General features: G+C 44.4%; 2 protein-coding genes and 1 long non-coding RNA gene across 6 annotated transcripts; all 3 read left to right on the forward strand.

The window, feature by feature from the left end:
• Positions 16,293-31,344, forward strand: LOC102160416. The gene is made up of 4 exons (XM_021064266.1): positions 16,293-16,607; positions 20,551-21,241; positions 22,926-23,038; positions 30,450-31,344. Exons 1-4 carry the CDS (start codon positions 16,293-16,295, stop codon positions 30,483-30,485), a joined length of 1,155 nt encoding a protein of 384 aa, XP_020919925.1. The 3' UTR covers positions 30,486-31,344.
• On the forward strand, positions 32,725-43,992 carry LOC110255649. Of its 4 annotated transcripts, none has more exons than XR_002336243.1 (4): positions 32,725-32,764; positions 37,201-37,321; positions 42,978-43,061; positions 43,382-43,992. It is a non-coding gene; the product is annotated as an uncharacterized LOC110255649 (long non-coding RNA). The 4 variants fall into 4 exon arrangements; XR_002336240.1 differs by lacking the exon at positions 32,725-32,764 and adding an exon at positions 35,256-35,404 and having other exon boundaries at positions 43,382-43,990; XR_002336242.1 differs by lacking the exon at positions 32,725-32,764 and adding an exon at positions 35,264-35,408.
• LOC106505107 lies at positions 53,151-94,055 on the forward strand. The gene is made up of 7 exons (XM_021064267.1): positions 53,151-53,250; positions 55,393-55,433; positions 56,188-56,554; positions 61,549-61,598; positions 80,031-80,129; positions 81,585-81,619; positions 88,064-94,055. Exons 1-7 carry the CDS (start codon positions 53,151-53,153, stop codon positions 88,152-88,154), a joined length of 783 nt encoding a protein of 260 aa, XP_020919926.1. The 3' UTR covers positions 88,155-94,055.

Consider the following 105,309-nt stretch of genomic DNA (forward strand, 5'->3'; position numbering starts at 1 on the left):
AAGAGAGAGATATCGGACTCAACGCTGCCTTCTGTCTGCGTGCCTGCGGTCCCCAACGGCAGGAAGACCTGTGGCCGCAGTGCAGAGGATGCTGTGACACTCACCGTGTTTTCTCTTGTCTCATCACAGGTGGACGGGGCGGACGATGAAATCTGTGAGTATTCTGGAGCCCGGCTCTGCTGAGGAGAAGTCCAGGTGTTGAGGAAATGGGGGGCCGCGAGGGAGGCGGGGTGGGGGGCTCTCCTGCTCTTTGGTTGCAGAGACACCCTGATTCTGGGTTCCTCCTGGGAATGAGGGTGAAGGATGGGGTGAAAGAGACGGACTTCCCAAGAAGGGCCACCCCAGGTTCTAGGGTCCCTGGACGAAAGGAGGCTCTTTGTATGGTGTGGGTAGGTGTCGGGGGACACGGCCGGGGGGGTGGGAGGGTGGTGCGTGTGAGGGCCTGCTGGTGTGATTGGCAATCAGTGTGAGTGGGTGTGTGCTGTGGGGAGCCGTTTGTGGCTTAGCACCACACAGCTGTCCAGCTTCTAATTGAGGAGTCTCACGATGACCGCAGGCTAACCGTCCATTCCCTCGTTCTGCCCGCACCGGCTGGGAGCAAGGGTTTGGGGAAAGGCATTGCTTCCTCTGTTGGTCTTTCTTTTCCTTTTCGCTTCCCTCTCTGCCTTGTGTGGACTTTGATACCGTTGTTTCAAACACGTGCCAGGGACTCGAGCCCCTTCAGGCTGTGAGTGTCCCGAGGAGTGTTGTGAACGCTGTGCTCCACCCGCACCTCCTGCCCACTCTGGGCAGCCACCCTTCCAGCCTCTGCTCAGGAGTGGTGTGTCAGACACTTGATGCGCATGACATCAGAGAGTCTTTGTCCTTCTGTGCCTGACTTGCTTCGCTTGAAATGCTGTCCTCCAGCGAGTTCCTGTCGAGGCTCAGTGGTCATGAACCCGAGTGGTATCTCTGAGGAAGCGGATTCGACCCTTGGCCTTGCTCAGTGGCGGCAGAGGTCCCAGACGCGGCTGGTATCCAGCTTTGCTGCGGCTGGGGTGTAGGCCGGTGGCTACAGCTCTGATTTGCCGCCTCGCCTGGGAATTTCCGTATGCCGCGGGGCCGCTCTCAAACCCCGAAAGGAATCGATCAGTAATGTCCTCCAGTTCTCTGTGCACTGCTGCAGTGGGTAGGGTTTCTGTGGGCTGTATCCATCCCGTTGTCTTTCTCAGTCTGTGTGCCCGTGGCACTGGGGCTCTGTTTCTGTTGGCTCTTGTGTGTGTGGCGCTGCCGGGATCCTGGGATGGCGGGTCTCTTTACCCGACACCGATGGTTCTTCCTTTAGATGTCCACGCAGCAGTGGGACTGCGGGGTCCCGTGCTAGGTCCATGGGCAGCTTTCCTGAGGACCTGCCATAGTGTTTCCCGTCCTGGCTGGGCCAGCTGACCTTCCCTCCCACAGCGTACAGAAGTCCCAGGTAGTCACATCTTCCCAGACGACCTGTTCACGCTTGAAAACACTCCACGTCCTACGAGGAGGGAGGTGATAGCTCGTTGTGCCTTTGCTTTGCCTTGCCGTTGTGGTGGGTGACTTTGGGAACGTTCCGTGTGTGTGCTGCTGTCTGTTGTCTTCTTGGACGGAGGCGGTCTCCCAGGCTTCCGCTCACCTACACCTGAGTTATTTGCCTTTTGGGTCAATTGATTTGGCGTTGTTTCCCACAGATTCTGGACATGAGCCCCTGTTCCAAATGTAAGGTTTGCAGATAGCGTCTTCTGCGGGTTGTCTTTCCATTCAGTGGCTCGTCAGACACTGTCCTTTCTGTTTGTCTCTGTGTTCATTGAGGTGCCGTGTTGTTTCATTTTCTGCCGTGTAGCAACATTCCCCAGGCATGTGTGTGCATAAACACAGGTTCCTTTTGGACTGTTATCGTCCGTCCCGGTCGATTTCAGGAGATGGGATCCAGTTCCCCGTGCGCTGCAGCAGGAGGACCTCGTCGTCGCTCCATTCTCAATGCCTAGTTGGCATCGACTCCCCCCAAACGCCCAGTCCGTGCCCTTCACGAAAGCCACAAGTCTGTTCTCTGTGTCCATGGGTTTTGTGGACAGGGTCCTTTGTGCCATGGTTTAGACTCCACATCTAAGTGAGATCTCTCTCTTTGTCACGTACTTCGCTTTGTATGAGAATGTCTCGATCCAGCCCTATGGTTTTGAATGGCATTGGTTTCTTCTTGGATTTTCGGGCTGAGTCGTGAATTCCCTCGTGTATGTGGACCACATGGTCGTGATCCATCCCTGTGCCTGTGGACATGAGGTGGCGTCCCTGTCCTGGCTGTTGTGAGTGGTGCCGCCATACACACACAGGGGCATGTGTCTCTTTCCTGGATACGTGTGTCGTGGTATCTTCCAGGGCGCTCGCTCGGCTTGCTGGGTCGCATGCTGTGCTGCGTTCCGTTTTGGGAGGCCCCTCCGTGGTGCCTTCGGTAGTGGTTGTACCGGTGTACGTTCGCACCGGCAGTGCTGGGGGGGAGGCCTTTGCTCCAGCCGTGTCTGCGACCGACACCAGAGCTGGCGGCAACGCTGGATCCTTAACCCCCTCGGCGAGGCCAGGGATCAGCCCCGCAAGCTCGTGGTTCCTGGTCGGATTTGTTTCTGCTGCGCCCCGACGCCCGACGGGAACTCCTGGCTTGTTTCTTTGCTGTTGCTGTTGAGGTGTATGAGTTTTCTTTATGTGTGCTTTGGAGAGGAACCTCACGGGCAGGGGTGCCCGTCTCCTCAGTGTTTCTGTAGAGCTGCTGTCCACAGCGTGGCAGCCGCTGTCCAGAGGGAGCCATTTATGCTTCATTGAATTCAGCCAGTAGTTAGGTCTGCCTCTGGCAGTGAACAGAAGAAAGCAGCCAAGGGTTCACTCCCCCGAGCCAGCACGCAAGGGTGTCCGTGCAGCTGGACTTTCAGGTGTGTCACGCTGGGGCTGAGGCCTCCGGAGGACTCCTAGAAGGGAGGCGTGCGTGTAAAGCGCCATCCCTCAGCAGCCCACGACCTCGGACGGTTTGCCACTGTGGCCAGTGTTTTATTGATGCTTCTGAGGCCATAGAGCACGCACGGGGAAGTTCTGAGCACACGGAGGACAGCCAGGGCGGTGCTGTGTGGCCGCAGTCAACCCTAAGTAGGGGTCCGAGTGGGGGACGGTCGCTAACACCTCGATTCCTCATGTCTGTGTTTCTGCAGCTTGGAGCTTGGAGAGTGTGTGTGAGAGCGACCTCGCTGACAGCAACCTCGCAGAAAGTGATCGAGGTAAGAACAGCTCTCAGGTAGGAGCCAGTGGGAGAGGGTTCCCGGGACACTTGGAACTTAGGCCTGCTGCTTGGAGGGTGGGGCGGGTGAGTGTGCAATTGCAAAAGAGAAAGAAATTGGTGTAAAGATGTTCGTCGCCTATGTTCCTAAGGAGGGGGAGCAGGTATGAGATGCCCGAATGTTGGCATCTGTGCTCACGTTGTGTTGGCGGGCCTCAGTCCCTGGAGCAGAGGGAAGGCCTGGGCACCTGGAGGAAAAACCCGGGTGATGCTGTGTGACCCGCCGTCACCTCGGGGAAGCGGGGAAACGGAGGGCCACTCCTTCTCACGCCTCGCTTCCCGCGGTGTGTTTCTACAGACTCGGTGGCGGAGCGCACCGACTGCCGCCAGGATGAGGAGGCTGCAGGTAGGGAAGAGCACGCAGCTGGGATCCAGGGGGAGAGGGTTCCTGGGAGCAGCTGGGTTCCACCTGCTGCGGGAGAGGGCGGAAGGGGGCTAGGACTTGGGTGGGTGGCCTACTGAGCGGAACTCCGCTGTGGTGTTTCCCCTCTGAAGTTGCTAAGCCGAAGACGACTTGGGTCCCTGGTCTTTGTTGTGCTGTGTTTGGATTCGTGTCTCCTTCCTTTGAGAGGGAGAATGGCTTTTCCCTCCCAAGCCGCTCCTTCCAGCTCTTGTCTCTGGCCATGGTGCCAGCTTGCTTTGTGGGTCGCACCCTGAGGGTCCTGTGCACAAGAGCTGTTGACTTAGTTTCCTTTGTTGCCCTTGAGGGCCCTGGTGTGGTGGGACGCAACCCTCTCCTAGGCCCTTGACCCTGGAGACCAAGTTTGCCTGGTGAGTGTCAGGTGGCGGGTGAGAAGGCAGGTCTCTCCCTCTGCACGTTTGGGATTTCTGGCCTCCCTGTCCTGGTGTGTCCTGGCGGTGTGTCCTGAGGGAAGGGGGTTCCAGAGTTGGATGGCGGGAACTTCAGCATGCCCTGGGAGTGGTGAAAATCAGTCAGTCGATCAGTCAGTGGGATTGACCTCAGACCATTCTGCATGGTCATTATCTTGGTTGTTCCGCTCCAAGAGGCATTTTCACACAACCCTGTGTGGGAGGTAACGTTGGAAGTGCACCCAAAGAGCAAGATCTCTCTAAGTAGAACTTGGATGCTGGAGCTCTGCTGGGCAGGTGGGGATTGTGGGCATTGAGGCTTGGCCTGGGAGTCAGCTGTTGGTCATTTCCTGTGGTCTTTGCAATCAGTATATCACTCGTTCTCTCTGTTGTCATGTATTTTCCAGACTGTTGCTTGGGAGCAAAGATCGTGCTTCAAAAGTCTGAGACAAGTTTGTCCTCTGCGAGCTTGGCTAGAATAATTCCCCGGTGGCACACAACAGGGTGCACCTTGCCACTGAGCCAGATGAAGGTACTGTGGGACCTGACTCAGTACATTCAGGCATGGAAATGATTCTAGTTCATCAGTGTTCCAAATTCCGAACAAACTCTACACATGCAAGCATGTCTTTCTTTTACTGCATGATGGAAATTCAAATGAATAACTGGAGTTCCTGTCGTGGCGCAGTGGTTAACGAATCCGACTAGGAAATGAGGTTGGAGTTTGATCTCTGGCCTTGCTCAGTGGTTAAGGATCCGGGGTTGCCGTGAGCTGTGGTGTAGGTCGCAGATGCGGTTCGGATCCGAGTTGCAGTGGCTCTGGCGTAGGCTAGTGGCTACAACTCTGATTAGACCCCTTCCTGGAACCTCCGTGTGCCAAGGAAGCGGGCCTAGAAAAGGCAAAATGCCAAAAGCCAGCAAGCAAGCAACCAACCAAAAAGCAAATTGGAATAACTCCGTTGGTAATTTCACAACCATGGAAATAATGATTCATTTAAACTCAACATTTGTTCCTGGTTAAAAGCAAAGGTGACCTCACTCACGTTTGACGTTCGCTGATATTTGATGTTTCTAGTTGTACTAGATCCTCCACGGACCACATTTCCAATTGGAAACAATACTAGACGTGATTAGAACAACAAGATCATACTAAGGGAATGGTGAACAGATATCAAGAAAGCTCCTAACCCATTCCTCCAATTTCCACCAGTGACAACGTCCGCACTGAATGGGGACTCGTGTACACTGAGTGGCAAAAGGGTCATACAGTTTTAATTAATGAAAAGTTCCCGTATACATTCAGGTTCATTTTTGTGCTGTGACGTTAGTTGAGGTTGGACACATGCGCAATATTACGAGTCCCAGGATGTTACCACAGAGACGTGTACACTCTCATTGTAGCACGCGTTATTCTAAAGCCAAAGTGAAACAATCCAAGGGACAGAAGAGATCAGGGGAGAGATCAAATGCGATATTACCCGAAGAGAACAGTGTTGCACCAGAAACAAAATTAAACTATTAGATGTTACGGAATCCGTTTATAGGAGAGTCCTGGGCTGGCGAATCCGACCTGGCATGATTGCGGGTTCGATCCCTGGCCTCCTCGCTCAGTGGGTTAAGGATCCGGTGATGCCGTGAGCTGTGGTGTAGGTGGCAGATGGGGCTGGGATCCTGCCTTGCTGTGGCTCTGGCGTAAGCCGGCAGCTACAGCGCCGATGAGACCCCTAGCCTGGGAACCTCCATATGCCATGGGTGTGGCCCTAAGGAAGCGACAAGGATGACAAGAAAAAAAAAATGGTGAAATCAGGCAGCACAGCAACAGAGATAGCGTGCAGTTCAACACATAGGCGGCAAGTAGACTAGGCAGACTGTCAGAGCTGGAACGGAGAGATGGCTAAGACCTGGCAGCAGGGCTGAAGGGGGAGTCAGTCATTCCTGCATGGGTGCAGAGGTCCTGTGAGTCACGACGAGAAAGGTTGAGAAAGGTTGTTAGGGACAGTGGTGCAAAGTACGTAGCATCGGGAAGGCCTGCTCTCCCTCCCCCTGCCTGAGTCTCCTATTGCCAAAGTATTCCAAAGAGAAGTATTACGTGTCTAAGAAGAGAAAAGAGGTGACGCATTGCGGAGGATGGAGCGTGAACACAGGAGCACCCTGTGGGAAGAGTAGGGAAGCGGAAATGATCTCCTGCCATTTCAGCAGATGGAGGAATGGGGCCGGAGGTGAAAATGGGCAGGAGGACTCGGGAGGCTCTCTGGTGGCAGCAGAGCCGGCATGCTCGTGTTGGCCATTTCTCAGCTGGGGAATACGCCACGGAGAGGTTCCCTTTAGCAAGAGAGGCAGAGGCTCCCTTTCTCAGGTCTTTCAGGGTGCTGTCTGCCTTCCTTCGAGACGTTTCCCCAGGAGGATGGGCCAAGAGGAGCTCCGTCCGTGCCTCATCCCGCCCCCGCCCCCAGCCCCAGCCCTCGACTCCCAGCCCCTGTCCAGTCAGGTGAGGCGCCCAGAGTACCTCGTGAGCAGCACCACCGCCTTGCTGACAGTGACTTGTGTGTCCCCCAGGAACTCACGACGACGATGTTGTGGAGGCCGGTGGGAGTGAGAAGACTGAGGCGAAGCCCCGGGCTGGGGGACATGAGGACGAGGCGGCCCCAGTACCTGAGGTGGAGGTGGAGGAGGAGGCGGGCCAGCCCCTTGAAAATGGCCAGGAGGAGTCCCCAGCCATCGCCTGGGCGAGCCGGAAGACGAGCCTGGCCCCAAGGTAAGCTCACCTTTCTTGATGTGAGGTTGGAAAAGGTGCCTCCTTTCTTCTTGGATGTACCTCCTTCAGAAATGGAAATCTGAGAAAGTCCACTGTAGATGATATATGCAGATTGCTGTGCGGAGGACTGTTGAGTCCAAGTTTGGTACCAAGCAGTAGCTCCTTCCCAGGGGCATTTGCAAAAGGGACCGCATCAGTTTCCAAGTGTGCAGTAGGGAGCATATGTCTTTGAAGAAGCCGGAATGTTGTTTTGTCTTGTTTGTCTTTTTTGCCTTTTCTAGGGCCCCTCCCGCGGCATATGGAGATGAGGTTCCCAGGCTAGGGGTCTGATCGGAGCTGTAGCCACCGGCCTACGCCAGAGCCACAGCAACGTGGGATCCGAGCCTCGTCTGCCACCTACACCACAGCTCAGGGCAGCGCCGGATACTTCACCCACTGAGCAAGGCCAGGGATCGAACCCGCAACCTCATGGTTCTTGGTCCGATTCGTTAACCACTGTGCCCCGATGGGAAGGCCAAAGAAGCCTGAATGTTTGTTAAATGTACGAGGACTTGGGAGATCTTCCATGAAAAGCTGGCGCCTTTTCCAAAGGGGTCTTCGCCGTGTTCTTTTGGGGAAACGGACTCAACGCTGCCTTCTGTCTGCGTGCCTGCGGTCCCCAACGGCAGGAAGACCTGTGGCCGCAGTGCAGAGGATGCTGTGACACTCACCGTGTTTTCTCTTGTCTCATCACAGGTGGACGGGGCGGACGATGAAATCTGTGAGTATTCTGGAGCCCGGCTCTGCTGAGGAGAAGTCCAGGTGTTGAGGAAATGGGGGGGGCCCGCGAGGGAGGCGGGGTGGGGGGGCTCTCCTGCTCCTTTGGTTGCAGAGACACCCTGATTCTGGGTTCCTCCTGGGAATGAGGGTGAAGGATGGGGTGAAAGAGACGGACTTCCCAAGAAGGGCCACCCCAGGTTCTAGGGTCCCTGGACGAAAGGAGGCTCTTTGTATGGCGTGGGTAGGTGTCGGGGGACACGTCGGGGGGGGTGGGAGGGTGGTGCGTGTGAGGGCCTGCTGGTGTGATTGGCAATCAGTGTGAGTGGGTGTGTGCTGTGGGGAGCCGTTTGTGGCTTAGCACCACACAGCTGTCCAGCTTCTAATTGAGGAGTCTCACGATGACCGCAGGCTAACCGTCCATTCCCTCGTTCTGCCCGCACCGGCTGGGAGCAAGGGTTTGGGGGAAAGGCATTGCTTCCTCTGTTGGTCTTTCTTTTCCTTTTCGCTTCCCTCTCTGCCTTGTGTGGACTTTGATACCGTTGTTTCAAACACGTGCCAGGGACTCGAGCCCCTTCAGGCTGTGAGTGTCCCGAGGAGTGTTGTGAACGCTGTGCTCCACCCGCACCTCCTGCCCACTCTGGGCAGCCACCCTTCCAACCTCTGCTCAGGAGTGGTGTGTCAGACACTTGATGCGCATGACATCAGAGAGTCTTTGTCCTTCTGTGCCTGACTTGCTTCGCTTGAAATGCTGTCCTCCAGCGAGTTCCTGTCGAGGCTCAGTGGTCATGAACCCGACTGGTATCTCTGAGGACGCGGGTTCGACCCTTGGCCTTGCTCAGTGGCGGCAGAGGTCCCAGACGCGGCTGGTATCCAGCTTTGCTGCGGCTGGGGTGTGGCCGGTGGCTACAGCTCTGATTTGCCGCCTCGCCTGGGAATTTCCGTATGCCGCGGGGGCCGCCCTCAAACCCGAGACGAATCGATCAGTAATGTCCTCCAGTTCTCTGTGCGCTGCTGCAGTGGGTAGGGTTTCTGTGGGCTGTATCCATCCCGTTGTCTTTCTCAGTCTGTGTGCCCGTGGGCACTGGGGCTCTGTTTCTGTTGGGCTCTCGTGTGTGTGGCGCTGCCGGGATCCTGGGATGGCGGGTCTCTTTACCCGACACCGATGGTTCTTCCTTTAGATGTCCACGCAGCAGTGGGACTGCGGGGTCCCGTGCTAGGTCCGTGGGCAGCTTTCCTGAGGACCTGCCATAGTGTTTCCCGTCCTGGCTGGGCCAGCTGACCTTCCCTCCCACAGCGTACAGAAGTCCCAGGTAGTCACATCTTCCCAAACGACCTGTTCACGCTTGAAAACACTCCGCGTCCTACCAGGAGGGAGGTGATAGCTCGTTGTGCCTTTGCTTTGCCTTGCCGTTGTGGTGGGTGACTTTGGGAAACGTTCCGTGTGTGTGCTGCTGTCTGTTGTCTTCTTGGACGGAGGCGGTCTCCCAGGCTTCCGCTCACCTACACCTGAGTTATTTGCCTTTTGGGTCAATTGATTTGGCGTTGTTTCCCACAGATTCTGGACATGAGCCCCTGTTCCAAATGTAAGGTTTGCAGATAGCGTCTTCTGCGGGTTGTCTTTCCATTCAGTGGCTCGTCAGACACTGTCCTTTCTGTTTGTCTCTGTGTTCATTGAGGTGCCGTGTTGTTTCATTTTCTGCCGTGTAGCAACATTCCCCAGGCGTGTGTGTGCATAAACACAGGTTCCTTTTGGACTGTTATCGTCCGTCCCGGTCGATTTCAGGAGATGGGATCCAGTTCCCCGTGCGCTGCAGCAGGAGGACCTCGTCGTCGCTCCATTCTCAATGCCGTAGTTGGCATCGACTCCCCCAAACGCCCAGTCCGTGCCCTTCACGAAAGCCACAAGTCTGTTCTCTGTGTCCGTGGGTTTTGTGGACAGGGTCCTTTGTGCCATGGTTTAGACTCCACATCTAAGTGAGATCTCTCTCTTTGTCACGTACTTCGCTTTGTATGAGAATGTCTCGATCCAGCCCTATGGTTTTGAATGGCATTGGTTTCTTCTTGGATTTTCTGGCTGAGTCGTGAATTCCCTCGTGTATGTGGACCACATGGTCGTGATCCATCCCTGTGCCTGTGGACATGAGGTGGCGTCCCTGTCCTGGCTGTTGTGAGTGGTGCCGCCATACACACACAGGGGCATGTGTCTCTTTCCTGGATACGTGTGTCGTGGTATCTTCCAGGGCGCTCGCTCGGCTTGCTGGGTCGCATGCTGTGCTGCGTTCCGTTTTGGGAGGCCCCTCCGTGGTGCCTTCGGTAGTGGTTGTACCGGTGTACGTTCGCACCGGCAGTGCTGGGGGGGAGGCCTTTGCTCCAGCCGTGTCTGCGACCGACACCAGAGCTGGCGGCAACGCTGGATCCTTAACCCCCTCGGCGAGGCCAGGGATCAGCCCCGCAAGCTCGTGGTTCCTGGTCGGATTTGTTTCCGCTGCGCCCCGACGCCCCGACGGGAACTCCTGGCTTGTTTCTTTGCTGTTGCTGTTGAGGTGTATGAGTTTTCTTTATGTGTGCTTTGGAGAGGAACCTCACGGGCAGGGGTACCCGTCTCCTCAGTGTTTCTGTAGAGCTGCTGTCCACAGCGTGGCAGCCGCTGTCCAGAGGGAGCCATTTATGCTTCATTGAATTCAGCCAGTAGTTAGGTCTGCCTCTGGCAGTGAACAGAAGAAAGCAGCCAAGGGTTCACTCCCCCGAGCCAGCACGCAAGGGTGTCCGTGCAGCTGGACTTTCAGGTGTGTCACGCTGGGGCTGAGGCCTCCGGAGGGACTCCTAGAAGGGAGGCGTGCGTGTAAAGCGCCATCCCTCAGCAGCCCACGATCTCGGACGGTTTGCCACTGTGGCCAGTGTTTTATTGATGCTTCTGAGGCCATAGAGCACGCACGGGGAAGTTCTGAGCACACGGAGGACAAGCCAGGGCGGTGCTGTGTGGCCGCAGTCAACCCTAAGTAGGGGTCCGAGTGGGGGACGGTCGCTAACACCTCGATTCCTCATGTCTGTGTTTCTGCAGCTTGGAGCTTGGAGAGTCTGTGTGAGAGCGACCAATTTCTGACAGCAGAAAGTGATCGAGGTAAGAACAGCTCTCAGGTAGGAGCCAGTGGGAGAGGGTTCTTGGGATACTTGTGTTATGCCTGCTGCGTGGAGAAGACAGCTCTCTCCCTCTGCACGTTTGGGATTTCTGGCCTCCCTGTCCTGGTGTGTCCTCGCGGTGTGTCCTGAGGGAAGGTGCGTTCCCAGAGTTGGATGAGTTGAAGGTGACGTCCTTGGAGTAGGCGTGGTTAACGAATCTGACCTGGAACCATGAGATTGCGGGTTCGATCCTTGGCCTCGCTTAGTGAGTTGAGGATTCCGGGTTGTTGGGAGCTGTGCTGTAGGTCATAGATATAGCTGGTGTCCTGCTTTGCTGTGGTTGTGGTGTAGCCTTGCAGCTACAGCTCCAATGGATCCCTAACTTGGGAGCCTACATGTGTTGCAAGAGTTGCCCGAGAAAGTACAAAAAACAACAATGCAATACAGTTAAATAAAGGAGACCTCATTGGGTTTGTAAATAATATCTAGTATCCTTGATTTCTGTCCACCTGCACAGCTGACCTCAGGCTGCTGTCATGACCTAGCTCCCCTCTCGGGGATGTCCATGTCCAGCTCCCCTGAGAGACCCCCCCTGTCCAGCAGAAATTTGGTGGTCTGTGTGAATGGGCTGCTGGCCTTGCTTCACACACTTTCTTTCCTGGCCCTGTGATCCTGTCTCCTGGATTGACCTGGTCCACTAACTGAGCCTCTGGCAGCAGGACCAGGGGTTCACAGCTCCTGTCAGATCCCCCTCCTCCCATCAGACACCCACCCCCTAATCCCCACACCCCAGTCATGTTGACCCTCTGACCCTTCCTAGCCCAGCCCCGGTCTCCTCCCTTCCAGACCCCCCAAGACTAAGGCCAAACGGAGGCAGGTGGGGAGCATTCACGTCGGGTCTGTACTGAACCAATCTCAGTCTGAGAGAGTTGAGACGTGGTCCTTTCCCTCTGAGTTTGTGTCCACCTCTCTAAGGCCTCCGCAATGTCAGGGCTCCAGAAATCAATGGAGAAGACGGCAACTGTGCCTCAGTGCTCATGCATGCAGGGTGGCTCATCTGGCCCATCCCTGCATCCTTGTGGATGTTTAGTGCTCCTGGCATCACAGAGAAGACATGGCAGGATCCCGACCTGAGTGGGAACTGCCAGGGTCTGAGTCTTCCCTCTGCCTCTGTAAGGCCCAGGGAGGTCCTGAGCCACCCCATGGCACCAATTCTCAAACTGAGGTTGGAACTTCTTTAAACTCTTTGACATAGATGACAAGATCAAACGTAGGAACCCCTGAGGCAATTCTATTCCATGTTCTCTTGGGAAGAGTCAAAGGCTAGAATTCAAGTTCCTTATGTTCCTTTTAGTGACTTTTCACTTCGTCATCTAATACCATGAATGTAACTTGTTTTACTACACTTTCAAAAGCATTGTCTTCTCCGAGTTCCTGCTGTGGCTCAGTGAGTTAAGAACAGGACATGGTGTCCATGAAGATGCAGGTTCAATCCCTGGCCTCACTCAGTCTAAGGATCTGGCATTGCTGCAAGCTGTGGCATACATTGCAAAGGCGATTCGAATCCTACCTTGTTGCGTCTCTCTTAGGCCTGCAGACTTGTATCTGACCCCTAGCCTGTGAACTTCCACATGCTGCAGATGTGGCTGAAAAAAGAAAAAAAAAAAAAAGAACACCTTTTCTTCTATATGCTTTTCATGTAGCAGTATAATAAAAAGATAAATTTATATGTTGTTTAGCACATCTTCATGACTTTGTTAAACTCTTAATACTGAAAAATATTCATTGAATTTCTTTCACTGTAGGTTAGTTACCGTATTGTGTTAGTTTCAGGTGTGCAGCTTCAAGTTCTCTTTCCCTACAGGTTGTGAGAAGATACTGCATAGAGTTCCATGTGCTGCACAGTGAATCCTTGTTGCTTCTCTATTAATCTCACACTCCTCATTGATCCCTTCCCTTCTCTTTCCCCTTTGCTAATGGAGGTTTGCTTTCCATGTCCGTGCGTTGTTTCTGTTTTGTAAAAAAGGTGGATTTGTAATCATGTTTCAGATTCAGCATAGAAGTGTTAGAACTTTAGTCTTTGTCTAACTTCACGTAGTATGATAATCTCTAGGTCCGTCCATATTGCTGAAAATTGTATTGTTTCATTCTTTCTTATGGCTGAGTACGACTCCGATATACATATATATATATATGAAGTATTTTTTGAAGAAGTAAAGGGTAGTTGATTACCATGTTGTACCCATTTCTGCTGTACAGCAAAGGGACCCAGTCACACCTATTTATACATTTTTTTTCTCTTCTGTTCCATTGTGTTCTCTCCCAAGAGACTGAATACAGTTCCCTGTGCTACAGCGTAGGGCCTCATTGCTTATCCATCCTAAATGTAAGCATTTGCATCAACCAACCCCAAACTCCCAGTCCATCCCACTTCCTCCCCCCTCCCCCTTGGCAACCACACATCTGTCCTCCAGATCTGTGAGTCTGTTTCTGTTCTGGAGATACGTTCCTTTGTGCCCTCTCTTAGCTTCTGCATGTAAGTGATGTCATGTGGTATTTGTCATTGTCTTTCTGACGTACGTCACGTACCGTGATAACTTTAGTGGCATCCCTGTTGCTGCCAGTGGCATTGTTTCTTGTACACAGCTGAGTGGTATGACATTGTATATGTGTACCCCATCGTCTTCATCCATCCATCTGTTGGTGGACATTTAGGTTGCTTCCATGCCTTGGCTCTTGTGAATTGTGCCATGAACATACAGGAGGATGTGTCTTTTTTTTTTTTTTTTTTTTTTTTTTTGTCTCTTTGCCATTTCTTGGGCCGCTCCCACGGCAAATGGAGGTTCCCAGGTTAGGGGTCGAATTGGAGCTGTTGCTGCCGGCCTATACCAGAGCCACCTCAACGTGGGATCCGAGCCACGTCTGCCACCTACACCACAGCTCACGGCAACACCAGATCCTTAATCCACTGAGCAAGGCCAGGGATCGAACCCACAATCTCATGGTTCCTGATCGTATCCATTAACCACTGAGCCACGACAGGAACTCCACCGGAGCATGTGTCTTTTTGAATGAACGTTTTGTCTGGAGAGCTGCCCAGGAGTGGGATCGCTGGATCATATAGGGTAGTACTGTGTTGAGTTTTCTCAGGAACCCCCATACTGTTTTCCAGAGTGTTCGCACCGATTTCCACTGCTGTCAGCAGTGTAGGAGGGATCCCCTTTCTCCACACCCCCTCCAGCATTTGTTATTTGTCGACTCCTTAATGACGGCCGTTCTGACAGGTGTGAGGTGGTCCCTCACTGCAGTTTTGATGTGAAGTCTCCTTGTACTGAGCGAGGTTGAGCATCTCTTCATATGTGCCCATTGGCCATCCATGTGCCTTGTCTAGGGACATGTCTCTTTAGGTCTTCTGGCTCATTTTGGATTGAGTTGTTTGGTTTTTGTGGTGGTTGTTGAGTTGTTTGTGTTGTTTCTCTCTTTTGAAGATAAAGCCATTGGTGGGTGCATCATGTACAAATATTTTCTCCCATCCTGTAGGGTTTTTCTTTTTTTTTAAAGGGTCTCCTTTGCTGTGCAAAAGCTTTTGAGTTTAATTAGTTCCTACTGATTTAGTTGTGTTTTTATTGTCATTATTCCAGGAGGCGTATCAAACAAGATCTTGCTGCGATTTATGTCCAAGAGCATTCTGCCTGTTGTGCTCTAAGAGTTTTCTAGTATCTGGCCTTAGGTGTAGGTCGTCCAGCCATTTCGAGTTTATTTCTGTGTATGGTGTCAGTGAATGTTCTCACTGCATTTTTGACAGGTACCTGTCCGGTTTTCCCAGCACCACTGATGGAAGAGCCTGTCTTTCCTCCACTGTGTTTTCTTGCCTCCTTTGTCATAGAGCAGTTGACCCTTGGCGCTTGGGTTTATTTCTGGGCTTTCTGACTGATCAGTATTGCCGCTTTTGTGCCAGGATCATAGAGTTTAATGACTAGCTTTGTAGTATAGTCTAAATACAGGAAGACTGATTTCTCCAGTTCTTCCCCCCGCCCCCATGAAAAGCGCAAGCGAGAATGGCTGGGAGGTAGAAAGGATTCTCAGGGTAAAAGGAGGTCTTCAGACCTCTGTCCGTTTCCGCCACGCAGGGCTCATGGTTAATGGTATAGAGTGTGGGCTGCAGGGGCTGGTTACCCCTTCCCTTGGGTTATCAGATGTCCTGCTCCTCCCAGGGCCCCACTGGGAGGGACTAGGTCCTTGTCTCCTGGAGCCCCAGACCCTCCCCTTTCCACTGCATCCGTTTCACTGTGCAGGGATCAGTCCCTTGAAGGCTGCCCAGCCCAATGCACAGGGAACTCGCTCCTGGAGGACAATGGTATTCCCTCTTTGCTAACAGAAAACCCCCTTGGCTAAGCGCAGCACAGACGGCAGTGCCCCGGGGATCTGAGCTCTGGGGAAGTCCAGGCCCCGCGGAGCCTGATGGACCCACGCATCCAACCGGGGGAGCCCTCCTTCCATCTGTCTCGGCACCTCCTCGGTGATGGCATCCCTGTGTTTGTGTTGCAGACTCCACTGGGACACCTTAAAGCCTCAGCCTGGGACTGGAAGAGTCCAAACGTTTCCATCTTGACCAGGAAACAAGATCGACCTCACTCTTCATCTATTACGAGCCAACTTTAGTATAAGTTTGGTTCTTTATTGTCTAGATTTAGTATTAAATTCTCATACATGTTTACTACTTGGTATGCAAAATTTGTGTATTAAATAATCCTTATCTATCTATTTGCTTTTAAACTAGTTTTCGGTAAAATAAACACATGTATAGGAGAGCCCCTTAAGCAGAGGTAGAACTTAATGCACTGGCGTCAGGCAGTCACCCTAGTGTCCACCACCAGGATCACCCCCTGTCCTGTCACCCGCATCAGTCCTGTCTGAAGAAGGGGACTGTGGATTTAGTCCTGACCATCTGCCCTCAGGCCAGTTACTTTCCAGGGATTCTGTGGCCTCACGTCGGTTTGTACCTTTGACCATGGGACTCTGTCACGCTCCCTCTTTCAGGATGACGTGGATGGCCGGGCCTTGCATGCCCAGACCCTGGCTGCTGGAACATCCCTAACTCACCCTCTCTCCTCGTGTCTCTAACATGTTTCTTTACATCCTGTGCCTGGAGTTGGTATTTTTAAGCCATAGAGTGACACCGAATGGGACACAGATAAAACTGTAAAAGCAATTTTAATAAAGTACACTTTGATTGCAAAGCAAGTGTGTTTTGTGTTAATGGATCCCTTGGGAGGATAAAGAATGGCATACCCAAGTATGGAAGGCAGAGATAGGAAACATGAGAGAAGGCATGAACGTGCAGATTTCTCGGCAAAGGCCAAGAGAAACATTTCTTTGTCCACAGAAGGAAGATGTGGTGCTGCAGAATTGGGTGGCAAGAGTATTTTCTCTATTCCAAAATCTGAGCGTGAATGAATCCCAAGGTTAACACTTTTCCCTTCTCCACAGTGCGTTGTCACACCTTTCTATTGTCCACACATGCTCGTGCTGTGCTCTCCCTGCCTTGTGGACTCCAGGTTCTGCATGATCAGGGTTGCTCCTGAAACAACAGAGAGAAAGAAAGCCCAGCTGTCTTTGCCTTGGCTTCCCAACCCCCTCGGGCTCTCCTGGACCTCCTGGCATTCCGTGTCTAAAGATTCTCCTTGTGGGAAGCTGAGTCCTGGTCATTCAGATGGGACGTGGGACGGCCGAGCTGGGTTCACCCCTGGGAACAGACCTTGCGCGCTTCCCCAGGTTGTAACGCGCATCCTGGCCCCAACCCCACCTACCCCCATGCTCCAGTGCTTCTACTGGGTGACCACAAAAAGAGGAGGCTTTTCCTCCAGTCCACCAGCATCAAGAACAGAAGAGACAGAGACCGAAAGGAAGAGAGACAGAGAGAGAGACAGGGCGGAGCATAAAACGGGGAGAAAGGGGAAAGAAAAGAGAAAGACACCAAAAGAATTCAGAGAGAAAGAAGAGAGACAGTTGACGTAGCGGCCTTAACAGCGGGCTCAAGTCACGTCTAGTGACCAAAGCTGTCACAGCTCTGAGCTATTCAAGGTGATTTTCGTCCTGGTGAAGCATCTCCCCTGCAGAAGCCATTCTGAAGTTGGCAGAGGGGTTGAGGGGCCCACAGCTCCTGGGGTCCCTGCCAGGCCAATTAGGTCAGGTTCTCACCCAGATTTCCAGAGATACTCACCCAGCGTCTGATGGGGACACATTCCATCCAAAAAGATGTGCTCCCAAGCCACGCTGCCTGAAGAGCCCCAAGAAGGGAACCAAGACACCTGCCTTTCATGTTCTGAAGGCTGGGAACCAGACAGCTATCAGCAGGATACTCCTAGGGTGGACTGCCCTAATGCAGTCGGGGCAAGGCAGGAAGCATGGCTGAGAGCTAAAAGAAGAGCTGTTGGCTGAAGCAAAAGGAAACTCCAATAAGGTGTGAAGTACAGTGATAGAGCCCCAGGCCCCGAGATCAACAGAGACCGGACGTACGGAGTTCCCTCTGCCTCCCACAGCAGAACCTTGGTCTGCACTGGCCTGGGGCACCTGCCGGTGTGAGGTACCTGCTCCTCTCAGTGCCCTGAAATGAATGCCAGTTGCAAAGTCGGCCGGGGCTCTCACCCCACCTGACACCACCCTACACCCTGAAATCAGCAACCCCGCTTTTTAAGTCAAGTGAGCAGGCTTTGAATCATCAGCACCCTTCAGACCTGGGACCCAGACTGAAATCAAGGACCACCCAGCTTGTATCCACATGACCTGGATTCAGGTAGCTTCCTTCTAACGAGGATGCCACAGAGGAGGAAGAGGCTCAGATGGAGAAGGAAGAAGGAGAGTGTGGAGCTCTCTGGAGAGAAAGGGCACAGGGATGAGCACAGCCTGCCCCAAAGTACTACCACACAGATACACTGCGCTCACGACCAGAAGCCAAACTCCACGCCAGCCTGATTTGAGAAAGCTGCACAGCCAGGATTCAAGCCAGGTACATCTGGACCAAGAATGCTGCCTCCAAACCATCGAAGGGCACTCAGAGCCCCCAGACAGCCTGCCCAACTCTCTAGCCACTGGGCCGCCCAACCAGACAGGAATCGAACCTCAGGTGTGAAAGTGGAACTATGTCCCCTCTCTGAGTTGAGGTAAAGTGAGCCAGAGGTTCAGAGGCTCCATGTACCCAGGTGCAAGGCCCTGGGCACCTCCAAGGGGTTCAACCAACCTGTCTCCAACCCCATCTCTGAGCCTGAAGGCGCAGCCAGCAAGCTGCAGAGGGTCTCTGCTGGTGTCTGGCACTATCTGGTGGCCATGTGCTCTGACACCAACGCTCTGCTTTTCCTACTGTTTCCTAATACAGCCCCCCTGTCCCACTGGCCTGGGGCACTTGCCAGTGTGACTTCCTTCACCCTCTCCCTCTCGGTGCACTGAAAGGCATTGCAGTCGGGGATAAGCCTATGTCAAAGTTTCCCAGGACTCTCTCCCCACTCGACACCACCCCACTCCCTGAAATCAGTGACCCTGCCTTTTTTTTTTTTTTTAATTTTTTAATGCAGTGCCTGTGGCATATGGAGGTTCCCAGGCCAGGGGTTGAATCAGAGCCATAGCCACTGGCCTATGCCACAGCCACCGAAATGCCAGATCCAAAACACATCTGCGACCAACAGCACAGCTCATGGCAATGCAGGATCTTTAACCCACTGATGGAGGCCAGGGATTGAACCTGCACCCTCATAGATACTAGTCAAATTTGTTTCTGCTGAGCCACAACAGGAACTTCCCAGGAATATGTTTTTAAAAGCAGCGTATGCACTAGAAAAGAGAGATAGCCGTGCAAAAATATCGATACGATCCTCTTTATAGATGGTGTGCTGGCCTCCCATGAGCCTCAGCAGGAATGTCACGTTTGCTGAAGAAAAGAGCTCAATGAGGCTTCTGTGCTGGTACCTGATCCTCCTAAGGCTCCATAGTTTTGAAACCAAAACACCTCTAACTCAAACCCAGCCTAACTAAACCCTGATTGGGACTTGGACCCACCGTTTTTCAATCAGAATCACTCACCTGGTGTCTGGACTTACTGAGGCTCAGGTTCTTTGTGATTCAGCACAGAGGGAATTCAGCAAGAGACAAAGGGATAGGCAAGAAGTAGATTTAGTAAGATAGGACACTTGTGAGAGATACAAGCAGGCAGGCAGGCAAGGAGGCTCCGCCCCAAGGATGAGGGGGGCTACAGTTTTATTATCCGCGGGGAGGGAGAAAAGACTGCTGTCTCCTCATTCTTTGAGTAGACCTCAGGCTGACATCACTAGCTCCTCCTTCATATTGGGTAAGAGTGTATTTGAGCCTATGAGGTCAAACTAGGACTGTCACAGCCCTTATTCAAATCAGCAGAAGGGTGGTGACAGATGCTAGAATATGTTGAATCACCTCAGGTGTCCATAAAATAAGGGTCTCTGGCTGTGGGATGTCATCTTTCCCTTACTTCCTGTCCTTGGTCCTGGGGATCATTATTTTGCTGAACTTGGACACAGGCCTCATTTTTTTTTTTTTTTTTGTCTTTTTGCCTTTTCCAGGGCTGCTCCTACGGTGTATGGAAGTTCCCAGGCTAGGGGTCCAATCAGAGCGGTAGCCACTGGCCTACGCCAGAGCCACAGCAACACAGGATTCGAGCCTCATCTGTAGCCTACACCACAGCTCACAGCAACGCTGGATCCTTAACCCACTGAGCAAGGCCAGGGATCGAACCTACAACCTCATGGTTCCTAGTCAGATTCATTAACCACTGTGCCACGGTGGGAACTCCAGAACGCAGGCTTCATTTTATCGTTCCCTTAATGACCTGAGGCACATCTCATGCTGTTATTTATGGTTTTAGACTTAAGCAAGGCTGCTTTGTTCCATGACCTTCTGATGGCTTTGTCAAGTGGTTATTAACTACCCAAGGTCTCCCAAAGTGCTCTAGGTTTCCCTCTCTATTTATGGTCCACTTCTGGGATTTCTACAGCTGCCTGTGTAATTCTCCAACTCTATCCCTATCTTTTTCAGTGTTGAAGGGTGAAGAGCTGTTTGGCTTTTGCCAGTTGGCAGTGAGCTGTGGTGTAGGTCGCAGAAGTGGCTCAGATCCTGTGTTGCTGTGGCTGTGGTGTAGGCCGACAGCTCCAGCTCCAATTCGACTCCTAGCCTGGGAAACTCCACGTGCCACGGGTGCGGCTCTAAAAAGACAAAAACATTTTTTTGCAAAAGATATTTTGAGGAGAAGATTTTATGAGCCCAGTTTCTTACATCCTCTCGTATGTGGAGAAGAGATGAAGCGAGACATCAGCTCCTTGTCGCTAAAGCAGCAACCTTCTGCCAAAATGCGTGCCTGGTTGTGTGTCTCCCCCTTGGCTAAAATCACATCTGTCCGGACCTCCCTCCTCCCTCTTTAGAACATTAACCTTGATCACTAGGCCAAGTGGTAGAGGAGGCACCTGAGGCAGAGGGGGAGGCAGAGTGGGGTCAGGGAGGACGAAGTGATCAATGGAGACCACGCCCCCCCCACCGTCCACCTCTCCAGGGGTCCCAAGGCACCCCTTAAACAACCTGTTCCGAAAATTTTAAAAAGGGTTCTCCGTGAGGGCAGCGCTCTCAGTAATCAGAATTGATGTCCCAACTCTGCGCAGCGCCCCCCTCTTGCACCAGCCTTGGGAAGAGCGAGAGGATGTGATGCCTGGAGCCGTCAGAGCTGTGCCTGACCAGCGACGGCCCGGCAGACCGCCCTCAGCTCCCGCTAGCCCCGGAGGCAGGGCGGCCCACGGGAGTCAGGACAGGGGAGGCAGCAACTCGGGGAAGAGCCCCTAGGCGGCGGCTCAGCAGCCTCGCGGGCGTGAGGGGCGTGGCCAGTGCGGCTGCGCGAGCTCCAGGGGCGGCGGGGCGTGGGCGGGGCTTTGGGAGCGCAGCGCTCAGCTTTGCGGGCAGCAGCGCGCGCTGCGGGAGGTCGCGGCGTCGAAGTTGGCGTCGGCGGCCCTTGCTTGGACCACCGTGGAGGCGGCGGCGGCGGCCCTTGCTTGGACCACCGTGGAGGCGGCGGTGGCGGCCCTTGCTTGGACCACCGTGGAGGCGGCGGTGGCGGCCCTTGCTTGGGCCACAGCGGAGGCGGCGGCCCCCCTTGCGTGGGCCACAACGGAGGCGGTTAGTTCCTCCGGTTCTGAGGCAGCCGCCTGAGGCGCAGGAACCCAGGACGCAGTCGGTTCCAGGCGTAGCGTATGTGCTGCGGAGGGTCATGGCTGCGAATCAGCAGAGGCCTTTCCACTCGGTGGTGTTCAGCGTGTCTGGCTTCCCCGGCGAGTTCGTGACGGAGGAGGTGGCTCGGGAGCAGGTGTCCCCCAAGCGGAGCACCCTCCTGCCCTGGGCTGTGGCGGGCAGTTGCAGGGAGAAGCTGCAGCGAGTGCTGGAGCGGTCGGCCCTGAAGCTGGGTAAAGGGGGCGCGCGCGTGGGGGGGGGAGCTCAGCCAACTGGGGTTCCCCTGCTGCCAGCGCCACTCTCTCCCCCGAGCCCCCTTCTCAGGGCGAGGGTTCTAGTCCCGTGAAATGAGCATTTCGCTCGCCCTCGTGCTCCCCAAGCCCTGCGGGAGGCCAGGAGGAGGAGAGCAGAAGCTTCAGATCTTGCCAGACCTTTGTTTCATTCCTTAAACTAAAAAAAAAAGAAAAAAGAAAAGAAAGAATCAGCTCCTTGGATTTCTCCTTTGGCAGGAGGATCCTCGCAGGGGAAATAATCAGGAACTTGAATGTCTCCCTTCTCTGCCCTGTCCCCTTCTAGAGCCCCGGGGGCTCCTGGTGGTCTTTTGGTATTTCTGTGGATACACAAGCAGAGAGAGCACTGGTGTCCCGGGATGGTTTGTGCTCTTCCTGTGCCTTGTGTTTTGGAGATGGAAGAGAAAGCTTAAGAGTTTCACTGGTAACATTGCTGTGGCATTGATTTTTTGCTGGTGAGAATTCTTCAGCAGTCCCAGTCTTCACCCAGAGCCATTTTTAGGTGTTTCTGGCTTGGCAGTTTACTTATTCTTGTTTCATTCATATGTTTTTAACTGAGTGGTCTTTGTTTATGGCAGATCCCAGTCTAAGTGCTGGGGAGAGAGGTGTGGGGAAGAGAGGGACACAGAGACCCCACCCTTGTGATGGGGGGGAGGGGGAAGGGGGGAAGGAGGAGACCTCTGATTTAGGAGTCAGTGGTCTTGAAACTTGGCTGTTAAATTTCCACCCATTGTCCCCTGGTACAGACAGATAGCCCCTGGTGGAGTGCTGGTTATCCTTTGTGTTTCTCTTTAACCTGCATCTCACTTCCTTGGAATTGCATCCAGGGTCCTGTTTATGGTGGGAATTGTCCCCTGTTTGGTTGTACAGAAGCTACCGTGTAGCCTAGACTCTCCGACAACTCTTCCTGCTGCCCCTAGGAAATACAGAATCTTGACCAAAGAGCTTTTCGGTCTGTCTTTATTTTTCCAAGAGAAGGACTTTCACTCTTAAAATAGGCTCTTGCATTTCTTTTTCCTGTTGAACACGTGTGTTGTCTAGTTATCTGTTTGTGGTGCTCAGGTCAAGTTTTGGCCGGGAGTGCACCTTGAGCCCTGAAGCCTGCCTTCCTTAGGGTATGGATTTAGTGTATTCCCATTATCTGCTTAATCGGGAACCTGCGTGTTCGTGCCTAGACGGCTTTTCACCTGAGTCCCTGTTTGCCGTGTGGAGGTTGTTCACGACCATCCTCTCTCTCACACTCTTCTTGTCAGACGTAACTGTTGAATAGTTGATGAGAATCTACTTTTCTAATATAATTCTTTGTGGAGTGGAAGTCCACGCAGTCATCGACAAAGTATCTGAACAGTTGTAAAATCTTCTCTTTGCGGCGTTTTCGCATTCCTGATGTTAGACGTCCTTTGAAAGGTTAGTGGTGGTTTTTGTAGTCACTCTTAGCATCACCTCTGTTTCCCTCCTGGTAGTTTCCTTTTTTCTGCTAGGAACAGTTTTATCTTTCGTTTTAGAGGGAGAGTCTGCTTTCAGTATGTGCAGTAAGTTTGCCGTCACTGGTTACTAGGAAGAGAAGATTTGGGAGATTTCACTGCTATATCCGGATTTGCTTAACACAGTTTATTTCTGATTTTAGGAAGACCGACACTGCCGTCTGAAGTTGGAATGATAGTTTGTGCTGTCACTAATCCAGCCTCCCTTGATGAAATGGCTGCACAGGCAGCGGTGATCCTCAATTGTGTCAGACCAGTAAGTAATCAGCACTTCTTTGTATTGGAACAAGGAATCTGTTCATGTCTAGCAGAATGTGGTAGTTCCTGTTCCAGAGAAGCACAAGGGCAGGGGGCAGAAGACCTGATTCAGGGCCTTAACTCCACTTGGGACGTGTTTCCCTCTCATAAGGAGCACATGGATATAAGCAAAGTCTCCTGAGAGCGAGAGAGACTCCAGGGGTGTGCTGGTTGAATTTAATGGTGACAGCTGTAACGGCCAAACTTTGTTTTTTTGTACTGCATGCCCCTTAAGTAAAACAATTTGACTCTGTGCCCCGAATATACTTTTTATTTGTCTTTACATTACATTTGGGATTACTGTACCAGGACAGATGTTAAGTACATGTACAAAGAAAGAGATTCAAAAAGGAGTCATTCCTTGATTCGGTGTTTATTGGTTGTTACCCGTATATGGCCGTAGTCTGGAGGCGTCATGGGAATAAAACAAAATCGCTCGTGGAGCTTGCTATCTGTTGAGGGAGACCAGTAAGGTTATGACAGTTGGTAAATGACCAGTGCTCTGAACTCTAGAACAGGGAGAGCAGATAAGGAGATGGGCACATCAGTCTCTTGTTAGACGGGTGGCCCGGGAAGGTCTGTGTGAAGTCCTGAGTTTATACCGGGAGCCACAGGTAAGGCAGCCTCACCGGTCAGCAGATCTGGAGATAGAGGTTGAAAGTCCTCGGGAGACCTGTTGGAGTTGAAATGGAGGGAGCAGGTAAGAATTTCCAGGGAGAAGGGTGGGCGGCGGCTGTGGGGGCAGTTGTCCACGTCAGAATCCCCCGTGAGGCTCCTGGAACACGCAGGTGTCTGGAGTCTCCCCCAGCCAAGGTTTGACTGGAGGGGGTTGGGGTGGGACTGAGTAACCGGCATGTTGAACGAGCGGCCCAGGTGATTCGAACCCAGTGGACTCCTGACCAGCCTGAGATATTTGGAGGTAGAATAACCAAGAGAAAGGCCAAAATCTCTCAATGCGTTTCAGACGGTGATGTGTCAAAATCACCGGATCTGATCCATTGAGTACACAAAGAAAATAGAGCTTTGACTTGTATTCATTTTAATCGCAACTGTATTTCCATTTTATGTGTTTAACCTGTGTGTCGTATCAGTAGAGTCGTTCATGTAAGTGGTTTGTAAACCGATTCACATAGCTGGTAGATGAGGGAATTAGGATGTGGACTTGGGTCTTACTGCCTTGAAAGCCCTTGTTTGTTCCTTGGCACTGCATTGCTTCAGCAGTTTGACGTGGTTGGTCGAGGAGGGCCCAGAACTGAAACACATCTGCTCTTCTTGAGGAGGAGGAGGAGGCTATGGAGTCAGGTGGAGAAGAGGCTGTTTGGCCTCCTGGAAAGGGTCCTTGCAGTGCCCTTTCTTTTCTTTGCAGTGTCCCTGTACTTGTTGGTTTCTTTTTTTTTTTTTTTTTTTTTTTTTTTTTTGCTTTTTTGTTTCGGGTTGCCCCTGCATGTGGAAGTTCCCAGACCAGGGGTCGAATTGGAGTTGCAACTGCCGGCACAGCAATGCTGGCTCCTTAACCCGCAGCCTCTTCTCTCCCAGTCGGATTTGTTAACCACTGAGCTAGTACAGGAACTCCCCTTTTAGCTGTTTCTTTTGAAGGCTAGAGGAAACGGATGATCTTCTTTCTCCATCTTATGCTTTGAGGAGTGAGAGAAGCAGAGGAGTTTGTGCTACTCCTTACCCTGCCTTCACAAAGGGAAAAAATGTCTCCTGTTTCCTTTGAAATGGGACCAACTCTCATATGTTAACTATTATATAGTAACTTTTTATTTCTTTTTTTTGGAGATTATAGCCTATCTTTTTATATATATATATATTGTTTTATAAGTTTATTTATTTATTTTATTTTACTTTTTTTTTTGGTCTTTTTTTTTTTTTTTTTTTTTTTTTTGCTATTTCTTGGGCTACTCCTGTGGCATATGGAGGTTCCCAGGCTAGGGGTCTAATTGGAGCTGTAGCCACCGGCCTGCGCCAGAGCCACAGCAACTCGGGATCCGAGCCGCGTCTGCAACCTACACCACAGCTCATGGCAACGCCGGATCGTTAACCCACTGAGCGAGGCCAGAGATCGAACCTGCAACCTCATGGTTCCTAGTCAGATTCGTTAACCACTGCGCCACGACGGGAACTCCCCTTTCTTTCTTTCTTTTTTTTTTTTTTATTTTCCCACTGTACAGCAAGGGGGTCAGGTTATCCTTACATGTATACATTACAATTACATTCTTCCCCCAGCCTTTCTTCTGTTCCAACATGAGTATCTAGACAAAGTTCTCAATGCTATTCAGCAGGATCTCCACAAGACAAGAAACAGTACCAGCTTAAAGAAGTGAACATCTCCTAAGGTAAACATATTTGTGAAAGGGGAAAAAAGGAAGAAATCGAGGATAATACTACTCCTGAGGGTGGAAACTTGAGCTCATTCCTTCCTACCTGTGTCATGCATTATTAGGAGTCAGATTCTGTCTAGGCCACCTGCATAGCATCTTGATAGATAGGAATCCTTTCTTCCAGCCACAATTCCAGTAACTACTACTTTTTGCTTCTAGTTAGTGTTTGTGGCATTAATAGCTAGGGAGCTTCCCAGGAGTAGAAAGCTCCTTAGCAAGAGTCTTCTTCAAAATTGAAGGTCTGAATAGCAGCATTGACAACCTCACAAAACTCCAGAGGCTTCTCCAGTAAATTCTAGCAATCATGTAAGAAATAATACCCACCCAACAAAACACTCTTTCAAAATGAGAAAATACTTGCTAATTCATTTTATGAAAACAATACTGATCTGTAGACCTGACACATCCTAATCAGAATTCCAGCAACTTTAGAAATTGACAGGCTGATTTTATTTTTAAAATTTTATTTATTTTTGCTTTTTAGGGCCACACCCACAGCAGATGGAAGTTCCCAGGCTAGGGATCCAGTTGGAGCCGCAGCTACTGGCCTACACACAGCTCACAGCAACACAGGCTCCTTAACCTACTGAGTGAGGCCAGGGATCGTACCCAAGTCTCATGGATCCTAGTCAGGTTCATTACCACTGAGCCACAATGGGAACTCCGACAAGCTGATTTAAAAATGTTTGGAGGGAGTTCCCGTCGTGGTGCAGTGGTTAACGAATCCGACTAGGAAGCATGAGGTTGGAGGTTCGGCCCCTGCCCTTGCTCAGTGGGTTAACGATCCGGCGTTGCCGTGAGCTGTGGGGTAGGTTGCAGACGCGGCTCGGATCCCACGTTGCTGTGGCTCTGGTGTAGGCCGGTGGCTACAGCTCCGATTCAACCCCTAGCCTGGGACCCTCCATATGCCGCGGGAGCGGCCCAAGAAATAGCAACAACAACAACAACAACAACAATGTTTGGAGATGCATGTGACCTAGAAGATAGCTATTGAACTTATCAGAACAAAACTGGAGGACTTGTACTTCTTGATTTCAAGACTGAAGGCTGCCATAGTCAAACTGTGGTGTGGCAAAAGGAAATCCATGTGCATGTGTTCACGTGATCTACAAAGGTGCCAGGGCAGTTCAAAGGGGAAAAAGAAGTCTTCAGCAAATAATGCTGGGACAACTCTGTATCCCACTGGGAAATAAAATTAACTTAGACCTTTGCCTCACACAACACAAAAAATTAACTTGAAATTAATGGATCTAAACATAAAAGCCAAAACTGTAAAACTTGAGAAACAAGATAGGAGAAAATTTTTGCAGTTTGAATAAGCAAAGGTTTCTTAGAACACAAAATACTCAAACCATAAAAGAAAAGGCTGATGAGCTGGACTTAAAAAACCCATGGTTGGAGGTTGCTGTGCTGTGCAGTGGATTAAGGATCCTGCATTGCCACAGCTGTGGAGTAAGTTGCAACTGTGTTTCAGGTTTGATCCCTGGCGGGGAACTTCCACATGCCACAGGAATGGCCAGAAAAACAATGATAAAAACATGTGCTCTTTGAACATTGTTAGGAAAATGAAAAAGCAATCTGAAGATTCCAGTGGGAGATTCACAATACTTTTATCTAGTAAAAGCCTTGTATTCAGAATATGTAAGGATATCATGCAACTTAATATTATGACAACCCATTTAAAAACTTTGAACACCCCTTTCAAAAATATGCATACAGATGGCTAATGGGCACATGAAAAAATGCTGAATATCATTAGTCATTGAGAAGCAGACAGAACTATGAGGTACCATCACAAACCTGCTAGAATGATTAAAGTCTAAAAGACTGACACCACCCCAAGAATGCAGAGGTGGTTCAGCCTAAGAAAATCAATGTGGAGCTTCCATCGTGGCTCAGCAGAAGCGAATCTGACTGGTATCCATGAGGACAATGTAAAATCAATGTAATACATCACAGTAATAGAATAAAGGGGGGGGGGAACTACATGATTATCCCAACTGATGCAGAAAAAAAAATTGGCAAAATCCAACATTCTTTAATGATAAAAACTCAATAAACTAGGAACAGAGGGGAACTTCCTCAGCATGTTAAAGGGCATTGGTGAAAAATCCACAGCTAATATGGTGAAAGACTAACCTTTCCCACCAAGATCAGGGACAAGACTATGCTCACACCACTTACTCAACGTAGTACTGGGAGTTCTAGCCAGAACAATTAGACCAAAAAAAGGTTACACCAGCAAAGTAGCAGCATGTAAGAGCAACCCATAAAAATCCGTTGTGTTTCTGTGTACCAGCAATTAACATTATAGAAAGAAAATTAAGATAGCAATTTCATTTGCAGTAGATTCTGAAAGAATAAAATACCTAGGAATAAGTTTAACCAAGGAGAAGCCTTGTATACGGAAAACTACAAACACTGATAAAAGAAATTAAAGAATGTCTAAACAAATGGAAAGGAACCTTGCATTTATAGATAGAAAGACAACGTTGTTGTCAATAATACCTGAAAGATCTACAGATTTAATGCAATCCTTATTGAAATTTCAAGACGCTTTTTTTTTTTTTACACAAATGAAAAAGCCAATTAACAAATTTATATGGTATTGCAAGGGGACACAAATAGCCAAAATCTTGAATAAAGACAGACAAAATTGGAGTACTCACATTTCCCAATTTCAAAACATACTGCAAAGCTTCAGTAATCAAAACAGTGTGATGCTTTGCAGTATTGTCTAAAGTCTGGGATAATTATGCTTCCTGCTTTGTCCTTTTTCCTCAGGATGGCTTTGGCAATTCTGGATCTTTGATGGTTCCATATGCATTTTAGGATTTTAGGATTATTTGTTCCAGTTCTGTGAAAAATGTCATGGGAAATTTGATAGGGATTGTATTAAATCTGTATAAGAAACAGCTTGGCAGTGTCTTACAAAGTTCCGTAGACATCTCTACATGACCCAACAATTCACACCTAGTTCTTACCTAAGAAAGAGAGAGATATGTCCACACAAAAACTTTACACAAATGTTCATAGTAGCTCTGTATATAACAGCCACAAGATGGAAACACTACAGAGTTCATCACTGATTAACAATAGAGTATTATTCATCATTAAAAAAGAACAAACTATGCATGCACAAACTAACATGAATGAATCTCAAAACAACTATTCTGAGTGAAAGAACCCAGGAATGAAAGAATATATATTGTGTTTCCATTTATATTACATATATATTTTTTTGGGGGGAGGGGAGGGCCATGCCTGTGGCATGCAGAAGTTCTGGGGCCAGGGATTGAACCTGCACCATAGCAGCAGCCCGAGCCACTGACAACAGGATCCTTAACCCACTGAGCCACCAGGGAACTCTATTTATATACAATTTTAGACAATGCAGACTAATCCATAGTGACAGAAACAGACCAGTGGTTCCTTGGGGAACAAAGGATGGTGGGAGGGTGGACGGCAAAGGTCACAGGGCAACTTCTGAAATTGATAGAAAAGCTACGTAACTTGACTATGGTCATAATTTCATGGGTAAGTATATCTTTCAAAATGCATTGTACACTTCACAGTGATGCAGTTATGTATATAAATTACACCTTAATAAAATTGTTATTAAAAATAAGTTCAGTTTGTAGCTTTATGACAGTATAGGGTATTTGGAGGGGCAAGGGAATCTTTGCTATGAGAATACTTTATTCCAGTACTTCCCATCATGGCTCAGTGGAAACAACTCTGACTAGTAACCAAGAGGACGCAGGTTCAATCCCTGGCCTGCTCAGTGGGTTAAGGATCCCGCATTGCCATGAGCTGTAGTGTAGGTCACAGATGTGGCTCAGATCTGGCATAGCTGTGGCTGTGGTGTAGGCCAGCAGCTGCAGCTCTGATTTGACCCCTAGCCTGGGAACCTGTATATGCCATGGGTGCGGCCCTAAAAATATATAAATAAAAAACAAAAACAACTTTATTCACACCCAAAGCATAAGTTCCCAGGCTAGTGGTCGAGTTGGAGCTACAGCTGCTGACTTACACCACAGCAACACCAGATCTGAGCTTCATCTCCTACCTACACCACAGCTCATGGCAACACCATATCCTTAACTCACTGAGGGAGGCTAGGGATTGAACCCACATTCTCATGGATACTAGTTGGGCTCATAACCCACTGAGCCACAACAGGAACTCCCTTGCTGTTGTTTCTTAATTGGACAAAATAGGCAAGAATGTTTGATGACCCCTCATTTGTTTAAGACCTAACTACACAACTAGCTACTTATAAAGTCACTAGTTCAAAATGCGTTGATTTCAGCCCTAATTTAGTTCACAGATTCTGGACATCCTGGCTCCTTCAGAAATGTTGCAGTGTTGATTGAAACACTGTGCTTTTTTTCCTACTTGATGCAGCAGTCCAGATTTCAAACCCAATCTATTTAGATATTCTGTAAGGACAACCTGATCTCCCTCTGGCCAGAAGGCATTGATCAAAAGGGAGGTTTTGTGATTGTATTGCTTTTCTTAATTGCCTTAGATCAAAGGTCAGGAAGGAGATATGCACTTAGGGAGCAGATGAGAATGACGACAGCCTACAGTGGCTTTTTTTTTTTTCTTTTCTTCCTGTCTTTTTATAGGGCTGCACCCCCAGCATATGGAATTTTCCAGGCTAGAGGTCAAATTGGAGCTACATGCAGCTGCCAGCCTACACCACAACTCACAGCAATGCCAGATCCTTAGCCTACTGAGTGGAGGCAGGGATCGAATCCAAATCCTCATGGATACTAGTTGCATTCGTGCCCCACTGAGCCATAACAGGAACTCCAGGCATCCTTTATTTTTGTTTGCTCAATCTGCCAATCCTGACAGTGCCACAGCATAGTGCAGATACTGAGGACAAGAGGGAGAGGCTCATCAGGGTGAGAAGAGCAGAGGATGAGACGCAAGGAGCTCTGGGGTACAGCCTTCAGCACCCCTTTCTGGTTTTCCTAGGTATTCCAATACATTGGGTGTGTAAACAGAAGATAGAGCATCAGCACAGCTATGAGATCAAGTGCCTGCAGAGGGGCAGAAGGTGGCCAGAAGTTGTTGGCATGTATGGTACTCAAAACACAAAAATGAAAATTTAAGGGAGTTCCCTGGTGGCCTAGCAGGTAAGAACTCAGCATTGTCACTGCTGTGGCTCAGGTTTACTCCTGTGATTTGGAAATTTCCACAGGTGCAGCCAAAAGAAAGAGAAGGAGAGAGAGAATTCAATCAGAGCTTAGCATGTAACGCCAAAAACACAACTATAAATGTAATAAATTCATTGAGTAATAAAAAAAAAGAATGTAATGCCAAAAATTAATTCAGTACTTTACCTGAAGTGAAAAACCTTGCAAATGTGGTGATGTTTGTCCTAAAGTGACCATGACATTTGATGATCCAAATTCACAGAATTGTGTCTTAGCCTGGTATCCAGATGTCACCAGCTAATAACAGCAATATAAGAGACAGCCTCTAGTACCCGCTTTGTTTTAGCTCTTAGGTCATCCTGTTTTTATTCAGCCTTTGTTCCAGATACGTAATTGCTGGCTATACCTAGCCAAAACTCAATTACTCATTTCTTCCTCTCATGAAAAAAGATGGCATTTCCGTTCGGTGTATTCATAGGCTTAGCTTTCGAAGACTGCTTTTCACCAGCAACTGTGAGCCCCTCTGCCTTTTTGTTTTCACTCAGTGAAACCAGTTTCTCCTGATTGTCTGACCTTCTCTTCAGGACAGCAATCCCCATTTTCTGTTTAAAATGATTACTCATAAATAGAAGTACATTAGTATTAGCGGTAGCCCCAATCCATCTGGTCCCTTCCCTTCTGCGCAGATTGATAAATTGGCAAAAGGACAGGAAGGGGAGGGTGGGGAGCGGGCGAGGCGGGTCCCTGCAGAGCCACAGGCTGTGTGCTCCTTGTGCGGAGTGAGCATCTGTGTGTCCTGGGAGGCACCCTCCCAGAGCTCCCCTGGCCACTGCAGATTCTAATATTGGATGCAGTACAGGCTGTGCTTGCAAAGCAGCCTGGATTTAGCAAATAAGGATACAGAGAAACAAAAGCACTAAAAAGCAAAAAACAAACAAACAAACAAACTCCATTTGTGCAAGAGTATATGACTTGGGGTTTCTTTAATAAGATACTTGTATTTCAAAGGGCAATAAATGGATTGGGAAAACTTTTATTTACCTGCATGTCAAGAGTCCTGGGAACATTTGAGTTAAAGAGCTATGTTTTTGCAAAGCAGCCTGGATTTAGCAAATAAGGATACAGAGAAACAAAAGATAACAAAATTTTAGAAATCATACATTTGGAGTGTGTATGTATAAGTCCCCCTACCCCCGCATCACAGCCCCACACCACTTAGCTAGCTACTACTCAGTCTTGCTAGGCATTAAACATTAAGGAATTAATCATTTAAATAATAATAAAGGGGAGCTCCAGCTGTGGCAGCATCTAGGGAGCACTGGGACACAGGTTCCTTCCCACCCCACACAGTGGGTTAAGGATCAGGCATTGCCACAGCTGTGGGTTAGATCCTACCTGTGGACTGGATCTGATCCCTGGCTTGGGAGCTCCATATGCTGTGGGGCAGCCAAAAATAAAACTAAAATTTAATAATGAAGGCATATGGAAAACATTGAAATGATAAGAGAACAAACACCCCCAAATGCAGGCCTGAAAGTGGCCAGGGTTGGGAAGTGATGGGAGGTAACTGTCTGAAAAGCTTTTGTATAGAAGGCGTTCATGCAGCCAACAGACCTTTGCCCAGTGCAGGTGGTTCCCCTCTGCAGAGTGCCCCAGGCCCAGAGGCAATGCTCCTGGGGAAGCCTCCCCAGCAACCTTTCTGTGACCTCGCATGCTGAGTGTTGCCTTAGCTACAAGGTGGAAAATGCAGTCAGCCACCCCATTATTTCTGGGGTTGCTTAGGGGTTAGGACCCTCCCTTGCCCTTCCCACCTTAAATATTCTAGCTCCCATTTCTAATGGTGTTTTTTCCCCTACATTATTTTCAATAGGACTTGTTAGTGCTTCTGTAGAATACTAGGGTAAAAATGAAAAGGAAAACACTTCTTATTCCCATAAGGATAAATTGGGACAAGGGAGAAGCCTGAGAAGACCTCAGTGGGAGGAGTTCCCATCATTGCTCAGTGGTTAACAAATCCAACTAGGAACCACGAGTTTGTGGGTTCAATCCCTGGCCTCGATCCGTCATTGCCGTGAGCTGTGGTGTAGGTCACAGATGTGGCTCAGATCCTGTGTTGCTGTGGCTGTGGTGCAGGTGGGTGGCTACAGCTCTGATTAGACCCCTGGCCTGGGAACCTCCATATGCTGCAGGAGTGGCCTTAGAAAAGGCAAAAAGACAAAAAATAAAAGAGTTATAGATAGCAAACTTCAAAATATCTAAGTTTAGAATTAAGATTTTAAGAGATTCTGTTTTTATAATTGTTTTTCTTCCTAAAATACTTAAATCTCTCTTTTTTTTTTTTTTGTTTGGGGCAAGGAATAGCAAATTTGTTAGGACTGAGAAGATTGTGTAGTAGTGCCCCAAAGAACCATTTCACTGAAGGTGGAATTTAGGCTTCTTTTACACTAAAAGGGAAGGGAGTGTGGCTGGCTGTTGCAACCTTCATAGTATAAGAATCGTTCTTGTAACTGTCCACGTAGGTCTGGTCAGAATTTTCCTGTAAACCTCCAACAAGGCAACTGTTATTTTCTGTTCTGTAACTTTTGATCTGTATGAATGGAAACTTATACCCATAAAAGTCAGGGCCCTGAGAATAGGCTATCATTTATATTTCAGGCTGAGGGCAACATTCTTTTACAAAAGTCTAGGGATACATGACTGAACACAGGTAGCATACCACCAAGGGTTAGAGCTAAAGGAATAGATCTGATATGGACTCAGCTATGTTCGCTGTTGTTTGATGTTGTTTTTTTTTTACTCTAAAGGATGGTATATTTTGGCCTTAAGTTTTAACAGGAAGCAACAAATCTCAAGGATGCCAGACAGCTTCTGATTCAGCAGAAATTAGAGCTTCAAGTGAAAGTAGATTTCCTGAAAGCAACCCGTGAACAAGAGAAGAAAAAAGAGCAAATGTTAAAAAAAACTTTAATCAAAGAAATCAAAGAAGATGTAAAGAAATGGAAAGATATTCCATGTTCCTGGATTGGAAAAATCAATATTGTAAAAATGGCCATACTACCCAAAGTAATCTACAGATTCAATGCAATCCCTATCAAATTACCCATGACATTTTTCACGGAATTAGAACAAACAATCCAAACATTTATACGGAACAACAAAGACCCAGAATAGCCAAAGCAATCCTGAGGGAAAAAAAAAAAAAAAAAAAAAAAACACTCAGGAGGCATAACTCTCCCAGACTTCAAGAAATACTACAAAGCCACAGTCATCAAAACAGTGTGGTACTGGTATCAAAACAGACAGACAGACCAATGGAACAGAATAGAGAACCCGGAAATAAACCCTGACACCTATGGTCAATTAATCTTTGACAAAGGAGGCAAGAACATAAAATGGGAAAAAGTCTATTCAGCAAGCATGATGGGAAACCTAGACAGCTGCATTCAAAGCAATGAAACTAGAACACACCCTCACACCATGAACAAAAATAAACTCAAAATGGCTGAAAGACTTAAATATACGACAGGACACCATCAAACTCCTAGAAGAAAACATAGGCAAAACACTCTCTGACATCAACCTCATGAATATTTTCTCAGGTCAGTCTCCCAAAGCAATAGAAACAAGAGCAAAAATAAACCCATGGGACCTAATCAAACTGAAAAGCTTCTGCACAGCAAAGGAAACCCAAAAGAAAACAAAAAGACAACTTGCAGAATGGGAGAAGATAGTTTCAAATGATGCAACCAACAAGGGCTTAATCTCTAGAATATATAAACAACTTATACAACCCAACAGCAAAAAAGCCAATCAATCAATGGAAAAATGGGCAAAAGACCTGAATAGACTGTTCTCCAAAGAGTATATACAGATGGCCAGCAAACACATGAAAACATGCTCAACATCGTTGATGATAAGAGAAAGGCAAATCAAAACTACCATGAGATACCATCTCACACCAGTCAGAATGGTCATCATCAATAAGTCCACAAAGTACAAGTGCTGGAGGGGCTGTGGAGAAAAGGAAACCCTCCTGCACTGTTGGTGGGAATGTAAGCTGGTACAGCCACTATGGAGAACAGTTTGGAGATACCTTAGAATCTATACATAGAACTTCCATATGACCCCACAATCCCACTCTTGGGCATATATCCCGACAAAACTCTACTTGAAAGAGACACCTGCACCCGCATGTTCATTGCAGCACTCTTCACAATGGCCAGGACATGGAAACAACCCAAATGTCCATCGACAGATGATTGGATTCGGAAGAAGTGGTATATATACACAATGGAATACTACTCAGCCATAAGAACGAACGACATAATGCCATTTGCAGCAACATGGATGGAACTAGAGAATCTCATCCTTAGTGAAGTGAGCCAGAAAGACAAAGACAAATACCATATGATATCACTTATAACTGGAATCTAATATCCAGCACAAATGAACATCTCCTCAGAAAAGGAAATCATGGACTTGGAGAAGGGACTTGTGGCTGCCTGATGGGAGGGGGACGGAGTGGAAGGGATCGGGAGCTTGGGCTTATCAGACACAACTTAGAACAGATTTACAAGGAGATCCTGCTGAATAGCATTGAGAACTTTGTCTAGATACTCATGTTGCCACAGAAGAAAGGGTGGGGAAAAATGTAATTGTAATGTATACATGTAAGGATAACTTGATCCCCTTGCTGTACAGTGGGAAAAAAAGCAGATGAAAAAGGAAGAAGTTGAACTGAGGAAAGAATTTATGGAGAAGGGAGCTAAACTGGTCAGTAAGTTAATGGTGGGAGGTGTGTTTTTTTATTTTTTTTTAAGGTACAGTTCATTCATAATCATGTGCCAATTGCTGCTGTACAGCAAAGTGACCCAGTCATCCATATATACACATTCCTCTTCCTGTAGTATCATCCATCATGTTCTATCCCAAGATTAGATATAGTTCCCTTTGCTGTACAGTACAATGGGAGGTTTTGTAATTGATTTTGTAAATTAATTCAGTGAGAGAGGATTTTTCTACTTAAAAGTTATAATTCAAGTGCTCAACTGACACTTTACTGTTCAATTTAAGACTGATCTGATTGACTTAAATAGCTGACATGTGATAGGAAATATAATTTTTGGCTTATGTAAGTGAAAGTTCAGTAGAACATAATTAAAAAAAAAAAAAAACCTTTTAGTGCCAGTAAAACAAACTAACCTCTAACTATGTAGTCTGCGGTAGATGGCATGAACGTTAGTTATATTGAACTCATTTTTTTGGTCACAGTGAATGCTGATAAGGGGAAGTGGAGATTTCAGTTGGGAATTGTGATGACCAATTGTGTGACCAAAAGTCTACTTTCCCCTCCCTAACTTGCGTGTGCCAAATGGGAAGCATCTGGCTTTCCTCTAGTGAATGAGGTCCAAATAGCCCCAGATAACTTGACTGTGGAATGTTTTCATTGAATTGCAATTTCAGGTTCACACAGTGATTTGAAGTATTGTGTTTTTGGCATGTTGATGGAGACCAAGGGATGCATGTGTAATTTAAGACATAAGAAAAGTCGAGCTTTATCTCCAGGGCACCTTGCTATCCCTGATTATGGTTATTCTTCTGCTGTAGTGGAAAAAAGGAAAATCTTAAATTGATTTACTTCAGCTTGATTTTATAAGAAACCTGCTGAACATCATTTCAGCATTGTGGCCTTTAAGCCAGTTCAAAATACACAGATATTTGTGGAATCCATTCTACTAGTGTCTTCTTTCCCAAAGAAGTAGTAGTAGTTATGCAGCTGGTATTTTAAATTCGACAAATTTATTTTTTTTACTTTATTTTTGTAATAGATTTTTTTTACTCACCGTTTTTCCTATTCTCAGCATTCTGAAAGAAAAGAAAAAGAAGTAGCAGTGCAGAAGCATGAGGAAAACTAGGCTAAACATACCATGCAGATAGCTGCATTAAATGAAAACCTGGGCACTGTAAAGAAGGAGTGGCAGTCCAGTCAGCAGTGAGTCAGTGAGCTCAAGAAGCAGATGGGGGAGTTCCCGTCGTGGCTCAGTGGTTAACGAATCTGACTAGGAACCATGAGGTTGTGGGTTCGATCCCTGGCCTTGCTCAGTGGGTTAAGCATCCGGCGTTGCCATGAGCTGTGGTGTAGGCCGCAAATGCAGCTGGGATCCCCCGTTGCTGTGGCTTTGGCCCTCCATATGCTGCGAGGTGTGGCTCTAGAAAAGAAAAAAAAAAAAAAAAAAGCAGATGGATGACTTACAGGGAAAAATCATGGTATTGGAAGCAACAGTTCAGAATAATCATGATGAAAGAAGGGCACTACCAGAAAGGTGACTGATGTCTAATAAAAATAATTTATTTCCATTCTAAGTGATAAAGACTTACATATTGCACATTGAAAAAAACTGAAGTCTTGAGAATAGTGCTCCAACAGGTATTTAAGTAGCCATTTAGAAACTACTCATTACAACAGATGGTTGAAATTCATGTATTATGCTTCAGACTGCTAAAGTAGTTCATTATCTGTGTTGGGGGGTCTTTAATTATTTTTTTAATGTTTTTGTGATTTGTTCTAGGTGTCTTAAAGGAGAAGGTAAAATAGAAAAGCTTCAAACCAAAGTACTAGAGTTGCAAAGAAAGCTGGATAATAAAACTGCAGCAGTGCAGGAGCTGGGCAAAGAGAATCAGTCCCTTCAGGTAAGTCGCCTGGTGATGTGCAGCAGTTTTTTAGTCTAGAATTTACCTCTTAGTAAAAAGCATATTTTGAACATTAAAAAATCTCATATATACATACTTTTAAATGGCTGCTGTCTGTGTAATAATATTGTAGGTGTTATGGGTAATTAAATACAAGATTTAAAGACTTCAGGGATTCCAAGGATTATAGAGACATGTCATTCATGAATTGTCAGTATTAGGAGAAGTCAAGAACACAAAGGCATGAATGAGTTGCTGTGTGTTAAAGAAGTGATCTGAATATATATGCTTGGAGTCTCAAGGAAGGATTGCTCCCTAGGGTTAGAATAAATGGGAAATTACCAAAGGTTAGAAATTTCCAGTGCTTTTGAGAGATAAAATTTGCTTTGCTTTATTGTCATTCAGACTTAAGATTGTAGCACTTTTTGATAATGGAAGATGACCAAATTATTTCTGATTTTCAAAATGTTATCCATTTGAAAACTTGGGCACCAATCATTCTTAAAAGTGTGGAATATTATAATGTGCTGAAACTTTTTAAAATAGATCAGACCTACACAAACACTGAATAGAAAGTGGGCTAACGACAATGAAGTACAGAGCTGAAGCACCTGTGGGAAAGGCTTTTCAGTCACAGTGAGATGGGATTTTATTCCACAGTTGACTGTTTTAACCATCAGAATTGTCCTGCATTTGATAGACTTTAAAAGTTTTGCCATTTATTAACTTTAACTTATAACTACGTAGAACAATTAAATTTATGCAGTCTAGTTTCTGATTAGCATATATTTTAACTTTAAATTCATTTGTTGCCTTCCTACTGATTCACTTTCTAGAATAATCATTTTCTGAACCACAGCATCATTATTAAACTCATACATTTTATCATCATTGAGTTATTTTAAAGGAAGAAAAAGCAGAGATTAAAAAAATCATTTTAAATAATACCATCATGTGATGTTTCAAATTTATATTCTGATTGTAGAAATGATGCCTGAAATATTTGGCAAGTAGAAATAGTTTTTCACCTGATAGGACTGTTTTATTAACACTTTAAAAATGCCTCGCATGGTTTTTTGAAAATTCTAAGATCAATCTCATATTGAAATTTTTAGTGTAGTATATAACTAGTAAGCATTCAAATTAATCAAAGGATTAAATCAGCATTGAGATTTGTTATTAAATAAACCTTGAAATAGTATACTTTCAAAGTGCAGTTGGCCTATTCTTGTAGTCTCATAATTTTGATATAGTTGTTATGCTTGAAAATGTTTATTTTTTTGTTGTTGTTTACAGCATCACTGCAGACAATGTGGAAATATCTTCTGTGCTGAGTGTTCAGCCAAAAATGCCTTAACTCCTTCTTCTAAGAAGCCTGTTTGTATCTTTGATGCATGTTTCAGTGACTTCCAAGGATAATGGGTTGTCACAACTTCAGAGTAATAATACACTAACATTCAATTTTTAATAAATGCACTTCATAGAGGTCTTGGACTACTACTATTTGATTTGGACAGTGGTTGCAATACTAAACCAAATTAGAATTTATATCTTTTGGAATGTTATCAAGTAAAACTCTTCTATTTTTGTGAGACTTGGGCTCATCTTTCATTACGTTTTTCTGTTTCACCCTGGAACAGCTTACACGCCAAGTTTAGAATTAGCCAATGAAATATAAATAAACTTTGGATGGAAAATAGGAATGTATTTTTTAATTATAATTTCATTGTTCACAAATGACACAACTACATTTCCATAGCTTACTTCTCCCAAATTTACAGAAAGGTACGTGAGTACTGTTACCATATAATATGTGCCGCACAATGACACATATTTTCTTTGTGAAGTTTGGCATAGAACTATAAAGCTTTCTTTTTTCTTATATAATCTGTATGCTGCCTATTTGAGTGACTGCTCTCTGATTGCGTTTTCCTCAGTCCTAGTTCTTTCTCTTCTTCTTTTTTTTTTCTCTTCTTTTTTCTTCCCTTTCCTTCCTTTCTTTTTGGTTTAGAGAAGCTCTTTCAAAATTTCCTTTAACCTGGGTTTTGTGTTGCTGTATTCTTTAAGTTTTCGTTTGTTGGGAAAAATTTTTATTTCCCCTTCTATTTTAAATGATATTCTTGCTGGATAGAGTATTCTAGATTGCATATTTTTTCCTTTTAGCACTTTAAATATCTCTTGCCATTCCCTCCTGGCCTGTAGTGTTTCTGTAGAGATATCAGCTGATATTCTTATGGGGGTTCCCTTGTGGGTAACATTCTGTTTTTCTCTTGCTGCCTTTAGGATCCTCTCTTTATCACTAACTTTTGCCATCTTTATTATGATGTGTGTTGGTGTGGGTCTGTTTGGGTTCAGTTTGTTTGGGGCCCTCTGTGCTTCTTGTATCTTGGACCCAGTATCCTTTAGATTTGGGAAGTTTCCATCGATAATTTCTTCAAATATATTTTCCATCCCCTTATCTTTTTCTACTCCTTCTGGAATTCCTATTATGCGTAGATTGGCCAGCTTTCTATTATCCCATAGGTCTCTTATATTGCTTTCCAGTTTTTTGATTCGGTTTTCTGTCTGTTGACCGGATTGAGTGATTTCCATTATTCTATCTTCCATATCACTGATTTGTTCTTCTGCATTATTCATTCTGGTTTTTACTGCCGTTAGTTCAGTTTGCGTCTCTGCAAATGAATGTTCTAGTTTCTCTTGGCTCCTCCTTATATTTTCTAGTTCCTTTCTGAGGGTATCTGCGTTACTGTTCATATCTTCTCTTAATTCCTTCAGTATTTTCCCTATTTCTCTTTTGAACTCCAGGTCTGTCAGTCTGCAGAGATCTGTTTCATTGTTGACTGTTTGAGGTGAGTTCTCCTGTTGGTTTGACTGGGGGTGGTTTCTCAGCTTCTTCATCTTGCTTGTTGTTTTCTTTTTCCTGGTGGAGTTGTACCCTCAGTGGCCGGGCAGTGTTTGCCTTGTCACTGCCGTGGAATATTTTCTGAGGGCTGGTGATGGTATGCAGCTGATCCTCTAGAGCTTGGCACCCCCTGGGGCCTTGGGCGGGTAGCAGGGCCGCTGGAAATCCAAGAGGCTCCTCCCCAGGGCAGCCCGACTCCGAAAAACCATCTGAGAATTAGGCAGACTTATTCACAGCCTGGCTAGGCTTGTTCTAGCTTTTCTGGGCTGCAGGCCTTTTCTCGGGGGCTGGTGGTGATTGGTGCTGCTCTGCGGAAGTGTAGCCCCTCCAAAGGGCAAGCAGGCCTGTGCAGGGACAGCCCCTGTGGTGGTAGGCTTCAGGCAATTGTTGAGGCCAGCCCTCCTGGATGGCAGGTAGCCCCAGGTCCAGCGAGAGCATAGGGGGTGGTGGGGGTGGGGGGGAAGCACTGGGAAGCGCAGCTTTCTGCTAGCTAGTGGGCCTGTAAGCTTGCTGTGGTGTGGGGGGTATTCTATGGGGACCCACCCCTTCTTTTCTCCCCTCCCCAGCACGGGCGCAGACCAGGCTCTTCTCCCAGGTTCCCTCTGATGCAGCTTTCCACTTCCCCGCCCCTAGAGTATTGCTCCCTCCCTCTGCCACAGTTTTGTTTTCTAGTCTCCCAGGCAGTCTCTGCCCGGTCAAAAAGTTTCTAGACTTCCAAGCAGTTTCCGCTCCGCCCTGCCCCCCCAGCCCTGGGACTAACCTCTGGAGCCGAGGTCTTGGTGCCCAGCCCCCACCCAGGCATCTCAATTTTTGGTGACTGTGCCCATAGTTCAGATGGTCCGTTCGGTTCTTGATCGGCTTTTCCGTACTCTGACTTACTGCTATTCTCTTCTCTGCATCTGGAGATTTCTCTGGTTCGTTTGATCTTCCCCCCGTGGAGGTGACTTTCCAGCGTGCGGGATCCCTTTCTCCTCCTCAGTTCCCTTTCGGGAGCGCCCATCCCGCTCGGATTCACCTTCTCTCACTCTCCTCTTTTCTCCCGATCTGCCCAGTAATGTCACGAACTTCTTGCCGTTACTGGAGTTTAGGTTCCTCTGCCAGCGATTGGTTGCTGTTCTGTGCAAGTCATTTATTCTGTAGATGTGCTTTTTTTGTTGTGTTTGTGGGAAAGGGTGAGCGTGTCCCCCTACTCCTCTGCCATCTTGTCCTCTCTCCCCCATAATTTCTACTAATCTGTCCTCCACCTCGTTTATTCATTCTTCTGCCTCCTGTATCCTGCTGTTAGCTGCTCCTCGTGAATTTTTTATTTCAGTTGTTGTATTTTGCATCTCTTCTTGTTTGAGTTTTATATCTTGTATCTCTTTGCTCAGTGTTTCCTGTTAACTACCCATCTTTGCCTCCAGTTTATTTCCAATGTCTTGCATCATCTTCAGCATCAACAGTCTAAAGTTTTTTCCTAGAGGCTGAGACTCTCCTCATCACTTAGCTGATATTCTGGGGGTTTTCCTTTCTCCCTCATCAGAGTTATAGTTCTCTGTCTTTTCATTTTTATAGGTTTTTGGTGCAGTGACCTTTTGACAGGGAATAGAATTGTAGCCTCTGTTCCTTCTGGTGTCTGCCCCCCTTGTGGCTGAGGTTGGTATGGAGCCTTGCTGTAGGCTTCCTGATGGGAAGGGCTGATGCCTGCCCACCGGTTCGTGGGGCTGATTCTGATTCTCCTCCCTCTAGTGGGTGGGGCTTTGTCTCTGGATGGGATTAGAGGTGTCTGTGTGCCTGAGGGTTCTTTAGGCAGCTTGTTTACTGAGGGATGGGGCTGTGATCCTACCTGGATTGCTGTTTGCCCTGGGGCTTCTCAGCACTGACTGGTGGGGCCAGATTTTGCCAAAATGGCCACCCTCCAGAGAAAGGCATGCTGCTGAATATTCCTGAGAGCTTTGTTCCCAATGTCCCTCCCTCGCAACAAGCCACATTCACCCCTGTTTTCCCAGGATGTTCTCCAAGAACTGCATTCAGTTTTGACCAGATTCCTATGGAGACTTTGCTTTGCCCTGGGACTCGGTGCACGTGAAAGTCTGTGTGCGCCTTTTAAGAGTGGGGTCTCCTTTTCCCCCAGTCCCGTGGAGTTCCTGCACACATGCCCCACTGGCCTTCAATGCCAGATGCTCTGGGGCTCTTTCTCCCAGTGCCAGATCCCTGCATGTGAGGATTTGATGTGGGGCTCAGAACTCTCACTCCTGTAGGTCTCTGTGAACCAGTTAGTTTCCAGTCTGGGGGGCTTCCCACCTGGGAGGTATGGGGTTGTTTGTATCACAAAATCATCCCTCCTACCTCTTGATGTGGCCTCCTCTTTCTCTTCCGGAGTAGGATGTCTTTTTGAAGGTTTCTGGTCCATTTGGGTGAAGATTGCTCAGCCTTTAGTCGTGACTTTTGTTGTTTTTAGGAGAGAAGTTGAGCTCCAGTCCTCTTCCGCCATCTTAATCCCATCTCCTACATCCAACTTTCAAAAACCTGAAATGTGCCCATGACATCACTACCATGGACACTTACTGCACCACAGACAATGCATGTCTGTATTACTAATTTGCCTGCAAAAACTCCAGACTGGATTCTTGGCTGCATTGTTGAAAGAAAGAAAATAGCCGTTAACAGTGATTTCCCAAACAGAATGGTTTTACTCTTTGGGAAGATAAAACCCTTTGACTCAGTTCCTGCGGTGATTTACTAACATGCCTTTGGTGTGCCTGTTGGTCCTAGGTGGAGTGGGGAACACACACCTCGTTCCTGTCTTCAAGCAACCTAGGATCTATTCTGCAGACAAAACATGGATCCATCCAAAAGGTAAGTCACAAGTAATGATGGTGTGTTGTGAATTTCTGCAAGGAGTGGAAGAGCCCACAGAGTTCTCAGCTTAAGACTCAGTTGTCTTCCCAGCTCTCTGAAGTCTTTCCTCACAGCAGCCCAGACACCCTGTGATGATCTCTGCCCTGACCATTCTCATTCACGTTCATTGGACTGTCCCCAGGTTTAACAGATAAGAACAAGATAGGCCCAGTTACATTGGCATTTCAGATAAACAACAGATATATTTTAAGTATACGGATGCCTCATGCAATATTTGAGACCTACTCAAAAGTATTCCATGTTTCCCTGAAATGCAGATGGATATATACCACATCTTTCTTGGCTCATCCTTCTGTAGATGCTTGGGTTGTTTTCTTGTCCTGGTGATTGTAACTCTGTTGTGATGAAATAGAGGTGCGTATGATCGTCAAGCGAGTGTTTTCGATAAATTGCCAGAAGTGGAATTGCTGGGTCACACTGTAGTTCTGATTTTAATTTTTTGAGCAATCTCATGCTGTTTTCCACTGTGGCTGCACCAGTAATGTTCCTTTTTCTCCACATGCTCTCCAACATTTATTGCTTGTGTGTGTGTGTGTTTATAATAACCATTCTCTAAGGGATGAGGTTGAAACATTATTGTGGTTTTGGTTTGTAGTTCCATTAGTGTGGTTGAACCTCTTGTCATAAGCCTGTTGGCCATTTTCTGTTTTCTTTGGAAAATGTCTATTCAGATCCTCTGCCCCAGTTTTTTGTTTGTTTGTTTTTTGTTTGTTTTGTGCCACACCCAAGGCACACAGAAGTTCCCAGGTAAGGGACGGAACCAGCAGCGCCCCATGGCACCGTAGTAACAATAGCAGATTTTTTGTATTTTTGCCACGTTCTTGGGCCGCTCTTGGGGCATATGGAAGTTCCCAGGCTAGGGGTTGAATCGGAGCTCTAGCCGCTGGCCCACACCACAGCCACAGCAATGCCAGATCTGAGCCGTGTCTGCGACCTACACCACAGCTCACAGCAACGCCAGATCCTTAACCCACTGAGCAAGGCCAGGGATCAAACCCACGACCTCATGGTTCCTAGTCAGATCCGTTAACCACTGCGCCACAATGGGAACTCCATTCCGCTGGTTTAATTTTCCCTTTCTATCACTTGCCTTTGAGGTCAGAGCCAAGTGTAAGCAGACAGATGTCCATGTGCTTACCACCTATGTTTTCTCCTAGACATTGTATGGTTTCATTTCTTCCATTTGAGTCTTTAGTCCATTTTAATTTGGGGATGTGTTGTAAGGTAGGGGTCTCGTTCCATTCCTTGCATGTGCCTGTGCAGTTCTTCCAGCACCATTGATTGAAGAAACTGTCCCTTGTCCATTGTATGCTCTGTGGTCCTTTGTTGGAAATGACTTGTCTGTGTCTGTGTTGGTTTTCCTTCTGGGCTGTCAGTGTTGTTTCACTGGTCTGTCTGTTTTGTTTTTGTGCCAGTCCTGATCTGTTTTGCTATCTATAGCTTTGTAGTGTAGTTTGAAATCAGGAAATGTAATCCTTCCAGCTTTGCTGCTCTTTCTCAAGATGGTTGTAGCTGATGGGGATCTATTGTGGTTCCATACAAATTTTAGAAGGGTTTCTCCTAGGTCTGTGCAATGTGCAGTTGGGATTTTGGTGGAGAGTGCATTGAGTCTCTGTTGCTTTTGGTAATCTGGACATTTGAATGATGTGAATTCACTCATAAACATGAAATATCTTTCCATTAATTTGTGCCTTTAATTTCTTTCCTCAACAGCATATAGTTTAGAGTGTACAAGTCTTTACCTTGCCTGGTTAAATTTATCTCTAGGTACTTTAGTTTTTTCTTTTACTTTCATTTTATTTATTTTTATCTATTTATTTATTTTATTTTATTATTATTATTATTTTTTTTTTGCTATCTCTTTGGGCGGCTCCCACGGCATATGGAGGTTCCCAGGCTAGGGGTCGAATCGGAACTGTAGCCACCGGCCTATGCCAGAGCCACAGCAATGCGGGATTTGAGCCGCGGCTGCAATCTACACCACAGCTCATGGCAACGCCAGATCGTTAACCCACTGAGCAAGGGCAGGGACCAAACCTGCAACCTCATGGTTCCTAGTCAGATTCCTTAACCACTGGGCCTTGACGGGAACTCCTAGGTACTTTATTTTTGATGCAATCATAAATACGATTTTTTGGTTTGTTTCTGTTTTAAATCTTCTATGTCTTTGTTTAGTCTTTCTTGTAATGTGTTGATCTTTGCCTCCAGTTTTTGTCTGAGCTCTTGGATCCTCTTCACAATCATTATTCTAAAGTCATTTTGCATGGAGGTGGGTGTGGGGGTTGTCTTGTTCCTTCATCTGGTTCATATTTCTCTGCCTTCTCATTTTGTATGCTTTTTGCATGATCTCCTTTTTGTAGGTTAGAGGTGTGTAGCCTGTCTTGCTTCTAGTGTCTGCCTTCTTGTAGGTAAAATAGAGGCGTTTATGGCCAGCTTCCTGATGGGAGGGACAGGTGCCTGCCCACTGGTAGGTGGAGCTGAGCCTTGTCCCTCTAGGGGGTGGACCTTTGTCTGTGGGTGTGATGTGGAGCACTTTAGGTACCTGTTTGTTGATCAGTGGGTCTGTGTTCCCAGCCTGTTTGTTGTTTGGCCTGGGGCTTCTCAGCCCTAACTTGTGGGACCAGATTGTTCCAAAAGGGCCACCTCCAGGGGAGCTCATGCCAACAACTATTCCTGGGACCTCTGCCTAGACTGTCCTGCCCTACAGTGTTTCCCAGTCACCCCCTCCTTTCCCAGGAGACCCTCCATGATTGGCCAGGTCATTCTGACCCAGATTCTTCTTGAGTGCCTGCTTAGCCCTGGGACCCAGTGCACATGAAAGCCTGTGTGCACCCTCCAGGAGTGGAGTTTCTGTCTCCCCCAGTCCTGTGGAGCTCTTGCACACAAGCCTCACTGGCCTTCAATGTCATGTGTCCCAGGGGCTCCTCCTTCCCGTGCCAGACTCCCTGGCTTAGGCACCTGCTGTGGGGTTCAGAAGTCTCCTGTGGGAAAGCCTCTGAAATAGAGTTCTTTTCCAGTTTGTGGGCTGCCCATGCAGGGGGTATGGGATTACTTCTACCATGAATGAGCACCTCCTGCTGTCTCAGTGTGGCTCCTTATTGCCTTTGGGTGTAGGATATCTTGTTCTTGGTAGTTTCCAGTCTATTTTGTTGATGGTCATTCAGCACATAGTTGTAATTTTGGTGTTTTCATGAGAGGAGGGGAGCTTGAGTCCTCCTACTCTGCCATCTTGTCTATTTCTTTCTTTTTTTTTTTTTTTTTGTCTTTTTATCTGTTCTGTGGAGGTTCCCAGGCTAGGGGTCTAATCAGAGCTGTAGCTGTGGGCCTACACCAGAGCCACAGCAATTCAGGATCCTCAACCCACTGAGCGAGGCTAGGGATCGAACCCACAACAGCATGGTCCCTAGTCAGATGCGTTAACCACTGAGCCACAACAGGAACTCCGTGTCTGTTTCTCTTCTTGGGGTTTTGTTTTGTTTTGTTTGTTTTTAGGGCTGCACTTGCAGCATGTACAAGTTTCCAGGTTAGGGGTTGAATCAGAGCTGTAGCTACCAGCCTACACCACAGCCACATGGGGTCTGAGCTGCATCTGCAACTACACCACAGCTCAAGGCAACACAGGATCCTTCACCCACTGAGCAAGGCCAGGGATTGAACCTGTGTCCTCATGGGTACTGTTGTGTTTTTTAACCATTGAACCATGACAGAAACGCCTGTTTCTCTTTTTGATGTTTTGTTATTATTGTATAGAAATGCCACTGATATGTACGTTGATTATGTAAACTGAAACATAACTGAATGTATTCATTCAAACAGTTTTTTGCTAGAGTATGTAGGATTTTCTATTATAGTATCATGTAATCGGCAAAAAGGACACTTTTACTTTTTTCATTTATGATTCAGATTCCTTTTATTTCTTTTTCTTGTCTAATTGTTAGTAGGACTTCAAATCCTATGTGGAATAAAAGGGGCAAGAGTGGGCATCCTTCTCTTGTTCATCATCTTAGAGGAGAAAAAGCGTTCAGCTTGTCACAGTTGAGTGGAATGTTAGCTGTAGGTTTGCAGTTGATGGCCTTTATTAAGTTGAGGTCCATTCCCTTTATACTTGCTTTGTTGAGACTTTAACATAAGTGGATGTAGAAGTTTATCTCATGGGTTTCTTTGCATCTATGGAAATAATCATATGGTTTTTACCCTTTTTGTTTTTCGGTTTTAGTTTTAGGAATGCACCCACATCATACAGAGGTTCCCAGGTTAGGGGTCTAATCAGAGCTAGAGCTGCAGGCCTACACCACAGCCAAGCAAGTTCTGTTTCCCTTCCCAGATGATGGAAGATTTTAGGCATTATTTCTTCCATTAATTTTTCTGTTCTGTTCTCTTTCTCTTCTTCTGGAACCACCCCTGTAATGCAAATGTTATTCTGCTTGATGGTATCCCATAGGTCCTTTAAAGTAGCCTAATTTTTTAAAAATTCTTTTTTCATTTTGCCTCTCTATCTGATTGAGTTCCATTGTTTTGTCAGGCAGGTCTCTGATTAATTCTCCTTCATCCAGTCTGCTGTCAAAGCCCTCGAGTGTGTTTTTCAGTTCATTAATAACTTCTCTTTGGTTCTTTCCTCTGCTTCCTGTCTCTTCATTGAAGATCTCTTTGTGTTCATTCCTTCTTCTGAGTTCAGTAAGCATCTTTATGTCCATGACTTCTGACTCTTTCTCAGGTCGATGGCTTATTTCCACTTCATTTTGTTCTTATTCTGTGATTTTGCCTTGTGTTTGTTTTGTTTTTTTTTTAGAAAGATATCCCTGTGTTTCATTTTGCCTAATTTTCTGTGTGTGTTTCCATGCATTAGGTCCATTTGCCATCTCTCCCAGTCTTGAAGGAGAGGATATACTTGGGAGCTGTCCTGTAGGGCCCAGAGGCGCCATCCCACTTGGCCACAAGAGCCAGGCACTCAAGGAGTGTCTCCTCTGTGGTCTGTGTGAACCCTCCTGTTGTGGTGGGGGCCCAGCTGTGATTCTCTTTGCTGGGAAGTGGGGAAGCACCGGTCTGGGACACAAGGTGCCTAGCTGCGGTGGGTGCGAAGCCCTGATTTTTTCATGTTCTCTCTGCTTGAAAGCCCTTGTGTCCTGATGTTTAATTTCGAACATAGTTCCTCCATTGTTCCAGAGCTGGCTTTTCTCCCATGTGGACTAAGGGGGGCGATCTAGGGCCCTGGTCCTCAGGAAGGCTTTGCAGCCTCTCTGGGTTGCTTTCTTCCCTTTCCCTTGCTTCAGACAGTGTTGCTACAGCCACAGCTGAGCAGCATGTCCACAACTGCCATACTTATACACACACCAGCCCTTGCCAAGCAGAAGTGTGGGAATGGGGTTCCTCTCAGTCAGCAGGAAGGGGAGGCTGTTTCTCAGAGCCCATTTCCCTCCTAGCCATGGAGATGCACCCGCGAATGAGCTCCAGTGCTGAGCAGGTCAGCTTCCTTTTCTCAGAGAGTCAGGGGGCTGTGTGTTCATGTTTTCCTCTGTGGGACTGAATATGAAGGTGAAAAATAGGATTTCTTTTTTTGTCTTTATGCTATTTCTTTGGGCCACTCCCACAGCATATGGAGGTTCACAGGCTAGGGGTCTCATCAGAGCTGTAGCCCCTGGCCTACGCCAGAGCCACAGCAGCACGGGATCCGAGGCACATCTGCAACCTACACCACAGCTCATGACAACGCCAGATCATTAACCCACTGAGCAAGGCCAGGGACCATACCCACAACCTCATGGTTCCTAGTCGGATTTGTTAACCACTGAGCCATGACGGGAACTCCTGAAGTTTGCTTTTTAAATAAATTTAAGTTAAATATGTGTCCCTTTGAAGAATTCATTCCTACTTACAGCAAAGTATGCCTAAGGGTCATGTTTAAAAACATGTTCCCTGAGAATTTTTCTACCTGTATAGAATCCAGTAGTAAAGAAAAGAAAAGGAATACCGCCATGAACTACCACATGAGGTAAAATGAGGTAGGATGTATTGTTTGATGAGAACCTCAGTAGTGTATCTTAATTTGGAATTTCATCCAAAAAAAACGGAACAAAACTACCATAAGATTCAGCAAATCCATTGTTAGGACTTCTGACGAAAACGAACATCCTAATTTGAAAAGATAGGACAGCTCTGTCCACCGAAGTGTTTAGACTTTTTCTCTCACATAACTTCTTTTCACAACAGCGAGTGATAATGTGTAGACCAGCCAGGTCATGGCAGCAGCCTGTGTCCACTGAGGGATGAGTCAAGAAGATGTGGTGTCCATATGCAGTGCAGTGGTATTCGGCCAGAAAAGAGAGTGGCCTCTTGCCATTTGCTGCACCTTGGGTAGCTTAGAAAGTATTATGCTGAAGGCCACAGTCAGACAAATCAGGATACTGTGTGATGTCCCTGATTTGTGCAGTCTAATACCCAAAACCAATGACAAATACACAAAGAGTGACAGACTCATAGATACAGGGAGGAAAAGAGGACACCATCTCCCTTGTTGTCCTGCTGAAAGTGATGCATTCGGTCTCTCAGTTTTAGATATTTGGGGTGAATCAGCCATGGCAGAGTTGTCTCTCACAGCCTCCCATACCTTACACCCTCCCTGCTTGGCTTGAAATATTGCAATGCTCTCAGTTTTCTCCAGGAATTGTCTCATGTTCCATGTGGGCTGGTGCTCACTTTGCTTCGAGTCAGATTTCATGACACTATCCCAGGACTGGTGTGATGAGGGGTTGAATTTTGAGAAGAATACATTTATCCTAGAGCTTTGAGTTACTAAAGTTTGTTGCTTAGACAATCATGAGATATCTGTTTTAAGCAACCCCTGTTGAAAGTAGGGTGAGTCCTTGTTTCCTAACTGTTCAGGCATAGTAAGTTTTGTACGTATACAATGACAGGGACACTGTTAGTGAAGAACCATGGAAAGATAATCAAGTGTACAGATTGTTGCATCCAGAGAAAAATTCTACACACGGTCAGTGAGTGAAGATTTTACAATTGATGAGCATATGCTTAGCGTGTGGCTTTTACAATTTAATTTCTATAACTACCCTCTTTCTTCTGAACAAATGTTACCTATGGAATGTAAAAATGTCTGGTGCCTCAACTGACTAGAAATGAGTGGAAATGTATATCCATCAAAAAATGGGAGCCATTTTAAATCTCAATTAGGTTTTTGCCTTCCCCTAAATGTTGAATATCCATTATATTTGGGGACGTCAAATAATGTCTTTTCAAAACAGAGAGTAATACTGCTTGACTTCAGGATGCAGTTTTTGAAGTACAATGTTGACCCTGTCCAGGGAAACGGCCACTCAGCTATATAGAGCAGGTGGCCCAGAGGGGGCAGAGTTGCCTTCCCTCTGAAAGTTCCAGGCCTTGACCAGTTGCCACGGCAATGGAATGATGCCCACGGAGCCTTGTGGTCCAACTGCCAGTCTGGAGAAGAGAGGAGAGCGTTCGGCCACAGCTGGGAGGCTCTCCCTTTCACTGCTCAAGTTGACGATGGGGAACCTGAATGTTGTTCAGGAGGTATGTTGATACTGACCTAAAGGCTGTTCCTCAGATGGGTGGTTCATTTTGACTGAACATATTATCTCCGTCTTTAACTTCAGTGCCACCAGTCTCCTCAGTCTGCCAAGGCATAGGTCTGTTATACAGGCTTGCCATAAGTCTAAGGTATATCTTAATGCTCCGAGTAGGCTGACGGCCTCACATATTTTCCTAAATTGAGAAAAGACTCGGTCTCATGGCAGTTTGAAACGCCCAGTCCGTGCCCTTCACGAAAGCCACAAGTCTGTTCTCTGTGTCCGTGGGTTTTGTGGACAGGGTCCTTTGTGCCATGGTTTAGACTCCACATCTAAGTGAGATCTCTCTCTTTGTCACGTACTTCGCTTTGTATGAGAATGTCTCGATCCAGCCCTATGGTTTTGAATGGCATTGGTTTCTTCTTGGATTTTCTGGCTGAGTCGTGAATTCCCTCGTGTATGTGGACCACATGGTCGTGATCCATCCCTGTGCCTGTGGACATGAGGTGGCGTCCCTGTCCTGGCTGTTGTGAGTGGTGCCGCCATACACACACAGGGGCATGTGTCTCTTTCCTGGATACGTGTGTCGTGGTATCTTCCAGGGCGCTCGCTCGGCTTGCTGGGTCGCATGCTGTGCTGCGTTCCGTTTTGGGAGGCCCCTCCGTGGTGCCTTCGGTAGTGGTTGTACCGGTGTACGTTCGCACCGGCAGTGCTGGGGGGGAGGCCTTTGCTCCAGCCGTGTCTGCGACCGACACCAGAGCTGGCGGCAACGCTGGATCCTTAACCCCCTCGGCGAGGCCAGGGATCAGCCCCGCAAGCTCGTGGTTCCTGGTCGGATTTGTTTCCGCTGCGCCCCGACGCCCCGACGGGAACTCCTGGCTTGTTTCTTTGCTGTTGCTGTTGAGGTGTATGAGTTTTCTTTATGTGTGCTTTGGAGAGGAACCTCACGGGCAGGGGTGCCCGTCTCCTCAGTGTTTCTGTAGAGCTGCTGTCCACAGCGTGGCAGCCGCTGTCCAGAGGGAGCCATTTATGCTTCATTGAATTCAGCCAGTAGTTAGGTCTGCCTCTGGCAGTGAACAGAAGAAAGCAGCCAAGGGTTCACTCCCCCGAGCCAGCACGCAAGGGTGTCCGTGCAGCTGGACTTTCAGGTGTGTCACGCTGGGGCTGAGGCCTCCGGAGGGACTCCTAGAAGGGAGGCGTGCGTGTAAAGCGCCATCCCTCAGCAGCCCACGATCTCGGACGGTTTGCCACTGTGGCCAGTGTTTTATTGATGCTTCTGAGGCCATAGAGCACGCACGGGGAAGTTCTGAGCACACGGAGGACAAGCCAGGGCGGTGCTGTGTGGCCGCAGTCAACCCTAAGTAGGGGTACAAGTGGGGGACGGTCGCTAACACCTCGATTCCTCATGTCTGTGTTTCTGCAGCTTGGAGCTTGGAGAGTGTGTGTGAGAGCGACCTCGCTGACAGCAACCTCGCAGAAAGTGATCGAGGTAAGAACAGCTCTCAGGTAGGAGCCAGTGGGAGAGGGTTCCCGGGACACTTGGAACTTAGGCCTGCTGCTTGGAGGGTGGGGCGGGTGAGTGTGCAATTGCAAAAGAGAAAGAAATTGGTGTAAAGATGTTCGTCGCCTATGTTCCTAAGGAGGGGGAGCAGGTATGAGATGCCCGAATGTTGGCATCTGTGCTCACGTTGTGTTGGCGGGCCTCAGTCCCTGGAGCAGAGGGAAGGCCTGGGCACCTGGAGGAAAAACCCGGGTGATGCTGTGTGACCCGCCGTCACCTCGGGGAAGCCGGGGAAACGGGAGGGCCACTCCTTCTCACGCCTCGCTTCCCCGCGGTGTGTTTCTACAGACTCGGTGGCGGAGCGCACCGACTGCCGCCAGGATGAGGAGGCTGCAGGTAGGGAAGAGCACGCAGCTGGGATCCAGGGGGAGAGGGTTCCTGGGAGCAGCTGGGTTCCACCTGCTGCCGGGAGAGGGCGGAAGGGGGCTAGGACTTGGGTGGGTGGCCTACTGAGCGGAACTCCGCTGTGGTGTTTTCCCCTCTGAAGTTGCTAAGCCGAAGACGACTTGGGTCCCTGGTCTCAGAGCTAAAAGAAGAGCTGTTGGCTGAAGCAAAAGGAAACTCCAATAAGGTGTGAAGTACAGTGATAGAGCCCCAGGCCCCGAGATCAACAGAGACCGGACGTACGGAGTTCCCTCTGCCTCCCACAGCAGAACCTTGGTCTGCACTGGCCTGGGGCACCTGCCGGTGTGAGGTACCTGCTCCTCTCAGTGCCCTGAAATGAATGCCAGTTGCAAAGTCGGCCGGGGCTCTCACCCCACCTGACACCACCCTACACCCTGAAATCAGCAACCCCGCTTTTTAAGTCAAGTGAGCAGGCTTTGAATCATCAGCACCCTTCAGACCTGGGACCCAGACTGAAATCAAGGACCACCCAGCTTGTATCCACATGACCTGGATTCAGGTAGCTTCCTTCTAACGAGGATGCCACAGAGGAGGAAGAGGCTCAGATGGAGAAGGAAGAAGGAGAGTGTGGAGCTCTCTGGAGAGAAAGGGCACAGGGATGAGCACAGCCTGCCCCAAAGTACTACCACACAGATACACTGCGCTCACGACCAGAAGCCAAACTCCACGCCAGCCTGATTTGAGAAAGCTGCACAGCCAGGATTCAAGCCAGGTACATCTGGACCAAGAATGCTGCCTCCAAACCATCGAAGGGCACTCAGAGCCCCCAGACAGCCTGCCCAACTCTCTAGCCACTGGGCCGCCCAACCAGACAGGAATCGAACCTCAGGTGTGAAAGTGGAACTATGTCCCCTCTCTGAGTTGAGGTAAAGTGAGCCAGAGGTTCAGAGGCTCCATGTACCCAGGTGCAAGGCCCTGGGCACCTCCAAGGGGTTCAACCAACCTGTCTCCAACCCCATCTCTGAGCCTGAAGGCGCAGCCAGCAAGCTGCAGAGGGTCTCTGCTGGTGTCTGGCACTATCTGGTGGCCATGTGCTCTGACACCAACGCTCTGCTTTTCCTACTGTTTCCTAATACGGCCCCCCTGTCCCACTGGCCTGGGGCACTTGCCAGTGTGACTTCCTTCACCCTCTCCCTCTCGGTGCACTGAAAGGCATTGCAGTCGGGGATAAGCCTATGTCAAAGTTTCCCAGGACTCTCTCCCCACTCGACACCACCCCACTCCCTGAAATCAGTGACCCTGCCTTTTTTTTTTTTTTTAATTTTTTAATGCAGTGCCTGTGGCATATGGAGGTTCCCAGGCCAGGGGTTGAATCAGAGCCATAGCCACTGGCCTATGCCACAGCCACCGAAATGCCAGATCCAAAACACATCTGCGACCAACAGCACAGCTCATGGCAATGCAGGATCTTTAACCCACTGATGGAGGCCAGGGATTGAACCTGCACCCTCATAGATACTAGTCAAATTTGTTTCTGCTGAGCCACAACAGGAACTTCCCAGGAATATGTTTTTAAAAGCAGCGTATGCACTAGAAAAGAGAGATAGCCGTGCAAAAATATCGATACGATCCTCTTTATAGATGGTGTGCTGGCCTCCCATGAGCCTCAGCAGGAATGTCACGTTTGCTGAAGATAAGAGCTCAATGAGGCTTCTGTGCTGGTACCTGATCCTCCTAAGGCTCCATAGTTTTGAAACCAAAACACCTCTAACTCAAACCCAGCCTAACTAAACCCTGATTGGGACTTGGACCCACCGTTTTTCAATCAGAATCACTCACCTGGTGTCTGGACTTACTGAGGCTCAGGTTCTTTGTGATTCAGCACAGAGGGAATTCAGCAAGAGACAAAGGGATAGGCAAGAAGTAGATTTAGTAAGATAGGACACTTGTGAGAGATACAAGCAGGCAGGCAGGCAAGGAGGCTCCGCCCCAAGGATGAGGGGGCTACAGTTTTATTATCCGCGGGGAGGGAGAAAAGACTGCTGTCTCCTCATTCTTTGAGTAGACCTCAGGCTGACATCACTAGCTCCTCCTTCATATTGGGTAAGAGTGTATTTGAGCCTATGAGGTCAAACTAGGACTGTCACAGCCCTTATTCAAATCAGCAGAAGGGTGGTGACAGATGCTAGAATATGTTGAATCACCTCAGGTGTCCATAAAATAAGGGTCTCTGGCTGTGGGATGTCATCTTTCCCTTACTTCCTGTCCTTGGTCCTGGGGATCATTATTTTGCTGAACTTGGACACAGGCCTCATTTTTTTTTTTTTTTTGTTTTTTTGCCTTTTCCAGGGCTGCTCCTACGGTGTATGGAAGTTCCCAGGCTAGGGGTCCAATCAGAGCGGTAGCCACTGGCCTACGCCAGAGCCACAGCAACACAGGATTCGAGCCTCATCTGTAGCCTACACCACAGCTCACAGCAACGCTGGATCCTTAACCCACTGAGCAAGGCCAGGGATCGAACCTACAACCTCATGGTTCCTAGTCAGATTCATTAACCACTGTGCCACGGTGGGAACTCCAGAACGCAGGCTTCATTTTATCGTTCCCTTAATGACCTGAGGCACATCTCATGCTGTTATTTATGGTTTTAGACTTAAGCAAGGCTGCTTTGTTCCATGACCTTCTGATGGCTTTGTCAAGTGGTTATTAACTACCCAAGGTCTCCCAAAGTGCTCTAGGTTTCCCTCTCTATTTATGGTCCACTTCTGGGATTTCTACAGCTGCCTGTGTAATTCTCCAACTCTATCCCTATCTTTTTCAGTGTTGAAGGGTGAAGAGCTGTTTGGCTTTTGCCAGTTGGCAGTGAGCTGTGGTGTAGGTCGCAGAAGTGGCTCAGATCCTGTGTTGCTGTGGCTGTGGTGTAGGCCGACAGCTCCAGCTCCAATTCGACTCCTAGCCTGGGAAACTCCACGTGCCACGGGTGCGGCTCTAAAAAGACAAAAACATTTTTTTGCAAAAGATATTTTGAGGAGAAGATTTTATGAGCCCAGTTTCTTACATCCTCTCGTATGTGGAGAAGAGATGAAGCGAGACATCAGCTCCTTGTCGCTAAAGCAGCAACCTTCTGCCAAAATGCGTGCCTGGTTGTGTGTCTCCCCCTTGGCTAAAATCACATCTGTCCGGACCTCCCTCCTCCCTCTTTAGAACATTAACCTTGATCACTAGGCCAAGTGGTAGAGGAGGCACCTGAGGCAGAGGGGGAGGCAGAGTGGGGTCAGGGAGGACGAAGTGATCAATGGAGACCACGCCCCCCCCACCGTCCACCTCTCCAGGGGTCCCAAGGCACCCCTTAAACAACCTGTTCCGAAAATTTTAAAAAGGGTTCTCCGTGAGGGCAGCGCTCTCAGTAATCAGAATTGATGTCCCAACTCTGCGCAGCGCCCCCCTCTTGCACCAGCCTTGGGAAGAGCGAGAGGATGTGATGCCTGGAGCCGTCAGAGCTGTGCCTGACCAGCGACGGCCCGGCAGACCGCCCTCAGCTCCCGCTAGCCCCGGAGGCAGGGCGGCCCACGGGAGTCAGGACAGGGGAGGCAGCAACTCGGGGAAGAGCCCCTAGGCGGCGGCTCAGCAGCCTCGCGGGCGTGAGGGGCGTGGCCAGTGCGGCTGCGCGAGCTCCAGGGGCGGCGGGGCGTGGGCGGGGCTTTGGGAGCGCAGCGCTCAGCTGTGCGGGCAGCAGCGCGCGCTGCGGGAGGTCGCGGCGTCGAAGTTGGCGTCGGCGGCCCTTGCTTGGACCACCGTGGAGGCGGCGGCGGCGGCGGCCCTTGCTTGGACCACCGTGGAGGCGGCGGCGGCGGCGGCCCTTGCTTGGACCACCGTGGAGGCGGCGGCCCTTGCTTGGACCACCGTGGAGGCGGCGGTGGCGGCCCTTGCTTGGGCCACAGCGGAGGCGGCGGCCCCCCCTTGCGTGGGCCACAACGGAGGCGGTTAGTTCCTCCGGTTCTGAGGCAGCCGCCTGAGGCGCAGGAACCCAGGACGCAGTCGGTTCCAGGCGTAGCGTATGTGCTGCGGAGGGTCATGGCTGCGACTCAGCAGAGGCCTTTCCACTCGGTGGTGTTCAGCGTGTCTGGCTTCCCCGGCGAGTTCGTGACGGAGGAGGTGGCTCGGGAGCAGGTGTCCCCCAAGCGGAGCACCCTCCTGCCCTGGGCTGTGGCGGGCAGTTGCAGGGAGAAGCTGCAGCGAGTGCTGGAGCGGTCGGCCCTGAAGCTGGGTAAAGGGGGCGCGCGCGTGGGGGGGGGGAGCTCAGCCAACTGGGGTTCCCCTGCTGCCAGCGCCACTCTCTCCCCCGAGCCCCCTTCTCAGGGCGAGGGTTCTAGTCCCGTGAAATGAGCATTTCGCTCGCCCTCGTGCTCCCCAAGCCCTGCGGGAGGCCAGGAGGAGGAGAGCAGAAGCTTCAGATCTTGCCAGACCTTTGTTTCATTCCTTAAACTAAAAAAAAAAGAAAAAAGAAAAGAAAGAATCAGCTCCTTGGATTTCTCCTTTGGCAGGAGGATCCTCGCAGGGGAAATAATCAGGAACTTGAATGTCTCCCTTCTCTGCCCTGTCCCCTTCTAGAGCCCCGGGGGCTCCTGGTGGTCTTTTGGTATTTCTGTGGATACACAAGCAGAGAGAGCACTGGTGTCCCGGGATGGTTTGTGCTCTTCCTGTGCCTTGTGTTTTGGAGATGGAAGAGAAAGCTTAAGAGTTTCACTGGTAACATTGCTGTGGCATTGATTTTTTGCTGGTGAGAATTCTTCAGCAGTCCCAGTCTTCACCCAGAGCCATTTTTAGGTGTTTCTGGCTTGGCAGTTTACTTATTCTTGTTTCATTCATATGTTTTTAACTGAGTGGTCTTTGTTTATGGCAGATCCCAGTCTAAGTGCTGGGGAGAGAGGTGTGGGGAAGAGAGGGACACAGAGACCCCACCCTTGTGATGGGGGGGAGGGGGAAGGGGGGAAGGAGGAGACCTCTGATTTAGGAGTCAGTGGTCTTGAAACTTGGCTGTTAAATTTCCACCCATTGTCCCCTGGTACAGACAGATAGCCCCTGGTGGAGTTCTGGTCATCCTTTGTGTTTCTCTTTAACCTGCATCTCACTTCCTTGGAATTGCATCCAGGGTCCTGTTTATGGTGGGAATTGTCCCCTGTTTGGTTGTACAGAAGCTACCGTGTAGCCTAGACTCTCCGACAACTCTTCCTGCTGCCCCTAGGAAATACAGAATCTTGACCAAAGAGCTTTTCGGTCTGTCTTTATTTTTCCAAGAGAAGGACTTTCACTCTTAAAATAGGCTCTTGCATTTCTTTTTCCTGTTGAACACGTGTGTTGTCTAGTTATCTGTTTGTGGTGCTCAGGTCAAGTTTTGGCCGGGAGTGCACCTTGAGCCCTGAAGCCTGCCTTCCTTAGGGTATGGATTCAGTTTATTCCCATTATCTGCTTAATCGGGAACCTGCGTGTTCGTGCCTAGACGGCTTTTCACCTGAGTCCCTGTTTGCCGTGTGGAGGTTGTTCACGACCATCCTCTCTCTCACACTCTTCTTGTCAGACGTAACTGTTGAATGGTTGATGAGAATCTACTTTTATAATATAATTCTTTGTGGATTGGAAGTCCGCGCAGTCATCGACAAAGTATCTGAACAGTTGTAAAATCTTCTCTTTGCGGCGTTTTCGCATTCCTGATGTTAGACGTCCTTTGAAAGGTTAGTGGTGGTTTTTGTAGTCACTCTTAGCATCACCTCTGTTTCCCTCCTGGTAGTTTCCTTTTTTCTGCTAGGAACAGTTTTATCTTTCGTTTTAGAGGGAGAGTCTGCTTTCAGTATGTGCAGTAAGTTTGCCGTCACTGGTTACTAGGAAGAGAAGATTTGGGAGATTTCACTGCTATATCCGGATTTGCTTAACCGTCTGAAGTTGGAATGATAGTTTGTGCTGTCACTAATCCAGCCTCCCTTGATGAAATGGCTGCACAGGCAGCGGTGATCCTCAATTGTGTCAGACCAGTAAGTAATCAGCACTTCTTTGTATTGGAACAAGGAATCTGTTCATGTCTAGCAGAATGTGGTAGTTCCTGTTCCAGAGAAGCACAAGGGCAGGGGGCAGAAGACCTGATTCAGGGCCTTAACTCCACTTGGGACGTGTTTCCCTCTCATAAGGAGCACATGGATATAAGCAAAGTCTCCTGAGAGCGAGAGAGACTCCAGGGGTGTGCTGGTTGAATTTAATGGTGACAGCTGTAACGGCCAAACTTTGTTTTTTTGTACTGCATGCCCCTTAAGTAAAACAGTTTGACCCTGTGCCCCGAATGTACTTTTTATTTGTCTTTACATTACATTTGGGATTACTGTACCAGGACAGATGTTAAGTACATGTACAAAGAAAGAGATTCAAAAAGGAGTCATTCCTTGATTCAGTGTTTATTGGTTGTTACCCGTATACGGCCGTAGTCTGGAGGCGTCATGGGAATAAAACAAAATCGCTCGTGGAGCTTGCTGTCTGTTGAGGGAGACCAGTAAGGTTTTGACAGTCGGTAAATGACCAGTGCTCTGAACTCTAGAACAGGGAGAGCAGATAAGGAGATGGGCACATCAGTCTCTTGTTAGACGGGTGGCCCGGGAAGGTCTGTGTGAAGTCCTGAGTTTATACCGGGAGCCACAGGTAAGGCAGCCTCACCGGTCAGCAGATCTGGAGATAGAGGTTGAAAGTCCCCGGGAGACCTGTTGGAGTTGAAATGGAAGGGGTAGGTAAGAATTTCCAGGGAGAAGGGTGGGCGGCGGCTGTGGGGGCAGTTGTCCACGTCAGAATCCCCCGTGAGGCTCCTGGAACACGCAGGTGTCTGGAGTCTCCCCCAGACAAGGTTTGACTGGAGGGGGTTGGGGTGGGACTGAGTAACCGGCATGTTGAACGAGCGGCCCAGGTGATTCGAACCCAGTGGACTCCTGACCAGCCTGAGATATTTGGAGGTAGAATAACCAAGAGAAAGGCCAAAATCTCTCAATGCGTTTCAGACGGTGATGTGTCAAAATCACCGGATCTGATCCATTGAGTACACAAAGAAAATAGAGCTTTGACTTGTGTTCATTTTAATCGCAACTGTATTTCCATTTTATGTGTTTAACCTGTGTGTCGTATCAGTAGAGTCGTTCATGTAAGTGGTTTGTAAACCGATTCACATAGCTGGTAGATGAGGGAATTAGGATGTGGACTTGGGTCTTACTGCCTTGAAAGCCCTTGTTTGTTCCTTGGCACTGCATTGCTTCAGCAGTTTGACGTGGTTGGTCGAGGAGGGCCCAGAACTGAAACACATCTGCTCTTCTTGAGGAGGAGGAGGAGGCTATGGAGTCAGGTGGAGAGGAGGCTGTTTGGCCTCCTGGAAAGGGTCCTTGCAGTGCCCTTTCTTTTCTTTGCAGTGTCCCTGTACTTGTTGGTTTCTTTTTTTTTTTTGCTTTTTTGTTTCGGGTTGCCCCCTGTGCCTCCACCACAGCCCACAGCAATGACAGATCCGAGCTGCGTCTGTGACCTACACCACAGCTCAAGGCAACACCGGATCCTTAACCCACTGAGCAAGGCCAGGGATTGAACCTGCATGCTCATGTATCCTAATCGAATTCGTTTCCACTGAGCCACAGTGGGAGCTCCTAAGATTTGTTTTAAAGCTTTTTTTTTTTTTAATATACTAAAATGTAAGAGGCAGCATTTTGACAAATACTTCATCTCATATTTGATGCAGGTGGTTCACATTTTATACACACTGCTTTAGTGTGGGGCATGTTCTTTCTGTATGTAGGGTCAGATCACAGAGCCATATGTCAAGGCCACATTCTCTTCCCAACCCTCAGAATCATTTCCAGTAAGTTAGACTCTAATGATGTAGTCTTGGCTTTTGTCAGTGCTGGACAAGGGATGTTTATGTGGCTTCAGTTCTTTTCTGCTTTAACGTCATTGTTAATGACATGATCATTAGTTACCTTACTCAGGGTCGCCTTTCTGAGGCCCCCCCTCTTTAACTCTCTGTTGGAATTAATACTCGGTTGGAGTTCCTCTTGTGGCGCAGTGGAAACGAATCTGACTAGGAACCTTGAGGTCGCAGGTTCAATCCTTGGCCTCACTCAGTGGGTTAAGGATCTGGTGTTGCCATGAGCTGTGGTGTAGGTCGCAGACGCAGCTTGGATCTGGCATTGCTGTGGCTGTGGTGTAGACTGGCAGGCAGCTGTAGCTCCAATTCGACGCCTAGCTTGGGAACCTCCATATGCCGCAAGTGTGGCCGAAAAAAAGAAAAAGAAAAAAGAAAAACTAGGAATACTGTCTTCTAAGAAACTGATATATTTTATCAGATATTGAGAATTAGCTAGCCCATTATGTTTTTCTTTTGTCTTCCTGCTCTCAGTAAGCTCAAAGATTAGTTAAATACTTAACCACTATACATATATACTAGTCCTCGTGGTTCATATCACTGATTCCTCCCCTTTTTTCTGGCCTTGGTTTTCTGTTTTTATGTTTTACTCATTATAATTTTATTTAAACAGCTCTATTCTAAGTATTTCATTTGCCAGCACAAAGGCGCATTTTGGTACATCTGTACATCCATTGTAAATCACCACCAGTGAGTCTTCTTGAAAGCTCTCAGATTGGAAAATAGAATAATTGCCATAGATGCAGTTTTGAGAACTGAGAGCCTTCTAGAATAAATGAACTGAAATTCTTGCATTATTGGAAGAGATTGTTAGCCTTGTGAGTTTGAATCCCAGAAAAGATTTTGTCAGTGGCAGGTAGTCTTTTTCTGGCTTTAGCTGCTTCATAAGTCTTTTTACAATAACCTAATAATACTGATTCTATCAGCTGTAGGTTTAACAAAAATGTTCCCTAAATGAATAGGAATAGCTTATTATTATTTTTCCAGGTGAACAGATTTTTATTCGATTTTACTTTTACCATTTTCCTCCTCTTTCAGGTACACTGACTGCTGTGGAAAGTTTTCTGACTCTACATTCAGGACCTGAGGTTAGTTTTTGTTTGTCACATGTTTTCTACATTAATATTTTTTTTGTCTTTTTTTTTTTTTTGCCTTTCTTGGGCTGCTCCCGAGGTATATGGAGGTTCCCAGGCTAGGGGTCTCATCAGAGCTGTAGCCACCGGCCTACGCCAGAGCCACAGCAACGTGGGATCCGAGCCGCGTCTGCAACCAACACCACAACTCACGGCAACTCCGGATCTTTTAACCCACTGAGCAAGGCCAGGGATCGAATCCGCAACCTCATGGTTCCTAGTCAGATTCACTAACCACTGCGCCACGACGGGAACTCCCTACATTAATATTTAAAACATTTTGGAGATAACAGATGCTTGGTAAAGAAAAGTTTAAATTAAGGATTTCCCGTCGTGACATAGAGGAAACGAATCTGACTAGGAACCATGAGGTTGCAGGTTCAATCCTTGGCCTTGCACAGTGGGTTAAGGATCCGGCATTGCCATGAGCTGTGATGTAGGTCGCAGATGTAGCTCGGATCTGGCGGTACTGTGGCTGTGGTGTAGGCCGGCAGCTACAGCTCCGATTAGACCCCTAGCCTGGGAACCTCCATATGCTGTGGGTGTGGCCCTAAAAAGAAAAAAGACCAAAAAAAAAAGTTTCGATTAATTAAATTGTACATATAGTTGTAATTTTTAACGTATGAAAGTCACTGTTTAATTTTTTTTTAATTTTTAAATTATAGTTGATTTAGAATGTCCTTGCAATTTCTGCTGTACAGCAAAGTGACCCAGTCATATATAATATACACATTTCTTTTCTTATATTCTCCTCCATCATGTGCCATCACCAGTAATTAGATATAGTTCCCTGTGCTATACAGCGGGATCTCATTGCTTGGTCACTCCAAATGCAACAGTTTGCATCTGCTAACCCCAAGTGCCCAGTCCATCCCATTCCGTCCCCCTCGGCAACCACAAGTCTGTTCTCCAAGTGCATGAGTTTGTTTCTTTTCTGTGGAAAGGTTCATTTGTGCCGTATGTTAGATTCCAGATATAAGTGATATCATATGGTATTTGTCTTTCTCTTTCTGACTTACTTCACTTAGTGTGAGAGTCACTGGTTCTTTCGATTTTGCTGCAAATGGCATTCTTTTGTTCTTTTTTATGGCTGAGTAGGATTCCATTGTGTGTATGTACCACATTCCCAATCCATTCATCTGTCGATGAACATTTAGGTTGTTTCCATGTCTTGGCTATTGTGAATGGTGCTGCAGTGAACACAGGGATGTGTGTGTGTGTGTCTTTTTCTAGGGCCGCTCCTGTGGCATATGGAGGTTCCCAGGCTTGGGGTCCAATCAGAGTTGTAGCTGCCAGCCTACACCACAGCCACAGCAACTCAGGATCCAAGCTGCTTCTGAGACCTACACCACAGCTCCGGCAATGCCAGATCCTTAACCCACTGAGCGAGGCCATGGATCAAACCTGCAACCTCATGGTTCCTAGTCGGATTCATTAACCACTGAGCCATGATGGGAACTCCGCATATATCTTTTTCAATGAAAGTTTTGTCTTGATATCTGCCCAGGAATGGAACTTCTGGATCATGTGGTAGTTCTAGATTTAGTTTTCTGAGGTGTCTTCCATACTGTTTTCCATAGTGGTTGTATAAATTTACATTCCCACCAGCAGGATAGGAGGGTTCCCTTTTTTCTACACCCTCTCCAGCATTTGTTATTTGTAGACTTATTAATGATAGACATTCTGACTGGTGTGAAGTGGTACCTCATTGTAGCTCCCCCCCCATTGTAGTTTTGATCTGCATTTGTCTAATATGTAGTGATGTCGAGCATTTTTTCTTGTGCCCGTTGACCATCCAGATGTCTTCTTTGGAGAAATGTCTCTTCAGGTCTTCTGCCCATTTTTCAGTTGGGTTGTTTGGGTTTTTTTGGCTGTTGAGTTATATGAATAGTTTGTATATTTTGGAGATTAAGCCCTTGTTGGCTGCGTGGTTTGCAACGATTTTCTCCCATTCTGTAGATTGTCTTTTTGTTTCTTTTATGGTTTCCTTTGCTGTGCAAAACTCTTTTCAGTTTGATTAGGTCCAGCTGGTTTCTTTTTGGTTTTATTTCTGTTGCCTTAGGAGGCTGACCTGAGAAAACATTTGTCGGGTTGTTGTCACAGAATGTTTTGTCTATGTTCTATTCTCGGAGTTTGATGGTGTCTTGTCTTATGTTTAAGTCTTTAAATCATTTGGAGTTGACCTTTATTCATGGTGTGAAGGTGTGTTCTAGTTTCACTGATGTACATGCAGCTGTCTGGTTTTGCCAGCACCACTTGGTAAAGAGCCTATCTGTTTCCCCTTTAATACTCTTGCCTCCTTTGTTGAAGAGTAATTGACCATAGGTGTCTGGGTTCATTTCTGGGTTCTCCATTGCTCCACTGGTCTGTATGTCTGTTTTTGGACCTGTACTACACTGTCTTGATGACTGGAGCTTTGTAAGGTCTGAAGTCTGGGAGAGTCATGCCTCCAGCTTGGTTTTTGTTACTCCAGATTGCGTTGGGAATTCTGGGTCTTTTATAGTTCCACATAAATTTTTGGATTGTTTGTGGTAGTTCTGTGGAAAATGTCATGGGTATTTTGAGAGGGATTGGGTTGAATCAGTAGATTGCTTTGGGTAGTATGGCCATTTTAATGATATTACTTCTTCCCATTTAGAAGCATGGAATATCTTTCTATTTCTTTGAATCCTCTTTTTATTTCTTTGATGAATGTTTGATAGTTCTCAGCATGTAAGTCTTTCACCTCCTTAGTCAGATTTATTCCTAGACTTATTAATTTTGGGTGTGTGTGTGATTTTAAATGGTATTGTATTTTTATTTTCCTTTTCTAATATTTCATGGTAATATCCAGAAATGCAAGTGATTTCTGAGTGAGTGTTAATCTTGTATTCTGCTGCTTTGCTGAATTTGTTGAGCAGTTTGACTGGTTTTTGTGTGGACTCCTTAGGGTTTTCCATATATAGTATCATGTCATCTATGTAGAGTGACAGGTTTAGCTCTTCTCTTCGAATCTGGATACGTTTCACTTCTTTTGTTTGTCTAATTGCTGTGGCTAGGACTTCCAATACTATGTTGAATAAAAGTGGTGAGAGTGGGCATCCTTGTCTTGGTCCAGACTTGAGTGGGAAGACTTTCAGCTTTTCCCATTGAGTATTGTGTTGGCTGTGGGCTTGTCGTAAATGGCTTTGATTATGTTAAGGCTTGGTAAGAATTTTTATCAGGAATGGGTGTTGGACTTTGTCAAATGCTTTTTCGGCATCTATTGGGATGATCCTATGGTTTTTTGACTTTTCTTTTGTTAATGTGGTGTATGACATTGATTTGTATGTGTTGAACCATCCTGTGAACCTGGAATGACTCCTACCCAGTCATGGTGTGCGATCTTTTGTATATGCTGTTGGATTCAGTTGGCTAAAATTTTGATGAAAATGTTTGCATCTATATTCATCAAAGATATTGGCCTGTAATTTTCTTTCTTGGTAGTTTCTTGGTTTGGGTGTTAGGGTGATGGTGGCTTCCTGGAATGTCTTTGGGAGTGTTCCTTCTTCAGCCTTTTGGAAAAGTTTAAGGAGGATGGGTATAGGTTCTGTGTGTGTTTGGTAGAATTTGCCCGTGAAGCCATCTGGTCGTGGACTTTCTTTGGTAGGGAGTGTTTTTATGACATACTCCATTTCATTTCTAGTGATGGGGTCTGTTCAGTTGATCTGTTTCTTCTTGATTGAGTGTTGGCGGACTGTAAGCCTCTAGAAAGTTTTCCATTTCTTGGAGGGTGTCCAGTTTGTTGGCGTACAATTGATAGTATTCTCTTATGGTTTTGGATTTCTGCAGTATCCTTTGAGATTTCTCCTTTTTCTTATTTTGTTTGAGTTCTTGCTGTTCTCTTCTTGGTGAGCTTGGCCAGGTGTTTGTCAATTTGGTTTACCCTTTCAGAGATTTTTTTCACTGATTTTTTTCTATTGTGTTTTGACTCTCTCTTGTGTTGATTTTCTCTCTGATCTTTATGATTTCCATGCTTCTGCTGACTTTAGGTTTTGTTTGTTGTTCTTTTTCTAATTCATTTATGTGGTGGGTTAAGTTTTCAATTTGAGATCTTTCTTCTTTTTTGAGGAAGGCCTATATTGCTATGAACTTCCCTCTAAGAACTGCTTTTGTGGCATCCTGTAGATTTTGATGGGTTGTGTTTTCATTATCATTTGTCCTGAGGTCTTTTAACTTGCGTTTTGATTTCCTCATTGACCCACTGGGTTTTTTGTAGCATGTTGTTTCGTCTCCAGGTAGTCATTTTTTTCTCATTTCTTTACCTGTGGTTGATGTCTAGTTTCATGCCATTGTGGTCAGAGAAGATACTTGCAATAATGTCTATGCTCTTATATTTGTTGAGGTGAGTTTTGTGGCCCAGTATGTCGTCACTCCTTGGAAATGTTCCGTGTGCACTTGAAAAGAAGGTGTATTGTGATTTTTTTGGATGTAATGTCCTGAAGATGTCAATCAAGTCTAACTTTCCTGTTGTGTCATTAGGATTTCTGTTGCCGTATTGATCTTCTGTCTAGAGGATCTGTCCATTGATGTGAATGGGGTATTGGAAGTCTTCTACTGTTACTGTATTCCCATCATTTTCTCCTTCTATGTCTGTTAGTATTTGTTGTATGTATCTGGGTGCTCCTATATCAGGGGCATATATATCGACGAGTGTAATATCCTCTTCTTGAATGGATTCCATTATCATTAAATGGTGTCCTTCTTTTTCTTTATGGGCCTACGTTTTAAAGTCTCTCTTGTCTGATGGGAGTATTGCAACTCCCGCTTTCCTGTTTTTTCCATTTGCATGAAATAGCTTTTTCCAACCACTCACTTTCAAACCAGATGCGTCCTTTGCCGTAAGGTGAGTCTCTTGTAGGCAGCATATCGTAGGCTCTTGTTTTTTTATCCAGTCTGCCACTCTGTGTCTTTTGATTAGAGCATTCAGGCCATTGACATTTAAAGTAATTGCCGATGAGTATGTATTTGTCGCCATTTTAAACCTTGTTTACCAGTTGATTCTTTGTTCCTTTCTTTTTTGGATTGGATGATTTCCTTTTATTGTCTGCTTGTGTCCTCTTCTTTTTAGTTTTTGTGACTGTATTGTTTGGTTTTGACTTGTGGTTGCCCTGTTTTTCAGTTATGTTAACCCCTACCTATGTCTGCTTGCCTGATAGTCATATAGGCTCCAAGACATTCTTAAAAAAAAAAAAAAAAAAGTCTAGATTTTCTCTTTCCTTCCTCACATTGTATGATTTTGAAGTCCTTTTTAAACATCTTCATGTTTGTTCTTTTGCTATTCCTTGTGTTTATCATCACTTTTATAGTAGGTTTTTTTTCTCCCTTTTAGATCTGTATACTGGCTTATTTAAGTGATTGCTTTCCAATTGTGATTTCCTCCATCCTATTTCTTCTTCTTTTTTTATTTGGAGAAGCCCTGTCAGTATTTCTTTGAGAATGGGTTTAGTATTGCTGTACTCTTTTAGCTTTTGTTCATCGGAGAAAAACTGTAGTTCTCCTTGTATTGTAAATGATATTCTTCCTGGGTAGAGTAGTCTAGGCTGCAGATGTTTCCCTTTTAGAACTTTGAGTATGTCTTGGCACTCTCTTCTGCCGTGTATTGTTTCTATAGAGGAATGAGCTGATAGCATTATGGTGGGTCCCTTCTAATTAACTCTTTGTTTTCCTCTTGCTGCCTTTTGATTCCTCTCTTTAACTTTTGCCATTTTTATTATAGTATGTCTTGGTGTGGGACTGTTTGGGTTCAGCTTGTTTGGGGCCCTCTGTGCTTCCTGTACCTTGATGTCTGTTTGCTTTAATTTGGAACATTTTCAGCCATAATTTCATCAAATATCTTTTCTGTCTCATTTTCTTCTCCTTCTGGAATCCCTGTTTTGTGTAGATTGGGCTGCTCTATCTTATCCCATGGAGCTCTTCCATTGCTTTTGTGGTTTTTCATTTGGTTTTCTGTCTGCTGTCCTGATTGGGTGGGTGATTTCCAAGATTCTATCTTCCAAGTCACTGATTTGTTCCTCTGCATTATTCATTCTGCTCTTGGGTGCCTTTAACTCAGCTTGTGTCTCTGCCAATGAATTTTCTCATTTTCCTTGGCTCCTCCTTATGTTTTTGAGTTCCTTTCTAAAGTAGTCTGCACTGCTGTTCGTATCAGTTCTTAATTCCTTAATAATTCATTCTTAATTCCTTCAGTATTTTCACTGTCTCTTTTCCGCTAGTATTCAGGTTGTTCTCATTGATGATTGCTCTGTATGTAGTTATAATTTTGGTATGCCTGGCGTCTTCCTGAACTCCACCCTCATCATTTGTCTGTTTTTAGCCTTTTTCAAAATAACAGCTATTCTGACAGGTGCGTGGTTTGATTTGCATTTTCCTGATGATGAATGATGTAGAGGATCTTTTCATGTACTAGTAGCCATTTTTATGTCTTCTTTGGAAAAATGTCTTTAGATCTGCTGCCCCTTTTTTAATTAGATTGTTTGGTTTTTGCTAGTGAGTTGTATGGCTTCTTTATATATTGTATGAAATAGTCACTTACCAGATATGTGATGTATAATATTTTCTCCTATTGGTTAACTTTTCATTTTGCTCATAGCTGCCTTTGCTGTGTGCATTTTACTTGGATTGAATCTTACTTGTTTATTTTTGCCTTTGTTTTTGATGTAAGGTTCAGAAAAATCATCTTTAAGACTCTATCAAGGAGTTCCCGTCGTGGCGCAGTGGTTAATGAATCTGACTAGGAACCATGAGGTTGCGGGTTCGGTCCCTGCCCTTGCTCAGTGGGTTAACGATCCGGCGTTGCCGTGAGCTGTGGTGTAGTTTGCAGACGCGGCTCAGATCCTGCGTTGCTGTGGCTCTGGTGTAGGCTAGTGGCTACAGCTCCGATTCGACCCCTAGCCTGGGAACCTCCATATGCCGTGGGAGCGGCCCCAAAGAAATAGCAAAAAAAAAAAAAAAAAAAAAAAAGACTCTATCAAGAAGTTTACTGCCTATGTTTTTTTTTCTAGCAGTTCTGTAGTTTCAGGTCTTATATTCAAGTTTTTATCCATTTTGATGTAAGAAGTGGTCCAATTTCATTGTTTTGCATGTGACTGTCTGATCTTTTTCAACACCGTTTATTGAAGGGACTGTCCTTTGCGCATTGTATATCTTAGCTCCTTTATCATAAATCAGTTGACCAGGTATATTTGGGTTTATGTTGGAGATCTGTGTCCTGTTCTGTTCTGTTGATCTATATTTTTATGCCAGTATCATTCCATTTTTTTTTCTTTTGGTTTTTGTTGTTGTTGTCATTTTGCTTTTGAGGGCTACAGGTGCAGCATGTGGAAATTCCCAGGCTAGGGGTTGAATCAAAGCTGCAACTGTTGGCCTACACCACAGCCACAGTGATGTGGGATCTGAGCCGTGTCTGCAACCCATACCACAGCTCACAGCAATGCCAGATCCTTAACCCACTGAGCAAGGCTAGGATTCAAACCCATCCTCGTGGATACTAGCAGGATTCATTTCCTCTGTGCCACAGTGGGAACTCCCTAGTACCGTACTGTTTTAATTACTATAGCATTAGTAATTTATTCCAGCTTTGTTCTTCTTTCAAATATTTCTTTGGCTATATGGAGTCATTTCTGGTTTCATGCAAATTTTAGGACTTACTGTTTTGGTTCTGTGAAATATGCCATTGGTATTTTGAGAAGGATTGTGTTGAATGTGTAGATTGCCTTGGGTAGCATGGTCATTTTAATGATGTTCTTCCAATCCATGAGCATGGACTGTCTTTCCATTTGTTTGTGATCTCTTCAGTTTCTTCTGTTCATGTCTCGTAGGTTTCAGCATGTGGTTCTTTGACCTATAGATATATAGGCTATATATTTATTCCTAGGTATTTTATTCTTTTTGATGCAATTGTAAATGAGATTGCTCTTTTTTCAGGGGGTCCACACCCACGGCATATGGAGGTTCCCAGGCTAGGGGTTAAATCGGAGATGTAGCTGCTGGCCTTTGCCACAGCCACAGCAATGTGGCATCTGAGCTGAGTCTGTGACCTACACCACAGCTCACAGCAATGCTGGATGACTGACCCACTGAGCAATGTCAAGGATGGAACCCACAACCTCATGGTTCCTAATCAGAGTCCTTTCCTTTGTGCCACAACAGGAACTCCAATGAGATTGCTTTCATAATATTTCTGACAGTTCATTAGTGTGTGGAAATACAACATATTTTTGTGTATTTATTTTGTATTCCATGAGCTTACTGAATGCATTTATTTCTGATTTTTTGATGGAGTCTTTATAAAGTTTTCTATACAGAACATGTCGGGTTTCCTGTCCTGGCTCAGTGGAAACAAATCTCATGAGTAGCATCCATGAGGACACAGGTTCAATCCCAGGCCTTGTTCAGTATGTTAAGCATCTGGCCTTGCCACAAGCTCTGGTAAAGGTCACAGACTTTACTTGGATCCCATGTTGCTATGGCTGTGTTGTAGGCCAGCAGCTACAGCTCCAATTCGATCCCTAGCCTGGGAACCTACATATGCTGTGGGTATGGCCCTAAAAAGACAAAAAAAAAAAATCATGTCATCTGCAACTAGTGACAGCTTTACTTCTTCCTTTCCAATCTAGATACATTTTATTTCTTTTGCTTACCTAATTGCTCTGGATAGAACTTCCAGTATTATGTTACTATTGACAAGAATGGGCATCCTTGTCTTGTTCCTGATCTTCAAAGAGAAGCTGTCAGCTTTTCACCATTGAATATGATGTTAGCTGTGGGTTTGTCATAGATGGCCTTTATGATGTTGAAGAATATTCCTTCTGCGTACCTACTCTTTTGAGACTTTTTACCCTAAATGGACATTGAATATTGTGACATGCTTTCTCTGCATTTGAGATGATAGGATTTTTATCCTGTGTTTTGATGATGTGGTATATCACTTTGACTAATGTGTGGATGTTGAAAAATCCTTCCAGCCTGAAAATAAATCCCACTCGATTGTGGTCTATAATCCTTTTAATACATTATTGAATTTAGTTTGCTAATATTTTATTGAGTATTTTTTCATTTATGTTTCTCAGGGTTATTGTCTGTGATTTTCTTGTGGCATCTTTGTCTGCTTTGGTCTTTAAATAATGGTTTCTCCTTTCTGGTACTCCCCTAACTTTTCTATGTAATAAAGTTCTCTATTAGATTGTGTGCACATGTGCCTGTGTGTATGTGCGCATGTGTGCATAATTCAAAACCCTGGCCTCCTCCTCGGTAAATTTTATAATGCTCTCCTCTAAACTAGTCTTGCACTTTTAATTACATTTCATATTGTTATTAGATCTCTTTATATATGTGTGTTCCCTGGTGGCTCACCAGGTTAAGGATCTGGCATTGTCACTACTGTGACTGGTTGCTACTATGGCACAGGTCCAGTCTCTGGTCCCAAAACTTCCACATGCTGTGGACACAGCCAAAAAAAATAAAATAACATAAAACAAATTTAGTGATTGTGACAGATGCTTGGATAAATCTTTTATAATTTAGTTTTTGAATCAAATTTTTACCCTTCTAAGTTGAGCAATTTTATGTCTATAACTGAGGCACATCTTGCCATTGCTTAGTATTTTTGTCTTTTCGGCTCAAACAGATATCTAAAGCCAGAGTACCATATTCTACTCTAAAATAAAAACTACCTATATAGCATTTCCTCTGAAACTGTCTATATTAATGATATTCTTTAAGCCACAAACTAAGACTCATCTTTATATCAGCTCTATTCCTCATTAGCTCTGTCCTCCTAATTTTATACCAGCAAAACTCGTATTTCTTCAAAGAATTATTGTTTGCTGCATGCTTAAATAAAGAATGACAGGATATTCTGGCAGATAGCATATTTTTTTAATCTATTGAAAATGTTACAATAGTGGGTTCTGTTATGTTCAAGGAGAAAATGATGTGTATATTTAATAAACCATTTGTGGAGTTCCCGTCATGGTGCAGTGGTTAACGAATCCGACTAGGAACCATGAGGTTGTGGGTTCGATCCCAGGCCTTGCTCAGTGGGTTAAGGATCCGGTGTTGCCATGAGCTGTGATGTAGGTCACAGACGTGGCTTGGATACCGTGTTGCTGTGGCTCAGGCATAGGCCGGTGGCTACAGCTCCGATTAGACCCCTAGCCTGGGAACCTCCATATGCCGCAGGAGAGGCCCAAGAAAAGACAAAAAAAAATTAATAAACCCTTTGCTTTCTTTTCCTCAGATCGATGCCTCATCATTTACGTTGACATTTTTTAATCAAGGATATAGCCAAGGTCTTAGTCCTGATAAGAGCAAGCCAAATATCAGAATTTGTACTCAGTTGAAAGGACCAGGTATTTCACATGGGACTTAAGGATGATCGGAAGTTTTACATCGTCTTAAGCTTTGAAGTGGTGTGCCATTACAGTATATTTAAAAAAAAATTTTTTTGTCTTTTTTAAGGCCAAACCTGTGGCATATGGAGGTTGCCAGGATGGGGTTGAATTGGACCTGTAGCTGTCAGCCTACACCACAGCCACAGCAATGCAGGATCTGAGCCACATCTGCGACCTACACTACAGCTCACAGCAATGAGGGATCCTTAACCCTCTGAGCGAGGCCAGGGATCAAACCTGTGTTCCCACAAATACTTGTCAGATTTGTTTCCCCTGAGCCATAATGGGAACTCCCAGTATATTCTTTTTAAAGCTTATGTGTTTTAGAAATAAATTTGCATAAATTATTTACGTAGTGGAGTTCCTGTCATGGCTCACCAGTTAATGAACCTGACTAGCATCCATGAGGATTCAGGTTCAATCCCTGGCCTCACTGACAGGGTTAAGGATCCGGTGTTGCCATGAGCTGTGGTGTAGGTCACAGACTCGGCTCGGATCCCATAGTTCTGTGGCTGTGGCGTAGGCCAGTGGCTACAGCTCCAATTGGACCACCCCTAGCCTGGGAACGTCCATATGCCATGGCCCTAAAAGACAAAAAGACCAAAGTAAATAAATAAAATAAAACAAAAACGCAAGTGCACTTCTAAAAAAATTATTTAGTAGTGATAAATGATCCTGTTAAAAGAAGGATTGAAAATATTGGTATCTTTCAATTTTTTTATGGTATGTCTCTCTCTGGATTTTTTCTTCAGTATGATTCAGTAATTCTGAATGGGGTTCTTTTAATATTAAGACAGGGGGCTGATTGATATTTGTCTGTTCTATACTCATACTCCAGGGTCACTTTAAAGCAGTGACCTGTGATCCTGGATCTCATTGGAGTCTGTCATCATCCTGATATTGTTTATAAAGTGTGTGCACATGTACATTTTTCTGGGGAGGGTGAGTTTTGATAGGTTGTTAAAAAGACCTGTCACCCAAAAACATTCAATAACTTAGGCTGTAAATTTTAGAGAACTATGCAGATACTGTCCCCCCCCCTTGTGAATTATAGTATAAGTTTAATCACCATCATTCCTAATAAATAATAGGGGAGTTTTGTGCAGTTTTAATCACGATGCAAAGATAAGATATTTTTGCATCTTGCCTCTTTTTCAGATTTCTACCTGGGTTTTTAAGCAAGCAGTGTTCTCATTTGACATGAATGTAAACATAATGTCCTACTTGTTTATAGATTTCTTTTAAAGTTACTTCTTAAAGTTAGAATTCTTTGAGAGGTTTGTTTTTCTTTGAGAAATTGAGTCTTTGTTTTTTTTTTAAAGCAAAGTTTAGTGTATTTGATTGGTAAAGATCAGTTTAGGGTATGAATAGACAAACAGGAAACCTAGGATTGGTAAAAATGTGGACTTGAGCTTGCTGTGGGCATGTGGTTCTGGCTCAGCCACTGCCTAACTTTGTAACTTTTTGTTTGTTTGTTTTTTAGGGCCACACCCCCAGCATATGGAGGTTCCCAGGCTACGAATCCAATCAGAACTACAGCTGCTGGCCTACACCACTGCCACAGCAACGTAGGATCCGAGCTGCATCTGTGACCTACACCAGAGCTCACTGCAATGCCAGATCCTTAACCCACTGAACAAGGCCAGGGATTGAACCCATATCCTCATGGTTCCCAGACAGATTTATTTCTGCTGTGTCATGACAGGAACTCCTAACTTTGTGACTTTTGCTTAAACCTCTCTATGCTTCAGTTTCCTCAACTATAAAAAGGATATAAAATAGTCTCATATAGTAAATAATCTAATACAGTTGTTAGGAAAATTAATGAGTAATTCTGTGATAGCCTCTCCTGCCAGTAGAGTTTCAGTGTTATCACAGTGATTTCTCTGACTTTATATTTTAGGGAGCAAGTACTAGGCTTGTCCCCTCTATTTCCTCCTTCCTGGTTTCTAATACAAATCATCTAACTTTGCTACCTGGGACAGTTAGATTAAGGTCCCTGGTCTTTGGTCAGGAATGCAGTCCCTGTCAGCCCACTTCTTACTCACAGTGGCCTGGACAAGTTTCATTTATTTAACCTTTAAAGCCTCAAAAGGGGGGAAGTTAATAGGGCCAAACTCATAGAATTATGGTAAAAATGAAATGAGCTAAAATGTTGAGCACTTAGCTTAGTGCCTGGCACACAGTAAGCACTCGATGAGTCTCTGTTATTGCTGCTGTTGTTCCTGTTAGTCTCTCTGAGGCCACAGAAGTTTTCTTTTGAAGCCCTTCCCCATAAAACTCAGTGCCTCTGAGTCCTTAACTAAGACTCATCAATCAGTTCTTTGTGCAATCAAGATCGCTCTGAGGTTAACTAATTCCTGGCAGATTTCATAATAAATCTTTATCTTTGCCACATGAGGCCTTTTGCATGGAACCAGATAACCAAATAAATGGATGTAGAATATCAGATTTATTCAGAGGAAGAGTACGAAATTAGGGGCATGAAATAACCTGTTGTCCAGGTCTGGCAGCAGATTTATTATTTTATTTGACATTTAAAACTGTTCATCTTGAAAATAGTAATGGCAAATGCTTATCAGTTACTTCTGTGTGCCAGGCACATTCTAAGTGCTTTATATTCTTTTATATTCGTTAACCATCTGCAGTAGGTACTGTTACCATTCCCACGTAACAGATGAGGAAAGAGGCTTAGAGAGGGGAAGTCGCTTGCCCCAAACCACACAATTGATTAGTGATGGATTCAACCCCAGGCAGTAGATCCCAGAGCTCAGAGTGCTAACCATTCACCTCTCTCATTTCCCACCTCACCTTCATCCTGGATGGGGATTCCTTTTTACATGATTTTTAATCAAACTAAAGCAGAAGGGTTTTGCTTTAAAATGGTGTCATAGGTTGAGTGAGTAGGAAATGGGCTATGTTGGGTCCATGATTCAACTCTGATAGCCAGTTAATGAACCTCGTTAGCTGCACAAATAATGCTTCACAACTCAAGGCTCAAATGTTTTCAGTTAGTGTATCCTCATTATTCCACATGCAGTAAACATTCTCTCTTCTTTTTCACTATAAGAGCAACATCATTTTTCAGTTTCCATAAGCTGGATTCAAGCAGGTCCCCAAAGTCCTTTAACATGTGTGACTGTTGGTGTACAAATGGTCGAAGCATTTGATCGTCTTCCTAAAATTAAATGAAAGAAAAAAGTGAGTGTATCAAACCCAAGTTCTTATGCTGGGCGTAGAGGACAAACAAACCAAAACATCAGAGTTTGGAGTGGAGAAAATTTTATTAGTCGAGGAGACCTGGCCTTGTCTCCATCATGCTGGCTGGCCAGGGCACAAGGTTTTTAAAAGCAAAAAAGTGAGGAGGGGGTATCTTTGTAATTTCACCTTTCCTACGTGACCTTGGTCACAGACTTCATGGTACCATCTTGTGACTGGACGTGTCACGGTGATTGTGATTGATCGCTGTGTTCCTGCAAAGCAAAGTGGTAAATCATGGCCTTGTGATTCTTTCACTTCTTTTCAGAAGAGAGCAAAAGCAATGGTCGAGGCATTTTATTATTCACTTAGAGCTTTCATGAGTGTTCAGAAGTTTTAGTTTTTTGGTTTTTGGTTTTTTTTTGTTTTTTTTTTTTTAGGGCCACACCCACGGCATACCGAAGTTTCCAGGCTAGGGGTCAAATCAGAGCTGCAGCTGCCGACCTACACCACAGCCACAGAAACACTGGATACTTAACCCACTGAGCGAGGCCAAGGATCAAACCCACATCCTCATGAATTACTGGTCAGGTCTTTAACCTGCTGGGCCACAAGGGGAACTCCTAGGAGTTTTAGTTCTTAACCTTCCCATTATCATCAGTTTCACGTTGGCTTGGGGCCAGCTGATGGAAGCCACAGGACATGACCTCTCCAGTTTGGGGTCTTAAATCAAGGCCTTATTTTAAGATAACAATCATGGAAAGGATTATGTTGGGTTTGCTTTTCCTTTGTTTCTGCGTTCCCTCCCTTTTGTAGCTGGTAACTGCTTGAATCTGCCCTTTGGAACTTAGGAAGGTCTAGAGGACTAAAGCCTTTTTCTACAAAAAGACATGGGGGACACAGCAGGGCTTTTGTACCTGGGAGGACCGCACAGGGTCCTGCTCTGTTCAGTGATGTGAGGCAGTGAAAGTATTGTGTGTGGACGTGATTGGGGTGTCCCGGGAGTTCTCCCTTTGGGCTAGAAAGCTGCATTCGAAATCTGCTACCAGAGGCATGTCACCTAGTCACCTAGGAGCATGTTTGGTTTGGGGAAGGCCGATTGAATGGCCCTTTTCTTACTGCCAACAGGGAAAATTAGGGGGATATCCAAATAGTTGAGATTGGTATGTATTCTTTTAATACTATAGAACTTCTGAGGTTTGCAAAGGATTGTCTGAGGTGGGAATTCTCCTATTGATAGGGTTTCATATTCGTTTCCTTTCCCCTGATCCTTAATGAAACACCTGCTCAGATGCTTTGGTCAGTTTTTTTTCAACATGTTTTCCAACATGTTGTCTTTCATTTTAAAAGTACGTAGTTGGAGTTCCCGTCGTGGCACAGTGGAAGCAGATCCAACTAGGAGCCATGAGGTTGTGGGTTCAATCTCTGGCCTCACTCAGTGGGTTGAGGATCTGAGCTGTGGTGTAGGTGGCAGACATGGCTCGGGTCTGGTGTTGCTGTGGCTCTGGTGTAGGCTGGCAGCAATAGCTCCGATTGGACCCCCAGTCTAAGAACCTCCATATGCCACTAGTGCGGCCCTAAAAGGACAAAAAAAAAGTATGTAGTTGTTTATATATTCTGGATGTTAATCTTGGTGATAAATAATACAAATAGATTCTCTCAGGTTGTGGCTTATTTTTAACTTTATTTTTACTCTCTCTCATCTTGCTAGTTTTCCCTTCTTTTTTTTTTTTTATTGTGAGCTATATGTACAAAAGAGTACCCAGGATGTATGCATAGATACACTTAGAATACACCTGCTCAAGAAAAAACTGCCTCTTGGCCACACCCATTTCCCTGCCCCAAGAAGCAGGGAAGTGTGTGATCATCATTTTTGTGCCACCTAGAATGCAGTCCTGACAGTATTATTTTGCCTGTCTTTTGGCTCTTTGTGCCATAATTTGCTTGTCTTCTGTGGATACATGTTAGGATGTTTCTAGTTTGGGGCTATTATGGAAGGTGGTATTAAAAAAACAGCCAGTGCAGAGTTCCCATCATGGCTCAGCGGTTAGTGAACTGGACTAGCATCCACAAGGATGCAGGCTCCATTCCTGGCGTTGCTCAGTGGGTTGAGGATCCAGCATTGCTGTGAGCTGTGGTGTAGGTCAAAGACAAGGCTCAGATCTGGTGTTGCTGGGGCCATGGTGTAGGCTGCCGGTTGCATCTCTAATTGGACCCCTAGTCTGGGAATCTCCATATGCTCTGGTTGCGGCCCTAAAAGACAAAAAAAAACCAAAAAAAAAAAAAAAAAAAAGCCAGTGCACAAATATACATGGGTTTCTGCAGAATTTTTCAGCCAATCCATCATCTGAACCACAAAACAGAAAATGACTTGGAAGACTATTTTCCCAGTTCTGTCAAGAATGGTGTATAACTAGTACCATTCCAAACAGGAGAGCAATTAAGTCAGTACATACATAGCCTGGAAGAGGTGGTTCTCAAACTTGAGTTTAAGGCCGAATCCTCTGGAGGGCTTGTTAAAGCGTGTATAACTGGGCCTCAAGCCCAGATGTTCTGATTCAGCAGGTCTGGGAGGGGACCCTGGAAATTGCATTCTGACAAGATCTCAGGTGAAGCTGAGAAGCCAGTGGGAGAACCCCACTTTGAGAACCTCAGCCTCAGGGCTCAGGGCTCAGGGCTCAGGTCTCTGCAGAACCAGTTTACTCTGGAGGAGTTAAATTGCAAGTGTATATTATTAGGGAAGATGCCTCTTTGACTTTTATTAGAGAAATGGCAAACAGTATTTAAGTGGTTGTACCAATCTCTACTCCTTCCAGCATGGCATGAAAGTTTCTGTTGCTTCGTATCTTTACCAAAACTTGTTATTTTCAGACTGAAATTGTTGCTAGTATTGTTACTTGCCAGTCCGATAATCTAGTATATCACTGTGGTTGCAATTAGTGTTCCTTAAATTATTAATGAGGTGAAGCACTTTTTCATGTATTTATTGGCCTTTTTGATTTCCTCTTGTGAAGTTCCTGTTCAAGTCTTCTGACCATTTTTTTTTTCCTACTGGGACAAAATCTATTTCTGATTTTCTTTTTGGTTTGTAGTAGTTCTCTATTTTGGATATTAGCTCATTATATGTTAAATGTGTTACAAATGACTTTTCCTATTCCTTTTGACTTACTTTGGTTTATGAACCAAACTTATTTTAATGTAGGTGAATCTAGCGATCTTTTTCTTTAAATCTAGGTATTTTTTGTGTCGTGTTTAAGTCCTTTTCTACTGTAAGATCATAAAGACATCTCCCAAAGTGTCTTCTGTAAGCATTAGGGGTTTACCTTTCACATCGAGGTCTTTAATTCTCACCTAAACTTGATTTCTGGGTATAGTTTTAAATAAGACTCCAGTTTCATTTATCTTCATATGTACTTGTAATTCTCCATCACTGTTTGGTGAAAAATCCATTGCCACATTGATCTTTGGTTCTACCTCGGTCATATATCATCTCGAGCTCTGAGTGAAGGTATTTCTGGGTCTTCTCTTCTTTCCTTTGGATATCTTATTTACATTTGGGCCAATATCTTATCATCTATTACAATACTATTAAAATAAGTCTTGGTATCAGGTACTACACGTCTTCCTACCTTGTTTTGGGGTCTTGATTGGCTTAGCTAATCTTTTGCTTTTGGAATTCCATCTAAATTACAGGATTGTCTTGTCAGATGCCATTACATTTTATTGGCATTATATTGACTCTCGGGAGATGTGACAGATTTACAGAAGCAAATCTTCCAAACCATGGAGCCATGGCATGTTTCTCCATTTAGATCATTTTTAACATCTCTCAAGTTTTAAAATATTCTCCATAGAATTTATGATATTTTTTTATGTTAGCTATAGGGCTACTTATAGCAGTAGTTCTTACCTTTGATGCAGTTATAAATACTATCTTTCATTTATTTTTTTTGTCTTGTTTCTTTTATATTCAAATACAATTTATTTATTTATTTTTAGAGGTGATGACTATTTTCTTAAGTGTGGTGATTTCATGAGTGTAAATATATGTGTCACACATGTCTAATTTGACATTTAAAAAATTTTTTATCATGATTGATTTACAAAGTTATGTCAATTTCTGCTATACAGCAAAGTAACCCAGTCATACATATATATATATATATATATATCTTCTTTTTCTCATATTATCCTCCATCATGTTCCATCACAAGTGATTAGATATATAGTTCTCTGTCCTATACAGCAGGATCTCATTGCCTGTCCGCTCCAAATGGAAGAGTTTTCATCCACTAACCCCAGACTCCCAATCCATCCCACACCCTCCTGCTCCCCCCCAGCAAACGTTAGTCTGTCCTACATATCCATGATCTTTTCTGTTTTGTCAGTAGATCATTTGTGCCATATTTTATTTTTTATTTTTTTGTTCATTGAAGTATATTTGAGTCAGTGAAAAATAAATGGATAATACAGTTTGCATGGTGAGATTTGGTCCAGATCTGGACCAAAGGGTAGAACCTATGACTCCATTATGATAGAGGATAAAGTCCAGGGTTTCTGAGGCAGCCCACAAGGTCCCACCTGTCCCATCCCCTGCTTATCTTATTTCTTGGGCTTCCTGGTCCCAGCCCTGAAATACTACTGTTGCATGTCTCTGGCTGGATGCTAGTCCTTGCACTTCTGATGCTTTTCTTGCTCTGACTTCCTGGCAAATAATCTTTCAGCATGAAGCTTAAGAGTCATCTCTTCTAGGAGGTTTTTCTGACTTCTTCCTTAGGAGCAAGAAAAAGAGGTCCATACCGATGAAGTCAGATGTGTCAGCCAGACCCAGACCTGCTGGAAGCCAGACTTGCATTTTGTTTTCTCTTCAGAACTGGTCAGTAAGAAGGCAGCCCTTCATTATAGTGAGTCATCCGCCTTCAGTGGGTGTCCAGTTGCCCAAGTTCGAATAAGCCAGTGTTGCTACTGTCCTCTGATTTTATTTTAATATCTGTGGTGACTAAAGATGTAGAGCATCTTTAGATCGTTTGAGCCATGTTTTAGACTCCACATATAAAAGATATCATATGGTCTGTCTTTCTCTGACTTACTTCATTCAGTATGAGAGTCTCTGTTTCCATCCACGTTGCTGCGAATGGCATTATTTTTTCTTTTTATTGCTAGTAGTATTCCATTGTGTGTATGTATCACATCTTCCTAATGCATTCATCCATCGATGGGCATTTAGGTTGTTTCCATGCCTTGGCTATTGTGAATAGTGCTGCAGTGAACATGTGGGTGCATGTATCTTTTTCAGTGAAAGTTTTGTCTGGATATGTGCCCAAGAGTGGGCTTGCTATATCATATGGTAGTTCTGTATTTAGTTTTTGAGGTATTTCCATACTGTTTCCCCTTAGTGGTTGCACCAGTTTACATTCCCACTAGTGGTGTAATAGGGTTCCCTTTTCTCCACATCCTCTCCAGTATTTACTGTTTGTAGACTTTTTGATGATGGCCATTCTGACTAGTGTAAGGTGGTACATCATAATAGTTTTGATTTGCATTTCTCTAATAATTAGTGATGTTGAGCATTTTTTCATATGCCTGCTTGACATCTGTATGTCTTCTTTGGTGAAATGTCTATTAAGGTCTTCTGCCCATTTTTCAATTGGGTTTTTTGTTGTTGTTGTTGAGTTGTATGGGTTGTTTGTATCTTTTGGAGATGAAACCTTTGTCGGTTGAGTCATTTGCAAAAGCTTTCTCCCATTCTGTGGGTTGCCTTTTCATTTTTTTTAATGGTTTCTTTTGCTATGAAAAAGCTTTCAAATTTAATTTTTATTTTTTAATATTTTTATTAAGGTATAGTCAGTCAATTTACAGTGTTGGGCCAATTTCTGCTATAGAGCAAAGTGACTCAGTGGTTTTATATATATATATATATATATATACATACATACACACACATACATTCTTTCAACTAATTTTTAAATATTGATTTTCGGGAGTTCCCTGGTGGCTCAGCAGGTTAAGGATCTGGCATTGTCACTGCTGAGGCTGCTGCTGAGGAGCAGGTTTGATCCCTGGCCCAGGAACTTCCACATGGCATGAGCATGGCAAACAAAATAAAAAGTGAAGATAGCTGGCATGAGAGATTTACCATTAAGATTGTGCTTACTCTATGTTCATTTAAGATTGCCTTTATCACATTAAGGAATTTTATCCCTAGTTTGCTGGGAGTTTTTGTTGTAGTAGTATGCTGAATTTTATCACATGCTTTTTAAAATCTATTCATTTTTTACTTAGAGCCGTCTATTTCTCCCACTTATTGAAGACCTTATTTTCTCCGTTGTAGGTTCTTGCCTCTTGCCATAGATTAATCGACCAAAGGTACGTGGGTTTATTTCTCAGCTTTCTATCCTTTCCCATTAAGCTGTATTGCTGTTTTGATAACTATAGCTTAGCTTTGTAGTATAGTCTGAAGTCAGGGAGCCTGATTCCTCTAGCTCCATTATTCTTTCTCAGGATTGCTTTGGCTGTCCAGGGTCTTTTGTGTTTCCATACGAAAGTTTTTTTTTTGTTGTTCCAGTTCTGTGAAAAATGCCATTGGTTATTTTATAGGGATTGCATTGAATTTGTAGATTGCCTTGGGTAGTATAGTCATTTTGACAATACTGATTCTTCCAGTCCAGGAGCATGATATATCTTTTCATCTGTTTGTGTCATCCTCTGTTTCTTTCATTCATATCTTAGAGTTTTCATAGTATAAGTTTTTGGCTCCTTAGTAGGTTTATTCCTAGGTATTTTATTCTTTTTGATGTAGTGGTAAGTGGGATTGTTTCCTTAATTTTTCTTTCTGCTCTTTTGCTATTGTATAGAAATGCAAGAGATTTCTGTGCATTAGTTTTGGTAAAGTAGCCTGCAACTTTACCAAATTCATTGATGAGCTCCACCAATTTTCATGTAGCATCTTTAGGATTATCTAGGTATAGTATCATGTCATCTGCAAAGAGTGATAGTTTTACTTCTTTTCCAATTTGGATTTCTTTTTCCTTCATCGCCATGGCTAGGACTTCAAAAACTATGTTGAATAACAGTGGCGAAGGGGTACGTCCCTGATTCTTCCTGCTTTCACCTTTTCACCATTGAGTTTAATGTTAGCTGTGGGTTTGTCATAGATGGCCTTTATTAAGTTGAAGGTTCCCTCTGCCCACTTTTCTGCAGAGTTTTTTTTTTTTTTATCATAACTGTTTAGTGATTTTGTCAGAAGCTTTTTCTCCATCTATTGAAAAATCCTTGCATCGGAGTTCCCGTTGTGGCGCAGTGGTTAACGAATCCGACTAGGAACCATGAGGTCATGGGTTCGGTCCCTGCCCTTGCTCAGTGGGTTAACGATCCAGCGTTGCCATGAGCTGTGGTGTAGGTTGCAGACGCAGCTTGGATCCCACGTTGTTGTGGCTCTGGCGTAGGCCGGTGGCTACAGCTCCGATTCAACCCCTAGCCTGGGAACCTCCATATGCCGCAGAAGCGGCCCAAGAGATAGCAACAACAACAACAACAACAACAAAAGACAAAAAGACCAAAAAAAAAAGAAAGAAAGAAAGAAAAATCCTTGCATCCCTGGGATAAATCCCACTCGATCATGGTGTACAGTGCTTTTCATGTATTGTTGGATTCTGTTTGCCAGTATTTTTTTGAGAGTTTTGTGTCTTATGTTCATCAGTGATATTGGCCTGGGTAATTTTTTTTTTTTTTTTTTTTTTTTTTTGGTTATCTTTGTCTGGTTCTGGTAGCAGGGCAATAATGTCCTCAAAGAATGGTTTGTGAGTATTCCTTTTATTATTTTTTTTAACTCAGTGAATTTTATTACATAGTTGTACAACCATCATCATAACCCAATTTTACATTGCTATCCCAGACGCCCAGCCCATCCCTTCCCACCTAACCTGTCTCCTTTAGTAACCATCGCTTTTTCAAACTTTGTGAGTCAGTTTCTGTACTGTAGATTAGTTCATTGTCCTTTTTTTTTAGGTTCCACATATAAGTGATAGCATATGACGTTTGTGTCTCACTGTCTAACTTCACTTGACATAATTTCTAGGTCCATCCATGTTGCCACAAATACCATTATTTCAATCCTTTTTATGGAATATTCCGTTGCGCGTATGCACCGCATCTTCTTTATCCACTCCTCTGTCTGTGGACATTTAGCTTGCTTCCATGTCTTGGCTATTGTAAATAGTGCTGCAGTGAACACTGGGGTACATGTATCTTTTCGAGTCATGGTTTTTTGAATAGGTACCCAGGAATGGGATTCCTGGATCAAATGGTAATTCTATTTACAGTTTGAGGAATCTCCATCCTGTTTCCATAGTGGGCACACCAAATTACATTAACATCAGCATTGTAAAAGGGATTCCTTTTCTCCACACCCTCTCCAGCGCTTACTGTTTGTAGACTTTTTGATGATGGCCATTCTGGCTGGTGTAAGGTGGTAACTCATAGTGGTTTTGATTTGCATTTCTCTAATAATGAGTGATGTGGAACATCTTTTCATGGTTTTTTGGGGGCCATCTGTATGTCTTCTTTGGAGAATTGTCTGTTTAGATCTTCTGCCCTTTTTTTGATGGGGTTGTTTGTTTTTTTTGGTATTGAGCTGCATGAAGTGTTTATATATTTTGGAGATTCAGTCCAAATGACTTGTCAGTTGCTTCATTTGAAAGTATTTTGTACCATTCTGTCGGTTGCCTTTTTGTTTTGTTTAGGGTTTCCTTTGCTGTGCAAAAACTTTTAAGTTTATTAGGTCCCATTTGTTTACTTCTGTTTTTATTGTCATTATTCTAGAATGTGGGTCTGAGAAGATAGTGCTGTGGTTTTTGTCAGAGAGTGTTCAACCTATGTTTTCCTCTAAGGGTCTTATATTTAGGTCTTAAATCCATTTTGAGTTTATTTTTGTGTATAGTGTTAGGGTGTGATCTAATTTCAAACTATTACATGTAGCTGTCCAGCTTTCCTAGCACCACTTATTGAAGGGACTGTCAGTTCTCCATTGTATATTCTTGCCTCCTTTGTTATAGATTAGTTGACCATAGGTGTGTGGGTTTAATTCTGGGCTTTCTTTCTTGTTCCACTGATCTATATTTCTGTTTTTGTGCTGTTACAAAACTGTTTTGTTGAATGTAGCTTTGTAGTCTAAAGACAGGTAGCGTGCTTCCTCCAGATCCAGTTTTCTGTCTCAGATGGCTTTGGCTGTTCTGGGTCTTTTGTGCTTCCAAACAAGCTTGAAAATATTTTGTTCTAGTTCTGTGACTAATGTCCTCGGTAGTTTGATAGGGATTGCATTGAATCTGTAGATTGCCATTGGTAGTATAGTCATTTTTGACAGTATTGATTCTTCCAATCCAAAACCGTGGTGTATCCTTTCCATCTATTTATGTCATCTTCGTTTTCTTTCATTGGTGTCTTATAGTTTCGGAGTACAGATCCTTTGTCTCTTTAGGTGGGTTTATTCCTAGGTATTTTATTCTTTTTGATGCAATGGGAAGTGGGATGGTTTCCCTAAATTTTCTTTTTGATCTTTCATTGTTAGTATATAGAAATGTGGTAGATTTCTGTGTATTAATTTTGCTTTTTTATAGCTAACATTTACAATTTTACTATAGTTGATTTACAGTGTTCTATCCATTTCTGCTGTACACCAAAGTGACCCAGTCATACATATATGTACATTCTCTCACATTATCCTCCATCAGAAGTGATTATAGTTCCCTAGGCTGTATAGTGTGATCTCATTGCTTATCCACTCCAGTTGCTATAGTTTGCATCTACTTACCTCAACCGCCCATTCCCTCCCCCTCCCCCTTGGCAAACCACAAGTCTGTTCTTTGTGTCCATGAGTTTGTTTCTTTTCTGTAGATAGGTTCATTTGTGCCATATACTAGGTTCCGGATGTGAGTGATATCATATGGTATTTGTCTTTCTCTTTCTGATAAACTTCAGTCAGTATGAAAGCTCTAGTTCCATCCATATTGTTGCAGATGGCATTACTTTGTTCTTTTTTGTGGCTGAGTAGTTCTGTGTATTAATTTTGTATCTTGCAGTTTTACCAAATTCATTGATGAGCTCTAACAATTTTCTGGTAGCATCTTTAGTATTTTCTAGATAGAGTATCCTGTCCTCTACAAACAGTGATAATTTTACTCCTTCCTCTTCAATTTGGATTTCCTTTATTTCTTTTTCTGTTCTGATTGCCATGGCTAGGATTTCCAAAACTATGTTGAATAGTAGTGGTGGGAGTGGACATCCTTGTCTTGTTCCTGATCTGAGTGGGAATTCTTTCACCTTTTCACCATTGAGAATGGTGTTAGCTGTGCGTTTGTCATAAATGGCCTTTATTAAGTTGAGGTAGGTTCCCTCTATGGCCACTTTCTGGAGGGTTTTTATCAGAAATGTTTGTTGAAATTTGTCAAAAGCTTTTTCTGCATCTCTTGAGAGGATCATATGGTTTTTACTCTTCAGATTGTTAATGTGGTGTATCACACTGACTGATTGACAGATAGTCAAACATCCTTGCATCCCTGGGATAAATCCCACTCGATCATGGTGTACAGTGCTTTTCATGTATTGTTGGATTCTGTTTGCCAGTATTTTTTTTGAGAGTTTTGTGTCTTATGTTCATCAGTGATATTGGCCTGGGTAAATTTTTTTCTTTTTTTTTTTTTTTTTTGGTATCTTTGTCTGGTTTTGGTATCAGGGTGATGGTGACCTCATAAAATGAGTTTGGGAGTGTTCCTTCCTCTGAAATTTTTGGAAACAGTTTCAGAAGGATAGGTGTTAACACTTCTCAAAATTGTTTTTGTTTTGTTTTGTTTTTGTCTTTTTGCTATTTCTTTGGGCCGCTCCCGCAGCATATGGAGGTTCCCAGGCTAGGGGTTGAATCGGAGCTGTAGCCACTGGCCTATGCCAGAGCCACAGCAACGCGGGATCCAAGCTGCGTCTGCAACCTACACCACAGCTCACGGCAACACCGAATCGTTAACCCACTGAGCAAGGGCAGGGACCGAAGCCACAACCTCATGGTTCCTAGTCAGATTCATTAACCACTGCACCACGATGGGAACTCCCACTTCTCAAAATTTTTAATGGAATTCTCCTGTGAAGCCATCTGGTCCTGGACTTTTCTTTTCTGTTGGAAGAATTTAGTCACAGTTTCAATTTCAGTACTTGTGATTTGTCCATTGATCTTTTCTATTTCATCTTGGTTTAGTCTTAGGACGATTGTACTTTTCTAAGAATATGTCCATTTCTTCTAGTTTGTCTGTTTTATTGGCATATAGTTGCTTGTAGTAGTCTTTTTTATTATTTCTCATTGAATTTTATTACATTTATAGTTGTATAACTGTCATTACAACCAAATTTTATAGCATTTCCATCCCAAACACTCAGTGCATCCCCCCACCCCCTAACCTGTCTCATTTGGAAATCCTAAGTTTTTCAAAGCCTGTGAGTCAGGATCTGTTCTGCAAAGAAGTTCATTGTGTCTTTTTTTTTTAGATTCCACATGTATGTGATTGCATTTGATGTTGCCATCTCGTTGTCTGACTGACTTCACTTAGCATGATAATTTCTAGGTCATCCGTGTTGCTGCAAATGCTGTTATTTCTTTCCTTTTAATGGCTGAGAAATATTCCGTGGTGTATATGTACTACATCTTCTTGATCCACTCCTCTGTTGATGGACATTTAGTTTGTTTCTATACTCTATTGTATAGAGTGCTGCAATGAACACTGGAGTACATGTGTCTTTTTGAGTCATAGTTCTCTCTGGGTAAATGCCCAGGAGTGGGACTGTTGGATCAAATGGTAATTCTATTTTTAACCTTTTGAGGAATCTCCTTACTGTTTCCATAGTGGTTGCACCAATTTACATCCCCACTAACAGCGTAATAGGGTTCCATTTCTCCAAACCCTCTCCAGCACTTACTGTTTGTAGACTTTTTGATGATGGCCATTCTGGCCAGTGTAAGGTGGTACCTCATAGTAGTTTTGATTTGCAAGTCTTTAATAACTAGTGATCTTGAACATCTTTTCATGTGTTTTTTGGCCATCCGTGCGTCTTCTTTGGAGAACTGTCTGTTTAGATCTTCTGCCCATTTTTTGATGGGGTTGTTTTATTTCTAATCTATAGCATTGTGGTCAGAAAAGATGCTTGATATAATTTCAATTTATTGAAATTTACTTAAGCTAGGTTTGTGGCGCAGCATGTGATCTTTCCCGGAGAATGTTCCATATGCACTTGAAAATAATGTATATTCTGCTGCTTTTGGATAGAATGTTTGTTCTATAAATATCACTTATGATCTCTTGTCTAATGTATCATTTAAGGGCTGTTTTCTTACTGATTTTCTGTCTGGATGATCTGTCCACTGATGTAAGCAGGAGGTTTAAAATCTCCCATTATTACTGGGTTGCTGTTGATTGCTCCTTTGTTAAATGCATATATATTTACACTTGTCATATCTTCTTGGATTGATCCCTTGATCACTATGATTCTTTGTCTCTTGGAATAGTCTTCAAAGTCTGTTTTGTCTGATAGGAGTTGCTATTCAAGATTTTGTTTCCATTTGCATGAAGTACCTTTTTCTGTCCCCCCACTTTCAGTCTTATCCCTAGCTCTGAAATAGCTCGTTTGTAGACAGCATATATACTAGTCTTGTTTTTGTATCTATTCAACCAGTCTGTGTCTTTTGGTTAGAGCATTTAATCTACCTACATTCAAGATAATTATCAGTATGTATGTTTTAATTTGTTTTTGTTTTTGGCTCTCCCCTGGTAGCATACAGAAGTTCCCTGGCCAGGAATCAAACCTGTGCCATGGCAGCAACCCAAGCAACAGCAGTGACAACACTGGTTCCATAACCCACTGAGCCACCAGGGACTCTGATATGTATGTTTTTATTGTGGTTTTGTTAACTGCTTTGGATTTGTTTTTGTAGTACTTTTTTCTTCCCTTCATTTTTTGTCCTCTTTTGTGATTTGATGACTATCATGTTATGTTTGGATTGCTTTTTCTTTTTGTGTGTGTATCTTAGAAGTTTTGGTTTGCAGTTCCCATGAGGTTTTGATATAGCAGTCTATATATACAAAAGATTGATTTTAGTTGCTGTTCTCTTAATTTCAAATACATTTCCAATATCCTGCATTTGTACTCTCCTTTTCTCATGATTGCTGGCTTTAATATCGTATTTGTGTATAGACGATTACCTACCTTCACTGCATGTTTGCTTTTACCAGTGAGCTTTCCCATTCATAAATTTCTTGTTTCTAGTTATGGCCTTTTTTTTTTTTCCTGCCTAGAGAAGTTCTCTTAGCATTTGTTGTAAATCTGATTTGGCAGTGCTGAATTCTGTCAGCTTTTGCTTGTCTGTAAAGCTTTTGATTTCTCCATTGAGTCTGAATGAGAGCCTGGCTGGATAAAGTGCTTTTGGTTATTTTTTTCCCTTTCATTGCTTTAAATATATCATTCCACTTCCTTCTGGCCTTCAGAGTTTCTGCTGAAAAATCAGCTGATAATCTTATGAGGATTCCCTTGTATGTTATTTGTTGCTTTTCCCTTGAAGATTTTGACGTTTTGTTTTTAATTCTTGTCAACTTGACTAATATGTGTCTCAGCTTGTTCCTCCTGAGTTTATCTCCTATGTGATGCTCTGAGCCTCTTGGACTTGAGTGTTTACTTTCCCATGTTAGGGAAGTTTTAAGCTATTATCTCCTCTTCAGATATTTTCTCAGGCCCTTTCTCTCTTCCTCTTCTTCTGGGACTCCTTTAATATGAACATTGGTGCATTTCATGTTGTCCCAGAGGTCTCTTAGATTGTCTTCATTTCTTTTCAGTCTTTTTTCTTTATTCTGTTCTGTGGCAGTGATTTCCACCAACATGTCTTCCAGCTCCCTTCTTTGTTCTTATGCCTCATTTATTCTGCTATTTATTCCTTCTAGTGTAATTTCTTATTTCGGTTATTGTATTGTTCATCTCTGTTCTCTCAGAGTCTTCTAGCTCTTATGGAAGCACCCAAAGCATTAGGTTTTAATGACCCCAAGTTTGAATGAGACAATTCCAAAAAGTTAAAAAATCAAATCATGCATAAAAGCCCACTATACTTAATAATACTACAGAAGATTAAGATATTTGTTCTTTAAAGAATATTCCAATGTGCTGCCTTAGTGTAATAACTGAACCTAAGCCTTTCCTTATAATGGCCCTCCTCTGTGAAAACAAAAACACAAGGTGTCAACTTTTCTAAATAATACTGAAATTAAACAAAATTCTATAAGATATGAAAAAAAAAAGTCTTCTAGCTCTTTGTTAAACATTTCTTGTATTTTCTCAGTCTGTGCCTCCATTCTTTCTCCTAGCTCTTGGATCTTCTTTACTATCTGTACTCTGAATTCTATTGCAGATATATTACCTATCTTCATTTAGTTATTCTTCTGGTATTTTATCTTGTTCCTGAGCTTGAAGCATTATTTCTCTGTTGTCTCATTTTGTCTAACTTTCTGTTTGTGGTCTCCATTCTGCAGGCTGCAGGATTGTAGTTCCTCTTGCTGCTTTTGTCTGCTTCCCCCCCCCCCCCAGTGGGTGAAGTTGGTCCAGGGGCTTGTGAAATCTTCCTAATGAGACAAACTGGTACCTTCCCACTGTTAGGTGAACCTGGATCTTGTCCCTCTGATCCACAGGGCTGAATCAAGGGGTATATTTAGAAGCAGCTCTGGGCTCAGGAAGTCTTTAGGCAGCCCATCTGCTGATTGGTGCAGCAGTGTTTTCACCCTTTCATTTGGCTGAAGCATTCCAGCCCTGGACCTGCAGGTGGTTGGGTATGGCCAGGCCTCAGTGCCGAGATGACAATCTCCAGGAGAGACCACACTGGAAAATGTTCCCTGGGGCCTCTTACACCAGTGTCTTTGTCTCCACAGTGAGCCACAGTATCCCAGGAGACTCCAACACCTGCAAGTAGTTCTGGCCCAGGCTCCTATAGAGTCACTGCTTTGCTTTGTATCCCAGTGCACCTGAAAGCCTGTGTGCACCCTCTAGGAATGGAGTCTCCCTTTCTTCCAGTCGTATGGAGCTCCTACACTCAAGACCCACTGGTCTTTAAAGCCAAATGCCCTGGGAGTTTCTGTTCCTGATGCCAGACCCCCAGGCTGTGGAGCCTGATGGGGGGTTGAGAATGCTTATTCCTATGGGAGAACCTCTTACAATATAATTATTTTCCAGTGTGTGGGTCACCTGCTTGGTAGATATAGGATGTGATTTTATTGTGAAAACACCCCCTTATACCATCTCACTGTGGCTTATTCTTTGGCTTTGGATATAGAATATCTTTTTTGGTAGGTCCAGTCTTTGCCTGATGGCTGTTGAAGGGTTGTGCTTTTGGTGTTTTCATGAGAGGAGGTGAGCTCAAGGCCTTCTTCACCATCTTATCTCATAATCCCTCTCCTATAATAACTTTAATGTTATGAATTATATTTATTTGGTTTTATAACAATAAAGCAAACTTGGATTTCTGGGGTATTTTGTATATCACAAAGTGAAGGAGAGCAGGATTAAGATGGCAGAGGAGTAAGAAATGGTGCACACCTTCTCCCACAAACACATCCAAAAAAAATTGTATGTAGAACTGTTTGAATGGAACATCTACTGAACATTGTCAGAAAACCTTACACTTCCAAAAAGAATAAGAAACCCTCCACATAACTGGGTAGAACAAATGGAAGAAAAAGAGAAAAAAGAGGTATCAGGATGGGAGCAGCACTCTTGAGAGGGAGCTATGAAAGAGGAAAGGAATCCGCACCCTGGCAGGTCATCTAACTGACAGATAAGCCAAGACACAGAGGGAACCCCAAAGCCCTGGAGAAGAGCACAGCAGCCAGACTGAGATAGGCAAAGCAGAGACAGAGTGCTCAAAAAACCATCGGTACCACCCCCGCCCCAGACACCACAGCCTGAGATGCTTGGGTGGGGGCTGGGTGTGAGATTGTACTCTGGAGATAAGAGAAATATAAGCACACAATGAAGAAATTCAGGAACCATTCCCAGTTAAAAGAACAGGAGAATTCCCCTGAAGGAGCAAACAGTGAAAGAGACCTCACAGTCTAACACCAAGTTCAAAAAGGAGATAGTGAAAATACTGAAGGAATTAAGAGCACTTTATGAAGGACTTAAGAACAGATATGAAATAATGCATATTATAAGGGCACTATAAAATATAAAGAGGAGCCAAGAAAAATTAGAAAATTCATTTACAGAGACTCAAGCTGAGTTAAAGACACAGAAGAGCAGGATGAATAATGAAGAGGAACAAATTAGTGACTTAGAAGACAGAATAATGGAAATCACTCAATCAGGAGAGCAGACAGAAAACCAAATAAAACATGGAAGCAGTATAAGAAAATATAAAGTGGGCCAATCTATGGAAAATAGGGATACCAGAAGAAAAAGAATAAGGGGACTGGAAATATATTTGAGGAAATCATGGCTGAAAACTTTCCAAATTTAAAGGAAACAGACATCAAGATACGGGAAGTACGGAAGGCCCCAAACAAGCTGAACCCGAACAAACTTGCCTAAGACATGTTATAATAAACATGGCAAAAGTTAAAGGTAAGGAGAGGATTCTAAAGGCAGCAAGAGAAAAACAGAGTTAATTATAAGAGAACCCCCATAATGCTATCAACTGATTTTCCTACTGAAACACTTCAGGCCAGAAGGAGTGGCAAGATGTATTCAAAGTTCTGAAAGGGAAAAATTTACAGCCTAGAATACTCTACCCAGCAAGAATAGCATTTAAAATAGAAGGAGGAGTTCCTGTTGTGGCGCAGTGGTTAACGAATCCGACTAGGAACCATGAGGTTACGGGTTCGGTCCCTGCCCTTGCTCAGTGGGTTAACGATCCGGTGTTGCCGTGAGCTGTGGTGTAGGTTGCAGACACGGCTCGGATCCCGCATTGCTGTGGCTCTGGCATAGGCCGGTGGCTACAGCTCCGATTCGACCCCTAGCCTGGGAACCTCCATATGCCGCGGGAGCGGCCCAAGAAATAGCAACAACAACAACAACAACAACAAAGACAAAAAGACCAAAAAAAATAAAAATAAAAAATAAATAATAATAAAAAAATAAAATAGAAGGAAAAATAATTTTTCCAACAAAAAAAAAGCTAAAAGAATACAGCAATACTAAACCCATTTTAAAAGAAATACTGAAAGTTCTAAATAGGAAAGAAGAAGATATAGGATGGCAGAAATCACAATCAGAAAGTAATCACTTAAATAAGTCAGTAAATCTAAAAGGAGGAAAAAATCCACCTGTTGTAAAAGCAATGGTAAACACAAGGAACAGCAAAAGGATAAACATGAAGATGTAAAAAAAAGATATCAGAAAATATGGGGAAGGAAAGTAAGAAAATCTAGTTTTTTTTTGTTTGTTTGCTTGTTTTGAATGTGTTTGAGCCCTACATGACTATCAGGCTAAAGCAAGCAGATATAGGAAGGGGCTAACACACTTGAAAAAGAGAGCAATCACAAGTCAAAACCAAACAATACATTCACCGAAACTAAACAGAAGAGGTCACAAGCATAAAATAAAAGGAAATCATCCAACCAGAAAGAGAACAAAAGCAAAGCATATAATCAACTGGAAAACAAGGTGTGAAATGGCAATAAATATATATTTGTCAATAATTACTTTAAATCTCAATGGACTGAATGCTCCAATCAAAAGACATAGAGTAGCAGACTGGGTAAAAAAACAAGAGCCTACAACATGATGTCTGGAAGAGACTCACCTTAGGGCAAAGGACACATATAAATTGAAAGGGGATGGAAAAGTTATTTCATGCTAATGGAAAGGCCAGGAAGTCAGGAGTTGCAGTGCTCCTCTCAGACAAAACAGACTTTAAAACGGCCCATAAAGACCCATTCCTAGACATCTAGCCAGAGAAAACCATGGCTCAAAAAGACACATGTACTCCAATGTTCATTGCAGCACTGTATACAATAGCCAAGACATGGAAACAGCCTAAATGTCCATGAACAGTGGAGTGGATAAAGAAGATGTGTTACATATATACACAGTGGAATATTACTCGGTCATTGAAAGGAAAGAAATAATGGCATTTGCAGCAACATGATGGACCTAGAAATTATCATGCTAAATGAAGTCAGTCAGATGGTGAGACACCAACATCAAAGGCTGGAATCTTACATGTGGAATCTACACTTCCATGTGGAATCTAAAAAAAGGACGCAATGAACTTCTTTGCAAAACAGATCCTGACTCACAGACTTTGAAAAACTTATGGTTTCCAAATGAGACAGGTTGGGGGTGGCAGATGACCTGGGGTTTTAAGGATAGAAATGCTATAAAATCAGGTTGTGATGATCATTGTACAGCTATAACTAATAAAATTAACTGAGTAATTTTTTAAAAACAGGCCATAAAGAAAAAGAATGACACTATTTAATAAATTATCCATCAAGAAGATGATACTATACTTGTCAATATATATGCCCCTAATATAAAAGCACCCAGATACATACAACAAATACTAACAGACATAAAAGGAGAAGTTGATGGGAATACAATAATAGTAGGAGGTTTTAACACCCCACTCACATAAACAGATCTTCTAGACAGAAAACCAATAAGGCAGCAGTGATAACTGATATTTTCCAGAATACAAAAAAAAAAAAACCCAATATACATTCTTTTCAAGTGCACATGGAACATTCTCAAGGATTGACCACATACAAACTAACCTCAACAAATACAAGAGTATAGACATTATTTCAAGCATCTTCTCTGACCACAATGATACGAACTAGAAATCAACTACAGGAAAAGAAGTGAGAAAAACTGACTACTTGGAGATTAAACAACATGCTACTAAAAAAACCAATGGGTCAATGAAAAAAATCAAGAGAAATTTACAAATAGCTTGAGACAAGTGATAATGAAAACACAAACATTCAAAATCTATGGGATGCTGCAAAAGCAGTTCTTAGAGGGAAGTTCATAGCAATACATGTCTTCCTCAAAAAAGAAAAATCTAAAATGGACAACCCACCACCTAAAAGAAGAACAGACAAAACCTAAAGTCAGCAAAAGGAAGGAAATCATAAAGGTCAGAGAGGAAATCAATAAAATAGATTCGAAAAACAATAGAAAAAAATCAATAAATCCAAGAGCTGGTTTTTTGAAAGGGTAAAGAAAGTTGATGAACCTCTGGCTAGACTCACCAAGAAGAGGGAATGAACCCAATAAACAAGAAATAAAAAAGAGATAATGGGATTAAGATGGTGAAGTAGATGGACTGGAGATTATCTTCTCTCATAAAAATCAACAAAATTAGGGAGTTCCTGTCGTGGTGCAGTGGTTAATGAATCCAACTAGGAACCATGAGTTTGCGGGTTCGATCCCTGCCCTTGCTCAATCTGGCATTGCCATGAGCTGTGGTGTAGGTCACAGACTCAGCTCGGATCCCGTGTTGCTGTGGCTCTGGTGTAGGCTGGCAGCTACAGCTCCGATTAGACCCCTAGCCTGGGAACCTCCCATATGCTGTGGGAGCGGCCCAAGAAATGGCAAAAATCAACAAAATTAGAACCAGCTGCTGAACAACCTTCAACCAAATAGACAGCAAACCATCAAAAAAGATATCCTCCTCCAGAAGACAAAGGGGAGGCCACATCAAGATGGTAGAAGGGTCAATTATGCAATATAAACAACCCCATAGCTACTAGATGGGTGGCCCACAGACTGGAAACTAACTGTATCACAGAGACTCACTTATAGGAGTGAGAGTTCTGAGCCCCATGTCAGGTTCCAAGACCTGGGGATCTTGCATGGGGAGGAGGAGCCCCTGGAGCATTAGGTGTTGAGGGCCAGTGGGGTTTGTGCACAGGAGCTCCACAGGACTGGGGGAAATGGACTCCATTCTGTCCCAGGGCAAAGCAGAGACTCCATAGAAATCTGTGTCAGACCTGACTGCAGTACTCGGAGGATCTCTTGGGAAAACGGCATGACTGTGCTTCATTCTGGGGAAAGGACATTGGAGGCAAAGTGAATAATTATCAGCATGTGCTCCTATAGAGGTGGCCATTTTGGAAAAATCTGGCCCCACACATCAGGGCTGAGAAACCCCAGGCCCAACAATAATCCAGGTGGGAACACAGCCCCACCCATCAGTAAACAGGCTGCCTAAAGCCCCCCAGGCACACAGCTACCTCTAATCTCACTCAAAGACAAAGCCCCACCCACCTGAAAGATAAGAATCAACTCCACTTACAGGCACCAGTCCCTCCTACTAGGAAGCCTTAGCAAACCCTCATACCAACTTCAGCCATATGGGGGCAGACATCAGAAGCAAGAGAGGCTACAACTCTACTGTCTGCAAAAAGGAGACCACACCAAAAACCTATACAAAATGCAAAGGCAGAGAATTATGACTCAGATAAAGGAGCAAGAAAAAGAAAACAGAAAAACAGCTAAGTGATCTGGAGTATACCAACCTCCATGAAGAAGACTTTAGACTGATGATTGTAAAGATGATTCAAGATCTTGGAAATAAGCTAGATGCAATGAAATAGAAGATTTAAGGATTAAAGCAAGCAGAATGCAAAATACAAGAACTGAAATAAAATATTCACTAGAAGCAACCAACAGCAGAATACAGGAGACAGAAGAACAAATAAGTGAGGGGGAGGACAGACTAGTAGAAATCACTTAGCAGAATAGAAAAGAGAAAAAAAATTGAAAAGAAATGAAGACAGTATAAAAGAAGTCTGGGATAAATTTAAAAACACTAACGTCTGTATTAGAGGGGTGGCAGAAGGAGAGAGAGAGAAAGGGGCAGAGAAAATATTTGAAGAGGTAATAGCCAAAAAACTCCCTAGCATGGGAAAGGAATCACTCAAATCCAGGAAGCACAACGAGTACCATATAAAATAAACAAAAGGAGGAACACCCCAAAATGCATATTAACCAAACTGACCAAAATTAAAGACAAAGAGACAATATTGAATATTTTCTTGGGAAAAGAAATTATATACAAAGGAACCCTGATAAAGTTATTGGCAGATTTTTTTTTCAGCAGAAATTCTGCAGGCCAGAAGGGAGTGGCACAATATTCTTAATGCAATGAAAGGTAAAAACCTCCAACCAAGATTACTCTACCTAAGAAGGCTTTCATTCAGATATGAAGAAGGAATCAAAAGCTTTACAGACAAACAAAAGCTAAGAGAATTCAGCACCATTAAACCAACTTTACCAAAAATACTAATGAAACTTCTTTAGATGGAAAAGAAAAGGCCACAACTAGAAACAAAAATATTACAAATGACAAGGCTCACCAGTAAAGGCATACATATAGTAAAGGTAAGAAATCATCCACACACAAATATGCTACCAAAATCAGAAATCAAAAGAAGAGGGTACAAATGCAGGACAGTGGAGAATCACTTGCAATTAAGTGACCGACAACTTAAAACAATCTTGTATATATATTGACTCTTATATCAAAACTTCAGGGTCATCGCAACCCCAAAATCTACAGTAGATACACAAATAAGAAAAAGAATCCAAATACAGCACTAAAAATAGTCATCAAATCACAAGAAATGAGAACAAGAGAAGAATGGAAGAAAAAGGTCAACAAAAACAAATCCAGAACAGTTAATAAAATGGCAATAAGAACATATATATCAATAATTACCTTAAATGTAAATGGACTAAATGCCCCAACCAAAAGACATAGACTGGCTGAATGGATATAAAAACAAGACCCGTAAATATGCTGTCTCCAAGAGACTGACCTGTCTTCAGACTGTGCTACAAAACTACAGTCATCAAAACAGTATATCATACTGGCACAAAAGTAGAAATATAAGTCAGTGGAATAGGATAGAAAGCCCAGAATTAAACCCACACACCTATGGTCAACTGATCTATGACAAAGGAGGCAAGAATATACAATGGAGAAAAGACAGTCCCTCCAGTAAGTGATGCTGGGAAAACTGGACAAGTACATGTAAAAGAATGAAATGAGAACACTTCCTAACTCCATACACAAAAACTCGAAATGGATTAAAGACCAACATATAAGACTGGATACTATAACATTTTTAGCAGAAAACATAGGCAGATCACTCTCTGACATAAAGCACAGCAACATCTCAGATCCACCTCCTAGAGTAATGACAACAAAAACAAAAATAAACAAATGGGACTTAATTAAAAGATTTTGCACAGCAAAGGAAGCCCTAAACAAAATGAAAAGACAACCCACAGATTGGGAGAAAACACTTGCAAATGAAGTTTTGACTTATAAGGGATTAATCTCCAAAATATATAAACACCTCCTACAGTTCAATACCAAAAAAAACCCAAACAACCCCATCAAAAAAGGGGCAGAAAACCTAAACAGACAATTCTCCAAAGAAGACAAATAGCCCAAAAACAGCCAAAAAAACACATGAAAAGATGTTCAGAATCAAAACTACTATGAGTTACCACCTTACACCAGCCAGAATGGCCATCATCAAAAAGTCTACAAACAATAAATACTGGAGAGGGGGTGGAGAAAAGGGAACTGTATTATACTGTTGGTGGGAATGTAAATTGGTGCAACTACTGTGGAAAACAGTATGGAGATTCCTTAGAAAACTAATGAATTACCATTTGATCCTACAGTCCCACTCCTGGACATCTATCCAAAGAAAACCATGAATTGAAAAGATATATGCACTCCAATGTTCACTGCAGCACTATACATAATAGGCAAGACATGGAAACAACCTAAATGTCCATCAATAGAGAAGTGGATCAAGAAGATGTACTACATATACACAGTGGAATGTTAGCCACTAAAAAGGATTGAAATAATGGCATTTGCAACAACATGAATGGACATAGAAATTACCATTCTAAGTGAAGTTAGACAGTGAGACACCAGTGTCATATGCTATACTTATATATGGAGTCTAAAAAATAAATACAGAATTTGTTTCACAGGCAAATTCTGAACATCTTTGCAGAACAGATACTGACTCACTAAGACTTTGAAAAGCTTAGTTACCAAAGGAGACAGGTTGGGCGTGGGAGGGATGGGGGTTTGGGGTGGAAATGCTGTAAAGTTGGGTTGTGATGATCACTGTACAACTATAAATGTCATAAAATTCATTGAGTTAACAAAAAAGGAGAAATCTCAATGGATACTGCAGCAATACAAAAACCACGAGAGAAGGCTATGAACAATTATAACAATTGACAACCTAGAAGTGGACAACTTTCTAGTGACATACCAGCCCACTGAAACTGCATCAAGAAGAAATAGATCAACTGAACAGACCGATCACTAGAAATGAAGTTGAATATGTAATAAAAACACTCCCTACAAACAAAAATCCTGGACCAGATGGCTTCACGGGCAAATTCTGTCAAACATACAAAGAAGAGCTTATACCCATCCTTCCTAAACTTTTTCAAAAGATTGAAGAAGGAATACTCCCAGACACAATTTAGGAAGCCACCACCCTAATACCCAAACCAAAGATACTACCAAGAAAGAAATTTATATGCTAATATCTTTGATGAATATAGATGCAAAAATTTTCAACAAAATTGTAGCCAACCAAATCCAACAACATATAAAAAAGATCATACACCATGACCATGTGGAATCCATCCCAAGTTCACAAGGATGATTCAACATAGGCAAATCAATCAGTCATAGATCACCATCTTAACAAAAGAAAAGTAAAAAACCACATGATCATCTCAATAGATGCAGAAAAAGCATTTGACAAAATTCAGCATCCATTCATGATAAAACTCTTACCAAAGTGGGTATAGAGGGAACATTCCTTAACATAATCAAAGCCATTTATGACCCCCACAGCCAATATAATACTCAATAGAGAAAAGTTGAAAGCCTTCCCACTAAAATCTGGAATAAGACAAGGATGCCCACTCTTACCACTTTTATTCAACATAGTATAGGAAGTCTTAGCCACAAGTAGTCCAATAAACAAGAGAAATAAAAGGCATTTATTGGAAAGAAGAGGTAAAGTACTCCATACAAAAACCACTCGCAGTGATCAATGAATTCAGCAAAGTAGCAGGATACAAGAGTAACACTCAGTGTACAGAAATGCAACTGATTTCTAACTGAAGTATTAGAAAAGGAATATAAAAATACAATACCTTTTAAAAATCACACCCAAAAAAGTAAATACCTAGGAGGAAAGCTGATTATGGTGAAAGATTTATATGCTGAGAACTATAAAACATTCCTCAAAGAAATAAAAGAGGATTCAAAGAAATGGAAAGATATTCCATGCTCCTAAATGGAAGAATTAATATCATTAAAATGGCTACCCTACCCAAAGCAATCTACAGAGTCAATGCAATCCCCATCAAATTACCCATGACATTTTTCACAGAACTAGAACAAACAATCCAAAAATTTATATGGAGCCATGAAAGACCACAAATTGCCAAAACAATCCTGAGGGGGAAAACCAGGCAGGAGGCATAAATCTCCCAGAGTTCAGACAGTGTTACAAAGCTATAGTAATTAAGACAGTGGTACTGGTACAAAAACAGACAGACCAATGGAACAATAAACAACAAAGAAATAAACCCAGACATCTATGGTCAATTAACCTTTGACAAAAGGAGGCAAGAATATAAAATGGGGAAAAGATAATCTCTTTAGCAGGTGGTGCTGGGAAAACTGGATAGCTGCATGTAAAGCAATGAAACTAGAACACACCCTCACACCATGCACAAAAATAAACTCAAATTGGCTTAAAGACTTAAACATAAGACAAGACACCATAAAACCCCTGGAAGAGAACATAAGCAAAACATTCTCTGATATCAACTGTACAAATGTTTTCTTAGGTCAGTCTCCCAAAGCAATAGAAATAAAAACAAACCAATGGCACCTAATCATATTACAAGCCTTTTTGCACAGTAAAGGAAGCCATTAAAATAAAAAGGCAATGTGTACAGAATGGGAGAAAATAGCTGCAAACTATTAATCATCAAGGGCTTAATCTCCAAAATATACAAACAGCTCTTACAACTCAACAACAAAAAAACAACCCAAATGAAAAATGGGCAGAAGACCTAAATAGACATTTCACCAAAGAAGACATACAGATAGACAACAGGCACATGAAGAAATCCTCAACATCACTAAATATTAGAGAAATATCAATCAGAACTACAATGAGGTACCATCTCACACCAGTCAGCATGACTGTCATTAATAAATCAAATTCTGGAGAGGGTGTGAAGACAAGGGAACCCTCCTACACTGTTGATGGGAATGTTAATTGGTACAGCCACTATGGGGAAACAGTATGGAGGTACCTCAGAAAACTACATCTAGAACTACCACATAATCCAGCAATCCCACTCCTGAACATATATCTGGACAAAACTATCATTGAAAAAGACATGCTCCCATATGTTCATTGCAGCACTGTTCACAATAGATAAGACATGGAAACAACCTCAGTGTCCATTGACAGATGAATGGATTGAGAAGTGGGACAAGTACATGATAGAATACTACTTAGCCATAAAAAAAGAATGCCATTTGCAACAACATGGATGGAACTAGAGATTCTCATACCAAGCGAAGTCAGAAAGAGAAAGATAAACACCATATGATATCACTTATATGTGGAATCTAAAATATTGCACAAACATACCTATCTATAGAACAGAAGTGAATGGACATAGAGAATGGAACTGCAGTTGCCTAAGGGGAGCAAATGGGATGGACTGGGAGTTTGGGGTTAGTAGATGCAAAGTATTGCATTTGGAGTGGATAAGCAATGAATTCCTGCTATATAGCACAGAGAACTATATCTAATCACTTGGACTGGAACATGATAGAAGATAATATGAGAAAAAGAATGTATATATTTGTATAACTGGGTCACTCTGCTGTACATCAGAAATTGAGAACACTGTAAATCAACTATAATTTTTTTAAAGTTAAACAAACAAATGAAAAAACCCAAAGTGAATGAATATCAATCCTGCAATGGCATGGCTCCCTGAACCAGCCAGAGGAATACTAAAGTAAAAAATGGGAGCAATGGATGGAGGCCTGAGATGTGTAGACTCACACTGTTCCAGGCTTTGACCTGCTCTTCTACTTAAACATACGCTCCTCCCTGAGCTCATGAAATGCATTTCTATCAAATATCTACATTTAGTGGAAAAAAATTCCTTTTGATCCAGGACTCTGGTTACTTACAGGAGGTTTATAATGTCTCAATTTGAGAAACTGCCCTCTTGCCACATTCATGCTTTGGTAGAACACCTTAAGAGCTTTGGCAAACTCTGTTGTAGCTGGCTTCGTACACACCTGCATTCATCTGGCTTCCTGCATATCTGATTCATTGTTCTGGCTGCTGGTTATTGTTCCGTCATCCCATTTATCTTCAGGGTATTGGAAGCCTTATGTGCTGAGATTGAAAGATAAAATAACATTTATTCATCTATTTATCCAAGTATTTATATATGTAATTATCTTAATGCATTTTACTACATCAGCATTTATTTGTCACCAATTTGGACCCACTCTAAGAAATCTAAGAAAAAAGGGGAAAAAATTTTTTACTTAATAGATTAACTCGCTTAAACGTTCACTTCTTTAGAAAGACAAACACACGTTGCAAATGTAGGAGTTTAGAGAAAAGCTAAACACCAAGACTTGAGCAGCCTCTCACCTTGTTGACTAGAACCAGTTTTCTCAATAGATTCTTTAAGAAACACATTTTCCTCTCTGAGGACTCTGTTGATGTTTCTGAGCAGTTCTCTCTCCTCTTCTAACTTGACCAGCTTGAGATAAAGTTCTGGTGTCTGGTTTGATGTAGTCTATAAAAAACAGGTCAGTTTAGCCTGTTGCTGGATTATTTGCATGTCCGTTGAGCCTGGCAGTTGTTCCTACCACGTGAAAACTAAGTAGGTGTGGTGGGAGGTGTGGTGACCAGGATTTAAGATCCTTAAGGTACACAGGAGTAAATCAAGAAAAATGTTTCTCAATGAATTTTATTACATTGATAGTTGTACACTGATCATCACAACCCAATTTTATAGCATTTCCATCCCAAAACCCCAGCCCATCCCCCACCCCCCAACCTATCTCTTTGGAAACCGTAAGTAAGAAAAACGTTTTTTTAATGGGAAACTTTTGATGATACCCATGCAACTGTCATCTGAGATTTTTTTAGTCATCTCTGACATCTCTTTTACTGTCACATAAATATACACACCTGGCCTGTGTCTGTCACAGTAGAAATTTTCTTGGAGTCCACTATGATGGGGCCTTCACCTGTGACAATGATGTCTGGCTGAGAGCAGCTCAATTCAGCACAGCCTTCTGTAGTGTGGGGGAGACACCATCAAGGAAAAAAATGTCTCAACTGTCCAGCCCTAGTGTTGTGTGAGGAGATTCAAACCATATAATCACCTGTAGGCTAAAACCCGAGGCCATGGGAAAGATAGCTCTTGGCCATTGCTGCCAATACCCTGACCACCTCTGCAGCCCTAGATACACTGACACGATGCCTGATTGAGGAGTACACCATGCAGAAGAGGAAGTAAACATGGTACCTTGAAGACCCCATAAATCAACAATGAGAGCATTTGTCTGTAAATAATTCAGAAACTCCTGAGATGCATTTAAGGCTGTAAATTGAACAGTCTCTTCAATTTGGGGATTCACAGTTTTCCATACAGGCTTGGTATATAAAGTGTTTGGGAGATCATAAATTCTGTACCTGAGGGAAAAAAATCAGAAAACATCATTTAAAACCAGAAGGGATACATTTGTTTAAACACACACACACACCATCAAGTGCAGATGGGCCAAATAATTATCACCTGCTTTGTTTAGCTGATAAAAGATGACCTCTAATTGATTCTTGTGATAGCCATCTCCAACATCTCAGCTATTCAATATGCATATCATCAGTACATGGAAAATATTGCATGTCTAAGAAAAAAAGAAAAGAATTTTGATAAATACTTTTTACTTAATCTAAAATTGTTACTTTTCCACATGAGATAGTGGTTTGGTTTTGTCCTTCAAAGTCTTTTTCAAATGCTCTATCTTTTAATATCCTTTTAGCCTAATTCATTTAAGCGTATCTGGTGCCTCTGCCATATTTTAATACAGTCCTTTTGTTTCCAACTTAAAAAATCATCCTCCTGAGATAACACAATTTTACTGGATATTCTTTCTGATAATTAAAATGGTTTTCACTTCAATTACTTGGGAGGATCCGTATAGTTGCCCAGAGTCCAGTACCCTGGAGAGACACGTGGCTTAACTCTGTTAAACAAATGGAGGAAATAGTCCTTTAGGGGTTGAACAAGCGGATACACTTAAGAAAATGTCATGATCAACTCATTTGTAAAACTTGAGGAAAGACTCCCTCCCACCAGAGCCCACAAGGTGGGCAGTTTGTGCACAGCAGCTCTGTGGGGCTGGCTGTTACCCCATCTGAATACCCCGCTCTGCATCTTTAGCCACTTGGTGCCAAGGCACTGCACAATGTGGATCTGGAAATCCATCCTCTTGCCCAGCAGCTCCAAAGGGTCAATAACCACATCCTCCTCATCACATGCTCTACAAAGAGAAGAGGTAAACATTGACCACAGGTTAGCCTGGGTCCAAGCAAGTTGGGACTGTAATGTCAGTGGGAATCATATAGACTCCTTAAGAGATGACCAACTTCTCTGAAGGAAGGATGGGTCATATTACCAGCTGTATAATTCATTCATTAAAGAGACATTAATAAAAGCCTACTCTGTGCTCTAGTACCTCAAGGTAAGATATGGACCTTCTCAAGGAGGAGGCAGGAATATGGCCTCTTGCAATAAATGCGCCCAGATGTGGATTCCAAACAGGCATTGGAGGTTTAGATAGGGTCCTAGTGGGACAGAGGGGCTGCCACCAAAAAAAGCCAGCTGGTGCCCAGATGCAGCCTCTTCAGGCATCATCTTCCTTGGTGAACTCTTCATAACCAGAGTCAACCCCAGGCGCACAAGCTCAGAAACCAACTTGCACAACTTTCCAACAGGAGACTTCTCTCACATCAACCAAGCTCACAAAGATTGAAATCCGTAAACTAGAATGCCACTTTGTTAATTCACAGCGGGAAATAGAACCGTCAGGCAGCCCAGAAGCCCGAGGGAGCAAAATGACCAGGGAGCTGCTAGAGTCCTGGTAAAGACAGTGAGTCAGTGGTCATCTTGGTCTCTTGGTCTCTTCTTCGTGAGCCTATTTCCTCTTTGGAAAGGCAAAAAGACTGCATTGGGTACCCATGAGGACACAGCCCCCAGACCAGACCTCCTACCAGCCTATTTGCTTAGAATTTCCCAGAGACTTGAGCTTTTGTAAAAACTGCCTAACTTCCCTGTTGCTCAAGAAGAGAAAATAGGCAAGATACCCTGAGGGGTGGGTGGTAAAGGTAAAGGAGTGGGGTTAGAGCAGAGGTGAGATGCAGTTCAGAAGGAGGCCAAATGAGGAAACCACGGTCCCTCCCTGGATAAAGGGCACAAAAAAAAAAAAAAAAGACCAGAACCTATACAGGGAGACAGGGTGAGCTGGAAAATCAGCTTTCTGCTTCTGGGCCTCCTCAGCAGGGATAGACCTCTGACGTGGGAAAGAGCAGGTGCATGTGGTGGGTGCCAGGCTTCCCAGGCACCAGAGGAAGTCTGTGAGTGGAAGGGCCTGTGGCACCCTTGGCTTCTCTACCAACCCATCTTTTGGTTTGTGTCCATGTGTCCTTCTACACCTGCCTTTTGGCAGGATGTCCTCTTCATTCCTTTGTCTCCAATCCCACAGTACTGAGCTGCTTGAAGGCTCCTGGACATGGGATTTTAAATATTTCCGGTCAGCCTACTTAGCTGCCCTAGCAAAACTCAGATTTGATAAGGTTGAATCATGAATGAATGGGCTCATTCATTTGTCTCATGAATGACCTCTTCAGGATACCAACTTG

The sequence above is a fragment of the Sus scrofa genome, chromosome 10 (genome assembly GCF_000003025.6).
Source record: "Sus scrofa isolate TJ Tabasco breed Duroc chromosome 10, Sscrofa11.1, whole genome shotgun sequence".
NCBI classification, from domain to species: domain Eukaryota; kingdom Metazoa; phylum Chordata; class Mammalia; order Artiodactyla; family Suidae; genus Sus; species Sus scrofa.

Bases quoted from the DNA above. Each gene is read 5' to 3' on its own strand.
- LOC102160416 (XM_021064266.1), top strand. From the start codon at position 16,293: ATGCTCGTGCTGTGCTCTCCCTGCCTTGTGGACTCCAGGTTCTGCATG. The intron at 16,608-20,550 runs GTGACCACAAAA...GACCGCCCTCAG, and splicing joins TGCTCCAGTGCTTCTACTGG to CTCCCGCTAGCCCCGGAGGC. The intron at 21,242-22,925 runs GTAAAGGGGGCG...TTCTGATTTTAG, and splicing joins GCGGTCGGCCCTGAAGCTGG to GAAGACCGACACTGCCGTCT.
- LOC106505107 (XM_021064267.1), top strand. From the start codon at position 53,151: ATGCCACAGAGGAGGAAGAGGCTCAGATGGAGAAGGAAGAAGGAGAGT. The intron at 55,434-56,187 runs GTGAGCTGTGGT...AAGAGCCCCTAG, and splicing joins TTGGCTTTTGCCAGTTGGCA to GCGGCGGCTCAGCAGCCTCG. The intron at 61,599-80,030 runs GTTAGTTTTTGT...CTTCTTCCTTAG, and splicing joins CTCTACATTCAGGACCTGAG to GAGCAAGAAAAAGAGGTCCA.